The 121,263-nt window shown below is 34.2% G+C and overlaps 6 protein-coding genes and 6 pseudogenes across 8 annotated transcripts; 7 read left to right on the top strand and 5 right to left on the bottom strand.

Moving 5' to 3' along the window:
- Positions 1-4,807: 4,807 nt before the first annotated feature.
- Positions 4,808-5,507, top strand: LOC120210063 (ethylene-responsive transcription factor ERF105-like). The gene is made up of 2 exons (XM_039208882.1): positions 4,808-4,822; positions 4,857-5,507. Exon 2 carries the CDS (start codon positions 4,857-4,859, stop codon positions 5,388-5,390), a length of 534 nt encoding a protein of 177 aa, XP_039064813.1. The 5' UTR covers positions 4,808-4,822; the 3' UTR covers positions 5,391-5,507.
- Positions 5,508-16,622: 11,115 nt separating this feature from the next.
- Positions 16,623-19,973, bottom strand: LOC120210060 (annotated as a pseudogene).
- A 3,289-nt stretch (positions 19,974-23,262) lies between these two features.
- LOC120210037 lies at positions 23,263-34,906 on the bottom strand (annotated as a pseudogene).
- A 451-nt stretch (positions 34,907-35,357) lies between these two features.
- On the top strand, positions 35,358-36,575 carry LOC120210059 (annotated as a pseudogene).
- Positions 36,576-37,023: 448 nt separating this feature from the next.
- Positions 37,024-38,298, top strand: LOC120210036 (annotated as a pseudogene).
- Positions 38,299-38,802: 504 nt separating this feature from the next.
- LOC120210058 lies at positions 38,803-40,884 on the bottom strand (annotated as a pseudogene).
- A 14,701-nt stretch (positions 40,885-55,585) lies between these two features.
- Positions 55,586-57,897, bottom strand: LOC120210057 (acid phosphatase 1-like). Its single transcript, XM_039208880.1, has 3 exons — positions 57,521-57,897; positions 56,856-57,065; positions 55,586-55,776 (listed from the first exon to the last, which is right to left on the bottom strand). The coding sequence occupies exons 1-3, from the start codon at positions 57,802-57,804 to the stop codon at positions 55,599-55,601; spliced, it is 672 nt and encodes a 223-aa protein (XP_039064811.1). The 5' UTR covers positions 57,805-57,897; the 3' UTR covers positions 55,586-55,598.
- A 2,538-nt stretch (positions 57,898-60,435) lies between these two features.
- Positions 60,436-62,019, bottom strand: LOC120210056 (derlin-1.1-like). The gene is made up of 7 exons (XM_039208879.1): positions 61,936-62,019; positions 61,710-61,845; positions 61,550-61,623; positions 61,375-61,468; positions 61,149-61,277; positions 60,904-61,064; positions 60,436-60,731 (listed from the first exon to the last, which is right to left on the bottom strand). The coding sequence occupies exons 1-7, from the start codon at positions 61,950-61,952 to the stop codon at positions 60,512-60,514; spliced, it is 831 nt and encodes a 276-aa protein (XP_039064810.1). The 5' UTR covers positions 61,953-62,019; the 3' UTR covers positions 60,436-60,511.
- Positions 62,020-64,780: 2,761 nt separating this feature from the next.
- Positions 64,781-71,293, top strand: LOC120210055 (protein RFT1 homolog). 3 transcript variants are annotated; one of them, XM_039208876.1, is made up of 14 exons: positions 64,781-64,901; positions 65,014-65,093; positions 65,182-65,276; positions 65,645-65,805; positions 66,257-66,408; positions 66,918-67,036; positions 67,477-67,640; positions 67,844-67,918; positions 68,734-68,805; positions 69,239-69,376; positions 69,618-69,773; positions 70,471-70,523; positions 70,606-70,784; positions 70,937-71,293. In XM_039208876.1, exons 1-14 carry the CDS (start codon positions 64,814-64,816, stop codon positions 70,995-70,997), a joined length of 1,593 nt encoding a protein of 530 aa, XP_039064807.1. In that variant the 5' UTR covers positions 64,781-64,813; the 3' UTR covers positions 70,998-71,293. The 3 variants fall into 3 exon arrangements, with proteins under 3 accessions (XP_039064807.1, XP_039064808.1, XP_039064809.1); XM_039208877.1 differs by lacking the exon at positions 69,239-69,376; XM_039208878.1 differs by lacking the exons at positions 64,781-64,901; positions 65,182-65,276 and having other exon boundaries at positions 65,021-65,093.
- A 28,473-nt stretch (positions 71,294-99,766) lies between these two features.
- Positions 99,767-103,291, top strand: LOC120210054 (leucine-rich repeat receptor-like protein kinase TDR). The gene is made up of 2 exons (XM_039208875.1): positions 99,767-102,638; positions 102,836-103,291. The coding sequence occupies exons 1-2, from the start codon at positions 99,977-99,979 to the stop codon at positions 103,264-103,266; spliced, it is 3,093 nt and encodes a 1,030-aa protein (XP_039064806.1). The 5' UTR covers positions 99,767-99,976; the 3' UTR covers positions 103,267-103,291.
- A 2,518-nt stretch (positions 103,292-105,809) lies between these two features.
- LOC120210052 (structural maintenance of chromosomes protein 6B-like) lies at positions 105,810-116,966 on the top strand. The gene is made up of 28 exons (XM_039208874.1): positions 105,810-106,099; positions 106,226-106,331; positions 106,421-106,554; positions 106,766-106,821; positions 107,698-107,784; positions 107,859-108,179; positions 108,436-108,555; positions 108,963-109,097; positions 109,821-109,897; positions 109,993-110,068; positions 111,128-111,202; positions 111,328-111,432; positions 111,753-111,922; positions 112,022-112,124; positions 112,383-112,495; positions 113,108-113,312; positions 113,971-114,102; positions 114,208-114,322; positions 114,414-114,499; positions 114,591-114,686; positions 114,777-114,913; positions 115,006-115,108; positions 115,480-115,559; positions 115,641-115,719; positions 115,965-116,022; positions 116,255-116,352; positions 116,491-116,585; positions 116,892-116,966. The coding sequence occupies exons 1-28, from the start codon at positions 105,952-105,954 to the stop codon at positions 116,947-116,949; spliced, it is 3,168 nt and encodes a 1,055-aa protein (XP_039064805.1). The 5' UTR covers positions 105,810-105,951; the 3' UTR covers positions 116,950-116,966.
- A 1,559-nt stretch (positions 116,967-118,525) lies between these two features.
- LOC120210051 lies at positions 118,526-120,807 on the top strand (annotated as a pseudogene).
- Positions 120,808-121,263: the final 456 nt, after the last annotated feature.

The raw sequence follows: 121,263 nt of genomic DNA, 5'->3' as shown, positions 1-121,263 counted from the left end.
ATTGATACATGGTCCCTCCCACTCAAAAAATGATCATGTCCCTGATAATAGATTCTCTATCAAGAGACGAAGATTCCATGCCAATGCATACATTATGTCGAACCATTGCCACCACAATTGGAAGGGGTTCGCGCAATGTACGGGTCCAATAAATTCCTTATATATGCTTACAAGATCAAGCGTTGCACTGGGATGCACAGTCATGACAGGACTGAGTGTCTCTAAGCCAACCACAACAAGAAGGCTCAACGTTGTGACCCTTGCAAGTACACATACACCCACTTTTTCTACCTTGGGCAGTTGGGCGATGCCTGAAAGGTGACAATTGTGAGTTTGCTTACGACGTCTTCGAGTACTGGCTGTACCTCGCCAAGTACCTTACCCTTCCATGCAATGCAAGTAGGTCCTACACCTGCAGGGTTTGTTTCTTTACCCACACATCTGATCAGCTGAGGTCATCTAAGCCCAAATTTAACCGCCCTAATCTAGCAACCAATGGAACCCATGTTCAGTCATATGCTTCTGCATGTGTCAATAGATTAAAAATTATGAACAGATACTACATTGTAATACTAAGACTATTAAAAAACTAACAAAAACCTAAAATACTATTCTACTTGGAGCATTTCTTGCTTGGAGCGGTCTTTCTAAGAATCATCCTCTTCATTTTGGTGACGAATAGTTGCCTATTTCTGTCATATGAATATAGTCACACATGACACACATCCCTACTTTACATAAGTTCCCATAAGAAAACATTAACATTCAGTTCAACAAATAATTCAACAGAATACGGTTGCTTACCATTTTGTGCAATGACAGTTAGTGACGGAACTAAACATTATTTTCTAGGGAGCCATTTAAATTTTTTTGAGCAAACCAAGAATATTAATAACTCCTATCATATTTTCTTGAGAAAACAGATAATAGAAGAACATATTTGATATGGACATGCACTCAAGTCAAATTTCATGTCATTTATTAACTGGATATTCCTACATTCACTTACGTGATTCGGGATCACGTTCTATAAACGAAATATTAAAGTTTTCAACCTCAACAACCGGAGACATGAGAGGCATGTGTTTGCACGCGTACACGTGCGTGCGTGTATGTGTAAATTTTTTTAAAGATTAAAATTCATGAACCCACATAATATATATATATATATATATAATAAAAATCATAAATATTTATTGAATTAAAAAATATTTTTTTAAAAATTATCTTCAACTGAGATGAAACACTTTATAATTTTATTAAAATCATAAATTCAAAGAAGATGAACAATCAAAGTGGAAAAATATATATAATTTTTTGTATTTTAAAATAAAAATAGCAAAAAAATATTAATTGTTTTTAATAAATAATATTGATTTCCAAATTCTAAAGTAATATACATATCTTTTTAAGGCAACCAAATTTTTTATTAAATAGAGGTATTACATTTCTAATATAAATATCAAGATTCGAACCTATATAAGGTGAGATGATATGACATTCACAACTTAATCGATTAATAGATTTATGAAACAATCAAATTTAATAATTCATTGTACAAGTCTCTTGAGAGAATCAAATTTAATATTTTAATATATATATACATATATATTAATATTTTCTTGGGGGCACAGCCCCACTAGTCTTAAGGTTGTTCCACCCCTGTCGTTCTCGTTCATCAATTGTCAACTCACAGTACCTTTTCAAATAATAATGAGATGTAAGTATACGTCGAGTATAAAAGCAACGAAAAATATTGATTATAAATTTTTTAGTCATTGTCTGTATCGTATATCTAAATTCAGAATGTAGTTGTATTATTGTCAAATAAGTCGAACCATTATGAACATCATGTTGGTTTAGTAGGTTGAGGTACTAAATCATTTAAGCAATGTTAAGGGTTTGAATCTTGGTGTTTGTTAATGAAACAATTGGATTAGAAAGGTTGACAATACCTCTACAACATCCAATCCGGATTAATCGATTAATAAATCAAATATTGATGGTTATAAAAATATAACAATGTGATTGAAAAAAAAAAGATTTCGTTAGAAAAAAATATAATATATATATAGTAAAATTTTATCAATAATGATTTTTGATGGAATGGTAGAGAATTCATACATAAATCCTATTAAATGTGAGTTTGATCCTTAAAAGTGTGTTTTTTTTGTTTTTTAATTAAATATAATATAAAGTGTAAAAATATAAAAAAAAAATTATTATAATAATATTAATTATAATTGAATAATAATAATAATAATAGAAACAAGATCACAAAGATTATCCACCAAAGCATGTTACATTTTGTAACCCTACACAAAGATTATTACAGCCACTAAAGCCCAAGTGGTCTTGGTCTGTTAACGCTCTTAATTTGTTGGGTTCAACTTTTAACAAATCCTACTCTCCAAATTCTGGTTTTGTTTCCATTCAAAAACCCAAAAGCAAAAGCAAAAGAAATGTAAAAAAAAAAAAAAGGATAAAAACTACATGTTTAGTACCCTGAACTATTATTTTTTATTTTAAAATCATGCATAATGTTATGATTTAGTTTTATTTTGGTCACTCGTTGTTGAAAAATTAACGATGATGTTGATGTGTCACTATAAGGTAATGACACATCATTATTGAGTTTTTTTAAAATACCACGTCAGTATTTCTATTGATTTTTTAAAGACGGATGACAAAAATGAAATCAAAATGTAACGTTAGATATGATTTTGAAAAAAAATAATATTTGAATGATCAAAACAAAAATAAAAGTAATAATTAAGATATTAAATATGTAATTTACCTAAAAGATAGCATTCAAAACTTTAAAAACTTGTTCTCCTCTCTTATGAGAGTAACCATTGTACGATGGTGATTAATATGTCTAAATATATTAGAAATAGGTGTCCAAAGTATGTGCAAAGTTAACTTTAGATGTCTAAAGTTTTTCGTTAAAAATAAGTACTTAACGTTTTCATCGTTACACTTTTAAGTCCCTAACGTTTCCGACATTATATTTTTAGGTACCTGGACTGTAAATCGTTAAATTCAGTCGTTAAGTGACACATGTCAATTTTATAAAATTTTAATTTTTTAAAATCACTTTAAAATTTACTTTTAAAAATCCCATTTCCCCCTAAAATTATTAAAATAACCCCAAACTTCATTAAAAAAAAACTAATTTCAATCCCTCTGCCATCATCTACACCGTTAACTGGTGAAATTCCAATGGCGTGAGACCAACCGAACACCCAACTGTCGAAACCCTTGCTCCAACCTCTAATTGCAGCGACCAATCAACAATTGCAACATGAAGAACCCCTTTAGCCAATCGAGCAATCTAGTTTTACACGATCATTGGGCGTTTGATCGGTCGTGAAAATAAGGGGTTTCGATCGTTGGGTGGTTGGCCAGTCGAACAATGTTGGGTATTCAACCGAATGACAGTGTGCTGGCGGTCGACGTGCTAAGGGATTGAAATGATGTTTTTTCAGGATTTTGGAGTTTTCTTTTTATAATTTCAAAAATATTTGGGTTTTTTAAAAAATAAAATTTAATTTTTAGGTTTTTTAAATAAAATTTTATATGTCCGACACATATCATTTAACGGTCTTTACAGTCCATACACTTAAAAATATAACACTGAAAATGTTAAATACTTAAAATTGTAACGGACAAAACTTTAGAGACGTAAAGTTAAATTTTGAAAAACTTTGGGCTCTTATTTTTACATTAATCAGAAAGAATAAAAAAAAACTTTCACTTTTCAAAGGCTTTGGGTCAAATAGTCAACCATTCAAACCACGTGGATTTGAATTCAAGCTCCAAAGTCCGTCAAAAACAGATAAGATAATTTTGCAAAATACACCGTCTCATTTTGCAAACCATCACTTATTAATCATTTACTTTATATTTCCATTTCTCAGATATTAGTTATGATAACGTGAACTTAAAAGGTTGGGACTTTAAATCTTTTGCGCTAAGGGCAGTGATTTCTCCGACCATTTTCCTATTTTTGACAATTTTCTTAAAAAATATAAACAATATATTTATGCATAATTAAAAAATAAATAATATATTACACATAAATATAAAAGATATTTTAAGCGAAAACAAAATAGCACGTGGTAAAGTTTCAACAGTTGGGGGTAAAGTCGAAAGCACGTGCAGCCACTAACCAGGCTTTTCAACTTTTACTACGTCTTCATTTGACGTCACCCGAAGAAAAATTTAAAATTTTAAAACTCAATCTTTAGTAACAAATTTGTTCATTAATCCTATGCCAAATTCAAACTTACTAAACCTATGCCAAAGTTTTCATCCATCGGAAAGTTCTAAGGTGCGACGATCTTAATATGCGGCTAAAAAAATGTATTACTAATTTTGTTATTATTTAAATAATAAAACCGATAAAAAATAATTGAAAATATTATTATTTCTATCGATTTTAATTATCGATATAGGTAAACGCAGTAGAAAAAACCTGGTAAAAATAATATTTTAAATAGTACTTTCCCGAAAACATTATTTTTTTTACTGTTTTTTTCTATCACGTTTATTTATATCAATAATTAATAATAATAATAAAACTAATAGAAATAATAAGGTTAGAATGTAATGCGTTTTATTGGTTGTTTAATTATAGGGTTTGGGTGGCGGACGAAGCACCCTGGAAACTCTATATAAAGACACGAGTGATTGTTCCTGGAAGCTGAACCATTGTCTTCTTCCCTTTAAAATTTAAATATTAACTCACCACACTCTCTTTTCCACTCAAATCCATCACCTTTCTTTTTCGTTTCCATAATTTTCTCACTTCAAATTCTGTATATCTGAATTTACAAATTTTTTTATAATATCAAATGGGATTTTCTGAAGAAACTTCAGCTCAGTTGGAATTCATAAGGCAGCATCTCCTTGCTGATTTTGCTTCCATGGAAACCTTCATGGTTTCCGACCCATCGCTTGTTTATACCCCAAACCCCCTAAAGCAATCGACGCTTAGCCGCCGTCGTCCTTGTCTTAGCGTTACGATCCCTCCGGCATATGTTTACACGGCTTCAGCTCCGGTTGCAGTTGCGGCCGAACCGTGCGAGGAAAGGCGTTACAGGGGCGTTAGAAGACGGTCGTGGGGCAAGTTCGCGGCTGAAATCAGAGACCCTAACAAGAAAGGCGCCCGGGTTTGGCTCGGAACCTTCGACACCGCCATTGAAGCTGCAAAAGCGTACGACGGAGCTGCGTTTAAGCTACGTGGGAGCAAAGCCATATTGAACTTCCCTCTTGAAGCTGGGAAATCAAATTCATCCTTATCCGAGGATAATTCGTTTTCGAGGAAAAGGAAAAGAAGTGAAGAGGAAGAAGAAAAGAGGGTGAAGTTGGAGTGTAAAGTAGTGTAAAGGGAGGAGTTGAAGGCGGAGGCCCCCAAGGAGGCGGTGCCGGTAACGGTGGCGGAAAGTGTAACGTCGTCGAATTGGACGGGGTTTGGAGATAGCGAAGAATGAAATATTTGGTGGGCCATTATTATCTCCGTTATCTCTACATCCATGGTTTGAGTATTCTACGCTTGAGGTTATATATACTCATAAGGCTTTGTTTCGTGTAAATATAGGGAGAGCACCCAATTTTTTTTTATATATATGTTTCATTATAGTTTCTTTTTAAGATTATAATATGAATTGTAATTATATCAAATATTTTTATAGGATATTCTCAAATTATTGCACCAAAAATAATCTTATTTTAAATTGGTTCCTATATTTTAAAATATTTTATATCAATATTTAATTTATGACACATTTTAAAACATTCTATATCAAACCTCAAATAATGAATATCATTTTATCTTGATCTTAAATTTTAGAAGATCATAAGTTCAATTCTCATAATCTTTAAAAATTAATAGAGTTAACGAGATATTAATAAAAAAATCAAAACTAAATGATATTAATAGTTTGGTGGATAATATAAAATGTTTTAAACTTTAAGAATCAATTTAGAATGTAACCCCTCAGACCGATGCGGATAACCCGATCAGATCTGGAGTGTCACATTAGGGCCACCGGAAAGACCACTGTAAAAATAGCAGAAAATTTAAAATTTTTCTTAAAAATTGTAAACTCATAAAATCATTTATGAGTACAATATAAAAGATATCAATATACAAAATAAAACAGATTTTTAGACTCGTATATAAAACAAAATACAATTACATGCCCCCTAATCACATGCACCGTACTCTGCAAACAGCACCGGAAGAATTCCCTTACTGAAGTCGATAGCTGCACTGGTACAATTCTTTTAGCCTGAAAAGATGAGTAACAGAATGAGCTTTGGAAAGCTCAGTAATACAGAACTACCAGATGATGCATATGAACGTGCAAATACAGATAAATATATATTTCCTTATTATTTCCGAACATTTACAGATTTTTATGCTGAGCAAATATCCTACTGATATTTCAAGTGGTAACGGAAAATGAGCTTTCAGTTCAGAAAAATATTTCGGATGACTAAGTTCAAGAGATCAGAATAGGTTATCTAGTGTGTTCCCAAAAACCATGTAACTTTTCAGATCTTTTTTAAAAACATATATACATATATACCCCCATCCCAACACAACATAATGTGTAGGTTCCTCAGAACCATACACCCAACCCACACAACTTGTAAGGCCCTGAGCACAAAGCCGAGGAACCTGCGGAAATACTTATTTCAACAATACCCCCCAATTAAAACATTTTTCCGTCATTAAACGGAGATATCAGAAATCAAAACAGAATTCAGAAGAGATATCATAACAGAATCCAGATAAGAAATCAGAACAGAATTCAGGTCATGTATCAGAACAGAATTCAAGTCAGAAATCAGATAAAATATTTATATGATTAGGGAACACACCAGAGTTTACAAATATTATTCAGAGATACTGGATAATCTTATCAGGTAAAGAGACACTAATCTTCAGTTTACCGATAGAATGTCAGAAGTTAGAATCATTATTTAAAAAGTTCATTAACTGACAGAATCATCAGTTATTCAGGATATGATTTATCGGGATCATCTTATTCGGACACTTTTCTGAAGCTCTACGAAATCTGAAGGTCTTCAGAATCTTTACAATCTATGACGATTAATCCGATTATCGAACAACTCCAGATGAATAGCTCCCAGAACCAATACTTATCAACTTGTCAATTCATTAACCTTCCAGGGTATTTACTCTTTAATACCAAATATTCTTATCCACAAATCATCTTCTGAGTCATCACTGAATAGATCTTAAGGAGACAAACAAATATTCTAATGGTCTTTATTTCATTTCCATGTTTCAACTATACTAGGAAATGCTGACGTACTTGATTTGTGGTTCATAATCCATAGGGATGATACATCATATAAGTTCATCTGATTACTTCATTTAGCAGTCAAGTCCTTTACAGTTACTTCAGGGTTTTTCATAGTAATTCATACTTCTGAATTTTAGATACATATTGCACTTTCGTTCAATTCAATTTGGTAGTCGCAGTTGATTTGTCTAATGAATATCCACTTCTTAATATTGAATGCAATCTAGAGTTTAGCTGAGCTGAATACTTCCAAAATTATCATCAAGCCACACTTGAGAAGACGAACACACATTCAAGTATTATCTATATCGTTCAGGTACTGACATATCTTTACGATTGATCAACTCACTTAAGTTGTGTTCCATAACTTGTAAAGGTAGTCCAACACCTATGCTTATTTGGATTACTTAATTAATCTAGGACATTTACTTATTCTAGGTCATAAGGGTATTTTGGTCATTTTGATGCTCAGTCTTATTCCATTCATTTCAGAGCTCGAGGATATCCAATTATTCCTGAGCTTGGTGATATTCTTGGGTTATTTCCATTACAGGGGTATTTTGGTCATTTTACAGATCTACAGTATTTCAATCTTTTCCCTCCATCTGGTCTTATTATTTAATTCCAATTTATCATCTATTCCAGTCCCTTCGAACAATTCTGATAAAAGAGCACTCTCCGATAAATTGTTCTTCAGGTATTTACTCATAACTTGGATATTTTCGGGTCAAGTGCCTTCTCAGATTTTACAAACGAAATATTATAAATTTTTTTGTACAAAGACAGGATCTTAACAACTAAATCTGTAATTTATCGAGTTAGGTACAAATCCTCAAAATATTTTCTTATTCAGGGTCAACTCAGACTATTTTTACCTCTCAAGGCATTTTCATAATTTCTTAACCAGATAACTTCGGTATTAACTCTTAATGAACACTCTTATAATTTAGAGATCATATGGTTAATTGTTTCCTCGATCATTCTCTGATCTTGAAATGATTCCTTAACAGACTTCTAGTATCTTGTATAAACCCTCTTGGGGTTAAAAATCGGTTATCCAGAATTTTCAAGTAAAACTAATATTTTTTATGCACATCAATAGTTTTATCAGATCAATATGTCTCTTAAGATTTATTAATCCACTTTCAGGGATAATTCTTGTCATTTTCCAACATAAGGGTAATTTCATAATTTTACCTAATCGAAATATTCTCATAATTTATCATCTAAGTACCTTTAATGAGATAAATTATAATCTACATATACATGGTTGATTCCTTTATCACTTAATTCCAGAACTTGTAATTTAATTCTAAGTGTCCTCCAATTTCTTATAATAGTCATTTGAGCCATATTCAGTTACCTACTTCCTACTGTATTCGTATCGAGTGTAGAACTTCATTACTTACACATATGAGACCAAACATTTCCATTCATGCATTTACCAAAACCAACATGTTCTATAAAGCATAAAGAGGTAGTAATGTATTATCTCGATTTCTGTGCCATATTACTCGACCATTTAAATTAAATTTGAACGCCCTCGATTTTGAAATCAACTTCCAATAATTCCTCAGATACATATTAACAGAAATTTTATCAAAAACGGAGCTTAATTCCGAAAAACGGATCGAATCGGGTGATTAATCAATGAAAAACAACTTACCGGGTTTGAATTTGGTGAAACGGACCTCAAAATCGAAACATCAACAAAACCCAAAATATTAGTCTTAAATTCCAGCTCACCAATTTGATTTCTAGCTTCCAATCTTTTTCTAACGAACACGTATAATTTATCGTACAAATACGACTTCTAATAATTTTCCTTGCCATAAAAAATAACTTATTAGAATCTAATTAATAATTTGGAAACCCAATTTGCATAACTAAAAACTTGAAGAGCTAGTAATATTTAATTACAAACATCATGGACTAAATTGATCTTGTAAAAACTATTATGTCATAACTATAACCACTTGGAAAATAAGAGACAAGGTAAAGATCTCACCAAACTTGGATGATATACCTTGTGGTTTACCCCTTTTTGCATGTTATCTATAATTTCCGGCAACAACGTGAATTCTTTAATTGCTCTCTTTTCACTTTCCCAAAGCCATATGCACTATGCCATTCCTTCATTTTCACGCAACTTTCACAAATTCTCTTTTTTTTATTCTTCTACGCTCTTCATATTTCAAGCAATGATATTGATCAAAAGCTGATATGGTTCAACGATATGGCTCAATACGTTTAGCTTGATATTCTTTAGGTTTCGTCGATCTACGGAGTTGAAGATCCACAGGGGAGTCTTGCTGAGGATGTTGAGTTGGGCGGAGCTTCAATCCTCCACATGAAATCCAAAGCTTCTTGTACGGCTTGGTTAGTTCCTCTCGATATTTCACCACATGTCACAATTAGTGTCCATCAATTGATTCAGCTCCGGGTCTTTCGAAGTGTCTCATGATATCACTAAAGATCGTTGCCTCGCTTCAAACTTCTATCTAGCAGCAGCTAATCAAGGCACTACTTCAGGCGAAGCTCTACACTTTTGAAAATCCATGTAAGCTTCCAAAAGGCTAGAGTACTGAGGATGAGCAATGATTCTGGCTTTGGTAGCTTCCGTCTTATTCGAGGTTTTGCTCTCTTCTTAATGGTGATGAACCGCTTGGTGCCCTCTAAACAAAAGGTTAGTGAAATTATTTTAACCACGTTGAGAGGTGATTATTAGATAAAATGAGTTGTCTTTGGCTGTTGATGAACAAATAGAGATATGTTTATCACAAATTTTCACTCTGAGTTCGTAGGCTCAGAGAATGCTTTTATTATAATGGATTATTACACACTCTCCATCTCTTTCATAATTGAGGAGTGGTTGGCTTGGTGCCTACATATAATAATGGCATTAGCAGGTGATCATATTAATTGCTATGGCCAATATACATATGATCTTAATAATTATAATAATTGGGGTGTTACAAGAAGACCGAATGCAACAGCCCCACCACCATTGTTTCGCTACTGTGGAGATAAAGAAACGTTGGATATAGTCTTCTCTAATTGGTCCTTTTGGGGATGATAAAGCTTTCATTTTTATTAATTTACAACCGTGCCACCATTGTTTATCTCTTTGAAACTTTTGTTGGCTTCTGCTTTCATGGTATAATACACATCATCAGATCTAAATGTAAACCAAATGCCAAATGTAATTAATCGCCTGCCCATGCAGTTCTGGTTTACTTGATGCTAGAGGGTCCCTTGTTCACTAACAAGTGGTCTATCATTTTTCTTCATGTGATAGCACTATGATACCAAATTATATTCTTTTTGTGTCTCCTTCAGGGCTGAGATAAATATAAAACAATGGCACAACATACTGAAAGATATTAAAAAGGGAAATAATAATATCAAATGGATAGATAGAGAACCATATGTGTTACAATTCTCCCCTCCTTAAAAGAATTTCATCCTCGAATTTCATTCATGTCACATAATTGTAGAAATGAAACTTCCATCAACTCTTCCATATCTTCTAGTAGCTTTATAGAAATACGAATCCTCCACTAATCCTTAACCAGTTGAGTATACATTCTTATCATAACTTTCTTTATTCCAATTAAAATAATTAGAACAAATTCATCCTAGTGGAAACAATTCAGCATTGATTACAAAATTAGGCTCATAAGGCGATAACATATCTCAATTTCATTTCTGGAGTTAGTTCGGAATTTCTCAGATGAGTAACTCTCACATGGCTCGTGAGGTACTTTACAGCGTTTAGACATATGTTACTGGTATTCCTTTTTGTACAAGTATAATCATAACGGATAGAAACTTAGGTTTACTCGTTACAGATAGGGACTCAATCTTGGAGTTCCGGCTCAGAGAGGTACGTTTGTAGTCTAGGGGTATGTACTGATCAGACATCTTTTGGCATTCGACCGGCTGGTCTATCTTGAAAATTTTAACTCAAACCATAGCTCTGATACCACTAAATATAACCCTATCAGACCGATGCTGATAACCAGATCCGATCTGGAGTGTCACATTAGGGCCACCGGAGTGACCCACTATAAAAATAGCGAAAATTTTAAAACTTTTTCTTAAAACTTGTAAACTCATAAAATCATTTATGAGTACAAAATAAAAGTTATCAATATTCGAAATAAAACAAATATTCAGACTCATATATAAAACAAAATACAATTACATGCCCCCTAATCACATGTACTGTACTCTGCAAACAGCACCGGAAGAACTCCCTTACTGAAGTCGATAGCTGCACTGGTACAATTCTTTTAGCCTGAAAAGATGAGTAACAGAATGAGCTTTGGAAAGCTCAGTAATACAGAACTACCAGATGATGCTGATGAACGTGCAAATACAGATAAATATATATTTTCTTATTGTTTCCGAATATTTACAGATTTTTATGCTGAGCAGAGATCCAACTGATATTTCAAGTGGTAACGGACAATGAGCTTTCAGTTCAGAGAAATATTTTGGATGGCTGAGTTCAGGAGATCAGAATAGGTTATCTAGTGTGTTCCCAAAAACCATGTAACTTTTCAGATCTTTTTTAAAAACATATATATATATACCCCCATCCCAACACAACATAATGTGTAGGTTCCTCAGAACCATACACCCAACCCACACAACTTGTAAGGCCCTGAGCACAAAGCCAAAGAACCTGTAGAAATACTTATTTCAACAATACCCCCCAATTAAAACATTTTTCCGTCATTAAACGGAGATATCAGAAATCAAAACAGAATTCAGAAGAGATATCATAACAGAATCCAGATCAGAAATCAGAACATAATTCAGGTCATGTATAATAACAGAATTCAAGTCAGAAATCAGATAAAATATTTATATGATTAGGGAACACACCAGAGTTTACATATATTATTCAGAGATACTGGATAATCTTATCAGGTAGAGAGACACTAATCTTCAATTTACCGATAGAATATCGGAAGTTAGAATCACTATTTGAAAAGTTCATTAACTGACAGAATCATCAGTTAATCAGGATATGATTTATCGGGATCATCTTATTCGGACACTTTTCTGAAGCTCTACGAAATCTGAAGGTCTTCAGAATCTTTACAATCTATGACGATTAATTCAATTATCGAACAACTCCAGATGAATAGCTCCCAGAACCAATACTTATCAACTTGTCAATTCATTAACCTTCCAGTGTATTTACTCTTTAATACCAAATATTCTTATCCACAAATCATCTTCTGAGTCATCATTGAATAGATCTTAAGGAGACAAACAAATATTCTAATGGTCTTTATTTCATTTCCATGTTTCAACTATACCAGGAAATGTTGACGTACTTGATTTGTGGTTCATAATACATAGGGATGATACATCATATAAGTTCATCCGATTAGTTCATTTAGCAGTCAAGTCCTTTACAGTTACTTCAGGGTTTTCTATAGTAATTCAGACTTCTGAATTTTAGATACATATTGCACTTCGTTCAATTCAATTTGGTAGTCACAGTTGATTTGTCTAATGAATATCAACTTCTTAATATTGAATGTGATCTAGAGTTTAGCTGAGCTGAATACTTCCAAAATTATCATCAAGCCACACTTGAGAAGACGAACACGCATTCAAGTAATATCTATATCGTCCAGGTACTGACATATCATTACGATTGATCAACTCACTTAAGTTGTGTTCCATAACTTATAAAGGTAGTCCAACACCTATGCTTATTTGGATTACTTAATTAATCCAAGACATTTACTTATTCTAGGTCATAAGGGCATTTTGGTCATTTTGATGCTCAGTCTTATTTCATTCATTTCAGAGCTCGAGGATATCCAATTATTCCTAAGCTTGGTGATATTCTTGGGTTATTTCCATTACAATGGTACATTTTACAGATCTACGGTATTTCAATCTTTTCCCTCCATCCGGTCTTATTATTTAATTCCAATTTATCATCTATTTCAGTCCCTTCGAACAATTCTGATAAAAGGTCACCCTCCGATAAATTGTTATTTAGGTATTTACTCATAACTCGGATATTTTTGGGTCAAGTGCCTTATCAGATTTTACAAACGGAATATCATAATTTTTTTTGTGCAAAGACAACATCTTAACAACTAAATCCGTAATTTATCGAGTTAAGTATGAATCCTCAAAGTATTTTCTCATTCAGGGTCAACTCGGACTATTTTTACCTCTCAAGGCATTTTCATAATTTCTTAACCAGATAACTTCGGTATTAACTCTTAATGAACATACTTATAATTTAGATATACTATGGTTAATTGTTCCCTCGATCATTCTCTGATCTTGAAATGATTCCTTAACAGACTTCCAGTATCTTGCATAAACCCTCTTGGGGTTAAAAATCGGTTATCCAAAATTTTCAAGTAAAACTAATATTTCTTATGCACATCAATAGTTTTATCAGATCAATATGTCTTTTCAGATTTATTAATCCACTTCCAGTGACAATTCTTGTCATTTTCCAACATAAGGGTAATTTCGTAATTTTACCTAATCGAAATATTCTCATAATTTATCATCTAAGTACCTTTAATGAGATAAATTATAATCTACATATACATGGTTGATTCCTTTATCACTTAATTCCAGAACTTGTAATTTAATTCTAAGTGTCCTCCAATTTCTTATAATAGTCATCTAAGCCATATTCAGTTACATACTTCCTACCGCATTCGTATCGGGTGTATAACTTCATTACTTACACATATGAGACCAAACATTTTCATTCATGTATTTACCAATACCAACATGTTCTATAAAGCATAAAGATGTAGTAATATATTACCTCGATTTTCGTGACATATTGCTCGACCATTTAAATTAAATTTGAACGCCCTCGATCTTGAAATCAATTTCCAATAATTCCTCAGATACATATTAACAGAAATTTTATAAAAAACGGAGCTTAATTCTGAAAAACAGATCGAATCGGGTGATTAATCAGTGAAAAACAGCTTATTCGGTTTGAATTTGGCGAAACGGACCTCAAAATCTAAACATCAACAAAAACCCAAAATATTACTCTTAAAGTCCAGCTCACCAATTTGATTTATAGCTTCCAATCTTTTTCTAACGAACACGTATAATTTATCGTACAAATACGACTTCCAATAATTTCCTTACCATAAAAAAATAACTTATTAGAATCTAATTAATAATTTGGAAACCCAATTTGCATAACTAAAAACTTGAAGAGCTAGTAATATTTAATTACTAACATCATGGACTAAAATGATCTTGTAAAAACTATTATGTCATAACTATAACCACTTGGAAAATAAGAGACAAGGTAAAGATCTCACAAAACTTGGATGACATACCTTGTGGTTTACCCCCTTTTGCATGTTATCTATAATTTCCCACAACCACGTGAATTCTTTAATTGCTCTCTTTTCACTTTCCCAAATCCATATGCACTATGCCATTCCTTCATTTTCACGCAACTTTCACAAATTCTCTTTTTTTTATTCTTCTACGCTCTTCATATTTCAAGCAATGATGTTGATCAAAAGCTGATATGGTTCAACGATATGGCTCAATACGTTTAGCTTGATATTCTTTAGGTTTCGTCGATCTACGGAGTTGAAGATCCACAGGGGAGTCTTGCTGAGCATGTTGAGTTGGGTGGAGCTTCAATCATCCACATGAAATCCAAAGCTTCTTGCATGGCTTTGTTAGTTCCTCTCGATATTTCACCACATGTCATAATTAGCGTCCATCAATTGATTCAGCTCCGGGTCTTTCGAAGTGTCTCATGATATCACTAAAGATCGTTGCCTCGCTTCAAACTTCTATCTAACAGCAGCTAATCAAGGCGCTACTTCAGGCGAAGCTCTACACTTTTGAAAATCCATGTAAGCTTCCAAGAGGCTAGAGTACTGAGGATGAGCAATGATTTTGGATTTGGTAGCTTCTGTCTTATTCGAGGTTTTGCTCCCTTCTTAACGGTGATGAACCGCTTGGTGCCCTCTAAACAAAAGGGTAGTGAAATTGTTTTGACCACATTGAGAGGTGATTATTAGAGAAAATGAGTTGTCTTTGGTTGTTGATGAACAGATAGAGATATGTTTATCACAAATTTTCACTCTGAGTTCGTAGGCTCAGAGAATGCTTTTATTATAATGGATTATTACACACTCTCCATCTCTTTCATAATTGAGGAGTGGTTGGCTTGGTGCCTACATATAATAATGGCATTAACAGGTGGTCATATTAATTGCTACGGCCAATATACATGTGATCTTAATAATTATAATAATTGGGGTGTTACAAGAGGACCGAATGCAACAGCCCCACCACCATTGTTTCGCTACTGTGGAGATAAAGAAACGTTGGATATAGTCTTCCCTAATTGGTCCTTTTGGGGATGATAAAGCTTTCATTTTTATTAATTTACAACCGCGCCACCATTGTTTATCTCTTTGAAACTTTTGTTGGCATCTGCATGCATGGTATAATACACACCTGTCAGATCTAAATGTAAACCAAATGCCAAATGTAATTAATGGCCTGCCCATGCAGTTCTGGTTTACTTGCTATTAGAGGGTCCCTTGTTCACTGACAAGTGGTCTATCATTTTTCTGATAGCACTATGATACCTAATTATATTCTTTTTGTGTCTGGCTGAGATAAATATAAAACAATGGCACAACATACTGAAAGATATTAAAAAGGGAAATAATAATATCAAATGGATAGATAGGGAACCATGTGTGTTACATAGAATCATTGATATAGATTGTTTAAAAATTTTAAATATTTGTTAGAATGAGTATCATAATTTAAAGGGTTTTTTTTTTACAACCAACTCATTATATAACCTGAAAATTGCTTAGACCTATCTATTTACTTGCTAAACTTATTAAAAATATATGAAGTGCGTGATTCTATGGTTGTTCCATTTTCCCATGTTTTATGCTTTTATTATTATTATTTGCTCGTATTCCATATTGACTTATCTAAGACAATAATTTTTTTGTATAATTAATTCGATGAGGCGGATGTAACATTATTATTATTTATTACTTTTTGTTTTGCTTTTGTTCGATTATTCAACTTGTATATTTTCTCCTCTAGCAAATTTCCTCGTGTTGAATTTTCGATGATGCGGATGTAATAGTGCAAATATATACACACACAAACACACATCTAGCACACAGTGTTGAATTTTCTCGTGTTTACAACGTAATTTCTTTGTAATAATATAAGGATAAAAACCAAAGTAGAAAAAAGAATTACATATCGTAAGACCATTAGACTAATGGATTTTGCTTCTTTTTTTTACCCATTTCCCATCTTTCTTAGCAAGCAAACTAAACATGATTAATGAATGAACGGAGTTTCTTAATGACTTTTGAATTAATCATAGTTGTCATTGCCATCCTTAGCGACCAGTGCGTGAATTTATCTATTCAACCGGCAAGAGATAACTTAAAAGTCGACAGACACGGGGAGCTCAGAAGTGAATCAATCTCGTCTTACCTAAGAGAACATTGCATCATGTAAGAAACTTATCAATCATATGTTGGATGACATCTGCACCTTCAATATGCAATACTTGATCTTTAACCTGTAAACATAAGCATAAATGGGAACATGCCCCTTCAGAAGAAATAAAGAAAGTTGCTTTTCACGGTATACGTTGATCTCGGGCACAATATATAAACTTTTATAACTCCAGAGAGAGAGAGAGAGAGAGAGAGAGAGAGAGACCTGTATAACACTATGAGCAGCACTTCTCTGTTTACTTTTGTGAAAACTAACATCTACTTTTTCCCACGAAACTCGGGATAGGCCTCTGATCAGTTCCTCTGCACAACATTATCGAATTAATGGAGTTGGGAAAGCAAAGTAGTGTGAACTTGGGATGCTGGAGGCAACCAGCAAAAAGAAACTAAAATTAGCAAAAGTGTAGTTTCTACTATCTTTAGTTTGTATACCTTCTAGCTGGTCAGATGACCCGTAATCCTCTGCTGAAATAGTTTCATCCTGATCAGTTTCGCACGCCTTGCAGTGTTCTTCATAGACAATATGTGGATATGTTTCACTTTGAGACTCCTCCCACTGATAACAAAGCAGGTTTTTTCTCATCAACTTCAATCCAAAAGTAGTAAACGTGATGTCAAATGAAAAACTTTCACAAAGATGATACCTTGGGCAGTTCACTATTCCGTCTTACTGATGAGGTTCTCCACCCCACAATATCTATAGAATATTTCGTTAAGAGAAACAAATAAAACCAAATTGACAAAAATCAGGAAAAGTTAAAATTAAAGTCACAGAAAATGTAAATCGGATACGGTCATAGGCCACATTGGAATACAGAACCCGGCGTTTGAATATACGTAAAGCAGACCTGCATAGATGAATTTGCTACTAGTTCAGCCACTTTTACAGATCAAAAATGCAAGATATCCCTAGTAATTTTATATAGAAAGAAATCTAGACAAAGGAGGAAAGTTGCATACATGAAATATAACTCATCAGAATCATCCAGCATCTGCTTAAGCAGCGGTGGCTTTCCTTCATCATCATCGGTAAGAAAAAGGTGCCGACCTGTTCTCCTAAATATCCAATGAATAACGCAACTTGCAGCTTTCTCAAAAGCAGTCACCCCAAAAAGAAATGGTACCTGGAAACAAATATTTTACTACACCAATAAGCAAAAATAACCCAACGATGGCTAATATCCTTGGCATAGCAACATTGATGAGAGATAATATATTGCGTAGGAAGCAAAATTAATACAACAAAAGTATGTTGCTTTACAACAAAGAAATACTACAGTAAACAAAAACCATCTACTTATGGAACATAATTTCAGAAGCAACTAAAAAGTTATGAAATCACCAAATGGAAAACAGGAAAAGTCAGTAATGTTGGAATAAGCACCTTCCACACACCAATCTTTGAATGAATGAGTAATTTGTTTTGCACATTACATGCATATACATTTGTTAATGTAAAAAGCCTACCTGCTTATTGCCTCTTGAACCAAGATGAGGAGATGCAACAGTGATGAAGTTCATAGCCTCCAAGCCACCAATTGTTCCCCTCACTTCCTCCTTGCATTCATTACCTGATATATCCTCTTTAACTTCTTCCTTAGGTGGTCTATAGAGTCTCCCAATTGCATATCTAGCCACCAATCCTCCAATAGAATGCGCAACAAAAGATATTTTGCACAAATTTGGCTTTTCTTGAATAATCTCAAGGACCTAGCATTCAAACATTTTCCTTGATAATATATTATAATATGAAACTGATAGTCTTATTTAAATGTTAAATTTCACCAATTCTGACAACTTAAATATAACATTATGAAACATGTGCTCACCTCCTTCGTCAATCGTTCGCCCATTATATCCACACCATCTAAAGTCAGCTTAGAAATATTCCGTTCACTGCCTGCGAACACGTTAATCAACCATGAATCAAGCTGAAGTACTCCAGCCAGAAACTTAAACATCAACACTGCTGACCTAAAAAACTTCAATACTTAAAAGCTTACTAGAAATACGTGTTGAAAAGTGTGGGTTTTGGGGGATAAATAAAACCAAATTAATGCTTACTGATACAACTATGAAATCATTAATGGACTATCATCCCAAGTCCCAACAATCTAACAAGATCATAACAAGGAGAAGGAATCTTTTTTCTTTTAAAAAACTGTGCCTAAAAAAATCCTACTTACAATGGACAAATACTTTATCCGGTAGTTTTTAACAAATTGTTCGGCTCCAAACTTCCAATCCGAAGAACTGCACAAGAAACCATAAAACCAGGGCCAAAACCAATTCAGGAGAACTTTTAATCATATTAATCCTAGAAAATCTCGTATAGAACATAACACAATTTAACATCAATAAATTAAAAACAAAAGATATTGGTACTACAAGCAAAACGTCAAAACCAGACAAAATTTCAATTCCGATTCAACATTTGTTAAGTTAATCTCAAAATCACGAACATTTAATTTTAATCACTTCAGGTTAAATCGATTACAATCAAACCAAGCATAAAATGTGTATAATCGTGATACAAGTTCAAGTGTAGAACGAATAAGTTCACCAAAATTCACTCCAAGAAACAGAGTACAACTAATAAGTTCACCAAAATTCACTCCAAAAAACAGAGTATAACTAATAAGTAATTAACCAATAACCATAATACAAACTTAACCTACAAATAAACTAATTGAAGCATCCAAAATCCAACTCAAAAGAACATCTCAAAATCCTTTATCATAAATATTCAAAAAAGAGAAGGAAAAAAAAGGCACCTGCCAAGAACTCCGTGGACCATGACAACAAGATGATCAGCTGATAAAGAATCAGAATCTTTACAACTGAAAACATCTCGACTTCCATTCACCGACTCGGATGGGCAAACTCCGTTGACCGCGACGCCTTCTTGCATCCTCAATTACTTTAAACTGTATATTCTCACTCCCGTCCAACGACGCCTGATAATAAGTAATTATACTAACAACAAAAAATACGCATTCGAAGATTCTCGAGAAAAAAAAATTGAGGAAAGAGAGAGAAAGCGCGAGAAAAAAAATCAGAGAGAACGAGAGAAGTAAGAGTTAGTTGGAGTTATGAAGATAGAAGAAAAGAAAATTTATTATTATTTATAAAAAAATATTGGAAAAGGAAAACCCGAAAGCGAAGGAAACATAGGAAGACGTGGCGAGAGAACCTACCAATAGGAAAATTTTGAAATTTAAGAATCAAATTACGTAATTTTACCAATTGTAATGTTATCATATAATATTAATTTATAATTTAAAAATATTTAAAGGGACTTATATAAAATTTTACCAATTTAAAAGGACCAAACCCCTAAATCCGACCATGTTAAACATTTATCTCTGGCCATTGCCTGTCTTGTCTTCTTTTATTCTCTGGCATGAATGGATAAGATTGAAATTATTGTTGTCGATGCGTGATTTTTATACAAATTATTTAGGGTAAATGATGTATGTAGTCAACCAACTATTCATGTTATTCTGTTTTGGTCACTCAATTATTTTCATTTTCAAAATCATATCTAACATTATATTTTGATTTCATTTTGGTCACCTGTTATGAAAAAATCAACGGTGATGCTGATGTGTCAGTGATAAATCACCATTGAAAAAAGTCAATAGTTTTGTTAAATTTTTAACCGTCTGTGATTAAAATGAATCAAAACAAAACGTTATGTGTGATTTTGAAATAAACAATAGTTGGATGACCAAAACGGAACCACTTGAATAACTAGGTGATTAATATGTAGTTTATCCAAATTATTTATACGTTAAATTTAAAATACAAATAGGATACGTATTAAAATTATGAGATTTAATGGAAACACAATCTCCTAATACAAGAATTTGTTATGGTAATAGAATAAGTAGTGAAAACAAGCAACGATTTGTTGATGATTATAATAAGACTTGGAAGGTAAGGAATAAAAGTAGTGGAGTATAACCAACAATCTCACCAAATACACGTTTATGTTGTGATTTCGTTTTATGTTGTCTTAAACACTTTATTATGCATCAGCCGAACGATTTTAGTGGTTAAGGGATTTTTTGTTATTCTTGAGGTATCGGGTTCGAACATTACGTATACAAAGACATGAGCTTTGGTTAAAGAAACTATTGTTCTCTTTTAAAATTTGAATTCGGGCAGCTGTATTTGCATGGGTGCATATACATTGTGAAAAGCTTAAAAAAAACTTACCATTGTTTGGAGAAATACATGAATTAATATGGGAATGATCACAACGTGGATAAATCTTTGGTATAAAGCAACATCTGGTCCTCAAATTTGGTGAATTTTTCAATTTAGATTTTGAAGTTTTTGGTAGTTAATCCTTAAATGTCCAAAAGTATGGGTCTACCCAAGAGATTGGTCCTCGAGTGCTCGGCCTAATTATGTTGCTATCAACGCCACTAACCTTATGAGGAATTGCATTCAAGCAAAGTGAAAGCCCCAATTATTTATAAATTCGCTATTTTCCTTTTTCAACTGCTGCTTTTTCCTTAGCTTTAAAGTGTTATCTAAACCATCCCACTATTTTCTCTTCATTTTTTCAATCACTCTCAATTCTTTGTTTCCACTCTTCTCTGTTTCCTAACTTTGTGAATCACATTATTATTAGGGTAAGCTGCTCCAATGGTCACTAAAATTTGGGTTAGTTTTTGTTTTCACCACTTATGTTTTAAAAGTCACAAATCGGTCACTAACGTTATCGTTTGTTACAAATTGGTCACTCGTCGTTAATAGGCGTGACGGAAAATACACGTGGACCGTTAACAGCCATTAACAGGCTTACCTGGATGGTATAATTAGACAAATAGTTCATGTTATTTACATATTCTTTCAATTTGATCCTAATTTTAATAAATTAGATACGAACTAGGAGGTCCCATGTGTTATTGGTTACACACCTGTGATGACACATGTCATCATTTGATTGAAAGACTAAATTTATTTTTAACTTAATAGATTTATTTCTTCCAATCAGAGAGTGACATATGTCACCCTCTTATTAGAAGAAAATAAAGCAACAAAAAAGCAAGTGAAGGGATTCAAACATAGGACTCTTGAGTGTAATAATGCAAGCCAAATCATTGAGCCAAGGCAATCACTTGATATATTTTGGACAACAAATGGTATATATATTGTATCTTAGTATGTAAATACTTTACTCAAAATTAATAATATGTTATATATCTTAAATTTTAAAATTATCTTTATTTTTGTTTTAACTTATTAAATATTTTTATTTTTGTCTTAATTTATTTAATATATGTTGTTTTTATTTTAATTTAAAAATATATTTTATCTTTATCATCACTTAAAAATATATATTTTAAATATCTTAACCTTAAATACGTTTAAACATTTTATTATTAATTTAATATAAAATATATATTTTACGCTTATTTTAAATTAAAATATATTTTTAATTTAAAATAAGAATAAAATATATTATTATTTGTTTCCACTCTTCTGTGTTTCCTAACTTTGTGAATCACATTATTATTATTTTGCAAAAATGTGAGAGTCTCAGATACATTAAACTTAAAAAAAGATGAACTTGTGGATAACTTTTTTAGGGTTTCTAGAGCATTGGGTGGACAGCATTGCCGACGACAATGGTGGTAATGTCGTCGGAAACCGGTTTCTTTAGTTTTTGTTCTTCAATGATGAACAGTACCATCTAACGATAAAAATAAGATGATTTGAATAATGTTTAGGGGATCTTTGAGCCCCTTCCCCCCCCCCCCCCCAGCATCCCCGTATATATAATTATCGTCTAAATGATTTAACTCATTCTAATGCTTTAGGTACCGAAACCAATATTTTAAAAGTAGAGCTCTGTCATTAAACATTCAGTTTAAGTAACATTGATGATGCACATATTTCATTGTCCTTTGGTTTTTAGGTACCATCACAACGTCGACGAATCCCAAACCAAAACAAATATTTCATTATCCTTTGATCTTTGATGCATCCACTACAATAAAGAATGACGTGAAAACAAGGTCACGCCAAACATAAGCACGCATGATTCAACAGACGTAATTATCTTTACATCAAAAACACATGCCGATCACGTTTCCGACGTCGGACATGCCAGCCTCCTTTTCATTTTATTACCGTAACCGTAAGCGCCTAGTCCCGAACCTTAGAGACCATGAGCAAAAGAATGACATGATACTAACATTTCCATAGCTTGATAACTCTGTCATTGATGCGTCAAATACATAAGAACATGTTACAACAGTCAGAGTGGGAGAGAGGGGTCAATCAAAAACTAAGGATGCCTATTTTTTTATTTTTTTTTTCTCTATATAACAGCAAACGAATTAAAAGAGAAATTTGCTTCACTCACCCGAGCTATAGTCACTAGATTCCGGCAGTAGAGGAACAGCGGCACGGCAGAATGACTCCTTGTCTTTCAGGAGAAGACAGCTCCCATCTGAATTCCATTTCAAATCGGTTATAGAAAACTGTGGTAGCAGATTACTTGCACAGTATGTACTCGAAGGGGTTCACATATACAAATTAAAGAAAAGTCAACAATCAGAGATATAGAACCCCATTATCCTCACCAGAGCCCCCCATAAAATCATCGTCCAAACGTAATTCAGACATATCAAGTTGCAATGGCTCATCCACCTCCTGCCATTATAAGAAACTAAAGTTAATAGATTATTCTCACAGATTGAACCATCATAACAAGAAAAACAGCTTACCTTGAAAACAGCAGCAGAACAAGGAGCATGAACAGTTGATAGATGCATAAACTCAGCAAAAGTTTTCCATGAAAGGAGATTTAGAACTTGCAACATCTGATTAGAACTACCCACAGCAAAAAACTGGCCACAGGGTGACCATGGAACACTTTTTACTCCCAATCCACTTTCATACAATTGATACTTAAAGAGACATCTTCCATCTGGAGAATATATTAGAACCTGTATCAAATTAAATAAGGAATATAGGACACTTTGATATCAGTTCAACAGAGAAAATTATTGGTACACAAAAGAAATCAAATGCTTTTAAGTTTGTAAAACCATAAACATAACTATGTGATAATGGATGGTTAATTAGAAACGCAACTTTCAGGGACATGTAATTTTTATTTGGATATATCTTACACAAGATGCCATTTACACGAAGATAGGGGGCAAACACACACACACACACAAACACAAACCAGCAACAACAACAAACACACCATATAGAATAAGCTCTAGTTTATCTTACATTTTGTCTTAGCTTGCAAAGTTTAGCACCCTTGGCTCAAAGTGCCCTAGGCATGAAGCAGATCAACAAGTAAAAAAAGCAGTCTTTTAAAACATTAAAAATAGATTAATCATCGTAACTATGATTTTACCTAATGATTCCAAAAGAAAGATCTTTTAAATATATAACAACTAGGAACTAAAAGGGGGCCATCTGATGACGGACAATGGAAAACAAAAGTTCACGATACTTTGTATTCAAGAGGCGAATCCCAGATCACCTGTCATCCGGTGACCACTGACTATCAGTCATACCCAATGTGTCAACAGCGAAAACACCCATTATCTCCCAATTGTGACAGGACAACAGATTTATATAGTCCTTACAATCCCTCCTTGTGCAAATAGCAGAAAATTTTCCATCTTGGGTAAATGAAACTCCTTTAGAAGTGTCTGAACCGTCTTTCGGTTGGACCCCGGAATTGGGCTTCGACTTGAAATGAGTTGATTAGAGTCGCCACCGACCACTTTAAAACGAATTTAGGTGGGCCGGACACCATCTTACCTGATCTGCGTCGTACCAGAAACGTGTCGGGTTCGGGAGTCGGTTACGGTCAAGGAAGGATTAGCACCCTTGAACCGCCCTTTCGGTACCAATTAATTTGTCGGTTGTCTTTAATTGCGAAAATTAAAAATTTAAATTTAAAAATTTGATTCAAATTACTTTTCTTTGATTAAAAAAATCGAAAATGTTAGATACAAAATATTAAATAAATAAAAATCATAAAAAAACAAAATATGATATTTAAAGGACTAAATAATAAAACCAATAACTTAAAGAACTGAATTAACAAACCAGATATTAAAAAAGCAATTATTAAATCAGATGCAAAATGATGGCTAAAATAAAAATCGTGGCAAACTAAGGGGGTTCTAAAGCTAATTCACCAAATACATTAATATATACTACATTTGGCCATTTTAAGTAAACTGTAACCTAAACCCATATCTTTGTCGTCGCCTCTCTTTGTATCCTCTCTCAATCCCTCTGCCTGGCCAACAATCGAAGCCACCAAGCCTTACGAAGCTCTCCCATATTGAAATGAAAATCGTGAGGTAAGTGTTCTAAGGACCATAAAAGTTTCACCTCCCCAACTACAAATCCCTAAAGGCTTCGATTTTCACAACTTCGTCGACGAAATCCTAGACTCCGACGAGGCCTCCTTCAACCGAGGTAAAAAAACTAAACCCTATTTGTTTCGAATGAAGTATATGCAAAATTAAAAAATTATAGCTGTGATTTGTGTTATCGGAAATCCAGAAAATTACCTTAAAAAATGCTTTACGTTCCTTCAATGGTTCCGTTTTCTCCTCTCTTTTTCCTGTTCGAATCCCTCTCTGTTCCCCTCTTTTTTTCCGAGTATCTTTCGTGTCTGCTAGTGGGATCTTCGTGCGTAATATCTCAGTGATTTTCTTTTCGAATTTTTACAGAGAAAAAAAGAACTTCGAATGATAAGAATATTTTGGGATTTTGCTCGTATATTTATTGTATTTCCACTGTAAAATCGTGTACAACCCTCTGTGTCCTCCCCTTTAGGTTCGATTACAGGCTTTATTTATAATGAAATTACATGCTATTTTTAGAGTGTTTGATTTCTAGTAAAACATTGACGTTGTGGTTTGTTGGTAATGCTAACGAGATCCTTGCTTGTTGGTGGCCGATAAAGGTGGGCGTTTGACCGTGAAAAATGACGGTTGGCTTGGGATGAAGGTATGCGGTATTGGGAAAGCTTGGGTTCAGCGTTGGGAAGCTGATTTTAGGTCCCATTTGAGCCAGTAGTTTTGTAATAATCTTGGGCCGAATATTCAAGCCTACAACATGTAATGAAAAACAAATTAATAGTAATAAACATACGCTATATAATTATAATATAGTATGTGTATATTATGTAATATAATACACATAGGATATACTATAAATAATAACGCATAAATCATGTAAATGCCATATGGACGAAAATAAGTGTCTACAGTTGCCCCTCTTTGTCCTTTTTTCGAGGAACGAAAAATGGGACAAAGACAAAAAGACACAAATTTTCGTTCTGTGGAGTTGAAAAATTGACTCTGAAAGAATAACTCCCTGTCGAATTGAGTTGCGGATGGCTTCTCCATCGTGAAGTCGAGTCCATCTCGAAATGTTATAAATTGAAGCCGCAGTTCGGGATTTGAATCGGGATTGGACTTTTGGTTGCCCTTCAGTCTTCTTCTCGGTTTAAAGACCTTGGTTGGAAAACTCGACTGGAAAATAGTTCTTTGATTATACCATGTGGTTGATATACCTTTGAGATGAATGACATTGAACTCGAAAGGTATTCGTTGACATATAGCTTTTCTCGATTTAAGCTATACTGTCGGAAAGCGGTTTCTTGCCACTAAGGCACGGCTAACCCAGGTCTTATTCTCGATTTGAAAGCCTCGATTGCAGCCGGACAGTAGTGAATGATGCTTCATCAAGATGAATAGAGTCAAACTCGACAATTTTATTGACAAATAGCCCTTCTTGCCTTGCTATGTTGTAAATGATGGTGCCTTTGAGTTGAGTGTAATCGAACTCGAAGGTCTTTGACAGATAGCCCTTCTCGACTTAAGCTATGCTGCAAATGATGTGCCTTGGAGCTGAGCGTAGTCGAACTCGAAGGTCTTTGGTTGGTAGACAACCCTTCTAGACTTAAGTTGTGCCGCAAATGATATACCTTGGAGCTGAGCGTAGTCGAACTCGAAGGTCTTTGGTGACATATAACCCTTATAGCCTTGAGTTATGCTGTAAATGATATGCCCTCGAAGCTAAGTGTAATCGAACTCGGGGGTCTTTGGCAGATAGCCCTTCTCGACTTAAGCTATGCTGCAAATGATGTGCCTTGGAGCTGAGCGTAGTCGAACTCGAAGGTCTTTTGGTGACAGATAACCCTTCTAGCCTTGAGTTATACTGTAAATGATGTGCCCTCGAAGCTGAGCATAGTCGAACTCGAGGGTCTTTGGCATATAGCCCTTCTCGACTTAAGCTATACTGCAAATGATGTGCCTTGGAGCTGAGCGTAGTCGAACTCGAAGGTCTTTGGTTACAGATAACCCTTCTAGCCTTGAGTTATGCTGTAAATGATGTGCCCTTGAAGCTGAGTGTAATCGAACTCGGGGGTCTTTGGCAGATAGCCCTTCTCGACTTAAGCTATACTACAAATGATGTGTCGTTGAGTTGAGCATAGTCGAACTCAAAGGTCTTTTGTTGGCAAATAGCCCTTCTTGCCTTGAGCTATATTGCAAATGATGTGCCTTGGAGCTGAGCGTGGTCGAACTCGAAGGTCTTTACTGGCAGATAACCCTTATAGCCTTGAGTTATGCTGCAAATGCTATCTTTTAAAAAAAATGGCCTCCCTTCACAGGTCTAGGCCAATCATAGTTCTTCAGGTGGCTCCTTTGAGCGATTCTGAACCGAATAATATGATTTTTGGATGACTTACCTTCACAGGAAAGTCCACTGATAAAATTCGTCAGTCGGATATCTTCCGTCATGGAATTGAAATATGGCTTCAAAGTGTTAACTGGGAACATGCTGCTTTTTCTTGAGTTGTTGAACTGGATTTGGTCAAAATTGGTTCTCGAACCTATCTGAAATTGGTTCTGAGATCTGTAGATATGTCAAGTCGGTTGAGGTGTAGTTTCTCACTGCTGAGTTAAGCAACCACTATCGTTCTTCAAAGGCGCTTGTGAATCGAGTATCCTTCATCCTGAAGTTGAAACTTGATTCTAAAAGCTGCAAAAAAATCATGTATGCCAAAATGACGAATATGATGCACATAAGTATGTCATGAATGAATTATGTGTTATTTCTTGGATGGAGTCTCGTGTTTGGCCTATCAATCTGGTCCTTGGGATGGATCGTGGCCCATTTGCTTCCCAAACTTTGGCTTTACAGACCTTTCATATCTGAGACTGTTCTTCTTGAAAATATTTTTCTCATTTTTCTTGTTTTATGAGAGAGAAATGATAAAAATGTTGTAAAATATTGTTCGCAATTGAATCAAATTGTAAATGTGAGTTCAAAGAATATCAAAGGAATCAAGAGCTCTTTTAATGCTTTCAGAGTTACAAATCTTTGACAAATGTTCAAATAGATGAGTTGGCTTTAGGTTGGCCTCCTTTCTAAGGTTTTTGGTAACCAAAAATGTCATTTTTTTTAAATATCGAAACATGCTTTGGCACTTTAATTGGGTGCGGACAAAATGACGCAACTAGCATGATCAATTACTAGACTTTTTATCTCAGTCGTCTGAAATCTTCCATTTGTTCAAGCTTTGTAGGCTCCTCTAACAAAGGCAGTGCAAAAACATCGGTCTAAAAATGAAATTCTTGAGTGCTCGTGTGTAGTTTGACTATAACAGGTGTTCCTTAACTCCCTTAGTCCAACATTATCGAAAATTTTTTGCTCAGATAAATTTGATTTAATTTTCCATTGTCTGGCTAGCTGAATCCATAAAGTCAGGGCGTTTAACCAATTACTTTAGAGGGACATCTTAACATTATAATCACTTTTATCAGGTTTAACTGAAGGGTTTATCTCATCACAAAGTCTTCGGCCTGACAAAAGCAGTGGAGCAAACACCGAATTGCCAAGTGTCCGAGCAATGTCATAGTTTGAATACAATCTATTCATAAAGCCAGGGCTTTCGAGTTTCCTCTGTAACCAATTGCCTTAGTGGAATAGCTCAGTTTTACGTATTTAATTTCTTAAGATTGTTAAGAAGAACCTATTATAGCCTAGGTGTTTGTTGAAAGTCAAGGAATCTCATCTTTAGAGTTCAATTTTCAAGCAACTGACCTAAACTAGATTCACCTACTTGACTCTTTCATTTGTAAAGATCATCATCGTCATTGAACGTCTTAAATAAAAAACATAGTAATTGTCATATGCAAATGATGCCCCATGTTGTCCGCACCTTATGAAAGGAAAAGGGTATATTGGTTAATTGCAAGAGCGGGGTACGGTGTTTGAGGGTATATTCTAGATAAGGTCAAAGTCCTTGTTTTAAATCATGTTACTTCGTCAAAGATCTGTAACTTTGAACCGTTTACAGAGTTTCTTAATTCAAATGATATGCAAAGAATTGCAAATTTGCAAATGTGATCCATTGCTTAACATCTTTTAAAGTAACATAAATTGATTCAAATGTTCTTACAGAAACTTGAGAAAAAGTGAAAAAAAAACAAGTTCAAACAGAATGCCTCAAATGATGAAATGATATTCCTCACTTGGATGCCCCCAAGTTGTTGAAGTCGATCCAGTTGTGGTTACACATCTTCTGTACGACTCTTTTGAATGCGTAACAGTTCTCAATTGTGTGCCCTGGGACACCGCCGTGATATTCACAATGTACATTCTCATCATACCACTTGGGGTATGGGGGCTTCATGGGTTCCACCGGGTATGGTGACACTATATGGGTGTCAAGAAGTTGATGGTAAAGCTCTTTGTAGGTCATATGAATAGGGTCGAAATGTTCCCTTTCCCTGCTTGGTTCTCTGGAATCTTGTTTAGAAGTACCTGACGGTACAGCTGTAGTTGATTTTGGTTTGGAGATCGTAACACCTTTACTGGCATGGTTGATGTTGTTAATCTCTCCATCCCGCTCTCGCATAGGAGGTTTCCTACTGGCCTCGCCATCCTTAATTTTGCCTTGCTTTATGGCCGACTCAATCATTTCTCCGGCCATAACCAAGTCTGAAAAGCTTCCTGATGTGATCGCAACCAGGTGCCCGAAGTATGGAGCCTTCAGGGTCTGCACGAAGAGCTTTCGGGTTTCCTTTTCATCTAACGGTGTATGAACTTGCACAGCCAAATCCCTCCATTTTGTGCGTACTGCCTGAAACTCTCGTTATGCTTCTTTTCCATGCTTTGTAGCATAACTCGATCTGGTCTTATGTCATTGATATGCATGTATTGTTCCAGAAATGACTTGGCCAGGTCCTTTCAGGTCTTGATATTTGATCGGCTTAGCTGGTTGTACCACCGAATGGCTGAGCCCGACAGACTATCCTGAAATCAGTGGATCAGGAGTTGGTCGTTTCCTCCATATCCTGTCATCTTTCGGCAGAACATGGTGATGTGAGCGGATGGGCAATTATTCCCGTCAAACTTCTCGAACTCCGGGGACTTAAATTTCGGAGGAAGAACCAAGTCCGGGACTAGACTAAGTTCCGCTGCATCGATTTCATGGTAGTCACTGTCTCCTTTGACTACCTTCATTTGGTCATCCAATTGTTTGATTTTTTCCTCTATCTTCTTCGCTTTGTCATCTTCGTCCAAATCCGGTATATGGATAATACCCGGATTGTTCTTAGGGTTAAATACAGATGACGAGGGCTTCGCTTTTTCAGCATATGAGTCCCCTCGAGGTTTGGTAAGATTTCAGGTGAGATAACCACTTGCGGGGTAGGTTGTATAGTTACCCATTCCGGTGAACCTGCCCCAGGCGCATTGGTCTGTTGTAGGCCAACTAACTTGGCAACGATCTGATCAACCAAGGACTCTTGGTTCTTTGTGATTGTTTCTAGAGTATTTCGACTATTTTGGTTTATCTTGTCTTCTAGTTCTTTCTGTAGTTTCAACATATTCTCCTTGATTTGTGTAATTCTGGCTTCCATCCTCTTCTTCTTCAAACGAGTGTTATGCGGATGGGGTGTGTCCAATGCTTGAGGCGGTGTATCCAGTATTTGCTCCCTTTGATGAGACATGTTTATGTTAGTTAATGTGAATGCAATGAAAATAACAAAATGCAAAGAAAATAAAAAATGCAAAATGTCTAAATATATGATGCATGAAATGTCCGAGGCATTGATCCAAAAAATGTGCCTGTTATTCTGAATAACCCTTATTGGTGACAAAAGTGTTACGTCTGAAGAGACAAAAAACTTTTTTTGATGATACAAATCCTGTACAGCTTCTGACAAGTTGATTCGTCTTTTTCACTAGTTGAATATCCTGTCGAACCATTCCGGCTCCTTTGGCTAAACTTGTGCAGGTGATGGGCTGCTTGCCCCAAAAGGGGTCTCGAAGGATTGCATCTCCGACTTTCACCCTATGTCGAGCTTGATCCAAACGAAAGTGCCATTGGAGCCCTCTATCCGAAGTTTATCGACTTGTTTCTAGAATTTGTCAATAATGGTCTGCGGCTTAGTTGGGGTTTCGCCACTTGTTATCGTAGTTTTCAAAAGGAGCGTCTGGGTCAACAACATTTTCCTCGTCTTGCCCCTGCAACCTTTGCCTCTGAGTATTCTTTGACCACGGCTGGACTTCTGAGCTTTTTATCTCTTTGTATTATAACCCCTTTGTCCATTAATACAAATTATTCATGTTAACAAACACATTTTTGGTGGATCAACACATCGTTTTAAATGATGCAAACGATGAACACAAAATAAAAGAGAACAAAAAATAAAAGGGTTAGTGAGGTAAATCAAAACAATAAAAAAAATGAAAAATCCTACCCCATATGATATCTACCCCTCATGCTTTAATTCCTACCCGGACATGATCTCTATCCCGCATGCTAATTTCAAACAAATCCTAACCGCATATTTGTCTAGTTCGCATGCTTTGAACAGAAAATAAAGCAGGAAACAAAGCATCCTAGGGTTTGGAATGAGGTCTTGCGGTGGGCTCTAATTCCCTGTACTCTCTCGGTTTAGGTTCTAAAAAGGTACTCGAGTTCTCATTGCCGATGCCCCCTTGGGCTTGCCAGACCCTTAGTCCTAAGCCCATTACAAGCTTGCATTGACTAAGTTAAACTCGAGAGGACACATTCCCTTATGTTTGTGCGGTGAATAAATTCACATGAAGACGTAAGGTATATGAATCCCGAAGGTTACTTGCTAGGCATATGCGGTGAATAAATTCACACGAATGCGTCGCTTTCACCCCCACTTAAAATGGGTTCGGAGCTCGGGTTTAGAGCTTAGAGATGACAATTTTGAAAAAATCTGAAATCATTAAAAAACGTCAGTACAACTATTTATTTGAAAAATAATCAAATATAAATAATTAGAATCGAAAAAATAAATTTAAATTTATAACTTTCGCTAAAAAAGACAACCGAAAATTAATTTCGGTCTGACTCACTTACCTGTCCCCAGCGGAGTCGCCAAGCTGTCTGAAACTCTTTCGGTTAGACCCCGGAATTGGGCTTCGACTTGAAATGAGTTGATTAGAGTCGCCACCGACCACTTTAAAACGAATTTAGGTGGGTCGGACACCATCTTACCTGATCTGCGTCGTACCAGAAACGTGTCGGGTTCGGGAATCGGTTACGGTCAAGGAAGGATTAGCACCCTTGAACCGCCCTTTCGGTACCAATTAATTTGTCGGTTGTCTTTAATTGCGAAAATTAAAAATTTAAATTTAAAAATTTGATTCAAATTACTTTTCTTTGATTAAAAAAATCGAAAATGTTAGATACAAAATATTAAATAAATAAAAATCATAAAAAAAACAAAATATGATATTTAAAGGACTAAATAATAAAACCAATAACTTAAAGAACTGAATTAACAAACCAGATATTAAAAAAGCAATTATTAAATCAGATGCAAAATGATGGCTAAAATAAAAATCGTGGCAAACTAAGGGGGTTCTAAAGCTAATTCACCAAATACATTAATATATATACTACATTTGGCCATTTTAAGTAAACTGTAACCTAAACCCATATCTTTGTCGCCGCCTCTCTTTGTATCCTCTCTCAATCCCTCTGCCTGGCCAACGATCGAAGCCACCAAGCCTTACGAAGCTCTCCCATATTGAAATGAAAATCGTGAGGTAAGTGTTCTAAGGACCATAAAAGTTTCACCTCCCAACTACAAATCCCTAAAGGCTTCGATTTTCACAACTTCGTCGACGAAATCTAGACTCCGACGAGGCCTCCTTCAACCGAGGTAAAAAAACTAAACCCTATTTGTTTTGAATGAAGTATATGCAAAATTAAAAAATTATAGCTGTGATTTGTGTTATCGGAAATCCAGAAAATTACCTTAAAAAATGCTTTACGTTCCTTCAATGGTTCCGTTTTCTCCTCTCTTTTTCCTGTTCGAATCCCTCTCTGTTCCCCTCTTTTTTTCCGAGTATCTTTCGTGTCTGCTAGTGGGATCTTCGTGCGTAATATCTCAGTGATTTTCTTTTCGAATTTTTACAGAGAAAAAAAGAACTTCGAATGATAAGAATATTTTGGGATTTTGCTCGTATATTTATTGTATTTCCACTGTAAAATCGTGTACAACCCTCTGTGTCCTCCCCTTTAGGTTCGATTACAGGCTTTATTTATAATGAAATTACATGCTATTTTTAGAGTGTTTGATTTCTAGTAAAACATTGACGTTGTGGTTTGTTGGTAATGCTAACGAGATCCTTGCTTGTTGGTGGCCGATAAAGGTGGGCGTTTGACCGTGAAAAATGACGGTTGGCTTGGGATGAAGGTATGCGGTATTGGGAAAGCTTGGGTTCAGCGTTGGGAAGCTGATTTTAGGTCCCATTTGAGCCAGTAGTTTTGTAATAATCTTGGGCCGAATATTCAAGCCTACAACATGTAATGAAAAACAAATTAATAGTAATAAACATACGCTATATAATTATAATATATAGTATGTGTATATTATGTAATATAATACACATAGGATATACTATAAATAATAACGCATAAATCATGTAAATACCATATGGACGAAAATAAGTGTCTACAAGAAGCATGCTTCAGCCATTGTACATGGACACAGGCTGCGTTCACTAAGGACCAAACCGTTAATCGCAGCTGAAACTCCGAGGCGGTCACTATGAGACGACTATCTGAGCTCCACCTTGCACAAGCAATACCAGCAGGACCATCATCTATTTTGCATGTTCATTCAGGTTGGGTGAGTGACCATGTCTGTATCATAGGTCTTTTATGGAGACCGCAAAGAATGTACTCAGAATCAAGTGCCCATTCAATATAGCTTATCTTATCCAAGCAAGAAAACAACTGCACAACCTGCATCAATTTGAGTAAATTAAATATGCATTTACCATTTAGAAACACAATAAATGTATGTTGTGAACCTCAAAAATGACCTTTGTATGACAATCGAGCCCATTCATATTCAAATGCTTCAATGTGTTGGTAAATCAAAGATTTGAGCTCAAATACAGAAGATCAATTTGCAATAGTTTTCAATAGATAAGAAGTGTACAAATGCTAAAAGATAAACTTTTGCTCAAAATAGTTTGCCATCTCACATTTAACTTTTAACAATTCTCAATGACACAGAGAAACAGAGCAACGGATAAATCTATTAGCTTGACATAAAGAGTGAAACAATACAAAGCAAATTGGAAACATAACTGAACAAATCTGACTAAAATGTTTTCTAAATAAGTACAAGGAGATTATTATCAGAAACCAAAATGAGGTTAATCCATCGAAAAACCCAAATCAAAATAAATCCAGTTGAAAAGAAAAAGAGAAAAAAAATGCATTTCCAAATGTCAATCCTTTACTTCCTCGCATTTCATCAGCAGACACAGAGAGCAAATGAATTGAAATAGAAGGAAAGGAAAGAAAAGTTAAAAATACTATACCTTAAAGGAGAGTGTATCACGAATGACAAAACGGTAATCGACAGCGGCCGCAATGTAACGAGCATTCGGTGAAAAACAGCAACGTCGTGTGTGACTATAAGCTTCAGTGAACTCCATTTTTATGTTCTTTTGCATAAAAAAAATCTAGATTTCATTCTTCTTCCAGATTCAAAAGGAATGAAATTCAATGAAGACGAAATCCAAACTTCGTTTGCTTTCCGTCCCAGAAAGAGGGGAAATTTGAAGTAGATGTCTCCCTTTTCGCTGTTCTTTCAGCAAACCAAAACATAAACCACCACAAAAATATTTTTGATTGTGAGAATAAAAGGGTAAACTATAATAATGGTCACTAAACTTTTAATAAGTTTTTATTTGACATAATGTTAAAATTTACTTTAACATTTAATAATTAAGAGTTATCATTCAAATAGATATTATTTATATTTATTTAAATTAATAAATAATTTTTTTATTTAAAAAAAAACACTCTCAAGCGTGCTAAGGAATCATCTTCTTCCATCTTGCATCGTAATCTTCCTACAGACAATAAAACCCAAACTGCAGAAGCTGAAGAATGTCACAACCAAAGATGCTTCCCACCAAGAAAACAAAAGCATCCTCTTCAAATTCTTGCCAAATTTCATCAGCTGATACGATAGCCAGCAATGACGATATCTTGGCTCTAATCCTTCATCGCCTGCCTCTAAAATCCTCCTCAAATTCAAGACAGTCTCCAAAAGACTGGCTTTCTCTCATCGCCCATCCCAGGTTTCGTCCCAAACACGATTCCACCGCCGTTTCAGGCCTCTTTCTCCGCCGTGTTTGCGATCGAACCAATCCAAAATACGACATGGTCAACCTTGGCCACCGTCCCTCTCGTGCTCCCTTCCGGTCCCTCACTTTTGTTAATGACCCATCAGGGATCAAAATTCTGCAATCTTGTAACGGCTTGTTGCTTTGTTGTAGCTGTCCTGCTAATCGTCTTGATGCAACAACCTACTACAAAGCACATTTACAATCCTACTACAAAGCATTACACGGTACTTCCATGTCCAACAACTTTGTTCTTCGAGGCACTACGTTGTTGGTGTCAGTTTAGCTTTTGATCCTTCAAAATCATTTCATCACAAAGTATTTTGCTTTACGAATTCCTACTCTGATTTGCCTGATCATTACTGGGTCAAGATTTACTCTCCTGAAACTGGCCCCTGGAGGCCTTCGGGTCGTCCTTTTGTAGCACCAAGTAATGTGCAATTCAAGAATGGTGTTTTGTGGAATGGTGCTATTTGCTGGCTTAGTGACTGTGGAGATTCTCCGTGTTTCGACCTTGAAGAAGAGCGAATGAGAGATATCCCGATGCCCTCTGTGGTCGATGAAGACATAATGCCGCGCCGGTACTTCGGAGAATCCGGAGGCCATTTGCATCATGTTAAAATTTATGGTTCGGAGAATTTACTCTTCGACGTGTTGAAGATGGAGAGAGACTACTCCGGTTGGTTCGTGAAGTACCGAGTCGATCTAAATCCAGTCGCAGCAGCATTTCCGGAGATGGTTTGGGGATATGCCGATCCAATAGACTTGCAATTTTATGCATTTTCGATACTCTGCGTCGTTCGTGAAGAATCCGACGAGGGCTCATTCATGGTGCAGCATTTGCCTGCAAAGATATAAGGAATAATATCAAGGACAATAGTTTTTGCAAGCTTCATGATTTTGCTCTTGCGGGCAATAATTCATTGAAAATTTGTGTGCTCATCAATTCATTGAAAGCTTTGCTTGTGTATGACTATCTGTACGTTGGAAAACTCTTACAAGTTGCTTTCTGCTACATGTTTTCTCTCGATGTTTGGTGTGAATCCATTCATGGAAAAAATGTAAATCTGGGTTTGATTAGTAAAACTTTATGCTGAAATTTCTGAGTTTCTTGGCATGAAACTGCAAGAATGTTCGGATTTGAAGTCAAAGATTGCTTTTAAAATACTGAGTTCTAAATTCTTACTAGTAAACTTTTATCTAATGCTGAATTGTTTTTCATGCAAGAATCTAATGGTCAAAGAACCAAAGATGCTGATGCATGAATGATGAGTTTTCTTTTTCTTTTTAAAAAAAAAACATACCAAGCTGCTATGAAATCTTCCAAGAATTGCTTGGAAATTGCAAAACAATTTGGAAAGACTGTTCGTATTAATCTTATAAACACAAGGATCCAGCTCATATAAAGGGAAAGGAAGTAGATAGTTTTGGCAGGATTCAGGGTCTAGCACAACAGATTGTATACAAAATCATCCTCATGGGAGAACTAGAGTTTTTGAACTCGAGAACCGGATCAGCCGAGTTGATTGGTTACAACGATGATATTCTCGTAAACATTCTTGTTCTTCTCCCCGGAAACTCTCTCCTGAGGTTCCGAAACGTATCGAAGCAGTGGTTCTCTCTGATTTCTAGCCCTTACTTCTCTCGTTGCCTTAACCAAAGCTTGATATTTCCCTCCGCCATCTTCTTGCGGATGAGAAACAAGCCCAAGTACCACTTCCTTTCACTCTATAAGAATCCGGTTCGCCGGCCAACGGTAAGATCTTTCACTTTCATTGATGACTCTGCAGGCATTAGGCTTCTGCAATCCTGCAATGGCTTGTTATTGTGCTGTAGCAACAACCGGATCGGAGAATATGATCGGACCTACTACATTTACAATCCTACAACCAACCAATACACTATCCTCCCCAAACCGGGTAACAGAACTCCAAACCCAAACACTGTTTTTGGTGTTACTTTAGCTTTTGATCCCTCGAAATCGGTACATTACAAAGTCGTTTTTGTTCGAAGTTCGGAGACAACTTCTCATCTTTACCGGTTGGAGATATACTCATCTGAAGCTCATCTTTGGAGCTTCTCTAGCGATATTCCAAAGGTTAAAAATTTTGGTCAAGGGGGCTATTGTTGCGGTGCTGTTCATTGGATCATGAACAACTCCAGGTCCTTGCTACGTTTCGATGTTCATCTGGAGAGATTTCAAGGGATTCCGTTGCCTAATATTCAAGATGATTGGGACCAACAGCCCAAGTGCAGATACTTTGGGGAATGCGGAGGTTATATGCATCTCATCTTAACAAGCTGCAAGCATAGCACTAGGCAGTTCGATGCTTACGAGATGAAAAATGACTTTTCCGGGTGGTTTGCGAAGTATCAAGTCGACCTCAATGCACTTATATCAACATATCCGGAGATGACCCGAAGCCACTCTCACCCATTAGACTGGGATTATCATGCATTTAGAGTGCTAGCCATTGTTGTTGGTGAAGAAAGCAAACAAGGGCTGTCACCGTCGTCATTCATCGTGTTGCACATACCCGGTAAGGCCATTACCTACAGTTTCAAAGACAACTTCCACATTACTCCATGACTTTGCTCCTGGTTGCACCGACATCAAAGGTTGTACGACATTTGAATGTGACGATGCTTATCCCTATGTTACAACTTTAGCCATTGCTAGGAGTTTTAGGCTTTGATATTAAATAGATAGATTAGAACTTGGAAGAAACACATTTCTTTTTCCAGGAAAGTCCTAGATATACTCATGGGAGCGCCCGCGGATCCCCACCACTAGTTTGATATTAAGTACATTCTCCGATGACTCTGAATAAGACGTCTCCGCCCGTACAATTAGAGAAGCTCCAGATGATGTTTCTTACCGGTGTTTGCGGCACTTATGTTGCAATGGTACTCAAAAAGATATCAATTATCAAGCTTTAGATGGAAAAAAAAAAGTGGGTTGGGTCTTCCCTTTAAAGTACAATAATACATACATATAAAGTTGATTAGATGAGTAAATGATTAATTATTAGTTTCTTACATGTTAAGATATATCTTTCTCACCTGTCATTTAAAAGCTTGGAACACTGCAACGGACAAATATTCAACAGAGACTTGATTGAATGTAATAAATTGACCTATAGTTAGTTGGACATACAATTAAGGATTTGCCATGATTTGAGTTCATTGGGACATGTTTCTTTTCCTTTTTCCTTTTTAAAGGGAAAATATAGTCAACTAATAACAATGACAATGGTGTTGCTGTTCAAGAAAGCAAAGAATGAACAAGCCACCAAACAAGCACAAATTCTAGGAATATGGTTGGAAACTAACCCGCACAGAATGACCAGAAATCACCTATGGTAGCTGATAAGCATGGCCTAGCTTTATTCCGGTACGCGCTCGGTCTTAGCAGCACGTTGACCGGTTGAATCATCTTTTGCATTTCATCGTCTTTGTGCCTCTTAAATGAACCGGATTGGATGACAAGGAAATTCGGTTTTCCAACAATCCTCCTTGGATGCTTGAAAGACCAGCATTGTTGACTCATGCTTCTGCAAATGCAGTGGTTCCTACTTCCCGATTTCTTTGAGCTTCACGAGTACTTGTCTGATATTCGGTCTATAGAAGGCGAAGGAGAACAACAAGCCATTGCAAGCTGAAAGAACTTAAGAATGGATTCTTCTGTAACTGGATTTCCCTTGTCATAGTTGTCCCTTAGAAGTAAGTCCGGATGATACAGATCACTGATCCTATGATCAGAACAGCATTCCTCATGAAGTTTGGCAGATAGAAATCCTCATCGGGTGTCGGCTTTTCATTTATCGGTTCCTTCCCGAAAGCAGTTCGAGAAAGATCACACCAAGACTGTATATATCAGTCTCCGGACTTGCATCCCTCATTTTGATTAGCTCAGGAGCTTTATACCCCTCAGCTGCTGAAGCTTCAAGTATTTCTTGACCAGCAGTAGGATTCAAGAGCAAGTATATACCGAAATCCGAAAGATACGGCTCGTAGTTTCGATCCAAAAGTATGTTCTTAGACTTAAGATTTCCATGGACTACTGGCTTCTGCAATACAGTATGTAGATGATCTAATCCTCTGGCCATACCAATGGAAATCTTGTAAATTACTGCCCATCTATGAGACTCCACACTCCCGTCTGCCCAAATAAAACAGTCCATTCAAAATCATCAAACATAAACAAGATTCTAACTTTTAATTGCATATTCATATGAGAAATTAAAGAGAAAAAGATGTGATTTTGGGTGTTGAACAATATCAGATAAGATTTGCAAGAAGAAAACAAAGCCATAAAACTCAAACCAGCATTCTCATTGAATATAATTATAGAAACGGGAGGGGAAAAGGACAAAGGTAGGTGCCGACAAATCAAATTATGCAGCAAAGGGGAAATTTTCGACACACAAAACAAAGCTAACCCAGAATCAATAAATGTTTGACCTTTTCTTTTCATAAAAAAAGATCTGGAAATTTAACAAATTTCATTATTTTTTCCATCATTTTATTGAAAAACTGCATCTTGAGGTTCAAAAGATGTTCATTCAATGTCTAATAAGATAAGAACAGGAAAACAAAACCATACCCCTGATTAACTGAGCCAAATTGCCATGCCAGTAGAAAGGATGAACAAGAAGCTTCTCTCCTCGAGGACCAGCATAAAATCCCAGAAGAGGCACCAAATTGGGATGCCTGATGCATCCCAACAGCTGAACCACATCGGAAAATTCTCCACCTCCCAAGGCACACACTGGCCTCAAAAACCGAAGCAATCGGACCAAGCTGCTCCTCTGCAACAAGGCCTTATACAAGGTCCCATAGTTGGACTTCCCGATCACTTCTCCAGGAGCGTCGAGAATGTCACCGATGGTGAGGTCTTCTCCGTCGCTGAAAGTGATCATATCCTCCATTTCTGACCCACCTTCTTCTTCGCCATCACCATCACGTTTCTGCAGCTCTTTGCCTTCTATGTCACCAAGCTGGTCGTTTCTCGCCGCCCTCTTCCGACAGAAGAAGATGACAAGTAGGAGAATGAACAAGAAAAGTAATGAAGCTAATGAAAGGAGGAGTTTTAACATGTGGGTGGTTTTCATTTCACGAAAACTTTCGATTCTTGTTATGGTGTTTTTTGACAAATAAATATTGCAACTGTAAGAGAATGAAGATCAGGGTTATGTAGTGTTCAGATTTTGGGAATAGAAAGTTGGGATTTTTGAGTTAGGAGGGGAAGTTGGAACCCAACAGATTCTAGCGAACTACTGAATGTAATTTAGTTGAGAGTGGAGTACACCATACCTTACCGACCAGGTGCATCTTTGATTGATATGCTAAATATGTGGAATGTAAAGGTTTTTCTAATTTTATTTTTATTTTTTTATTTTTTTTTAAATCTCAAACATTTTTCCGTTTTTTAAAACGTTTTTCATTTGCATAAGATAAAAACCATGAAAAACAAGGCATCTTGTTTAATTTTTTCAAATACATATTTCACTATTGGATGATGCACTATTAAATTGATTTATAAAACGTTAAATTATAAAGTATTAAACTTATAATTATAAATTAATTAAAATTTTAAATTTAAATATAAATGTAAATTAATTAAAATATAATATTTATAAAACATTAATTTTATAATTTTATTTTAACTATAATTAGATCACATATTAATTTGAAAAATTTATAAACCTTAATTTATTTTTATAACTTTGAAGCTTCCACCGCCACTGTCGTCGCCATCGGTATCATCTTTCATCACCGGCGAATGACAAAGAATAAATCAATGAAGAAAGATGATACCAGTGACGACAGCGATGCTGGTGGCGGTGACAACGGCAACTATCGCAACGACATCATAGTGGCGGTGTTGATGGTGACGACGGTGACAGCGACTTCAAAGCTATGAAAATAAATTAAGATTTATAAATTTCTCAAATTAATTACATCTAATTATAATTATAATTATAATAAGATTATAAAAACTATTATTTTATAAATATTATATTTTAATTAAATTACATTTAGATTTTTAACTAATTTATAATTATACTTTTAGTATTTTATAATTTACAATTTTATAAATTAATTTAATGGTGCTCATCATTAACCGTGTTCATCTACGTTCGACGAGAATGGTAGAATTTATAGATTTTCTATATTTATATTTTTTCCTTCAAAATAACGTTTTTTTCTTTTATTTTGTGCAAAAATCAGTCCTATAATGATTTTATTCCATCGGTGGCCCATTTGCATCGTGGAATGCACAGTCATTGATATCTGTATTGTGGACTTGGTCACAAATAAAGTGGTTGTAAATTAGTTACGACGTTAATTCAGTTCGGTTGGAGCTATCATTTAGTAATTTTTCTAGGTATAATTATCGTTATTCAACTTATTAATTAATTAATTTATATAGAATATTATAGAGACAAGGACAATCATCTTAACTCAGTTTATTTTATTTACAAATATCATATTTGAAACCTCTTATTTTGTTTAAGAGATCTAGTATTTCATCTTACTAAATCAATTGAAACTATAATTTTATTTAAATTTAATTATAAAATATATAAATTATTAAAATAAATATTTTATGTTAAATTTATAATACTAAAATAGTAATTTATTTTTATAAAAATTATGTTAAAAACAAAAATAAATGCATTGCATAAGGCGTTTTTCCAAAAAAAAAAATCATCTTTTTAATTTAATATTCCCGATCAGGTACTGGTCAGACTATATTTTCCGCATCTTATGTTGACATGGATACACGTATGAATGGGCGAGGGTAGGTTGGTAATTAAGGGTATGGCGCGACGCAGGGGCCGCGCCTTACCTGTGATTATGACACGCGTCAGAAAGGCGCGGGCCCTGCCCTACGCTATACCTTTAATTACCAAATTATCCCCGCCCGTTCACACCCATCCCCCCTATAAATACCCCAATTCTCAATCACTTTCATCACACCAAATTCTCTCAACTTCTCTCAAATACTCTTATATTCTATTATTAAGGTATATTTTATTATATTTAATTTTTTTAGTAATTTATTTAATTATTTTAATTGCTAAATATTTTATTTAATTAACTTTTTTTGCAGACATAAAATGGAAGGCTGTCTACTTTAGTTGGATGGAAATCATATATCTCGACACTTTGCTGATACGGTAACATTTTAACGTTTTAATTTAATTAATTAATTTATTTAATGGATGATTATTAGTTTAAAAATTAATTTGTGTAATTATTTATTTTTTAGGAGAGATACCGTATATTAGATCATTTATTATGAACCCTAAGTTAGTTATACCTACTCGTGTAATGTCGTATTTAGTAGTGGCTGTATTCGGTCACCTAGGTAGATATCAGGGTCATTATAAGATAGAACCAGACCTTATTTATGCCTTAGTAGAGCGGTGGAAGCCGGAGACCCACACATTCCATCTTCCGTGTGGAGAGTGCACGATCACGCTTGAGGATGTTTCTATGCACCTGGGGCTTCCGGTGGATGGATGTGTGATATCAGGGATAACTTCCGGTTCTTAGACTACTTTGTGTCGGGTTAGTCTAGGACGTGTCCCTGGAAAATTTTAACGGTAGACGGATACCGTTAAATTGGTTAGATGCCAATTTTCGGGAGTTGAGCGAGGACGCGTCTGACGATGAAGTTAAACAGTATACACTGGCATGCATACTGCAGCTGATAGAAGGGTTGCTGATGCCGGACAAATCGCGCAACCAAGTTCACTGTATGTGGTTGCAACATCTTGGCGACTTTCATCTGACCGGATCACTCAGTTGAGGCTTGGTAGTTTTGGCTTGCCTATACAGGGAGATGTGTCGAGCAATTGACTACAGGCGTAATGTTATCGGCGGATGTCTCCTGCTGCTGCAGTCTTGGGCATGGTATCGATTGCCCTTTTTTATATCCCGTTGTCAAGAACCCATTCGTATTTCCGCTGCTTCTGAGGTAATTATAAAACTGATTTTGTATATTAATAATTTTATACAGTGAATAAGAAATTATTTTTCTTGAATAGGTGGTCTACTGATAGGAAAAATCATCAGGAGCTACCTGATGATTTAGAAAAAATTAAGGTGTTAATCGATCAGAAGACTGACACAAATATGAATTTTAATGTTTAAAAATCGATTTTAGATTATAGTTATATAATTAGATTAATATTTTGATAAAAATTATATATATTTGGTTTGAATGGGTGACATATTCTACTGATGATGTGAGGGCGGTGATCCCACCTGAGTTAAGGGGTCCATCAGATATTTGGATGGCGATGGTTCTCTTGATCTGTTATGCGACCGTCGAGTGGCACTCCACTGATCGCGTACTCCGGTAATTTGGTTGTTTTTAACCAATTCCGGAAGTACCTCGCAATATAGACGAGTTACATAGCATAGATAGACGCGGCAAGACATATACAGATTGGCTAGTGAGGCATCATGCATGGGTCGTGTTGTGGGAGGATCGACATCGGCGCCTTCCCCGTAGAGAGCCCAATTTAATTGACCTTTTGATGGTTGCTGACGGTTATTACGAGTGGTTTAACAATAATGACAAATCATTTCTGCTTCCCGAGGATGCACGAGGACAGACCTTTCCGCGACGTCGACAGAGACGTTCACCGACACAGTACCATCGTCCCCCGACTCGTGGACAGAGAGTAGGTGCATCCGGTTCATCCTCAGCTGTACCAACAGGACCTTTACAGCAGCCACCGTATCCAGCGACTTACATACCGTAACCATATATGATCCCGTCGCCGCCATCGTCACAGATGACCCCTCCTGGAGGCTATTATGGATCTATGTTTGCATATCTGACTTGGGGTTCATATACTGGATATTTGGTGGGTTCAACCTCATCACCCATGGCCGCAGCACAGATACCTCCTGTACAGTTTTCACACCCAGCGATGTCTGGGTTTTATGAGTTTTCCCAGTTTTCGCAGGCCAGGTGGGATAGTCAGTCATAAACCTCCAGGGTCCTTATTCTATGGAGGTGCTTCATCGTCATCAGCTCTTCATCAACCTAATGTACCTACTTAGGACAAAGACGACGACGATAATGGTGGTGATGATGATGACAATGAGGAGTCAAAACTAGTTATACGAAGAAATCCTCCTCGAGACCGACAGCCACCGCCCTACAGAACACATTCGCGTCGTAGACATCGATAGATTTTGTTTTTTATTATATTTGTATTTAGTTTATTGGACTTTTTAATTGTAATTTTTTATTATTTCTTATTTAATTCTTACTTTATTTTTGTTAAATTTGTTTGACTTTTTTTAATGTATTTCAGTTAATTTTGTTTATTACCATTTAATATCAGTTATTGTAATTTGGTTATCATTTACCATTTAATACTTATTGTAAGTTTTTTGTATTAAAAATATTTGAAATACCAATTGTTCGATAACTTTCTTAAGTTTGTCACTTATTATCTCTTTTAGTATAATCACATAAAACGTAAACGTCTAATCTCGTATTATTGTATCATTTTTTAATCTTTATCAACGATTATTGAATGACATTAACTTGAAGTAAATGCAAATCAAAGTACAAGAATTATTATTCGATAAACAAATACATCATTTCCTCATCAATTATTACTTGATGGCAACATAAGTGGACATGTTTTTTCTAGTGTGTCTTGGGTTTCTACAATGCTCATATCTTCTGTCTTGTCCAGATCTTTCTCGAATATCCATATCGCAATAAATTCGATTGGATTTTGGACGACCACGCTCCCTCAATAAACTCGAATTTGGTACAATCGGAAGCTAATCTTGAACCTCATCAGGGTCTTTGTCATTACCTGTGGGGGAAACTCAAATTCGTATACCTTAAAAACTTCAGATAGTAGGTATACGGGATCCACAAAATGGTTATAGTCTTGACGTGTATGCGAGCAAGCTGCTATCACATGAGAGCATGGATACTTAAGAGCTTGAAAAAACCCGCAGTCGCACGTTCTGTCCCTTAGATTTACTCTTAACGACACAACTTCAATCCCTTGAAGAGGTCACGATAACTCTGTGACACGAAACATTTCATGCCTTCTAGAGAAGCTTGTTACAGACATTCCATTTGATGTAGAAATTTTTTTCTATAGATCTGCAACTAATCTAGGGTGATAGACATGACCGTCTTGCATCCAGGTTTGAGTTTGCCCCCTGAGCTTCGCAAAAAATGCCCCAAACAAAATTATGTAGTCTTTACCAAAGCCGCTACTGGTAAGTGGCGTGCACCCTTTAAAGTTGAATTGATTGCCTCTGCCAAATTGGTCGTCATGTGTCCATATCGATATCCACCATCATATGCGTTCGTCCACATTTCTTTATCGATGAGGCTGATGTAATCGTATCATTTCTCGTTCTTCGCCCGCAAATCTTAAAGCATTGATTCAAACGTTCGAGGAAGTAGTTCATAACCTGATCAAAAAATGTATAACTTACTAACTTGCTTTCTTTGCAAAATTAAAATGATTGAAAGAAAACAAACTACATTAGTTTCACTTACCCATGCGCACAATTAATTGATGCTCATCATTCTTCTTGAACCTTCCATGGTAGTTTGCAGCAATGTGTCGGAGACAATACCTATGTTGTACAAAGAGTGGTTGCCACATTGAACCCAAAGACTCCATTGCTGCTTTGATCACAGCTCCGCGATCTGAAATGACACAGATGTTTTCCCTCGTGATAACACGTGCACGTAAATTTCAGAGGAAAACCCAAGAATATGTATCTTCTCATTCGACAAGAGCAAAAGCAACTGGAAGAATGTTGCGATTGTTATCTTGGACAACTGCCAATAATAAAACTTGCTTGTATTTTCCATACAAGAAAGTCCTGTTGATCTGGACCACATGCTTGCAGTATTTGACAGCATTAACGCACATTGGGTAAGTCTAAAAAACCCGGTAGAATTGGCATCGATCGCGGAGAACTCGATCATTATGGTATGCATAGGAGGTTTCGAAGTCCACAATTGTCCTAGGATTCAACCTCCGTACCAGCCTAAACCAACCTGGAAGTTCGTTGTAAAATGCATCTCATTCACCATAAAGTTTGACAATGGCATTTTGTTTTGCCAACCAAGCTTTTTTATAGGAGACAGTGTACATATACTACGATTGTATAGCTGAAATCAACACAGCAACAACTATATGAGAGCTTGCTTTTACCATGGGCATGATTGCTTGACATATCACTTCAGAGTCCAAGTTGGGATGATCTTGGTTGTCCCCTCTAGCACAACATGTGTGAGGACCGTTGTATACTGTTAGTTCCTATCTGTTGTTTTTTCTCTTCCTCTTTGATACACGAACCATCCAACTGCATCCGTTTTTACGTCGGGCACAGTAGCATACATATTTTTCGGTCGTGGAGTGGTCGACTCTAGACTGAACAGAATTACAGATATTATAATTTTTTATAGCCATCATCGCTTCTTCCTTGCTTTAAAACTCCATGCCTAAAGATAACTCACCATTATTTATTGATGAGTAATATCCATAGTCACCAAGATGAGGCATATCCGCAAATTATGGCCCGTACATTGCATTATAATCAGCTTCATACATGTGTGTTGGAGGGTTAGTTGTGACACATTTGTTGGAACTTCATCTACATCATCATCACTATCGGAGTTGAATTGTGGTAATTCTGGGTGAATGAATAGTCCAGTAGCAGCACCATCCATACCAGGCTCATGAAGTGGTTCTTCTGGTGGAGATGATGGCTCCTCCATGCTCTCCACATTTAGGTCAAAGAACCTACTACTGGCACGTCTTCCTCTTGAACTAGAAGGCATATCTGGATTGAGATCGAAAAAGCTCGCAGTAGAATGCCTCCCCTTGGAGCTTGAAGTCATCGTGTCAAATGGAAACTGCACAGATTGTTGCGTCGATGGCATCTTCATATTAAAGTCAAAGAAATTTGCAGATGAATGCCTTCCCCTCGAACTGGACGCGATTTTGCCATACGGATTATTCGTGGACCCACCTCGATATATATCGTAAGGAATTGCGGATGAATGTCTCCTCATTGAAGTTGATGTGTCGGAACCATGATGTGGATTTCCCATTATGGCATTAAAATCATTACACATTACTGTAGTCGGGCTATCAACTTTATCAACTTGTTCAGCCAGCCCATAGTGTGAGCTTAATGGCTGACCTCGAACAACACACACTTGAACAAACTTTGCATACATCTCAATATCGTTGTCTGAATAATTACTTTGAGAATCAGTCATCATTTCAACATCATCATTGTTCGATAGTTCAAACGCTGTATAAATTAATGGCAACAATGATGTTGGAAATATGTACTGCAACGACGAGATTCTTTTACTACTTCCAACATGAACTTTCCTCGAAATCTTCGTTATCAGCTAGTCAAGAGTTATGTTTCTCTTGAATGATATTTTAACACGCTCATTTGATACGAATACAACGCCGGTTACATCTTCTCGAATTTCTCCATCATAATAAACAATAGCTGAAATTCGCGTCATTCTTAGAGTTTAAAAGTGCAACAATATTATATATGCAAAAAAACTGAAACAAACCTTATTAAATAAATAATATATGACCAAAAATATAACAAAATAAATTTTTTACACATAAACAAAAATAATTTAAATAATATAATTTTATATTATTACCTGCACCGCAAAAATATTTCGATGTATGCTCTCACTTTCTAATTCTACAAACACATAATTTAATTGAAAACAATTAGTATAACATTTTTTCAAATAATCATATATAACTATAAAATAAATATTATAACAAAATTACCTTATAACGAAAGATCGAGCAAACTTCTGAATCAAATATAAGATGATTGTCGGATGTTATTTACTTATTCAAAGGATTGTTGGTGAGAGAGTTTACGGGAGATGGCTATTTATAGCCGAGAGAGGATGCCTTAAAGGCGAGAAGTTTGGGAAAATAATGCAAGGTTGAGATAATTGAATAGCGCGGCCCTTGCCCCGCGCCATACACACATGTATCCATGTCAACATAAGACGCACCTCAGGGGGCGCGCCTTACCCCACGTGGCGCCAACTCAGCGTATATCGCAGTGCAGGAGGCGCACCTTACTGCTAAGGGTATTAGATCGGGAAATATAGTCTAACTGGTGTCTGATCGGGAATATTAAATTAAAAAGATGATTTTTCGAGAAAAGTACAATTGCATAAAGTAAATACATATAAAAGCAAAATAAATATATTAGAAAAGTGGTTGTAGATTTTAATTTCAGAAAAAACATCTGTGTCCAACCCTAATTAGGATAATAGGATCCTACCTATCTTTTTTTAATATTTAATATCAGTTGTGTTTAGCATTTTTAACTACTGGAGCAGGAAACTTGTTTTGCCAAAGGGAGTGATACAAGACATTAAAAGGCTATGCATGTGCTTCTTTTGGAAAGGAAATGATGCCTCGGCTAGAGGTGCTAGAGTTAGTTGGAATCAAATCTGCTCCCCGAGATCTGAGGGAGGCCTAGGGCTAAAGAGGTTGGTCGATTGGAACAAAACTTGCTGTTTTTTGCTAGTTAAGAACATTCTAGTTGATGAGGGCTCTTTTTGGATTGCTTGGATCAAAGCATATTGTTTCAAGAATGAGGATTATTGGAGTGTTGGAAATAAACCTCACATTAGCTTGATATTTAGGAAGTTGATCAAGTTGCGAGAGGAGGCCAGAGTTCTATTCACTGCTCCTGTAAGCTGGACACAAGTTAAAGGTATATGGATCTGGGATAAAATTCGGGAAAGAAAGGAAAAAGTGGACTGGCATCGCCTTGTCTGGTTCACTGCATACGTTCCAAAGTTCTCTTTGATCACATGGATATCAATCCTTGATAGGCTACCTACAAAGGATAGACTTGCTCGGTTTAGAGTGGTGACAGACCTCAACTGCAGGCTATGTGGGATTAGATTGGAATCCATGAACCACTTGTTCTTGGAATGCCCTTATTCGAGTGCAATCTGGGATTCTATCTTGCGTGCTTGTAGGTTGCAGTAGCAAGGATTAAGCTGAGAGGATTTACTCTGCTGGATGGCTAGCAATTGGAAAGGCAAGTCCCTGCTAGTTCATGTTCTAAAACAAGCATGGACTGGATTCGTTTATTTCACATGGGAAGAACGTAACTATTTTGTTTTTAGGGGATTGTCGTGTTCGATTGATATAATTGTGAATATTATAAAGGGGGTTGTTAGGATTAAATTGTATAGGCATCATATGAATAGAGTGGATGATGTAAATAGGCAGCTTTGCATTGATTGAGGACTTATATAACAGGTTGTAATTGTCACTTGTAGCAGCTTGATGCTTTCTTGTGGATGAATAGATTGATTATCCAAAAAAAGAATATCAAAATTTTTGGCAAAAAATTGAAAAGGAATACAGAGAAAGTCTCACTTGCGATAACCTAATATACGGTTAATGAAATGAAATATCAGAATTATTATTATTTTTTAACATTTACGGTAAAAAAATATCTAAAATATTATTATTTCTACCGAGATATTATTATTGGGCGTTTTACTAGGTTTGTTAACATATCCGGTAAAGCGCTACTAAAACATTATTTTTTCTATAAAAAATGTTAATATTGGACACTTTATCAGAAATATTAAAAAATTAATGTTTTAGATAAATAATAATAATATTTTAAGTAATTTTTTACCATAAATATTAAAACAATAATAATATTTCTAAAAACACATTTTCTTAAAGTATACTAAGGTGGTGTTTGTTTTTGCAGATGTAAAAGGTCTGCGGTCTGCGAACCACATCTGCAGCAGAAGAGATGGACCAAAAGTCTGCAAGAAAAAGACTGTTTGTTTTTTAACGTCTGCAGGCTGCTAAAATAAATTGAAATATAAATAAATTGATTTTTAAACTATACTCAAATAACCATTTTTGCTATTAATTTTTTGAAATAAAATGTCATTAAATTTAATGAATTATTACAAAATAGTCACTATAATGTTTTAATAAATTATAAAAGTTCGATAATATAATAATTATTTTATAGTATTTAGATAAATTTATTAATAATTTTATAATCTTTTAATAAATTTAATAAGTATTTTATAATTTTTTAAATTTTATTGACAAAAATGATCATTTGTATATAATTCAACGATATCTAATATACTTTATTTGAAAAAATATATTAAATAAATATTATACGAATTTTATTATTATAAATTATTACATCTACGGACTATTAGATTTTGGTTTTAATATTATATATCATTTTAAAAATTATTATTAAATCAATCGACATTGAAATCATTTTGATTTTAATTCAATCTTTTTGTTTCGGTTTAAGTAATTGTTAAAAAATTATATTTTAATTCTCAATTATTATCGATTCACAAATATATCAATACTCGATTTTATAATATCATTTAAATCATCTTAATTTATTCGAGTGGTACAATCCGATTCTATTAACATCAAAAAATATATATAATATATACTCCATATAATATACATCAATTAGTATTTTTCTATTTAGAAAAAATATATTATTTGTTTTTTATTTATTTATTCTGTATAAAGCCACTTTCGTACTTTACCAGAATTAAATGATAAGAATCAGATTTTTCAATAGTGTGAATATTTTTTTATTAAAACATTTATTTTGTCTTTTAATGCTAATAATTGTATTTCCCGTGATTTTCTAAGTTTTTATATAAAAAAAAGTTTACTAAGTTTAACTGTATAATATTTTTTACTAAGTTTAATATATTTTTTCAGATAAAGTATATTAGATATCGTTGAGTTATATACAAATGATCATTTTCGTCAATAAAGTTTAAAAAATTATAAAATACTTATTAAATTTATTAAAAGATTATAAAATTATTAATAAATTTATTTAAATACTATAAAATAATTATTATATTATCGAACTTTTATAATTTATTACAACATTATAGTGACTATTTTGTAATAATTCATTAAATTTAATGACATTTTATAATTTTTAAAAAATTAATAGTAAAAATGGTTATTTGAAGAGGTTAGAAGAGCTTTGAACACATAATAAGAGGACGCGCAGACATTAGAAAAGCTTCTATCTTCTATAAAATAAATGATCTGCGAAGCCGCGACAAATATATATAAAAGCTTTTAAAACCTTAAACAGTAAATCTTTAAGACATAACTTACCACACGCGTAAACCATGGAAATACTAAGACCATGTAGAATTGGTGATGTCATGGCCATGTATTTTTGAAAGATAGATGATTGGGTGAGAAAATAAAACGGTAAAGTACTCATAGTCATCCACTTATTTTTTATAGTTTCGGTTTAGTAACCTAATTTTTTTTTAAATCGTGAACAATATTACATTTTGATTCTATTTTAACAACTCTCTTTTAAAAAATAATAGAATTATTAATGTTATATTTTTTTATTTTTCAATAATAACACGATATTATTTTATGGTGACACACAAATTTCACTATTAATTTATTAACGAGTGACCAAAATAGAATATTAAATATGATTTTAAAAAATAGTTGGGTGGAACTTATTAAGTGATCTCAATAGTAAAAGGGAATATTGTTTTCCATAGAGGTTTTGGGTTCAACCATATGTGTCCGCAAGGTGTGCGTGCTTTGTCAATACGTTAAAAATATTATGAACATATATTACCTTGTAATCATCTCAAACTAAATACGTAGATTATTGTCGCGATCGTCTTTTAGGTGGGCTCAGAATTAGGTTTTGACTTGAATAAAAATGTTAGAGTCGCCACCGATCATTAAAAACATTTAGGTGGATCGAACACCATCTTACCTGATCTGCGTTTTACCAGAAATGTGTCGGGTTCGGGAGTCGATTACAGTAAATGAAGGATTAGAACCCTTGTACTGCCCTTTCGGTCTAATTAATTTGTCGGTTATCTTAATTGCAAAAAATTAAAATTTAAATCGAAATTTAAAAATTCAATTCGAATTGCTTACATTTGATCGATTGATATTATTACTGAAAAAGGCAAAAAGAATGTTAAATTGCAAAATAAAAATAAATAAATAAATATAAAAAAAGGAAAAAGTTAAAAATGGTAATAAATAAATAAATAAATAAAATCAGTAAAAGAAAAGGACAAAAATATTAAAAGGGATGATAAAATAATAATGAGACAAAAAAAAGAAAAATAAAAAATAAATAAAAAATAAAAAATACTAAAATTAAAAGAAAGAAAAGGAAATGAATTACTAAAATGAAGAATGCTTAATTAAGAAGAAAGAAAAAAATGAATAACTAAAACTTTAAAGGACCAAATCGAAATAAATTGAAAATGATGGATTAAATTGGTACTAAAAATGACCTGCAAGAGAAAAAATAAAAAGTTAGGGGGCCAATTCGAAAAATATAAATCGGGATTAAATTGATTAAATTAAAAATTCGGAGGCAAAATTACAAACGGTGACCGAATTGAATTGCGCTTCAAACTTACAGGGACAATGGAAAGGATTTAAGAATCCTCTAATTGCAAAGAGGCCCCTGATATATAAATACCAAAAAAACCCAAATCCGATACCTAAAAACCCAAAACTTCCCCGACGTAGATCTAAGCGTAAAGCTTGAAACTTTTACCTTTTCCGACTGTGAATCTTTTCGCTTCTCCCGGTGACTTCTCCTCTCCCGAACCAAAATCGAAAGATTTTCTTGTGGTTTGTGGGTTGCTTTGATTTTTATGATTCTGGGTTTTTTTGTTGTGTATTTGCTTGCTCAGTTTTCTCTACTGATTTGTGTCGATTGTTTCGACTCTGTTTTCATTGGTATTTGGATGTTGTGGTACCAGTTACTTATTGTGGTTCCGGTTACTTGTTGTTTTTCCGACTGTTGTTCTATGATCTTGTTAGCCTCACCGAGGGGCTTTTATAGCCCTGGTGTTGGTTGTTTTGGGTCCTGAACGGGATGAGATTCCTGTTGTTTTTATGGTTGTGGGTTGATCGAAAACCTCGGGATGGTTCAGTCTCGGGGATCTCGGCCGGCTTGTTGGCGCGTGCATGACTGATTCCTCCTTTGACGGCGCCCCTACTAAAATGAGTAACCTTAATCTGCTCCTTTGGGCTGAACCGATTCTGCTAGGTCATGCTACTCGGTTGGGCCCTTCTTCTAGACCTTGGACTGGAAAAAATAAAATAGGATTAATAAAATAAAATAAAACATATAATAAAAAATAATAATAATAATAATAATAATAATATATTTTCAAAAATATTTCCCAAAACCATATAATATATATATATATATATATTCAAATAATATTTTAAAACTCTCTCTATATATTTTTTAAAAATGTTTTCAAAATTATATATTATATAATTTTCAAAATGTTTTAAAAACTATATATTATATATATTTCAAAATGTTTTTTAAAAATCATATATTATATATATTTTTAAAATATTTTTAAAAATCATATATTATATAAGTTTTCAAAATGTTTTCAAAAACTATATAATATACATATTTTCAAAAATCATTTTAAAAAACTATATATTATATATATATATTTCAAATATTTTCAAAACTATATATTATATATATTTTTGAAAACCGATTTTAAAAAATATATTATATGTTTTTAAAAACTATAAAAAAAATATTTTCAAAAAATATTATACTATATATATATAAAAATAATAATAAAATAAAATAAAAAATCCGAGCGAAAATGAGTGTATACACTTACGTAAAAACAAATCAAAATGTAAATTAACGGCGTAGATTGATGAGTTATTTTGGGACCCCACAAGAAGCAATGGTGATTGGTGACTTTTCAAGTGTGCCAAATTTATTTATAAATCGGGTTCCTTGGGGACTAGACTTTGTCTTTGTTACCAGTTCGGTCCGATAATTTTGATTCCATAAGTCCAAGTCTTCAATTATCTTTTTACTATGCTTGATCGGTTAGTTTAACTTGTATTATGATTTAATTATAATTTATTTTTTAAAAATATAATTATTTAAAATAAACTTGGATTGAATTTTGTCAAGCGGATATGATTAAAAATAGTGAAAACCATATAATTAAAAAAAGCACATGGCATGTGATAATGGGACATTATAATTCTATGTTTCAACGACGTGTAAAAGAAAATTAAGAGAATAATCCAGTGAAATCCAACTCATCTGTTTTGCTTTGATATTTGTCTGATCAACAGCACAATACCACATGACCTCCTTACCTTTTAAACTTTTGGTGCCTAAAAATGAAACACCCAGCACATGTAGATTGTAAATCTTGGAAAATCTAAAGTTTATAGTTAGATTTAAAGATTAAAAGATTCAATTCATTTTAATTTTAAGAAACGCTATTTTTGAACTCATCAGGTGGTCTCAGTGGTAAAAGAGAGTGTTGTTCTCCATTGTGGTTCTAAGTTCGAACAATTGCGTCTGTAAGACGTGTTATTAATGATTAAAAAAGATTATAAACATATACTACATTGAAATCGCATTAATTTCGATCGATCGACTTAGATCTTAATTTAATGGTAAAGCAGAGACCCATGAAACAACCTTATTAGGTGGCCCATTGAGGCATTGAACATCAAGATCGTTTTCATGGGGAAGCTGTAAGGTCACTATCAATTCATCATTTTTATTTGTTAATTAAAAATAGTCTTACATATTAAAAAGGCCCTTAAGCTATAGAAACTTTTTTTAAATAAGCCCCTCATCATTGTAACTTATTATTTCAAACATCACGAGATTCTACAAAAAGATATGGGATATGATTGATGAACTATTATGATGATAGATTTGAATATGGAAGAGTTACGTATAATTTGATTGATCCCTTGACACAGTACAGTCAGTGAGTTGTAATAACAATGGCGGATTTGAATATATTTACATGTTAGAAGAATACGGTTCCTTTCGGTTCAGAAAACAAAGTGGTCTATTAGGGAACGTAATACATAGGATTCGGTAACTTGAATGAACGACTGGATGGGGAGAAGCCCGATAAATCGCTCCATTGATCACCGGAGTTCCCCAGAATCCTATATCCCTCGTCTACCATCTTACTCCTCTTCTCCGACTTGAATACTGTCGCTGGCTTGACATTGTCTTCGGGGTCTCTGCATGGAATGAAAATCCAGGAATTAGTCGGTGATCGAGGCGCCGTAATTGCAAAGCCAGAAGACTAGATCAAACATTTCTATGAGCAGATATAGTAGACACCAGAAAACCAAAGTCTAAGAATCCAGTTAAAAATAGTTAAATGGTTTAGTTAATATAAGCATGATCAGTTACTGCAATATAAAAAAGAAAAGGGACAGCAGAGTTCAGACCATGTCTCGAAACGAGTTGAAGAACTGTTTGTATACTCATCGCAGATGCTAAACATAACTAATGATGTCTCTTCTAAGCAAGGTGAATCAGAGTAAAACCATGTTTCCAGGAACCAAAGCAGAGGTATGGAAGATCAATTGCACTTTAGGTTCCATTTTCGTGTAAGACGTCGATATCGTGCACGTGTTCTACAGAAAACAAAACTGTCTTCCTCGAAAGGAGATCTAGTGAACAATACTATTCCCTGCTTTAGAACACGATTTCATAACTTTCAAAAGTTTCCTATCCTAGACGCTATTCGCATTATATACCCTGGGTGAAACTAGAAATATTATGCATTCATAATTTGCAAGGAAGCCTGTGATGGCTAAACCGAATACATTCTCCTATAAAAACGCCCGATTTCATTCTTCTCCTTTACCTTTCCTTGATTTCACACCATGGAGGTAAAAACAAGAACTAAAAGGAAAAAAGAACAGAAAAAGTGGTGCATATACGAGTTCAAGATCTACGGGCAAAGCACATAATTTGATAGCACACAATCAGCAGGACACAAGTAATGTCTACACCGAAGGCATAAATGAAATACAGTCCCCTTCGAGGAGGAGTTTAGATTGAACAGAAAATTAGGATACTCTGAGACCAAAATCTAGACCAAAGAAGCTGTCCAGCAAGAAAGATTTTAGTCTGTCATGGCAAAGAAACTAGTAACATTGACTACTCCATATAGCACCAACGGGCGGCAACAGCAACATCTCTATGCAAAGTCGGATAAAAATACCATTGCAGTCCAACACATTATAGGACATATAAGTAATAAATATCTGAATTCACAATTGTCGAACAAAAGCGTAATGATGCTCACCTTAGAATAAGCTTGTCCCAGCTCCGAAACCCTGCCTCGGTCAAATTCTCGATAGTAATAGATCTTTGCTTTTCACTTCTCCCTGTCAGAAAGAAAACTTTAAAGCCCAAATTTAAAACCTTTTCATAAAGTTTCAGGCTAGGCTCTATTGCCGGTGCCATCGCCCTATGAACCCACTTATCGAACTCAACAGGATAGAAAATCTCCAAGCTGCAAACTCACAATGAAATCCACATTAGAAATTAAGCAGTTTCAGTCCCACAAGAGAGCAAAAATTAAAGAGAAAAAAGTTGGTAAATTCAAAAGTCCTACTGATTTGAATGTTGTTCTTGCCTAACCTTTTGCATCAAACAATCAATCTAGTGCATGTCTATATTTCTCACATTCCCAAACAGCTTCTAATATACAAAACAATTCAAGATTACAGATATATGCATTCATAGATTTAAAGCAATTTAATTGCTGAAATCATTAATAAATAAATAAATAATGACATCTCCAGTTTCTTCTTCCTTCCCACATCAGCAACCACACTACTTAAACAAGAGAATATTCTAAATCCTAGCATTTGATATCAAAGGATATAAAATTCCATCTTTCTTCTAATTTCCCGCGTTTTCTTAGCAACCAAACAACATTATGAAAAATGGGAGAAGAAAGATTACCCATAACAATGCTCAACGTAGTATGGAAGGTTGGACAACAAAGTGTCATCAACATAAAAAATCCAAACGTCTTTCCCGTCTCTACTCAGCTTCAAGCTCATTGCATAAATCTCAGCCTCACTCGAAACCCTTTCGAGATCCACTATATAGCCTCGACCCATCATGTAATCTTTAACATAGCTTCCGCATTCCTTGGGTATAGTCTTCCAGGGACTCAAATTGTTGGTTTCCACAGAAAATCTCCAGCTCGTACACTCTAACTCGAGCTCTTCATTGGATTTCATGAACAGGGTCTCGATGTGTTCCGGCTATTTCATTATTAGAGGTCTTGGGAGAAGATGGGAAGTGAAGCCATCGTGTGATAAAGTGGATGGAATGAATGGAAGGAGAAGGAAAAGTTTGAAGAAGAAGGGAAAAAATGGGGAGTTTTTCTCGGAAAGAATGAATTTGGATTGTGAATTGAGGAGAAAACAAATCTGGGTATTGAAAAGAAATTATATAGAAGCGAATCAAGAAAGATGAGGAATTCAAAGAAATGATAAAGCTGCTTTCTTTTTCACGTGGATATGGTGATAAGGGAAAGAAGAAGAGAAAATGCGTTTCTTTGAAGTTGGGATGGAGAGAAAAAGAGATGTAAAAGACAAAGCTTTTGTAGCAATAACGATTGATGATCTGAAGAGGAAGACTGTGACGTGTTGGCCGGAACCATGCAGCGGAGGGAAAAACTTATTAGAATTAAGGGGTGCGTGGATTGAGGAATCTTATACTATTATATTTGGTTCCGATTTTTGAAATGTTATATTATTACAAAATATACCTTATAATATACGATTTTAATTAAATTTTTTTAGATTTGCCAAAATGACCAACTAAATCGCAATGCGATCTATAATTCGTAACGCGATCTCCGGTATCGCAAATCAGTTTCCAGATTTGCAACGCGATTCTGACTATTACATTGCGATTTTCCAAATTCGCAATGCGATAGTCCAAAATCGCATTGCGATAGTACTGTTCACCGTTGCGATAGCACTGGTCACCGTTGCGATAGCACTGTTCACCGTTGCGATAGCATTGTTCACCGTTACGATAACACTGTTCACCGTTGCGATAGTACTGTTCACCATTGTAATAGCACTGTTCACCATTGCGATAGTGATCAAAATAAGAAGAAAACTAATTAATAATGATCTTGAAGGTAGTTTACCTGAAAATAAATATAGTTGAAGGATCAAATCGTGAATGAAGCTGATTGTTATCTATGAGCATTGTTTATCATTCTATCTTAAAGATTTTTAATTATTGAGTAATTTTTTGTTTGTGATGATTATGATGATAGTGAACATTGTTTATAATGAAGCTGAAAACTGTACAGAGAGATCAACACATGGTTGCCCATATGAATTTTCCATGGACCAATTTGCTGTTGGGTTTGAAGCTAAAACATTCCATGGTTTAGTATTTGCCTGGTCTTGATTGATGAGCTATCACTGTCTCTCTGAAATAATGCATCAGTTTTGGTTCTAGAGATGTTTCACTGACATACTGAAAAAAAATTTACTGTATGAAAAAAAAGAGTTTTGTAAATGAGTCTTAAATGCATCATCCTATGTTAATTAAGAACTAGACCTATTAGAATAATATTAGAAAAAGAAAATGCACTTGGATCCAAATCTTGTGAACAGTACTATCGTAACAAAAAAAATACATTCTTAAACTTAAATTAATCCATACACCATTAAAGAGAATTCAAACAAAAAAAATCTCAAGTTTAAAGCTTTTTTGCATCATTATGGACAGAAAGCAACAGTAATATCGTAAATTCGCAATGTGAACAGTGCTATCGCAACGGTGAACAGTACTATCGCAACGATGAGCAGTGCTATCGCAACGATGAACAATGCTATCGCAATGCGATTTTGGACTATCGCATTGCGAATTCGAAAAATCGCAACGCGAATTTAGAAAATCGTAATGCAATAGTCAGAATCGCGTTGCAAATCTGGAAACTGATTTGCGATACCGGAGATCGCATTGCGAATTATCGATCGCATTGCGATTTAGTTGGTCATTTTGGCAAATCAAAAAAAATTTGGTTAAAATCGTATATTATAAGGCATTTTTGGTCACTGAGGTTATTTTCTCTATATATAATGTTATAGTATTTTGTTGATATAATAAAAAAATATTTTTAAAAAGTATTTATTAAATTATATTTGTGACATTATCTTTAACTTAGGTAGAATATTAAAAAATAAATAAAAGTTATACAAAAATTTAATTTTAGATTAATTGAGTTGGTATATAGTAATCAAATATTCTTATTTTATATTTTATTTGACATTATTTAATTGATAAAGTAAATAAATTTTAATGGTAAAATGGTTTACAATAGAATTTGAATTCCTTTTCAGTTTTCTGTATTCTTTTTGGGTTAAATTCTAGTTTTAATCTCATTAATATGTAAACATTCAATATTGAATCCATATATTTTGATTTGGCAGAATTTATCCTCCTATTTTTCTAGTATTAATAGTTAGTCTAAATTATTAACACCGTTAATTATTTCAGTTAATATTGACGTTGAATTTTTCTTTAAAAATTATATATCACCCAAATGCTTAAGGTGTTTTATTCTTTAAAAAGATCGCATAAAGCAGTTTAACTTAATAAAATTTTAGATATCAATTGATTTTTTTAAAGAAAAAAATCATGCTAAAACATTAACAACAATAGTTAAAGATATTACCCATTAAAAAAACTAATAACATTACAAAAAGTAGAAAGACCACATTATATCAAATTGAAGTACATGGACTAAAATTTAAACTATTACATAGTAGACTGACCGAAACAACAATTTGACCTTACTCTTGATGTGCCGTTATATTGACGATGCGGATCATATAACTTATATAAGGCTACAAATTCAAGGAAATTCATTCATATCATATCATAAAACCTTGTATAGTATTAAGATACGGTCCATAGTTAATGACCTAGACGGTGACTTTTCCCCCGAAATGCAACACCATCGCCTGAATTACTTGCCTGGTTCGGCTGCTCCTGCTCTGATGGAGTCGTACTCGATTGTGCTCGGTTGCCGTTGAGTCTGTAGCTTCTTCCTCGGAAGGCAACTCCGGCATTCGGATTGGGCTGCACCGAAGAATTAACTTGGATTCCCTCCCCCCAATGTGCTACTATTTTGTGACTGCAAACGCTCATTAAGGACTATAACACAGTTCAAGGTTCCGGTACGAATCGGTTAATCGATAAAGATATATGTACTCGATGCTTCGTCCGAAATGCATCGAGTTAGATAACGAGTTTAAATTTCATCATGCGTGAGTTTATTTAGTATATAATTTGTACATGAAGGATACACCCAAAGAGGGGTCTTGAGAACATATTTGCCACCAGCAAGAGGGTGAAGCACTGTTAAAAAGTAATACAGATGCCCTGCAACCATCCCTATGATATCTTCCGTTAATGGAATCCCAAATATCAGATCCAAAGCTAGCAATGCCCATGGTAGGTAAAATCCCTGACATTAACAACATCCAACATTCACAACCTCACCCGACTCAATATTAAGACGATGTTACAGTTCGTAAAAAAATCGACGTACCTTCAATGTTACGACGCCATAGATGCTGATCCGCGCATTCGGGTTCTCTCGGCTCCAAACGTAGACAATCATGAAAACCAGGGAACCGGCCATGAAAGGTGTCCATAGAAATGGAATGGCAGCCATCACCTAAGACGATCAGTCGAGCATGATTTTGGTTGAATGTTTGATTATTTTTGGTTTCTGATATGAAAAATGAAAGAAAACAAGTCATTTGTTTTCTCACCAAAAGTGATAATGCTCCAAAGATCAACATCCAGACATAATCTGCAGTCCTCTTGTCGAAGGCCCCTCTTTCTAGTAACACACCATATCTTGCTCTGTCAAAACATACTCGTATCAGACACATATTCGACATATCCGATCTAGTTAACATAGAAGAAAGATACTCGAAACATCACATCATTATAAGACGGACGGCAAAAATGGGCGAAAACGACCCGAGGAAGAAAAAGTTGGAGATGAGCCTCCAAACCTGCAACAAAAGAATATCAACGATGAACAACCAATAAAGCTCTCCAAGTTGTAAATTTGATTACAAAAAAGTGTTAACAAGTTCACCTGGAAACGTTTAAATACATATTGGTAAGAGAGAGCTATGTTCCAGGGATCATAAAGATCAAAATACAAGGCGGATGTGGTCATCAGACAGGCCACTCCATAGAACTTGCTCACAGGCGGTAATGATCGATAATATCTGATCAAATTGTAAGTTAATAAACAATTAGACCCGAATTTAGAAAAAGAGAATGCTCGAAATTCAATGAGACAAAGGAAGAAAGGTTACTGTGCTGGTGTAGACATTGCAGGAGCTAATGCTTTGTCTGTAGAATGAGGGATTATTTACATGAATACGATTGACTAATAGAATGGCTTTGCTTTGTGGAAACACACTAATGGCCAATGGCGTGAGTTTTGAGTTGGCAAAGTCAAGTCAAGAGAAAAACCATAATAGTCCAAGTCTTCTCTTTTAATGTTCACAGCTCATTGGACGGGCCACTGACATTGCAAGATAAAAACCTGTTATCGGAAACTCTCAGGTTGGTTCGTGTTTGTAAAAATACTTGGTCTCCCACGTCCACTCAAATGAGTAATTATTGCCAATATTTGATTAAGTTTGCTAATGGAGTCCATCTTTTATTCACCATCGATATAGTTAAGAAAATAAAAGAAAATAGACGTGGTTTGCACCAGACAAGGATCAAGCATACTACAACAGATTAATTGAAATAGAACAGTTGCTAAGGGTGAATTGAGAAAGGAAAAAAAAAACCGAGTAAGCAGAAGATTAGCCATCCGGAAAAATAATTTAATTATATTAATATAAAGGACTTAATTTATTAATAATAAAAGTTGAATTATATAATTAAATTAAATTAAATTAAAGGTTTATGATTTAAATAAAAGTTTAAGTTAAGTTTAATAATCTAATAAATTATCATTTTTTTAGTTTTTTTAAATAAAATATTAGAGATAAATATATTATGAATTTTTGAACAACTTGAAGGATCAAAATAGAGAAGAACATGGTATGTGACATATTATTATTATTATGAATTTTTTTGTGGCACATTGAAAGCCTCTCGGGTCACTATTACCATGTTGTTTAAGAGGGCAAATGTAATTATTTAGCATCTAATTTTAATATTTATGTGTAGTATAATATTTATTTTTTTAGTATAATTATATATTTAATTTTCATTTTCATATTTATGTTGATATTTATTTAAATTATATGTATTTATATTTAGAATATATAACATGTATTGAGATAATAGGAATGATAAAATAGCTTATTTAAAATATATTATTGAAATTGATAATGAAATTTAGAACCTTAATTGACTTACGATGAATTTTTTTAATGGAACTTCAATATTTTTTAAATGACATGTTATATACTAAATCTTCAACGTATTTTTATACATTTTAATTGGTCATAGAAAATTAAAGATTTAAATTATTATTGTTCCTATTATGAATTTCTTTTTAAAATTTTATCTTATTTTTATTTGAAAATCAAATTGTATTATAGTGCAAAGATGTTCTTTTTTATCGAATAGATTATTAAGGACATATCATCTTTAGAAGGTTTGACGTTCATTTTTCTCCATTTCACTCTTGAAATTTTTTTGATATAATTTTATTTTTGATTTTTAAAAATTTAAATTTATCATCAATTAAACATTTGAATTTATATAAACTAAAATTTAAAATATAAATCTTAACATTTTAAATAATTTTTAATTTATAAATAAAAATTAATTGTAGTTTTAAAATTATATAAAATAGTTTGGAGCAAGTTGTACATAAAAAAGTAAGGGTCAAATTGCAACCAAAAAAAATACTAGAAGATACCTTAACCTTTATTTTTTTGGCTTAAATATACAAAAGGTTCCCAACTTATGCTCATTTTTCTAGTTTAGTGCCTAATGTTTATTTCATTCTAGTTTGGTACCTAACGTTTCATTTCGTTACTCAAAATGGGTCAAGCCGTGACAATCATTTAAGTGACACGTGTCGCAATCTCATAATTTTATTTTTTTAAAAAAATATATAGAAAATATTATTATATTTATAAAAAAAACCTTATTTCTTTTAAAGTACAAAAAAGCCTCAAAATACATAAAATCCTCAAATCCTAACACTAACCCACCACCGCGATCACCGTTGTCGATGTAGTCCTTGTCATCATCATAGTTATAAGTCGTCGTAATTGTCGTCGATTGGCAATCGAAATCGCTTGGGATTGCAATTTTCATCATAGGATTCATAGGGTATAAAATATCGATTCGTCGTCGACCAGTCATTAATTAGTCACAATTTCATAGGGTTTTGGTCGCCGGGGGAAGGTGAGGTCAGGTGGAGCTTCGTCGATGGTAAAGAGCGATGGTCGGCGTTAGTTTAGGGGTATAAATGAAGGTTTTCAAAGTTTTTGAGTTATTTCAAAATTTATGTGTTTTATTTTTTAAAAATATATAATTTTATTTTTTTAATTTTATATAAAAATGTTAAAATTATCATATTGTGACATGTACTTAATGGAGAAAACTAACGGTTGGTCACGGCTTGGCCTATTTTGAATAACAGAATGAAACGTCAGGCACCAAACTGGAATAAAATAAACGTTAGGCACTAAACTTAAAAAACAGGCATAAATTGAGCACATTTTTATATTTAAGCCCTTTATAGTTTCTTTTCACTGATTTTATGAGTGTAATACTATCTAATTTATCTGAAATTTTAAAACAAAACATATTAATCTAATTATTTAAATATTTTTTAAATATAAAACTTAGATATTAAATTTAAAAATCACCCTAGATTATTTAAAAATATAAAAATGGATAAATATCATAATACATTATTTTTTATTAAATAAGTGATATTATTCCTGAAGTTTAATTTTACACATAAAATTTTAATTTAATTATATATATATATTAAAAAATTACTATGTTTATTAATTTTCATATCAAATAAATATAATTATTTATATATTTTAAAATTGAAAATGTTCTCATTTTTTTCTCAAAAAAAAGTTAGACATAATAATTATTCTAAGTATTTATTTTCTTTGTGTAATACAATTCATGGATTCGATTTCTTTAGAATTTTCTTACGAACCAAAACCGGCGAGCCTAAACTAGTAAGACCCGATCAATATGTCTAAAGCTTCGTTGAGAGTTCCATCTGAAACTCCCAGTGACAGTGACCATGCAAATCTATCTCGCACTTTCAAGTACTTATTGGGTTCGTTATTTCTCCTTTTTTCCCCATCTTCTTTTATTTATAATCGCAACACTCGTCAGTTGTGTTGATTTGTTTTTCTTTCTTTGGTTGAATTTCGTTTGGATTTGTGTAGCTACTCAGTTTCTGTCAAGAGGAATCCCATTCATATTCAATTCATGGGTAGTGAGGCACCTCACCCAGGAGGACTATGCGGTAGCCGCAACTATTCTTTTCCCTTAATTTTTCAACACTTAGATTTCATTTTCATTTCGTTATTGATTGATTTCTTCTTCTTTTGTAGGTGTATGCTGTTCAGTTCCATCTATTTGTGACATGTATTTTGTTTCTTAGCCGCGAAGGATGCCGGCGAGCCTGCATGCGTGCTGATATTAAATTGTGATTTCTCTTTCCTTTCTCATTGATTTCATTATATATTCTTTCGTTTATTTGCTTCATTATGATAATTTTTGCTTGCTTGTTTTATTTGTCTGATAATGCTTCATAAGTAGGCAGTAACGTAGGTCTTTGGTTTTACATGGTGTCATATAAGAAGTAATTAGGTCATAGTTTTCCAATTTTAGATTTTTTTTAATATCAAATTTTAGTTTGTCTAATTTGGATGAACATTTGTAATAATCTTATATTGGGTTGAGAAGAGATAGCTCTTGGGTCATCCTTTTGATACATTTTGAATTTCAGTGATCATTTAGCTTTATGCATTCTAGTTGTTTGTTTACGCCTAGAATTTGTGTTTTGTGCTACAGTGACGGTGCTTCAGCAAAAGACAATGTTGCGAACTTGTTGAAAGTGGCCTGGATCTGTTTCCCACTTGGAGTGGTTATCACGATTGCAGCTTGTGTCTTTGTCTTCTGTTGGCAAGGATTACATCATTCTGACCCATATGCTCAAGCTATTTTGATAAATGGTATTTCATATAACTGCTTCAAAACTCTCTACTAACTCTTCTGCCTTTCTAAGTGCTATTCATTGTGAAAAATGTCACTTCTTTTCACATGCAAGTTTTGCATTTTTGGCATGTTTAGCTCTGAATTTGTTAATGTTGGCTCTTGTGATGTATTCCAGTGCTGCAACTTCTAGTACTATAAAACTGTAAACCCTATGGAACGGATTTTGTTCAAAAAAGAAAAGGTTAAAATGACTTTCTCTTATATGAATCAAAACTCTGGATAATATTGACCAAACCCACCTGAAATCACGGATTCACGGTATTACATCTTAAATAAGCCAAGATTCAAAAAACTTCATCTGGAGTCTGAATGAGACCAAATTAATTGTAATCAGCTGATTATTATGTTCGCCATTGGTAATACTCCTTTTAGAACAATCTCATTCACTAGCTTAACTTTTTTTGGCAGGTAGTGCATGTATATTAGAGCTGTTGGCGGAGCCTCTACATATCCTTTCTCAGACATTATTTCTACTCAAACTGCGCTTGATGGTTGAAACTGCAGCTACGTTTTCACGCTGTTTAACAATGTACATTCTAATTGTGAACCTCACTAACATGGTAAAGCTTTTGAGGCAATTATGTTGTGATTGTTAATATATACATGTTGTGGATCTGCCTGTTGGCAAGGTGTGTTGTGTCTGTGTTTGATGGTTACATACAAGTATATTAATGATTCTTGGGTTAATATTCTGAGATGAAATATATTGCTTTGTTCTGGTATTCTGATGTTACCAAGCATGTAGTGTTCTTGGAACTGTTTTCAGCAGCTAATTGTTGTTGCTTCTGCTTGTGATGCATGAGGCTGAGTGTTTTTTGAGGTTTATGGTGGATCATTAGGCATTTGAGCATGAACTTAGGCACTTGATGTGAGAGCTTTCATAGTTTAACTACATATATTATGATTTGTCCTGTTCTACATCTCTTATGTTTCTCTTCTTTTCTTATATGCATGTAATATTTATTTATTGTTCTCGTATATTTTCAGTTTTCTTCTGATTTATGTGGGTTTGCCTATGAGAGCTTCCATTGTAACTTCTTCGTGATACGTTTGAACCTGATTCCTACAGGAGAAGGGAATTGTCTTTGCATTGTCTCAAGCAGCATACGGAGCCTGCATTTTTCTGGGTTATTGGAGCTATTTTCTTCTTTTTCGTGCATTTAGGAGTTCTGATCTTTTTCCTTTCAGGTACTGGTCCTTTTATGCTTGACCTCATTCTTTCTGGGGCAATATGCGTGCTTGAATTGTTAGTTCTCCTTGCCCTTATTTGTGGATAAATCTAAAATAAGATTTGAATTAATGGTAGATAAGCCATCTGCTTTTCTCGACATTGACCTGATGGGAATTTGGGTTTCCTCGTTAATTATTATCATGATGCTAACTTAGAGCAGTCATCATAACTGCTTTATCTGAGTACCTTGAGGATCCTATACGTGCATTGCACTTTAACTTTGTTTTAGTGACCTTTTACATATAATGTATCATTGGTTCTTCTAAAAATACCTCTTTTAATTATTATTTTTAATGTCTGAAGTGCTCATTTATTTTCTGAATAATTTAGTAGCTACTTGCTCTGCTTCTTAATTACTTTTCCAAGAATATCCATAAATAAAGCACAACTTTTGCAGAGTAGGACATATGATGAATTTTGATAAGCAGCTCTCAAACATGTGTATGTTGTTTACCCTTCAATCCTTTCGAAAGTTGATCCTTCAAGAAGGAGAAAAGATTGTCCTTGTATGGTTGGATACCCCATATAACCAAGCTGTGTACGGACTCGTAGACAAACTAGGTGAGTAGTCAGTAAAATTACCGCATACTTTACAAAGTTTTAGATGGTATGTTTCTGGCACTCAACTATTTAGTTGATATAATGCAATTCCTCTTGTCATTTGTTACTGCAATTGAGAAAATGTATTTGTCTATGTATTTATTTTTTCCGTTTAAGGAGCATATCTAAACCTTCCTTCTTTTTCTTTTTTTTGTTGAATTTAGGGAGCTTGGTGGTTAGGTTGGTGTTTCTTCCTTTTGAAGAAAGTTCATATTCCACATTTGCTCGGTCTGCATCAGGTTTATTACTCTCCTTTTCCTTAGTTCATTCTGTGAGGATAACATTAATATTGGAATAGTTTCTTTGACTTTGTGTCTCAACTCTCAGAATTCTGTCCATATATTTTCTATACATCAAGTAATTGCACTCTTGTGAAGGGAATGAAGTCAGATTTCTATAGGATGTTCTTCTGAGCACTTTTCCTTTGAGGTGAAAGAGATAAAGAATAGGTATATTTTAGGAAGTGGAAAGAAAGAAGCACTCTCCATTGTTACAAGAAAATTTTCTTTTTGTTCATCATCTGCACAATGAACATGAATTGCATGTGTTTGGGAGGTTGGATTAATTTAATGGTGCTGCCACAATATAAGACAGATGTAGCATGTCGATAATTTGTATAGTTGCATTCTTTCTTGTAGCTTGGTGGTTTTTCTCTATATTGTGCGTGAATTGAATAGCATATTAGAAATTTGTATCACCTTTTATGTCACTGATCAATTATTTAATGGGAGTTTGTTTGGATATAGTAATTTATGATGAATCTTCCTTGGACTGTTAATCTGCATTCCACCATTCATGTTTCATTAATTTCTATATGTTGCATCCTAAGGCCTGAACTAATCTGTGATCTTTGTTTTATTTGTTGTTGATATTCAGAGAAGTTTATCTACACACCTGAACTCAGCTTCCTTTTCCTTTAAACAAGCTGCTTCATGCTTCCATGAAGACTTAGCTTTCTAAATGATTTGCCTTTGAAAATTCATACGCTCAACACTTGTTCTCCTTAATTAAGATGGTACTTCCTAACTTGTATCATTTTGACAAATATCAACAGGACAGTCTCCAAATAAAAGCAAGAACTTAGGAAGATGTCTTACTGAGGCCCTGAAGCTTGTTTTACTAATTGGTATGTTCTTAAGTTTTTTGAATCTTGTGATATTTCCTCTTCTCCTAGAATCAGTTTTGTAAAATATTTTAATATAATGAAATTCTTAATTAATTATGGGTTAATATATGAATAATATCATAATTTCGGGACTTAGAATAGTAAAACAATAGTGCTAGAAATTGAAACTGTGATTTCTATTTGCTGATCTTCAATGCCCTTTTTTTTAGTGATGATATAGTTGTATATTGTAATCTAAGTAACAGTATTCTAATGCCAATTTTTGTTTTTTTTTTTCTTTATACTATTATAACTTCATGTCAAGAGACAACTTGCTACCTCTTCCTATCAGTTTAATATGCCTTAGCAACCATTATGTGCTTGAAAATCATTTTTCCTTTTTAAAAAGTGATGTTCTTTATATGTTTTCCTCAAGTTGATACTTATTTTGTAGGTCTTATATTTTTGGCATTTGGTCCAAGTTACTCCTATTGCCTTATCAGACTCTTGTATGGTCAGAAATGGAGTGATGGAGAAGCTTCAACAGCCCTCCGTTATTATTGTGTCTATATCATTGTTTTGGCTATGAACGGTTAGTAAATTTGGGTTATTATGCTTGTTAATTATGGATTGGGCTGCCTAAACATTATCCTGAAGCCTCATACTGGACATGATTGATTTTGTCTCATTCTTTCTCTTGTTTCCTTAAAACCTGGCATATTTGCGACGGTGCTATAATATCAATGCTGACGTGGCTGAATTTTGGATACACTTCTTGCTGTTAGTTTAGTTGCTTGTGCAGGATATTGTTCTTATATTTGGTTTTGCATCAGGGACCTCTGAAGCATTTCTTCATGCAGTTGCAACAGAAAACCAACTCAAACGCTCAAACGACTCTTTGCTTGTATTTTCATTGATATATGTAGCTTTGAATGTCCTTCTTATACAATCCGCCGGTGCTGTTGGTTTGATTCTCGCTAATTCTTTGAGTATCCTTGTCACATTGAAGCAATTTTCCTTTAGCTATAAGCATTATTTTCAGTGATTTCAGTCAACCAGGTGCCGCAGGAACATTTTAAAATCTTGAGAAGTAGTGTTGTTGAGCTGTATAGAGAAAGAGATGAGTATACTGTGTTTATGCTAAATTTGCACATTCTTATTACTTTTTTTTTCTCAAACACGTGTAGTTCAGCATGCTTAGTGCACTAGCATTAATCTTCCGATCTGTGTCAGAGCTCTGAACTGTCAAAAACATATCTTTGTTGTGGCATCTTGTGATGTGGAAGCTCCGTTTCCATGTAACACAAGTCTGGATGAGATTATCACTTAAAAATTAAAGTGATTCAGTGACATTACTGTCAAGTAAAAAAAATGCCTCGAGGAAATATCTTTTCAGCAATTTCTGATATAAGGCTTTGCATATTTGATTTCTGTCCTTTGACTTTGATGTTATACTGGCTTGCCTATTTATTAATTTTTTGATAGGAATTGAAGGACTCGTTAAAAAACCCCTTCTTGATTAAAAGAGTTTTAAACAAACTCCTTAATCATCGGAAGGAGGAAAAGAGTGCCTTAGGATTTCATTGAACATAAGAAATTACCAGATACAACCAGAAATCCACCCCCCAACATAAACAGATGTGGTTTCTGAAATATGTCCATTCTGTTTACTTAACAATTAAACAGATATGGTTTTTAGGATTATCTACTCAGCAATTTTCATCAAACACTTTTTCCAGGTATACTTAAGCTTGTATAAGTTATCACATTTTAGTACTCATTTCAACTTTTCACTGAATCACGGTTCCTTGTTTTCTGCAGGAGTTTTCATCATTTTCTTTCTCCAGCTGTTTACCTTCAGGTTGGACAATTCTGTTGCTATCCGGTGTAGCTACTCTTATTTCAGAAAAAGTATTTCTGGACCGTGAAAATTTTTGGACATCCTTTTTGGTTCATTTTTGCATTGGGTTCACTTTCTTCTGCATCTCAGCCTTTGTCATGTAAGTATCATCCTGTCTCGTGCTTCGATTTTTCTTATTTCATAAAGCTTTCCAACTTATCATTGTTTTTTAGTTTTTACCTTATCAACACATGCATGCTTGTCGTTTATTTATTTATTTATTAAATTATTGTTTTGTATCTTCATGAGTAGTTTTCGGCGTGAGAGGTCTTTTATCAACAAAATTATCCGTTTCCGCGACCACTCGGACTGAAATCAAGAAGTACCATAACTGCATCTTGAAATTGAAGGTGGGATTATTTTCCTTAAGATTACTTCTAATATTCCCCATAATTTATCATCCATTGAATGAGTTGTGATGGGGTTTGTGAATTTTGGTTGGTAGTTATGAATTTCATTCAATTGATAAAATGCAAAGGAAATTCTTCCTAGCAAATATAGAACAGTAGAACAGACATGTCAGAAACAGAAATTGTACCAAGTATACTAAATGATAATTTCAAGAATTTTTATTCTTCTGAATGTTCAACAAGGCGAAAGCTGATGATATGTACATGATTTACAGTATTTTCTCTTGTTCTTCGAAAGGTTCAAATTCTTTTGAAGTTATTGCTTTTTACTGACAATTCCTGTTGATGTCACTGCATGTCCCCAATGTCACATTGATAGACCAGTCAGGGACTGTAAAATACATGGCAAGTAAAAAAAAGAAGTGATAGATTAGAAGTGTCTGCAGATTCAATGCCAGCGTGAATGCCTCTTCCAAGAATCGCCAGAGCTTTTCTATTCATTTCTGCTAAGTAGTATGGGGATACATACTTTAAATCTGGATTATTCAATTTCTGATAGAATATGACAATGGACACCAATCGTTTGCCATTAGAGGACAAGACAGTATAATGTGTTCAATTTTTGCTGTTCTACTGTTTACATTTGTTACTGAAATTTATTCGTTTAGGTTTTCAAAAAGGCTTAAACTAAAAACAAGTCCTTAAACTGTCTTTTTTTTGGTTTAAGCCCCTAAATTACTTTTTGGTGAAAATAAATCCTTAAACTATTATATATAATCATTTTAAGTACTTAAATTATTTGTTGGTCAAAATAAGTCCCTAGACTACGCTCTTTTTTTCTGAGTCCTTAACCTATTCTTGGGTCAAAGCGAATATTTAATTTTGTGTGATATGTCGATGAGATGATGGGAAGAAATTTTTTCAACTTTTCAACCGAGAAAATAGTAGGACTTACGATGGTTACATATAATAGTTTAAAAACTTATTTTGATTAAAAAATAGTTTAGGGATTTAAAGCAAATGGGCTTATTATAATTTAAGCCTTTTAAAAAAATAGGTTGTTTCACTTTGTTTTGTCATTACACATATCTCAATCAGTCTTGAAATAAATAAAGAGTTTAATGGAACATTTTATTTTGGTGCATTTGTATTTTCCTTGAAAATTTTCTTTGTAAGAATCATTACTAAGATTTTTTCCTATTGAAATTTGTTGTTTGTAATAACCATTTGTATTCGCTTTTACATGAAAAAGGTTATAAACGTTTAAGAAAAACCATTATAACCCATCATCATGGGGTGAGCCAATGGCCCCATTCTTTTAAACAAAAGAAAACTATATATGATTATATACGAATGCACTATGTTTACATGTCTTCAAAATATTCTACTATTGCATAGTACATAATTCAAAAGAGAAAAGACAAGTCATCTAGAGTAATTGGTTATAAGTTCATCTAGAGCAAGTCGTTATAAGTTTTCAGTTGATATCTCTCGTCTTCCTTAAGTTGTGGGTCCAACACTTATTATGAGTAAAAATCTTCATCAATTACTGATCTTACAAGCTGCTAATAGGAGTTCAGGGGTCAATCTGACCAAAATTGCCAAAGTTTAGGGGCAAATTTGACCAAAATAACCAAGTTCAAGGGTCATTTTGTGTTTTAAGCCCTTTATATATGTTACTAAAATAATGTCTCTAAAGGAAAATAAGGCATATGGGGGCCACATAGAAGAAAGTTATGATTCATATAGGAAACCCATGGGGGATGCATTGGCTGTCATCCCTTGTTATTTGTAATAATAGGGGTTTGATAAGCTGTGGCCGAACCAAACAAAAGGTAGAAGGAAAAAAAAAAGTGGGGGAAACAAATGGAAAACTGATGATGAAGAAGAAGACCGATATGAGTGCAAGCATCCAATTTCAACAACCCTAAAACAAAATCAGCGTGTAGTAGTTTAGTTGGCTTTTCATTCGCATATCTTCTAAAACAAAATGATGATGCTTCTTTATTTTCTTTTCCTTGGTTTTATAGGAATATGAGGTGATTGGATTCCCTGGTGGATTTCATTTCTCGTGCTAAAAGAAATCATGAGTGAGTGCAAGCTACTTCACACGAAAATCTCCTATGTTATGTACCGGAGTCCACAATCCACATTTATGCATGTTTGCATTTCAGTTCGAGAATCAATCCTTTTTCATTTATTCAGTTTTAGTTAAGTTGATATTATTATTACTGCAAAAAAATCAAAATAGGTGCTAATTAGGCTAGTTAATAATAATGACAATAAATTACCTTCATCAACCAATTTGACTAGCAAAGCTTTGGCATTTATATTTTTTTTAAAAGAAGGCACATGCATATGGTTTCTAATTTGGTCAAAAAGCAATCTTCCATTGATAATTTCAGTTGTAGAACGATGGGAAAGAAAGTGTCTAAATTAGTCAAATGGGTTTTCAAAGTTCTTAAGTATTTTCTGGTTTGGTGTCTCCAATGAAGCTGCAAATTAGGGAGCCACACCAACTTCATAGTTCAATAGCCTATGTTCCTAAAATCAAGTCTTTAAACGGAAAAGGAAAATATAACCTTACCTAATAAACACACAATGAATCATGAATGGGGCAGCATTGACAAACTGTATCCCTTTGTGCAGTTTGTGATTTTGTTTAAAGGTGTTAGTTTTAAAAGAGTTTTATTTACTGTTCTCATTGTTTTTCAATGCAAAACTTAAATGGATAAACTATGCTTTTCATCCCTTAATTCGGATCGTGTTTGTGTTTTGGTCACTCAACTTTAAAAAAAAAGTTTGTTTCATCGTTAAGCTTCCGAATCGCATCTGTTTTGCGCACTCCACCGTTAATTATCCAACGGCATTATGATAGGAAATATATTTTTAATTTTTTTTTATAAAAGGAACCTGAACTTTCTTTTCATTTTTATGAAAATACCCCTAAAATCTCACTTCCCAAAGTTTTAACATAATTTATTGGATTTCCTTTGATTTTCTAATGCTAGAGCATCTTCTATTCTTCTTCCAACTCCTAACAGTGGGAAGGAGGAGACAATCAATAGATTTTGATTTCATATTGATTGAACAATGGTGATTATATATCATAGTCATTTTTTCTTCTAGGTTTTTGGTTGAATTTTGCGAGTTTTGAATAGACTCTGAGAAAATCTCAAAGCGGTAAAATGATAGTCGATGGTGAGGTGTGTTCGTCGGTGTCTAAAGTAGTCAAAGAAGATGCAGAGAACAATCCATATCACCATTGATGTTTTTGATTTAACGTCCGAGTGATCAAAATAGGAACAATTCAAAAAATTTATGATGAAAGTGAAAATTTTTAAAGTTGAATGACGAAATCAAAGTTTAAATTGTGAAAACAAAATTTATCCTAGTTAAAATTATCTTTAATTTTGAGGGTAAACTACTTGAACAGTCACTTAACATGGTGGGGATTTTAATTTGACTAATGATATATAATTTTCACGATCAAATCATTTAAATATTTAAATGATATTAATAAAATCACATGGCGTTATCGATTAACAAAAATAAGGACGTGATGGATAACGTATTTATATAATTACACATTTGGTATTTATTAATTGTACAATCTATCAATTTGGGTTTGATTAAATTAAATTCAAAAAAATATTTTCATAATCAGATGATAACACATTTCATCATTTGATTGTAAGAATTCATTCTTAATTTTAATTTAGTTAAGCCAATAACTTTTTATATAATTAGATGATAAAATAAGTCAGATGAAAAATTTGAAACCAAAGTGAGATTAAAAGGGATCAAACTTGGAATGAGTGGTGTGATAATGCACTACAAAAAGGTAAGGTAATTCCAACGTGAAAACCTAAAGGGCGTGAAGAAAAATAAAATCAGAACCTTCTATTGAATACATGCTTCATCTTCTAAAACAAAATTAGTTACTATCAATAAACACTTTGTCTCTAGTTAAAACTATACACAATATTGATGTAGTCGTCGAGACTGAAAGAAACAATCTGTCATATTGTTCCGTGAAAGATTTTGAACACATTGACAAATTGTCGCAAACATGGATCTAACTATACGAAATCATCGATCTTTCCTGATCTGTAACTACCCCAAGATGACTGCAACACGAAACGTCAAACTATCATAATAATAGATAAAATTGTGTCATAAAAGCATATGAACAATAGTGTCATAAAAGCGTACAAAAACAAACACTTTACGAATATACGAAAAGAGATAAATCAAAATGTGATTTAACCTAATTTTTTTTCATAGTTAAATAACTGTTAAATAATTTAACCTAATTTTTTTATTAAGTTAAAAGTGATTACAAAATAGTATTTGTTCTAAGTACTCTCAACCATCCTTGCAATCACCGGTGATTGAATCCGTAAATTCTAGGAGTAACAACGATTCCTTTAAACATTAAGATAAGTTGGTTCGTGCAATAATTTAACCTAATTTTAAACTTTAAGTTAAAAAGTAATTATACACTTAAACAAACTCAGAATCATTACTAAACTATTAAGCTGTCTAGTCTTAACTGGTCACTCATATGCTCTCAAAATAAGTGGCGGTGCCCTCTCAAACATATATCCATATTAAAGCACCTTTTTATTTATTTATTTATTTATTTATATTATTATTATTATTATTATTATTACTTTGAAGGGGGGGGAAAACAAATGTGAGAGAACATGACATGTAATGATAGTACAAGGGACACTTGCATCAGTACTGTTTCAAAATCCGCTTTGTTGTATCTCTTGGGTCTTAAAGAGACATCGCCACCACTCCAATGTGTTTCATCTTTGATATTTTGAGAGATATCAATTTTTTTTAAAATTTTTAATTTATTTAAATTCAGTAAATGAATTCGATGTTAAATGAATTATTATTATTTTTTAAAATTTTAAGTTCGAGCAGTTATATTTATAAAATGTATATACATTATTAATCATTAAAAAAATTATGAACAGATACTATATTTTAAACATCCGATACTATTGGAAAGAAACAAAATTTATAATTTATCGATAATATTATATATATATATATTAAGAATAGTAAAATCACTTGATAAAAAAATCCAACTGCTTACGTTGATGGAAACGTTTGAACATAATTTTTAGTAATGTTTTCACTTAGCTTCAAACACTCATAATTTTGTTCACCACTTTGGGATACGTGAAATATATTGTAATTATATCTGATATGGAAATTGAAAAGGAGCCTAACCTATCCAATCCCAGCACAGGATTACAGTGAATTAGTCAAATGCTAGAGATAAATGCCAAAGCCACTGTGTTTTTTGCTATTATTATTAAAAGAGAAAGGGAATAGAGGGCAGGGGGTCCTTACTTTTGCTCACACGATCTTATTTTATAGGGGAATTTCAATTCTTTCATCATTCTCTTGTGGAACCCTCTTGGCTGGTACAGTACTCTCCCACTCTCCCCTATTACAGCATATCGCTCGCTGCTTATCAAGTCTTCTATAATAAATTGGCAGGAGATTCTTGAAATATTTTTTTTATAAAATATGTTATATGAATTTATATTTAGTTTTAATTTAATTATTTATATATGAACTTTGAGATTAATACATTTTTATTTTATTATTTTGCTTTTATATTTTATCATATTTCACGAAAATTTTCTAAATAATGGAAATTAATTTTAAATAATTTTTAAATAAATTAATGAAAATTTATATATTGAACTAATTATAAGTTTAAAATATTTAATTTCAGTTGAAGTGAAATATTATTTAATTATAATGTAATTTTATAGTACTTAAACATGTTTTTAAAGTAATTGTTTTTTTCTGTAATTTAAAAAGAGAAAACTAAATAGAAGATACATTTTATGGGCAAAGTTCATACTAGTACCTAAACTAGTACTTTTATTTCATTTAGTACCCAAACTTTATTTTGTTTCAAAGTCATGCCTAACATTTAGTTTACGTTTGATTTTGGTATATGTTGTTAAAATGTAACTGGTGATGTTTGTATATCACCATAAGATAACACTACGTCATCACTTAAGAAATTCAAAAATGACACGTCAGTAATTCCGTTATTTTTTAACGACGGAGTATCAAATTGAAACCTAAACTAAACGTTAGGTATGCTTTTGAAATAAAATAAAGTTTGGGTACCAAAATGAAATAAAAATAATATTTTAGATACTAAACTTATAATTTACCCTATTTATTTCAATGACGTATATCTTATTATACAGCTGACCGTAAAACTTATTTTTAAGATTCAAATGCCAAAATCCTTCAGAAAAGCTCTCGGAACTTGGACTCTACAGGTTGCAGGCATAGGGGGATGAATAAAGTAATTCTGAATTTCATTTATTTAATTATATAAAAATTGAAAAAAATAGTTCTTTATTTTAATTTATCGTAATTTAATTATGGTATTTTATAACGTAGTTTAACTGTTGATAAAGTTTTTTTTTTTTGAGAAAATAACCTCAGTTACCAAAAATCCCATATAATATACGATTTTAACCAACTTTTTCTGGATTTACCAAAATGACCAACAAAATCGTAATACGATCGCTAATTCGCAACGCGATCTCCATTATCGTAAATTCGCGTTGCATTTTCGCAATGCGATAGTTGAAAATCGCGTTGCGATGGTCTACAGTGTCGTTGCGATTTTCCCAATTCGCAATGCGAATAAGTAAATCGCAACGCGAATTTGGAAAATCGCAATGCGAATAAGTAAATCGCAACGCGAATTGGGAAAATCGCAATGCGATACTGACTATCGCAATGCGATAATACAAAATCGCAACGAGATACTTACTTTCGCAACGCGATACTGACTTTCGCAACGCGATTCTGACTTTCGCAACGCGATAATACATAATCGCAATGCGATTTTCAAAGCGCCATTAGTATTCTGGCCAAGTATTTTATTTTTAAATTCCAAACACGAATATTAATATATTGGAACACTGAACCGTCCACAGTATATTCCGTAATCGCAACTATAACCTAAAACCTAAATCACAACTCAGTCCCATCTCATCTCTCACTCTCTCACCCATCTCCGACGAAATCCGTCCCCATCTCTGGCGAAATCCGTCTATCTCCATCTCTCAGAGCCACCCTCACAATCAGAAATGGAAAATCAACCAAATCAACCAACGAGGGTTAGTTTTTTAAATTATTTTCTTTTTGAAATTTTTGCATTATTATTAGGTTTTTCATATTGAAATTGATGATAATTTTACTGGTAATTTCAATAATAGATTAACCATTTCACTTAGATTGCTTATTAAATCAACCGAGAATCGCAACGCGAAATGCAAATCGCAACGCGATTTTAGTTTCGCGTTGCGATAGTCAAATTCGCATTGCGAGTCATTTTGTGTTGCGATTTTCATTTTCAGAAACTATTCTTCTTGCAAATTGAAACTTGAATGAATTGCATTACTTCAACCAAAAAACAAAGACAAATACGAAATTCACAGTGTTGCAAATTTAAGTTTGAAGAATAAACTACTACTCTTTATGTTTATTATTGTTTTTGGTATATCTTCACAGTATAGTTTTTGGTATATCTAATTTAGTATGTTTATTGTTTTTGTAGAACTTTTATTCGGCTCAATTGACCTTGAGAAATAAAGTCAGCCTGACCAAAACAATTGCGTCGAAGCTTTCACCTGCACAAAGAAAAATGTTTGAGGATACATGCTTCGGGCCATGGCTGAAAGTACAACATCCGGTGGAGATGCGATGTTGACACACCTGTTTCTTCAAACCATGACTAGCGATCTACCAGAGACTATACAACGTCGTGATGAAGAGATATGGTTTGATTTTCCACCGGCGTATACGTGTTTTGGGGGAGGAGTTTTGCTTAATCACGGTCTACGCTTCGGACACGATGATGTAGGTCGGTACACTAGACACATTACCCGCCCATCATGGCTATCCCGGGTTTTCCTGAGCTGGAGAGGCCGAGTCTACACGTAGAAGACCTGACAAGGATTGTTGAATAATAAAGATGGTTTTACTCGGATGGATGACGTCGACGTGTCCGAGTATGCCTTCTAATTCTTTTGCATGCCGGTTTTTAGGCAGAGAGGCCAGACAACCTATTCCAAATGATCTAATCAAATTGGTAGAAGACCTAAATGCGTGGAACCTGTTTCCGTGGGGCTCGTATTTATGGAAAGCTACATGGATAAGTTATCGTCTGCCTTGGATGATCGAAAAAGTGTCTTGAGCATCCACTATCAAGGTACCATGAATTTGAATTTGTTTCCCATCCTTGTAGCAATGCTCCTTTCCCTACAACATAGATTAATTTTTGGTTTTTGGTACCCAAATTCTTTTGGTCCATATTCATTATTTCCAAAATCTTAGTCCCCTTAGGTATCCATTTGTGTAGGATATTTTATCTTTAGTAGTAATGAGTTCTTTATGAACCCACATACTTCTAATGATTTTTCCATTAGAGGTTCTTTGGGGACCTCTATGATTGTAGTTTCTAAAACTTTTTCTAACAAAGTTGATTTTGAATTTCCACCTTTTTCAAAATGTTTTGTTCCAACTTTATCAAAAGAAGTTTAAGATCATCAATTTTCTTTTGATGATCATCATTGATCTTTGAAAGTAAATTTTGCAAATCTAAATTTTTCTTTTCGTAAATTTTGCAAATCTAAATTTTTCTTTTCAAACTCTTCTAGTTTTGATTTGCAAATCTTTGATTTTACTTTCAAGATCGTTGTTGGTTTTGGATATGAGTTTGTTTTCATTTTTCAATTTTGAAACATCATTTTTATATTTTAAAAACAATTTCTCATAATCCGAAGCCAACCCATTGTACTCCTCAATAACTCATCATAAGATAAATCATCAAAATCGGATGAGTTAGAGGTTACCTTAGAATCTTCCCCGAATGCCATCAAGCACAAGTTTGCTACTTCTTGTTCCTCTTCATCGGAACCTTCTTCATCGCTCCATGTACCCACATGAGCCTTGTGCTTATTCTTTGATTGACCCTTTTTCTTCAATTATGGGCATCATATTTGACATGCCCCGACTTTTTGCATTCATAGCACATGATTGGGTCCTTCTCTTTGGTTCATTTTGAGGCCTTCGTTTCGTTTGAATTTTCTACCTTGGTAAGGTCTCATCATTTTTCTGAACCGTTTGGCAAACAATGCCATTTCCTCGTCATCATCATCATTATTAGAATCACTCTCATCTTTTGTGATTTGAGAGCAACTCCAATATTTTTCTTCTTCCCTTCTTCCTTTTCCTTTGGTGTCTCTTCAACTTTATCAAGGTCCACCTCATCTTCGAGCATCATCTCATGATGAGGAGTGAACCGATAGTTCTTCAAGAGTTAAGGACGAGGTCCTTAGACTCGATGATTGCCGTCTTCTTTGATTGCCATAATTTTTGGGAGGGAGTAGACTAACTTCCTCACACTTTTCATTTGAGATGATCTCTCCATATGATTTGAGACCATTGACAATCGTTGAAAATCTATCCGTCATAGCTTTGATGTCTTCATTTGGTTTCATCCTGAAATTTTCATGCTATGCGTTAGAATACTAATTTTTGATTTCTTTACCTCATATGTACCTTCATGTGTACTTGAAGCTTGTCCCATATTTCTTTGGCGGTTGTACACATGAACCTTCCGTTCATCTGGTCCAAGAGCACAAAAAAATAATATGGATGCTTTGGAGTTGAGCTGGACATTCTTGTCCTTCCTTCACTCCACAACCTTGGATGAGTGATAGGCTTGATGTATCCTTCATCTACGGCATTCCATGCTCCCATGTCACTTGCTTGAATGAAGTACATCATTCTATTCTTCCAATAGGCGTAATTAGCCATTGAAGAAAGGAGGCTTGTTGACGGGCATCGAATCAAGACCGGAGTCGTAATTTGAAGTGGAGGCCATTGATGACTTGGTAATCGATGTAACTCTTGGCTCTGATACTTGTTGAGTTAATCGATCTACGGAATCGGCCAAGAGGGGGTGAATTGGCAATTAAAAATTTCGTGGAAGCTTTTGCTAAAATTTAAAGTAATTGCACAGCGATTTACAGTGGTTCGACTTTCTCAAACAAAGTCTACGTCCACTACCTTAGCTATCCACACTAAGGATTTTCCAACAAATTCACTAATTTGTTCTTTCTTTTGAGGCCAAAGAGATAACCTTACAAAATCCCTCAAGAGTATACCCCAACTCTTGAGAAACACTCTTTTTCCCAAAGAGAAGATTACAAATTTGAAACTACAAGAAAACCTCACAAGGTAAGATGTTTGCACAATTCTTAGAACAAAGAAAAGAACACTCAAGGATAAATACAATTGAGTACAAAGTGTTCTTGAAAGCAAATGAATATTGGATGAAAATAGGCTTGAAATACTCAAACTTGAGGTTTGATGCTTTCTCTTTGATTCTATCTTGATTATAGTTGATTGATGTTTCTTGTTGTTGATCAATGACTTCTAAGCTTGCTTAAACACCTTGGATCACTTCTGAACGTTGAGGATGATTAGAGAATATATAGCCGTTTTAGTGTGAAAACATTTAATAAAACAGCTTGGAGCGTGGGGGAATCGGTTCCCCCTTGAAGGGAATCGGTTCCTAAGTGTAAAATTCAAATATTTCGACCGTTGTACAAGGGGGGAATCGGTACCCCCTTGGGGGGGATCGGTTCCCTCCGAGCATACTGGAATTCTCGGAGCAAAACTGTTTAGGGGGGAATCGGTTTCCTATGGGGGGAATCGGTTCCCTCCGAGCATTCTGGAAATCTCGGGGCCAAAACCATTTAGGGAGGAATCGGTTCCTCCTATGGGGGGGAATCGGTTCCCTCTGAGCAATCTGTAATTTTTGGCTTTGAATTGGTTCGAAATACTTTGTAAAATTATTTTGAAATTGTTTTATGATTAAAACTTAATTTTACACTTAAGTAAGGATTAAAAATGATTTTTGAAATATTTGGAGTAATTTTTTGATATTCGAATAGTTATATCGAATATACTTAGAAAATCATTTGGAAAATCTTAAAATCCATTTAACTTAATTTGTTATATCGAAATATCAAAATATTTCAACAGTTACCGGCTAGTACCCTTCCGGTATCTGAAGTGGAGAGGAGACAACTACCGGAAACAATTGTGGATAATACCCTTTGGGCTAAGACCGCAGTTGATTTTTATCTACATGAGCGGAGCCAAGGGTGTTACACTGACATCAGCAAACTCAACGATGAAATGTTTTTGTTGCTTGATCGGTCTTGGTGGGGTGTGCTATTAGGGGTTGAAGACAGTAGCTATTTGGATGGGGAGGTAAGTCTTATATTTGTCTTATATATGATTTTGATTAATTTGTTTAAAAATTAATGTAATTCACTAATATATGTATTTTTTTGTAAAACAACATATCGATGCGTGGGTGTCACGTCTACTAATAATAAGGAATCTTAGGAAAATTAAAAAAAAATTCGCTATATATAATAATATCGACGGCTTTTCACGCAGTTCACTTGAAGAATCAACGAGATGAATCATTTTTGTTGGGCAATGGACAATCTAAACTTTATCATGCATGGTGGGAGGTCGATAAGGTTAGTGTTTATTTTTTAAATTTTTTAAAGGTGTTCATAAATAAGTGCGCAAATAAATGAATTATTACTTATGATCGCAACTGTTTATCCCTGTTTTGGAACGTCATCACTGGCTTCTCGTCCAACTTCAGCTCCCATCCCTGAAGATAATAGTGTATGACAGCATGATCAATTACATATCACTGTCTGATTTGAGAGATATTTTCAAGGGATGGAGCTCTCATTTGGCTAAATTCTTGGATGAGATTAAGTATTGGAGTCATTCTGGACATAAGAAGCCAAAGAAGTTCAATTTCACAGTTGTCAGAGACGAGACCGTGCCACAGCAATCGCCGGGAGCCAGAGGGGATTGTGGTCCTCTCGTATGCCTTTACTTGGCGCGTTTGACGACGGGAAGCACAGAGTTTTTACTCCCCCGATAGAGATAGAGCTGCAGTAGGCTTGTGGTTTCGGCATTATATGGCTAGAGCAATATATTCGAGATGTTGCCTACCTGCATCCGCGTTATGAAAGTGTCCATTGTTAATTGGTAAGTCAAATGCAAGTTTTGTTAACATATATACTCCTTTTGGTTTGAAAATGTTTGGTTAAGTACCTAGAATTCAATAATTTGCTGTTTGTAGGTTTTAGATGTGAAGGAAGTCTTGTTTGAGCAAATGTTTGGTTTCTGCAGGTTAATCCTTAAGTGAGCTGCGTGAAATGGATGTACGGGGTCACAAAGTTGTTGATTCATTGATTCAATAATTGATGAAGAAATAAGAATTATTATTATTTTTTGATTGTTTAATTGATTTGTAAAAGATGATTCGTAAATGTTGATTTGTTTAATTGATGTGTACATAATTTGTGTTGAAATGTAATAGTTGATTTGTTGATTTTCAATCTGCTTTATGTTGAAGGCAAAACAGACTATCGCAACGCGAAATGGCTATCGCAACGAGAAAATCGCAATGCGAAATGAAAATCGCAACGAGGGTCATGGGAGAATGTTCATGGTGTTTTACAATATATGCCTTTACCCATGAATCTTCAACTAAAACTGTCATTAAAGAAGTTAACTTATGAAACCCTAATATTACGTGTTTCAAAGAAATTGAATTTAGAGCTCCTAAGTGGATTTAGGCTATCTTATCAGAGAAATGGTAAAGTTTATTTGTTAACCGACAATGAAGATGTTGAACGATTCATTGCTTACATTAATGTTTCAAGTGATGATGTTACATTGTATGTTGTTGAACCTAGAAGTAGTATTGTTGGGTCAGTAGCGGGTAGTAATCAACTAAGGGTCTCAAAACCCACAGCCTTTCTCTAATCCAAATCCAAATCAACTTTCAGCACCAAATTCCGGTTTCGTATTGACCAATTAGACGATGATGAGCCAAGAGAAAAAATTATGAGTACTAGTCAGTATTCGAAATTTGATCTTGGTCAATACCCAGACTTTGATATTGGTCAATACACGGATTTTGATGATGTTTCAGAAGAAGAAACAGACCCTGCGTGTAATGATTTTGATATTGGTCAATACCCGAATTTTGATGATGAAACACCCGTTGCCGAGGAAGATGTTGTTGATGATAGAGGAAGTTACGACTGTGAATGAACATGTTGAACATCCATTCTGTAATTCATATAATCCTGAAGAAGAAAAAGAAGAAGAAAAAGTCCCCGAAGAAAAGAAAATGCCACGGAGTATAACTGGAATATGCCAGAATTACTTCAGCTACCGGAAGAAGAGTTGGCAAAGAAAGCAGTTGATTGTTACACAAATATTCGTATCAAGAAAGATGATTGTTTTGATACAAAGGAAGACATGAAGATAGCTTTGTATACGAAATGTGTGGAAGATGGCTATCAACTAAAAGTTAAAAATCAAGCAAAGATCGTTTTCGAAACAAGGTGTACGATTGACAAAAATTGTACGTGGCGTATGATTGCAAAGAGGATAAAAGATTGCGCAATGTTTCAAGTTAGGAATTTTATTGATAAACATACATGTTCAAGAACCCAAGTTTTTCCTCACCATAGACAGGCAAACAAAAAGGTGTTGGATGGTTTTCTGGCTGAGTTAATGTTTTTGAATGGCAGGGTATATCGGGGACATGAAATTATGACTGACATGAATGCTCGGTTCAAGATTAGTATATCATATTCTCAAGCTTGGAGAGCCAAATGTTATGCCTTGGAATTATTGAGGGGGTCGCCAGAAGCATCGTTTGCCCAACTGCCGGCTTATTGTCACAATTTAAAGCTGAAAAATCCTGGGTCGGTAACTCATATCAAAACAGATAGAGATGGACGCTTTGAGTTGCTGTTTATCGCCATTAGTGTTGCGGTTAGTAAATCAATATAATTCTGTTGACTCATTTATGTTAGTTACATGCATTTCACATTTAAATGATTATATTTCTTGTGTATATTATTTTGTAGATTCGTTCGTTTATTACTTGCATGCGCCCAGTTATTATAGTTGACGGAGCACATTTGAAAGGTCGATACCTTGGAGTAAACATATTAGCAGTAGCCATGGATGCTAATAATGAGATATTGCCAATAGCTTACGGGGTTGGCAAATCTGAAACCTCTGATTCATGGACATGGTTTATGGGGCATCTTAGGGATTGCATAGGTCCTATTAGCAATATGACAATCATATCCGATAGGGCAAACTCAATTGACAACGCTGTTAGAAGGTGTTTCCCAGATGCTTTTCATGGACTTTGTGGTGTTCATTTGTATAGAAATCTAAAATCAAGGAACATTGGAACATCATGTTACACCATGGACTGAAAAAAAAGATAACGAAACGTGTTGTGAAGTCAACGTCATGGAGAGTTGAACCATGTTCAAACACTTTGTTTGAAGTACTGGATAATAACTTAAATGGGCTTGTCGATCTAAATGCAAGGACGTGTAGTTGTATGAAATGGCAAACATCTGGTTATCCGTGTGGCCATGTTATAAAAGTTGCTCTTCATCTAAACCAAGATGATTCAAGCATACGCTATGGATTGCTACACTACAGAAGTATATCGACAGACTTATGCCGAGATTGTCTACCCTATTTCACATCCTTCTGAGTGGGACATACCAGATGACTTACAAACAGTTTTGCCACCAGCCATGGACAGAAGGCTACTTGGCCGACCAAAAAAGTCACGATCGTATACCGTCTAAGGGTGAAGAGAAGAAGAGATCGACATGTAGTCGGTGCAAGGAAAGTGGTCATACAAGGTTGACATGTGGATCACCAGTGCCATCACAATCATCTTTTCCTCTACCAAAATATGGATCATCATCAAAATCCAAAGCTCATATGGTGTCAAGAAAAAGGCAATCAAAATCGCAATCATCTTTAAAATCCCAATCACAACTGGCTTCACCTTTTGGGACTGTTAACTTAGGTGATTTTTAAATGCAAACGTTGTATTATGTAGATTTTATGTGTGAACTTTTAACATTTTCAGTTAGGCATGTATTAGTAACTTGAGTTTGAAAATTGCTATGATCTGTTCAGTTGTTATCACTTAATAGGCAATCATCTTAATGTCTATCGCAACGCGGAAATTACTATCGCAATGCGAAATGAAAATCGCAACGAGAGAATCGCAATGCGAAATGAAATCGCAACGCTAATTTCGCAATGCGAAATGAAAATCGCAACGCGAATTTAATTTCGCGTGCGATTTCATTTTCGCGTTGCGATTTTCATTTTCGCGTTGCGGTTTTCATTTTCGCGTTGCGATTTTCATTTTCGCGTTGCGATTTTCATTTTCGCGTTGCGATTTTCATTTTCGCGTTGCGATTTTCATTTTCGCGTTGCGATTTTCATTTCGCATTGCGATAGTACTTTTTGCCTTCAACATAATGCAGATTGAAATCAACAAAATCAACCATTACATTTCAATCAATTAAACAAGCACAAATAAGAATTATGTTAACATCAATTAAACAAATCAACTTTTACAAATCACCTTTTACAAATCAATTAAACAATCAAAAAATAAGCAATAATTATTAGAGAAAATAACACTTCTACTATTGAATCAACTTTTGCAGCCATACATCATTTTCACGCAGCTCACTTCTGAGATTAACCTGCATAAACCAAATATTTGCTCAAACAATACTTTTTACACATCTAAAACCTACAAACAACAAATTATTGAATTCTAGGTACTTAACCAAACATTTTCAAACCACAAGCCTATAAACATACCAATTGTTTATGGACATTTTTATAACGCGGATACAGGTAGGCAGCGTCTCGTATATATCGATCTAGCCATATAATGTCAAAACCACAAGCCTACTGCAGCTCTATCTATATCAGTGGGAGGTAGATACTTTATACTTCCTGTGATCAAACGGTCCAACGCCAAGCATACGAGAGGACCACAATCCCTTCTGGGTCCTTTCGTTTGTTGTGGTGCGGTCTCGTCTCTGCTAACTATAATATTGAGCTTCTTTGGCTTCTTGTTTCCAGAACGAGTCCAATAATTTATCGCATCCAAGAATTTAGCCAAATAAGAGCTCCATCCCTTAATAATATCTCTTAAATCAGCCAATGATATGTAATTTATCATGTTGTCATATACTATTGCCTTAAGGGATGGGATCTGAAGCTCGACGAGAAGCCAATGGTTACGTTCCAAAACAGGGATAAACACCTGCAATCATAAGTAATAATTCATTCATTTGCGCACTTATTTATGAATACCTTTAAACTCAATCTAACATAAACACTAACCTTATCGACCTCCCACCATGCAGGATAAAGTTTAGCTTGTCCATTGCCCAACGCAAATGATTCATCTCGTTGATTCTTCAAGTGAACGGCGTTAAAAGACGTCGGCATAATTGTATATCATGTATTTATTTTATTTTCCTTAAGTTTCCTAATTATTAGAAGACGTGACACCCACGCATCGATATGCTGTTTTACAAAAAAAGACATATATTAGTAACTTACATAAATTTACAAAAAAATAATCAAATGAAAATATAAGGAAAATATAAGACTTACCCCTCCATCGAAATAGCCATTGTCTTCGACCCCTAATAATACGCCCCACCAAGACCGATCAAGCAACAAATAGATATCATCATTGAGCTTGCACATGTCAGTGAAACACCTCTGGCTTCGCTCATGTAGATAAAAATCAACTGCGGTCTTAGCCCAAAGGGTGTTATCCAGAATTGTGTCCGGTAGTTGTTTCCTCTCCTCTTCAGATACCGGTATAGTACTGGTCGGTAACTCATACGAGAGCCAACTTGAATCCATCATGTCCGGCACGTCAGAGGGTTTCTCAAGAATCCTACATATGACGCCATGTGAATCGGGCTCTTGAATGGTGGGAGGGACCTCTTCAACGATGACAGTGGCCTCTTGAACGGTGGGAGGGGACTCTCGAGGAATGATAGGGGCCTCTTCAACGATAGGAGTGGACTCTTGAGGGATGACAGAAGAGTCGGGCTTCTTCTTGCGGTGTCTTCGCACTATTGGGGTATACGGAGACTTAATAGCACGTGCACGTCGTCTGATGCGTGAACTCTGTCGTGCAAGAAAAACCCGACGTAAAGCATCCACCTTATCGGTCCGCTAAATAATTAAATACAAATATCAGTAAATAAACAGACATGATATTTAAACAGTGAAAACAAAGATAAATATATTTCAAACTTTCAACCAAAAGACAAAACAAAGACAAATAATAACTTCACAGTGTTAAAGTAAAAAGTTTAGCAGTTTTGGCAGCAACCGAATAAATTTACTAAGCAATCTAAGTAAAATGGTTAATTTAAGTGAAATTACGAGTAAATTTATCATCAAGTTAAATATGGAAAATCTTAAACTTACCTCATTGCGTAGAGTATGAACCTCATTCTGCAACGATACTACCATCTCACGTAGAGCGGCAACCTCACCACGTAAAGTAGACACCTCCACACGCCATGCACCATCGTTATCAAGTAGAGTACCGATCTCCTCACGCAAGGCATTGACCTCATCACGTAACTCCCTTGACTCATCCCGTGGAGGTGGAGAATAGGGAGATAGAAGTCGTGGCATCTTTGCCGGTCGCCTATCATGAGGTGATGGTGGAGAAGAGGCTCGATGATGTGACGGGATAGGTGATGGCTCTCGTTGTAGAGGTGTATAGTCGGGTCGATCAGGTGATGGCTCTAGGTGAGGTGATGGCTCTCGAAGTGGAGGAAGTGAAGGCTGCTCATCATTCGTGCCATCAAGAAAACGCTGACTAGCTTGCCACCAATCAGTGGCAAGCTCAGCCTCCGTGGGTGTCAGTCTCATTAATGGAATGTTGGCCTCCTAAAATATAAAAACTCAAACAAAGTTAAACGTCTACTATTAAACTTGTTTATATATGATAGTATTTGTGTTAACTTACATTATTTATTGTCGCATATGGTATTAAGTCTTCCCAATCCAACAGACGTTTCCTCTTCCAGGAAATAGCCCTGGGAATATCATTTGAAGTTTTTATTGCATATGTCTTCATGGCGGGAAAGGCCTCGAATATCCAAATCTACAAACAATATAATAACAAACATTAGTAATTATTAAATAATTAATTATAATTTTGAAAACATTATATAGAAATTCTTACCTTAAAGGCCCAAACAAAGCCTGACAAAGTGTATTTCGACCCATCGCCCCGCAAACTTTTGAGGTCATCAAAGGCAGACGACAACTTAGTCCAGGTAGCTTTCCATATATACGAACCCCACGGAAACAGATTCCATGCATTTAGGTCCTCTACCAATAATATTATCTCCTGAGGAATAGGTTGTCTGGCCTCTTTGCCTAAAAAGCCGGCATACAAAAGTAGTAGAAGGCATACTCGGACAACATCGACGTCATTCATCCGAGTAAAACCATCTTTCTTATTAAACAATTTCTTCATGTCGTCGACGTGTAAGTTCGGCTTCTCTATTGACTCATCAGGAAAAACCCTAGATAACCATGATGGGCGGGTGATATGACGAGTGTACCGGCCTACATCATCGTGTCCGAATCGTAGACCAGTGATTAAGCAGAACTCCTTCCGCCCAAAACAAGTATACGCCGGTGGAAAATAAAACCATATCTCTTCCTCACCACGTTGTATACTGTCGGGTAGATCGCTAGTCATGGTCTGAAGCCACAAATGGGTCAAACTAGCATCTCCACCCGGATGCTGTACTCTCAGCCACGGCCCGAAGCAGGTTTCTTCAAACAATTTTCTTTGTGCAGGTGAAAGCTTCGAAGCAATTGTAGTGGCTAGGCTAACTTTATTCCTTAATGTCAATGAAGCCGAAAAAAATTTCTACAAAAAAACAATAAACATACCAAGTTAGATATACCAAAAACTACACTGTCAAGATATACCAAAAATAAAACAATAAACATAAATAGTAGTTTATTCTTGAAACTAAAATTTGCAACATTGTTTTTGTCTTTTGGTTGAAATGAAAATCGCAACGAGATAATGAGAATCGCAACGCGGAAATGACTATCGCAATGATAGAATCGCAACGAGAGAATCGCAACGCGAAATGACTATCGCGACCAGACAATCGCAACGCAAAATGAAAATCGCAACCGCGAAATAAAAATCGCAACGCGAAATGAAAATCGCAATGCGATTTTTGTTTCGCGTTGCGTTTTTTATTTCGCGTTGCGATTCTCTCGTTGCGATAGTTATTTCCGCGTTGCGATTTTCATTCTCGAAACTATTCTTCTTCTGCATTACTTCAACCAAAAGACAAAACAAAGACAAATACTAACTTCACATACTAAACAGTTTAGCAGTATTGGCAGCAATCGAATGAATTTAATAAGAAATCTAAGTGAAATGGTTAATCTATTATTGAAATTACCAGTAAACTTATCATCAATCTCAATATGAAAAACCTAAAATAATGCAAAAATTTCAACAACAAAAAAAACTAACCCTCGGAGGTTGATTTTCCATTTCTGAATGATTGTGAGGGATTTTTGACTGTGAATGGTTGTGAGGGATTTCGCCGACGATGGGGACGGAAATCTTCGGAGATGGGGACGGATTTCGCCGTAGAGAGTGAGAGATGGAGATGGGATTGAGTGTTGTGATTTTGGGTTTGAGGTTATGAGTTGCGATTATTGTGGACGGTTCAGTTTCCGATTTATTAAGAAAAAATTCGTGTTTGGAATTTGAAAAAAAAATACGCGTTAATACGAATGGCGCTATGTAAATCGCGTTGCGAAAGTCAGTATCTCGTTGCGATTTTGTATTATCGCATTGCGATAATAAGTATCGCATTGCGATAGTCAGTATCGCATTGCGATAGTCAGTATCGCATTGCGATTTTCCCAATTCGCGTTGCGATTTACTTATTCGCATTGCGAATTGGGAAAATCGCAACGACACTGTATACCATCGCAACACGATTTCCAACTATCGCATCGCGAATTTACGATAATGGAGATCGCGTTGCGAATTAGCGATCGCATTGCGATTTTGTTGGTCATTTTGGCAAATCCGGAAAAAGTTGGTTAAAATCGTATATTATATGGGATTTTTGGTCACTGAGGTTATTTTCTCTTTTTTTTTTTTGGGTAAGAAAATGAAAACTACCTAATTACTTAAACCTAATTACCTTTTTCATTCAAGAGTTGGTTTATATCATAAGGGGCTACTGTAGGATTCTTGTTTGGCTATCTTCGAAATTGACGTTCCTTGCTAGTTTATCAGTAATTTTATTCCCCTCTTTTCGGACATGTTGCATTCTGACGTTCCAATCCGGTTTATCATTTCCTTTATGTGCGGTATTATGGTAAGATTTCCTTCTTTGTTTGTGTTATTCTTCAGTGTTTGTATTGCTTCGAGGCTATCTACTTCAACTATGAGTTGTTGGATTCCTTGTTCCCATGCACATCTTAGCCCTGTATATACTCCACATAATTCTGCTTCCATTGTAGAACATATTTCTATGAATTTTTTGAAGTCGATCCTTCATTTTCCATTCATATTTCTGATTACTCCTCCACATGCTGCTTTTCCATCTGTATTTCTACGGGCTGCATCTGTATTAAGTTTTTCCCATCCCTCTGATGGAGGTAACTAAACCGTTGGATCAACCAATTCAATTGGATGTGATTTGTTCGCCCGATCTTTTTCTCTATTTGTATTGTTTATCGAATTTGTCATCCTGCGGCTGCGTTCTAATATTCATGTGTTATCTTCCAAAGTATTGTTGAAGACAATCGAGTTCCTCATGATCCATATGTTCCATAATACCGATCCGAATAGGATTTCCCAATCTTTACTTTCTTTAGCAAACATGTTTGGTCTTGCTAAATTCACTTCAACCCAATTCTTTATGTCCATTGTTAGGAAATTTTGTAAGCTTTCGTTTTTCACTAGTGTTGTCCAAATAGGGGTCACGGTAATGCAGTGCCGAAAAATATGGTTTATATCCTCTATTTGTGTCACACAGATTAGGCAATTACCATCGATTGTAAGATGTCGTCGAAATCTTTCTGCATTTGTCAGGATTTTACCTTTACAAATCAGCCATAAGAATGTTTTCACCTTTTGAGTTCCTTTGTATGCGTGAATTACCTTCCATATAGGTTCTTGAACTGTTGATAAAGTTAATAACTTGAACTGTTATTTTTTGTTAATGTATTGCATATAATTCTTAAACTATTAATCTTTCATATCTCCTTACATATAAATTATAAAACTGCTGTGGATTTTCATGTCGGCTACTTAACAAATAATAATAATATTATAAATAAACTGAAGTAGCTTTTTAAATTATTCAAAATGCATCTATTAAATTTAATAAATTAAAGTTGAATAATAAACTTATGAAATCTCATAATTTAAGCTATTTATTGCATAAAATAAAATTGCCGATGTATTTTATGAACAGAGCAAGAAAAGCACGAGGTGCTTGCCAAAATAATACATAGGATGCGTTTGGTTCACGGAATGTAAGATTTTCATTGAGAATAAAAGATTACTGGGGAATAGGATTAATGGGAATGTTGTATTTTATGTTTGGTTAGTTTAGCATAAATATAAGATTACAGTGTTTGGTTAAATGAATAAAAGATTATTAGAATGTATATTTTATTAAATTATCCTTATTATATATATATTTTTTTAACAAGTTGAATTTTAATATAATATTACTATAATTAATTTATATATTTTCTTCAAAAATTTAAATTCATAAAATTTATATTTTTTTACAAAATTGAAAAGATAAATAAGTTTAATGAAAGGGTAAAATTTTATTTTAACCCATGAACTTCATATAAAATTCTAATTATTGATTTTTTTTGTAAATCTAAAATAATTTAAGGATAAATTTGTAATTTAACCTTCGTAGAATTTTGATTATTCAACGGCAGAATAATGATATTTTTAAAAGATTTTTTAAGTCATTTTAGTCAAAAACGCCGGTAAACCAACAATACTCAAGGGAAAGATAGTAATCACATTTCCGATAATATAAAAAAAATCATTGTTAGTAATAAATAATTACCCAAGCTGGAATGCTGGCCAACCAAATGGGAGAAATGAAGATTTTATTCTTTGATAATCACATATGCCGTAAACCAAACAGCCTATTAGTGTTATAACTTGTTACTCTCCCTTAGTTTCGCCCCTGGAATTGTTAGGGCGTAATTGAGACGACAAACCTGGCGCATTGGCGTGGATGGCAGCAGGCAAAAAAGCAAGGCCTGCCAAAGGCCTCTTCATCACGCCCTTCACGCTAAACCCCAGCTTCCCCACCCCTCCTGCGCATGACAATCACGTGAGACCCTCCCCCCAATGGCATAAGTGTCATTTGCCATCCATCCGTAGCCTTTACCTTTCTACGAATGATGAAGGGTATGAGGGGGACAAAGTGGAAAAGAGTTTTGGACCCCACCCCCACCATTTCTTGGCGTGCCCCAGCCCTGGCCCACCATTAAAATATTGCTCCTCCTCCTCTACACTCTCAAGTCTCAACCCTCAGGCCCTCTGCTTTGCCGTTTTGAGAGAAGCTGAGAAATGTATTGTTCATACCACCGGTGGAGCCGAATACAGTATTAAGGTGTCAATTAACACCTATTTCTTTTTTTAATGAAAATATTAAAAATAAATTTCATATTATTTATAAATTTAAAAATATAAAAATAAAATTTAATGATTATTTTATATTTTTTAAAACTTCAATAGTTACAAAAATAATTTTAACAATAATCTAATGATCATTTATGTGTTTTACCCTAATGGTATTTTTTGTAGTTTTAATTTATCTTTTGGCTATTTCTTTTCGTCGGGATTCCAATATTCCATTATTATTAGTTCTTTATGTTGGATTAAAGTCATCATCAAATCATGTTTTAATAAGCGTATTGGATTAAGCATACCAAGTTACGAGAGGCTCATTTGACAAATAAAGTTAAACATATTTCTTTTTGGTTTTGATTGAGTTTTAAATAGATAAATAATAATGTTATTATAACTTATAAGAGTTTTTTTATTTCTAGAAAATAGGAAATTTGAATAATTTAAATATTGTATAAAAATTAATTAATTAATTAATTAGAGATGAAACATTCTTTATTCAAATTAAATGATAAAAGGCGTGGAGCAATAAAAGACAAAGCAATTGGGTGGAGGAAGGCATGCTCTGTGCAAAGAAGGAAATATGATATAGAAGGCGACTTATCCTACGTACACATTCATATTTATTTTTAAATTTTATTTTGTTGTGTATTGGGTGGTTTTCTTATTATTTAATTTTAAAAAATTGGATTATATTTTATAGTGAACATTCTGTTGGGATGCTGGTTTTGTTTTTGGGGTGACGAAAGCTTTACTTTTTTTTTTTTTTTCTTTTGCTTTTGCTTTTGCTTTGCCTTGTGGTTCTCGAAACTGTGGAACTGTCGTTCTCGTTTTTCCTCTCTGTTTGTGTTTGTTGCTAATTCTAATGTAATGTAATGTTTATTTAGCTTTTGTTTTTACTTGCTTCGTATTCAATTATTTTATCCTTTTGATTTTGGTTTTTCAGTTTCGCTGCATAAAATTCAACACATTCCCTCTCAGTTAAAATCAAGGGTAAAGTATATAAATAGTCCTCCAATTACAAGGTGTAGCTCTGTTGAGTCTCATCACTATTAAAAGTTACAAATGATCATTCGACTGTAAGTTGTTGCTTTGTTAAGTCTTCCGACTATTAAAGTTATAAAATAGTAATCCGACTATTCATATGTTCAAAACTCGTCATTTTCCGTTAAAAGATTAGTAATTGTATGAGTTTGACGTTAACTTTCTCACTAGGATCTTATAAAATATGATCTTATAACTATTTGAACTATATTTTGTATCAAATCTCTGTTTAAATTGTATCATCGAGCTAGTGCTTAAAACATTATGTCGTCGAGACAGTGCTTAAAAGCACAACGATGCCAATAGACATTATTAAAATATGATATTAGTGAGCATAGTAACATCAAACTCAGATGAACGTCAATTTTTAACGAAAAATTACGAGTTTGGAACATTTGCATAGCCAGTGAGTATTTTATAACTTTTAATAGTAAGTGGACTCAACAAAGCATAATCCTGTAATCAATGGATCATTTGTGTACTTCACCCTAAAATTAACGAGTTTCAAGGGAGAGACAAAATTTCACTTTTACAAATTCAAAACTATATACACGCACATGTGGACGTTATTCCTATAATGATTTATTAAGTTAGTTTGTATATTCTTTATATTATGTAATACATTATTTAAGATATAAAAGGGTAAACTACAATATTAGTTAAAAAGTTTAGAGTTGTCTCATTTTGGTAACCGAACTATAAATTGTTACAGTTTTTCCATTAAAGTTGTTGAAATTGTCTTTTAGTCACTGGATCGTTATATCATTAATAGTGTGATGTGATTAAATGTGACATTGTTATAGTTGATATGTGATATAACTAGGTGCATTTAGGCTCACTAATAGAAAAATCATGAAATATTTAATAATGCAAAAAATTAATGTTGATATTAATACATGTGATATGATTATCAATAATATGCTCACCAATAATATAAACATAGACCAGTGGTTACTTCGATGGCCCGATGTAGTGCTCCAAACCTGCTCAAACTTATGGTTCGGGTGTTACATCATCACATCAATAATAATTTAACGATCAAGTCGTAAAAACAATTCAAAAAGTTTAGTGGAAAATTTGAAACAATTTACAATCCAATGACCAAAACGAGGGAACATGTAAAGTTCAATGACTAATGGGTGTATTTTACCCATGTAAAACTAGTAATTTTATTCATCATTTTTTTTTGAAGATTGCTTACCTTAGATAGGGTTTTTTTCTCTCTTCGTGTATATATATCGTATATACTCTTAAAATATTGGGTAAACTACAACGTCACTAAATTTTGAGTGACTAAATTTTTAAAAATTATGTTACAATCACTAACATTGTTGATATATAACAAAACAATCATTCGATCGTCATATTATAAGAGAATATTAATTTCTTATAGAAATTGCTACTCAATTTCCCTAATGTTTCTTGTCAGATTATCGTTACCCAGGTAATGAACGTTAACGACTGAGTTATCATTTTTTTATAAATCAAAAACGTTAGTGACCATAACGTAACTTTGTGAACTTCAATGCTGAAAAGAGAAACTAACATAAACTTTAGTAACCATTGGTGTGGTTTACCTTTTTTTGGATATCTTATCAGCTACACATTAATCTAGTATCGCGGAATGAGACAATAGGTCCTTCATGACCTGGAGTGTTTAAATCTTCTCATAATAAATGAAATTAAATTTTATTACAGGATGATACCCTATGTCCTTCAAAGAAAGTCATGGATTTGATCCTAACATAGTAACACTGAATAAACTAGATTGAAATAATGTCCCCATAATAAACTTTTACGGTACCCCTAATCAACTAATGGATCTAAAAATGGGTTAGAATAAACCTTTACCATTTTAAAGGGATTTGTTGCCCCTAATCAAAAACTTTTTTTAGTTAATTAGCTTAATGATAAAATAAGTGCTCTAATTATATCATTTTTTTACCATTAGATGCTTAAAGAAATTTTCGTTCAAAGTAAGTTTCTAATATTTTTAACATTAAAATTTTAAGTGTATATACCGTAATGATCATTAAAAAGATCGCTAATTAACACGTGTTGACGTATACATTTAAAATTGTAATAAAGAAAACGATAGAGATGTACTTTAAACTAAAAATTCTTCGTATGAACATATTTACATTAATTAGAAGAGTTCTGGATGGAATATTTAAATAATTAATAGTTCCTGCCCTGCCCGGTGCCCATGGCCAAATACTCAAATTTATTTTTATTTTAGACATGTTGCAGACTTTGGATTTCAAACTGCCCGCTCAAAATGCTTTTGCCTTTTTTTAAAAAAATTAATAAAGAGAAAATAAAAATAAGACAGAGACAACTACTGTCAGTGTGTGTTTGATTCTGATGAACACTGCCAATGCCCAATTTATTCTTTATTTAAATGGATAATTTATGTCATTTACAAAAATATATTATGATTTTATTTCACATAATGTATATTTCAAAAATTCCAATACAACTTATTTAAATTATCATATTTGATTAAAGAAATAAAAGATTATTGGAATGTATATTTGATCAAATTATCCTTATTATATATATTTTTTAACAAATTGAAAAATATTTATATATTTTCTTTAAAAAAATTAAATTCATAAAATTTATATATATTTTTTTACAAAATTAAAAATATAAAAAGATTTAATGAAAGGGTAAAATTTTATTTTAACCCCTAAACTTCATATAAAATTTTAATTATATATATTTTTTGTAAATCTAAAATAGTTTAAGGATAAATTTGTAATTTAACATTTGTAGAATTTTTATTATTCAATGACAGAAAAATTATATTTTTGAGAAAAAAATTAAGGGCATTTTAGTCTAAAACGCCGGTAATCCAACAATACATAAGGAAAGGGAGGCAATGACATTCCCGGTAATATACTTAAAAAAATCTACTATTGTTAATCTTTCATTACCGGGAATGGGATTCCCGGACAAACCAAACGGAGAATGTGGATTTCATTCTCATGAGAATTTCACATTCACCCATCCAAACGCCCCCTTAAGGTGAATATTATTGTTCGAACGTTGAGTAATTAAATTCATTTATTCTTGTAATTATCGATTATCTAAATTTTGTTGGATCAATAGAACGATCTAAGTATGCCAATAAGAGTTACTTGACTTTTAAAACAATTGACGAAAGTAGTGCTACAACTCACATTATTTACTCGACTATCGTAGTTTTCTACTTATATTAACTTGGACCTTTAATGACAATGTTTAACCTTACAACGATGATTTAATATTTCTATCTAAATTTTAAGAATTAAAGCAAACTTTTTCAGTAAAAAATAAATTAAGCAAACTAGAAATAATACTTATAATATAAATGATTTAAAAAAAATAAATTACTAATTTTATTAAAAATAGAAAATATCATAAATTATAATAAAGTACGTAATTAGGACAATTTCTTACCACCATTGAAACAAAACTAGCAACTTAAGATCACATAAGGGCCATACAAGGAAAGATTAAAATCTAACCAAGAAAACTCAAACAAAGATATATACAAATATATATGATCGCATTGACAAACGAACCACAAAATGAGATCAAACTACTAAAAGATCACCAATAAATCTCAAATCAGAATCGAGCAACATGAAAAGCTATCCACGAACGCATAACGGATATCTAAATCCAATCCGATAGTCCAAAGCAGAGAATATCAACAATATAATAGATAAGCATCATCTTGATCAGTCGTGACGATGTCTAATCAATCCTTAAAAAATGATACATGAAAACAACGATCAAATGGTAAAAAACGTACAAAAAGGCATAAGAAAACGTGTTATAAATGCAAAAAGACTATGTTATACATGCAGATTTATTGAAAATAAAAAACAAGATAAAATAAAAGGACAATAAAGAATATTGACGGCCGACAACCAAAATTAAAATTTGTGTCACCGTTAATCAACAAAGATAAAAAAAAAAAAATGATCGACTTACTAACGAGAGAAAACTAGAAGAATATAAATAAAATTATTAAAGAGACATAATTGGTTATGCCTTGTAGCTTTAAAAGTAAATGATTCGAAATATACAAAATTATAAGCAATCATGATAGTGATTAGTAGTGTCACTACTTACTAGCACTAGTAAAATAATCACGGTTATACCTTTGCCGAACATATTTAATAACGTGCATAAATACTCGATTGAATTTTATTTTATAGATGAAAATAAATTTGAATGATTTAACAAGGGCTTTGGGTTTTGTTTATTTCTGTTGTAGTATTTCTTTCAATCATTTACAGATAACACAAGGAATATTTGAATATAAGATCTAGAGGTATGAAACATAGATAAAAAAATGGTTGTCCCTTGTTCTCATATGTAATGGGATAAGGGGAGGTAAGATAGTAGACTGCATCTAACACCAGGTTGAGAGTAATTTCCGTAGAAGATCTCCAAATTATGAAATGCCGGGCTTTGGGTTTGTTTTTTCTGTTGTAGTATTTCTTTCAATCATTTACAGATAACACAAGGAATATTTGAATATAAATCTAGAGGTATGAAACAGAGAAAAAATGGTTGTCCCTTGTTCTCATATGTAATGGGATAAGGGGAGGTAAGATAGTAGACTGCATCTAACACCAGGTTGAGAGTAATTTCCGTAGAAGATCTCCGAATTATGAAATGCCTTCGTGAGACTCGATCCCACGATCTTGTGCTCTACCAACTTAGAGAAATAAAGCAATAAAAAAACAGGGTTTTGGTTTGAAATACTAACAAACTAAGGATATGGTGGGAAAACGAAAGGAATGTCTTTTCTTGGATCCTGTGGGAGACATTGCTTACTGTAACAGAAAATTAGAGAATTGTATGGCCAAAGGTAAAGGCAACAAGGGAATGATGAAAAAGTGGTAGCAAAAGGAAAAGATTATTTGTATGTTACAAGGAAGTTGTAATTTGTATGTTTCTCCATCGTCTCTTTCTTTTAAATATTTTGTTTGCTGTTACCAACCAAGAAAAGGAGAGTGAAACCATAATGATGAAACCTCCCATGCAACCAGCCAGCTTGAGAAACCATGAATCTCTCTCCATCAAACCCTCTTTTCCCTTAAATTTACCTTCTGTAAACACCGACCTTCTCTAAACCAGCCAGTTTTCTTCACATAAACCATGAAGAGACATCCATTTCTTCCATCTCTGATCACATTTTTCTGGGGGTCATCTCTGTTAGTGTTCTCTGCTTCTTCACCGCCTCTCCCTTTGATTTCTCTTCTCTCGTTGAAATCGTCCCTCAAAGACCCTGTTTCCAGTTTCAGAGACTGGGACCCTACTCCTACGTTTTCCAAGCCTGGTTTTGAAGACCCTGTTTGGTGTTCATGGTCTGGTGTCAAGTGCAATCCTAAAACGGCTCAAGTCACTCTGGATCTCTCACATCGGAATCTTTCTGGTTTTATTCCACCGGAAATCAGATATTTGAGGAGTTTGGTTAACTTGAATTTGAGTGGGAATTACTTTGATGGTCCTCTCCAAAGAGCCATTTTTGAGCTCGAGCAACTTAGAACTCTTGATATCAGCCATAACTACTTCAATTCAAAGTTCCCGCCTGGGGTCTCGAAGCTTAGGTTCTTGAGAATCTTCAATGGATATAGCAACGATTTCGAGGGTCCATTACCGATAGAGTTCGTACGGTTAAGGTTCTTGGAGCAGCTCAATCTCGGGGGAAGCTACTTTGAAGGTGAAATACCAGCTATTTATGGAAGGTTTACCAGCTTGAAGTTGCTTGACCTGGCTGGAAATGCACTGCAAGGCACTTTACCACGTCAACTCGGATTCTTGACTCAACTTGAACGGATAGAGATTGGCTACAATGCTTTCTCAGGCACCATACCAGTAGAGTTTGCACTGTTATCAAATCTAAAGTACTTGGACATCTCAAATTGTACTCTTTCAGGTCCACTCCCTAAAGAGCTCGGCAATTTAACTAGGCTGGAATTTTTGTACTTTTTCAAGAACAGCTTCACGGGTGAAATCCCGGTGAGTTACACGAACTTGAAAGCTCTCAGGGTTCTTGATTTATCCGACAACCAGCTCAGTGGCGCAATTCCAGAAGGTATATCTTCTTTAACAGAGCTAACGTGGTTGAGCTTGATGGGCAACAACTTTTCTGGTATAATCCCAGAAGGCATCGGTGAGTTACCAAATCTCAACACTTTACTTCTCTGGAACAACAATCTTAGCGGCATTCTCCCACAGAAACTAGGTTCAAATGGGAACTTGCTATCACTTGATGTTTCTTCGAATTCTCTCACTGGTCCAATCCCTCCAAATCTTTGCTGTGGGAACAAGCTTTTCAAACTCATACTGTTTAACAACATGTTCACATATGAGCTACCTGGAAGCCTTGTAAACTGCACTTCACTTTCAAGATTCCGAATCCAAAACAATCTTCTCAACGGTACCATCCCTTACGGTTTCGGACACTTGAAAAACCTGACGTTTGTGGACGTGAGTAAGAACTACTTTACCGGCGCGATTCCGAAGGATTTTGGCTATGCACCGACGTTACAGTTCCTTAACATCTCCGAGAACTCTTTCAATGCAGCGTTGCCGAGCAACATTTGGGGTTCACCAAGCTTGCAGATATTCTCAGCCTGTTCAGCCAAGCTAACTGGCGAAATCCCGGATTTCATCGGCTGTAAAAACGTGTACAAAATCGAGCTCCAAGGTAATTCTCTAAACGGAAGCATCCCCTGGGACATTGATCATTGCGAAAAACTCTTGTCTTTGAATTTAAGCAGAAATTTATTTACTGGAATAATTCCATGGGAAATATCAACGCTTTCTTCAATAACTGCTGTTGATCTTTCGCATAATTTGCTTACTGGAACTATCCCTTCAAACTTCGAAAACTGCAGCACTTTGGAAAATTTCGATGTATCCTATAACTTGCTAACCGGCCCAATCCCTTCGTCCGGTCCAATATTTCCCAACTTACACCCTTCATCATTTTCCGGCAACAACGGCCTTTGTGGCAGAATTTTAGCGAGACCGTGCCCGGCTGAGGCGATGGCTACAGGTGACATGGAAGTTCGTAACAAGCAACAGCAACAGCCAAAGAAAACGGCTGGAGCAATCATTTGGATTATGGCAGCCGCTTTTGGTATTGGTTTGTTTGTTCTGGTAGCTGGTACTCGATGTTTCCATGCGAATTACAGTCGCAAGTTCAGTGACGATCGTGAGATCGGACCGTGGAAATTGACCGCCTTCCAGCGCTTGAATTTCACCGCCGATGATGTACTAGAGTGCCTGTCGATGACGGATAAGATCATAGGGATGGGGTCCACGGGAACGGTATACAAAGCAGAGATGCCAGGTGGCGAGATCATAGCGGTGAAGAAGTTGTGGGGTAAGAACAAAGAGACCATCAGACGGTTGAAAGGTGTGCTGGCGGAGGTTGACGTGCTGGGGAACGTCAGGCACCGTAACATAGTGAGATTGTTAGGGTGTTGCAGCAACAGGGAGTGCACGATGCTGCTCTACGAATACATGCCCAACGGCAACTTGGACGACTTATTGCATGGCAAGAACAAAGGGGAGAACTTGGTGGCCGATTGGGTGACAAGGTACAAAATTGCCCTTGGCGTTGCTCAAGGCGTTTGTTATCTTCACCATGACTGTGATCCAGTGATTGTTCATCGCGATCTCAAGCCAAGTAATATTTTATTGGACAGCGAGATGGAGGCCAGAGTGGCGGACTTCGGAGTTGCCAAGTTAATCCAGAGCGATGAGTCCATGTCCGTCATTGCCGGCTCTTATGGCTACATTGCTCCAGGTGCGTTTTTTAATTCGGTTCTTTATAATCCGAGACTATTGATTATTGCTATCTTGCGCTTAATATTTGGTACACGTTAATTAGTAAACGATATGCATTACTTGTTTGACTTTTAGCATTTGTTTGGATTTTTGTGGCTTATGATGATCATGTTTGTTTCCCGAGAAAAGCATTAACCTTGTATTATTTTTTTACAGAATATGCTTATACTCTCCAGGTCGATGAAAAGAGTGATATCTATAGCTTTGGGGTGGTGTTAATGGAGATTTTAAGCGGAAAAAAATCGGTGGATCCGGAATTCGGCGATGGGAACAGCATTGTGGATTGGGTAAGGTCTAAAATCAAAAGCAAAAATAAAATTACCGACATTTTGGATAAAAATGCCGGGGCTTCATGTGCATCGGTGAGAGAAGAAATGATGCAAATGCTTAGAATGGCATTGCTATGCACCAGCCGAAACCCTGCAGACCGACCATCAATGAGGGATGTTGTGATGATGCTGCAAGAGGCCAAGCCTAAAAGGAAACTACTAGAGAGTGTAGTAGTTAATGGAGGCAATGTGATTCTTGTAGGTGCAGCTGACGGGACTGACGATTCTTTAGCACAAAAAGCTATAGTGGAATGTTAATATTGGATAATTTTACGGGCCTTTTTTTATTTTTAAAATGGTGGGGAGGAATTGGTATAGGAGAAGTGATTTTTCTTTTTATTTAGTGGAATTTTAAGTGTTCTTGCTCTAATTTCTTTGATGCCATATTTGAATTAGTATTATTATGACATTATTATCGCAGCTTAAGTGAATTTGAAGAGTGTTAGTGATATTTATCACTAATTGAGGACTCATAACATGAATTCAAATTGTGAGGAAGGAACTTCTTTTATAAGAAAAAAATGTAAAAAAAATATCTTTTACTTATATTGTTAAGGTATTAATTGTAAAATTAATTTTTAGTTAGATTATTAAAAATTAATTGTAAAACAAATAATTTTTAATTAGACTATTAAAATAATAATCTAATTAAATATTAAAAGAATTATATATGTAATTTTTAACCTTCAGTTAATTATAAATATTATTTTCAAGAAAAACATATCAATATCCAAGTTAAAAGGTATAAACTAATGCGTATAACATAAATAAAGATTCTTGTAAAATTATACCAACAAAATAGGTTGTCCTAGTGGTATGGTGTTAAGCTTTAATCTATATGACCCCCAAGTTCAATATTTAGTAATGATGATATGGATATGCCATGTTAGTTTTTTGTCCACTTGTACATGCATATAATTTTATGTATTGATCGTTTGTTGACTAGTAGTTTTATTATGAATGGATTTTTTTTGTCTAAAAATGAAATGATAGAGGTTAAATACTCCAAAAATAATAATAAAGGATAAAATAACTACGTAGTCAGACGTTAGGTGCTATCTTTGTTATTATGCCTAAAAAAATAAAAATATCTGATATTAAATTTCAAATTTGAATATGAAGATTTTATTTATTTTATTTGTACAAGTAAATTGAGAGAAAAAGTTCCCATGCATATTTTTAGTCTTAGTTGATTTGAGTCAATTGTTTTTTAAATTAATATAAGGTAAATATAAGATAGTATCTGTTCAAATATGACTCAACATTTTTTATAGTAAGCGTTTACATCCATGACATTCATGTGCTCGAACCCGAGACTCCAAGGAATTACAACAATAATTTTACCATCCATATCGCTTGATTATTGCCCAAATTTAAGTCCATTGTTGTTAAAGAGCTAGGGTTCAATTACAAGCCCAACTTCAACTAAACCGACTTAAAAGCTAAAGTACCCAACAATTATAAATTGATTCGGATGTGCAATAAATAGATCCATTGGGTTCAGGATGTTCAAATCCAGGTACTCGTAGTTTCGTGTACTCGAAATGCCGAGTACTTAAAATTTTCGGGTCACAAAAAATTGTCACATAAAAAAAACACAATTTATAATACATAACATAAAAAATCCACATAGAAAGACTCAAAATTTAGAACTTAAAAATTTATAATACATAATATAAACATAAAAATTATAAATCCAACTTATATAATTTAAAAATAAAATTTAAAAGAACAAAAAAAATTACAACTAAGTTTAAAATAATTTGAGATTAAAAGAAATATTTTAAGTTGGATTATATAAATTAGTTGTAATTTGAGATTAAAATATTATGGTGAGATAATTTGAAAAAATAGTAATTTAAAATGTGAGGGTGAAATAATTTTGAAATTAGAAATAAAAAAATTAATTTAAAATAAAAATAAAATAAAAAAGGAGAACTGGGTCGATAGGTACCCTTTTAGGGTGCGTTTGGTTCACGGAATGTAAGATTACCAGTGAGAATGTAAGATTACCAGGGAATATGATTACTGGGAATGTTATATTTTGTGTTTGGTTGGCTTAGCAGAAATGTAAGATTACCGTGTTTGGTTAAAGGAATAAAAGATTATTAGAATGTATATTTGATTAAATTGTCCTTATTATATATTTTTTTAACAAGTTAGAAAACATTTATATATTTTCTTTAAAAAATTTAAATTAATAAAATTTATATAATTTTTTTACAAAATTAAAAATAAAAAAGGTTTAATGAAAAAGTAAAATTTTATTTTAACCCCTGAACTTCATATAAAATTTTAATTATAATTTTTTTTATAAATCTAAAATAGTTTAAGGATAAATTTGTAATTTAACCTTCGTAGAATATTTATTATTCAATGACAGAAGAAGAATATTTTTGAAAAAAAAAAATTTAAAGACATTTTAGTCCAAAACGCCAGTAATCCAACAATCCCTAAAGAAATAGAGGTAATAATATTCCCGGTAATATACTCAAAAAATCTACTATTAATAATCTTACATTACCAAAAATAAATTTCTCAAACGAACCAAACAAAAAAATATGAATTTCATTCAATAAGAATTTCACATTCACCATCCAAATGATGCCGGTCTATCCCATAAACTCGTTAAAAATATAAGGGTCGAATACTCGACCTATAAAATCAAATATTTTCCTTTAAAATATTCTATAATTTTATATTCAAATAGTTCGGGCCATGTACTTTTGCTAACCCCTAATTGGGTTACTTCATTGTTAGATAGACACGAGCATCACATTATATCACTTTTTCTTTCCCGCCTTAATCACTCCCGAATCCATCCCATCTGAAGAGTCAAGGGCAAGTCTCTTTGTACGATCCCTTTTCAGAGCTTCAATATTTTTGTTTCTTGCGAATTGTGATACTAGGGCTTTGGTGATCGCCAAACCCTCGGATACAACCATGAGTAGTTCTAGGGCTTTCTTCGGTGGCGCTCAAAGATCCGGCGCGGGTACTATTCGAAGGATAAGGTTGGAGAACTTTATGTGCCATAGTAGTCTTGAAATCGAACTCGGCGAGTGGGTTAATTTCATTACCGGTCAAAACGGAAGTACATCTCTCTCTCTCTATATATATATATATATATATATATGTTGTGTATTCGATTCATGTTAATACTTTTCTTGGAATGTGATACGAGCGACATGTTTGATTGTTTGTTTTTTTGTGTCCTTAGGCGGGAAGAGCGCGATACTAACTGCTTTATGTATAGCTTTCGGCAGCCGCGCCAAAGAAACTAATAGGGCTTCGAAGTTGAAGGAATTTATAAAAACTGGCTGCAGGTTTATTCTTCTTCTTCTTTTGCTTTTAATTGTTTGGTTTAGTGACGGGTAATCTGTTTGATATATCTGATATTTATCTTAATTCTCAGTTATGCTACTGTTCAAGTGGATATTAAAAATGAAGGAGTCGATTCTTTTAAGCCAGATATTTTCGGTGATACAATTATTATAGAACGCAGGATTACTGACTCTACGAGCTCCACTGTTTTGAAAGATTGTCAAGGTTTGAATCATTTTCTTTCAAATTTGCTTTAATAGTCTAGTGAGCGAATGGTTTCTTTAATGTCCAATGTTCTGTATGTGTTGTACTAATTATGTATTGTGCTAATTATGTGTCATGAGTTTCTTTTGTTTGGTATTTTGGTTGCAAATTGTCGTGCTAAAGTGGTTATGGTATTTGCTCTATCTTGTCTTACATCTGAGGCATTTGACAGGTAGAAAAGTTGCCAGCCGGAAGGAGGACCTCCGTGAACTGGTTGAACATTTCAATGTGAGTGTTTGGCCTAAGAAGTATGCTTTAAGTTTCTTAATTGCAGCATTTTTTTGTTTTCAATGAGAGCTAACTTAATTAATTTGTCTGAATCAGGTGTATATAACACCTGTGTTTCCCACTTTTAAAAGTAAATCATTTTATTATATGTTGGAGCAGCTTTCATTCTGTTTTATTTTTAAACTAGTGATCTTCTTCACTCTGAATGGGATAGTTTGAAGATTTTTGTAATTTTCTCTTTAATTTCCCACGTGTATGTAACTTTCTTTTGATTTTCTCAGTGGAGTTTGTGTACCTTGTGTGGAGTGTCCATATCTACATTGTGCTATCAACTTGTGATCATTGCCTTGATCTCATTCTACCCAAGCTGTTTACTCTTCCTTTGCCTTTTTCTTTGTTCTACTTGAGATGCTGATACCTAATCATTATGCTAGTTCTATTTTTTCTTTCTTTATATGTCCCCTCTAACTTTCCTTATCTTCTCTTATACATCAGTTTTTCTAATTTGTGGCTGTTTGGATAAACATAAGTCAGTTACAAAGAATTCATCATGTGTTTTGCAGTAGTGTAATCAGTTTTCTAACTGTAGTCACTCATTTCCTAATCACACCTTTTATAATTTCTTCTTTTTGATCTAAGATGTAACATAATAAAGTCTTACATGTCAGGTGGGTTTGTAATTGACCTGATGACAATATTTGATGGTGCAGGACACCGTACTGTGACAGTATAATTTTGATGGTTTTTTTCTTCTAAGAGTCTTCTCCACGTTATTGACAACCATTTTGTTTTGATTTCACACTTACATTCAAAACTATACTTTCTTGTGAGCTTATTTACACAAATATTTGAAAATTTGCATTCTACCTACTGTAGATTGATGTTGAGAATCCGTGCGTTATTATGAGTCAAGATAAAAGTAGGGAGTTTTTGCACTCTGGGAATGACAAGGATAAATTCAAGGTAATGTTCAATAACAACTTTTTTCTTCTGAAAAGAATCACGTGGGCATAATTCTGACACTACTTATCACTCAGTTCTTTTTCAAGGCTACGCTTCTTCAACAAGTCGATGACCTTTTAGAAAGTATTATTAAACAATTGAAGGATGCATATGCTCTTGTTGATGAACTAGAGAATTTGATAAGACCGGTACAACTTGAACTGAATGACCTGCAAGAAAAGATTGAAAACATAAAGCGTGTGGAACAGATATCACAGGAGGTGCAGTTGTTAAGGAAAAAGCTTGCTTGGTCATGGGTGTACGATGTGGACAAGCAATTACAGGAGCAAAGGAAGAAAATTGAAACGCTGAAAAACCGCATTCCCACTTGCCAAGCTAAAATTGATTCAACATTAGTGAGTAATAATTTCTTGTGTCAAACATGTCATAGCAACTCGGGCTAGTTGTGATGTTGTTAGAAGTCATTGCAAGTCTTTAAAGATAAAGCAAAAGAGCAACTTTGCATAATCTATTGGTTGGTTAGAGTGACATTTTCTGCCCCAGTCATGATAATGAATACTTATTGTTTTCTTTTATCTTTTCCCCTTTTGTTAGTTAGTCTAGTAAAAGTTAGCTCTCATTCATTGACCATGGAATTTTTATTATTTGCAGGAGAAATTGGAGAAGTTGGACGAACGGTTTTCAAAGAAGAAAGTTCAAGTTGCTTCTCTGGTGGAAAAAACATCTGAAGTTAGAAGAAGGAAAGATGAACTGCGAGATGCTTTTTGCTTGGTACATCAATTGTTCCCCATCTTTGTTGTTTCAAAAGACTGGTTGAATCACAAGTCTTATGTTGTGCTTCAATCCTTCGGGGATTACTTGATTTTCCCTAACATTGTTGATAGGCTTATTATCATTTTTTATTTAACCGAGGACAAATATTGTACAACTGTTTATTTCGATTGGTTTAGTCTCAGTTAAATACGAATAAAAGCTGAATTTTGAGTTTTAACAAACTATTTCCTCATTATTTTTTGTCTTCTGATTGATCTATCAACATATCCTATAATTTATATGTAAGCTTTTATGCGTATGTTGTGTAATCATTGGTCTATCCATAATATTTATGATTTTACGTTGAAGTTTTTGTTTGTTTGCTTGTTTTTGATTTCTGAATTTTCATCTCTTGTTCATCATAGGCAAGAAATGAAAAGCTTGAGCTTGAAGAAGAGCATCGCCGCGGCACTCAGCAGATCCACAAGATGTTGAATGATGTTAGGATGCTTGAAGAACAAGTCCATGATATTCAGGAGAATCATATTAGAAATACACAGGTCTTTCATTGTTTTTTCTTCAACGTGACTTGTTAGTATTTTCTTTTTGACTACTGATGCGGTACCATTCATTTTGAAATAACATATATGTTAAAGTATACTTTTTCTTACATAATATTCATATATTGTGTGCACATTTTAATTTGATATTCTGTGAAGAATATCTATATTCCGAGTTCAATTAGAAATATGGCTATTTTTATGCATGTAAGAACATAGAAAAATAAGATCTTGTTTACATCTTTAAAAGAGCACACCATAGCACGGCTTAGTCATGCAACATAGAAATACGGAAGCCAGTTTCCTCCATCCGATACTTGCTTTTGAAATTTTATCTCTATTTCATGTTAACCTTTTTCATTGGTAGCAATATAAAAAGTTTAGTGATTAATTCTTTCCAAATTTCTGTTCTTATATTTCAACAACTGTAAGTATGAAAGATGTTTTGTTTTAGAAACTTTGCCTTTTGATTTACTAATTCATAGAACTGTTAAACTAGGGTTGTCCTCAGTGTATTGTAGACTAGCCTTCTCCATACAGTTGAAAATAGCTCTACCATGTTGCTTATGTTGTTTGGATCCTTATTTTGTTTATTTTTCCTTCTCTAGTTGTTAGACAACTAGTTTGATCTGTTAATATAAAGTGGCAGGTGAATGTTTTGTTTAATTTTGATATACTTCAGAGGAAGGTACGATTCATGTTTTTTCTTTTGTTTCTCTGCAGGCTGAGGAATCAGAAATAGAGGAACAGATAAAAATACTTGAATATGCTGTTGATAGTGTCAAAACAATGCTCGCGAGGTTATTCACATTTTCATTTCCTTGTTCATTTATGCCCCTGTTACCACTTAGTTATTCTAGATCTCTTTGACCCTCAAAATATTTTTACCTTTCAGTTTGAAGGATGAGGAAAATACTTTATTAGAACATCTCTCAGCAGAAATGGATGCAATGAGGAAGATTAATGACGACGTATGGGGAAGTTTAGAGATTATTAAAATTTATATGAATTTAAATTTGTTTTTCCATTTTGACTATTTGGTATTTAATCATGATTTTTATAATATAACCCTAGATATTTGCAAAACATAACCTTCTATGGTGCCTTTAGTTGGTAAACATTTAGAAGATAAATGGTCATGGAAAATGGAAGGGTTTGGTTCCTTTCTCAAGTTAAATTATTATTACTTCAAAAAAAATTAGCTGACCCTTATTCCCATATGTAATGGGGTAAGGGGGAGGTAAGATAGTAGGTTGCCCCCAACGTCAGGTTGAGAGCAGCTTCCGTGGGAGACCTCCAAATTATGAAATGCCTTCCGTTGGACTCGATCCCACGACCTCAAGGTTCAGAACCTTTTGCTCTACCAACTGAGTTGGATGGTCATTTAATTGTTATTACTTCAAAAATACTCTTATATCTTATTACTTCTGAGTTCTGACTGCAGTGATATTTAAAAAAAAATATTTTTTTACTTGATTTTGTGTGGTAAGGATTTAGTTTAGATGGTAAAGGTTTTAGGGGATAAGTGACAATGGAAAATGAAAAGGTACATCATTATAACATGCCAAGTAAAGATTACCAAACATTCTCAACTTAAATTATTGGTTCAAATTCTATATTCTAGCACTTCTGATTGATGTTAATTTTCCTTTTAAATCTTTTTTTACATGTTCAATTTGTATGAAGAGGAGTTAGTTTAGATGTAAAAAGGTTTTAGAGGATAAGTGATAATGGGAAATAAAAGGTGGCATTATAACATTCCAAGATTATGGGACATTCTTAGATTAAATTATTGATTCAAGATACTCTTCTGTCTGATTACTTCTGAATGACGTTTTTTTAATAAAAAAACAAATTTTTTTGTATGTGCAATTTGTGTGGAGAGTAGTTTTGACATTTGCAAATTGACTTTATTGCTGTTTTATTTTGCAGATCAAGTTCTTGTAATTTCAGGATTTATTTCTCTTAGCTTATAGAAATAATTTCGTCTTGAAGACCTTCACATCACTATTCCATTTTCCCTTCTACAGATTAAGTACCATGAAACAAAGCAGCGTGAGATTGATCATCAAATTCGCGAGCTTCGTCTACATCAAGCCAACAGGGTCTGGGCAACTCTTGTTTTTCATTTATTTATTTGTTTACATGAAAGAAATGAGGATGATGTGCTTTTTTATTCCCCTAAACATTTTAAGGACACCTTTGAACTTGATTTTCTTTTCTTGGACAGGTTACAGCTTTTGGTGGGGATGGAGTGCTTCGTCTTCTACGTGAAATTGAGAGGCATCACCGTTCATTTACCGTGCCACCTATTGGTCCAATTGGTGCGCATGTGGTGAGTGATGGAAAATTGCTACAGAAAATTTTGAGCACATTTCTATGCCTAGGAAGTAGGAATTAAACAACGAAATTTTTATTTGTTAATATAAGATTGGCTTGTTCATTTGGTGTTGGCTACAGAATGCTGAATACTTTTCAGATATTCCTTTCTCTAGATCTCTCTGTTAATGGTATAGGCAATTAAGGGATTTTTATAGTGAAAGAACATTTGCTCGCAGGAGTTCTATTGAAGCTTAGATATCACTGTTTCCATATTAAGTAATTCTTGACAACTTTCTGGCAACTGTTGTTAGTTTTGTGGTTATTGTGCTGCAGACACTAGTCAATGGTGATACATGGGCTCCTGCTGTTGAACAAGCTATTGGGAAGTTGCTAAATGCATTCATTGTGACAAATTCTCAGGATGCTAGTGCTCTTAGAAAATGTGCAAAGGAGGCAAGATATAATTACTTTCCGATTGTTATACATCGGTTTTCGAGACCAAGGTGAAAGGATGAGAATTCTAATTTTCTTAAAAAGCCTTTTTTCATAATACTGGTTTTTCTGTACAATTTCCTTGATATTTGGTTCTGCTTTCTTTGTAGGTTGATTATACCAGATCATTCACTCCCTCAGACGAACCACCCAACTGCCCTATCTCTTTTACATTCTGATAACCCTACTGTATTCAATGTTTTGGTAGATGTGGTAATTTCTTGTTTTCATCATGAATTTCTAATCTAAATCTAAACTTGTTTTTAACAACCCTCTATGCCTGTTTCTTTTCTTTAATAAATTTCTTTTATCGTTCTATCAAAAAAAAAATTTTTTATCATAATCCAATGCCAGTGGTTGGTTAGTTTAGCAGGAGGCAATGAGCTTGGTCCATGAATCTTTTTCATGCTTGCTCTTAAGAAGCTATTGCTGCAGGCTTATGTGTAGCACTAACATATTCTGTATTCTCAGGGTAGAGCTGAGAGGCAAGTTCTTGTCGAAGATTACAACAGGGGAAGGGCTGTTGCATTTGATCGAAGAATACAGAATGTGTTGGAGGTTTTCACCTTAGATGGGTTTAAAATGTAAGTCGAGAACTAACTTCATATCTTGTTTCGTGTCTTTTCCTTTTTCAAAGAGTTACTTGGTATGTTCATTATTGTCTTTGTAGGGGTCAATTTTTAAGGGAGTGAGAATTGAATTTGGTTTCTAAATTTAATTACAGTGTTTAGATGGATTTCAAGTTGTACTAGTTCCGAAAGGCACAAATCTAAGATCTCTAATCTTTTATTATAATTTTTATTTTGTTTTTTATGTTTGTGCTTGTCAAATTCTGCCTAAAGAATTTTGTTCACTTCTCAAATCTAAGATTGTTCTCATCTTTAATTCAATATGAATGTAATCGTGAAACTTAAATTTAAGAATTTACGATCATTCGATTACTTAAATTCCATGTTGTTGGATGGGATTGAACTGCTATCTCATGTGCCCAGCAATTCTATCCAGATTTAGTTATGCTAAAACATGTGTATAACAAATGGTCATAGGAATGATCGAGTGCTGGTTTTATTATTGAAAGTGACCTAGCATTGGAATGGTTGCAGGATATTGTAATTTCGATGATTTCTTTGCTTGTTCTGATCTCCACCTGCTAAACATGGATTTTCATTTGCTTGGGTGTTTTATTGATTTCTCAGGTTTTCACGGGGTTCAGTTCAGACAGTTCTTCCTGTAAAGAAAAACCTTAGAATTGGTCGTCTTTGTGGTTCTTTTGATGATCAAATTAAGGAGTTTGAAAGTCATGTATCAAATATTAAACAAGATATTGATCAGAGCAAGAGTAGGAAGAGGGAGATAGAGAAAAAGCTTCAAGATTTTAGATTGAAGCTAGATAATAAGAAGGTAAAAAATAATCTGCTAACAGACCTTTCTACTTTTTGATATTTATGTACTTTCTTTATTTGTTTAAGTGGTGTTATCCCACGTCCATTAAGTTTTCGGTTTTCTTTGGTTTTATATTCTGTTCACTTATCATCAATTGGTTTTAGGTTGGGTGCTTAACATGCTATTAAAACTTAGGTGTGTTATGTTATTCTTTCCTAGTCTCATATAAGGTCAATTACGTGTAGGCCCTTGTTGAACTTAGTTACATGTTATAGGGGGTGTTAAGAGGAATTGTGTCACGGTTATGAAGTATTTAGGTTTTTATTGGTCTTATATTCAAGTTTGGCTCCACTGCCCATTATCGATTGGTTTTAGCTAGGATGCATAACATTTTTTTTCCTTCTGTTTAAAATTATTTTTCAAGCTTAATACTAGTCTAAAAAGTGTTTCCTTGCACATAATGTCTATCTTTAAAAGTAAAATTGTACCATTTTCATCGACTCTGTGTGCCTTAATTCCTTGCATAGGCTCGTGGGTGTAGTAATTACCGATGGCAAGAATTCCCTTCATCTTCCCAAAACTTATCTTTTAATCATTCTCTTTGTTGTCTGTATCTGTTTTTGGGTTCATATATGCTAGTATGCCCTACGATCCATGCTTCACTTGTCTTATGCAGAAGAGGCGCTTGGATGTGGAGCGTGATTTCATGAATAAGAGAATGAAACTGGAGGATGTGCAGAAGTCGAATGCTGTTGATGCTAGTGTGTTGCCTGAGTCGACTACTAATGAACTTCTTCAAGAAATTTCAGTTTGTTCCATGACTGACTTGGCTTACAAACCTTGCTTTTATACTTATATTCTAGTAAGTTATAAACCTTTTCTAATGATATCTTCCTCATTGAATTGTCTTTAGGAGGCCAAAATGTTGATCAAGAAGAAGGAGGCGTTGCTAGAAACACTTAAAGGGAGGATTAATGCAGCAGAAGAAAAGGCCAGAACTCTTAGGTTATCATTCGAAGATTTTGGGGGTATTATTTTAGTAAACTATATTTAATGTTTAGTTCAATTTTGCATGTGGCTTTACTTGCATTCAATTTACCCCCCCTATGTGTATCATAGAATCAACAAAGGGGGAGGTTGAAGCTTTTCAGAAAGCTGAGGAGGAACTTACAGAGATAGAGAAAGAGAGAAATAATGCAGAAGCGGTCTACTTTCTGCTCCATTAACTTTTTATTCATTTACTTATGTAACTATCGTGTGGGAACTTGAATTCAGAAATTGAAGTTTCTGTTTCAGAATAGGACCCACTACGAAAATGTTATGAAAGAAAAGGTTCTTCCTCAAATCAAGGAGGCGGAGGCAGAATATGTGGAACTAGAAAAGAATCGTAAGGTTGGTATTTATGCCTTTCTAGATATAGTAACTAATAATTTGAATTGTCTTTATCATTTGTAGCCCATGTTATATTTTGCAACATTGCAGGAGAGCTACAGAAAGGCTTCTGTCATTTGTCCTGAGAGTGAAATTGACGTTTTAGATGACATGGATGGAAGTACAACCGAGCAACTAGATGCCAAACTGAAGAGACTGAATCAGAGACTTATGCATGAGAGCAATCGGTATGGGGTGGTTAATTTTCGATGTTTCAATTTGAAAATACCCCAATATCTGCATGCAGTTGGATTCCATGTTAACTTTTGATTTTCTGCAGATATTCAGAATCGATTGATGATCTTAGGATGTTGTATCTGGAGAAAGAGAGTAGAATTTTAAGGAAACTGCATACTTATAAAGCCTTTCGAGAAAGATTAGATGTAAGTTCCATTGTTCAATTTGCCCTGAATTGAACATTTGGTCTCTATTATACAATAAGGTGGCTAACCTTGTTCCAACTAAATTTTTAGAAAGAGCCTTGGAAGAGATTCAAGAAAGACCTTAATAGAGTTATTTATTTTGTAATCTCAACTAATCTTTTCTAATATTTGGAATTTTGGATTGTGATGTGTGAACCTTTTTGTGGTTGTTTTGTATGTTATATGACATTTGATAGTTGTTTCATTATAATGTCATTTCTCCTAATTGTGAATTCTGAAAGAAATATTTGGTGCCTTACCTCAAGGCCTTTTTAAGATTGCTATAAGTTTCTTATCTTTTTCCTTTTTCTGCTTTGGTTGTTATATTGTAGGCTTGCCAAAATGCTCTTGATTTGCGTAGGAAAAAATTTCAACGTAATGCAGCGCTTCTAAGACGCGAGTTGACTTGGCAGTATGTATCATGCTTCTGGCAATTATTAATTTTCTTTCATTATGATTATTTATTTTATTATTTCTTGTTGGGTGCAATTAGATTTAATGGCCATTTGGGGAAGAAAGGTATCAGTGGACACATTAATGTTGATTATGACGAAAAGACCCTTTCAGTAGAGGTAAGCTATCTAAATTCTACTTGTTCTTTCGAGCGTACTTACAATTTGCTAGTTATGTTTGCCTGGTCACCATGCCCATTTAAAGTCCTAAGCTGTATACTCAGCATTTTACAATGGGTTTCCTGATTCCATTTGGTTAACAGGTTAAAACTAGTTATGTTTGCCTGGTCACTATGCCCATTTAAAGTCCTAAGCTGTCTACTCAGCATTTTACAATGGGTTTCCTGATTCCATTTGGTTAACAGGTTAAAATGCCTCAAGATGCATCAAGCAACACTGTTCGTGATACAAGAGGACTTTCAGGTTTTTAAATTTCCCGGTCCCATATACTATTTAGAATTCGTTTTTATGATTTTCAAGGTCATCACTACAGAAAATTATCTACATGTGGCTTCATGGATATTGTTTAATGCAAATAAATATTCTTTTTTTACTCCCAAATCATCTATAAGTTAAAGAGGTTAGAAGAGTCTGGCATTTTCATAATTGATTAATGTTGAACTCCAGTACTATTCTATGATGATTTGTTAACTAGGAGGGGAGCGTTCCTTCTCAACATTATGCTTTGCTTTGGCTCTTCATGATATGACCGAAGCCCCATTTCGAGCTATGGATGAGTTTGACGTGTTCATGGTGAGTTTTTTTCCCTTTTTGGGTTGGGGTTGTAGTAATCAGCATAACATCCCTTGGGATTAAGGTAATGCCATTGTCCGTCAAGAAGCAAGAACTCGTGAACTAAGCTGTTCCGTTGTTTGTAATATTGTCCTCCAGGATGCAGTTAGCCGAAAAATCAGCCTGGACACTTTAGTTGACTTTGCATTGGCTCAAGGATCCCAATGGATATTTATCACACCTCATGATATCAGGTTTTTGTTTATACTTATACATGCTTCTCCATTTTTTCCTCTCTCCATGCCCCCACCCCCTCTTCTTTTTCCATCCGTCTTTCTTTCTAATTCACAGGCCATAACCCTGTTGAGTTATGAGGCCAGACTCAGTCGGCCATAATATGAAGAGGTTCATAGGGTGTCTTAACTCTTGTAATTTATGAGGAAAATAATGAAGGTAGATAATGTGAAAAAATGTGAAATATAGAGGGGCTAGGCATGTGATGAATTGAAGAATAGAAAATTTGGGAGTAACAAATAGGAATTATTTTATTGTTTGTACAGCATGGTGAAGCATGGAGAGAGGATAAAGAAACAGCAGATGGCAGCTCCCCGCTCTTAATTGTTGCAGTAAGGCAACAATTGATGGCCAGCTTCCCCCCATGGTATTCATGAATGTAGATTTTATCTGTCTGTGCTGTGTAAAATTAACTATGTAACATGGATGTTCGGCGTTTGCTCCAGCTGACAGATAAGTAGATTCAATGACTTGGACAAATAATATGTAGGTAGGGTTTCCCTTGGACGGCTAAAGTTTAATTGCCAGTCCCGGAGCAACTTTGCCCCTATTTTGCTCATCTACTTCTTGATTTATTTATTATTATTCCATTTGTTTTTGTTATTTCTTACTACTTTTTATACCCTTTTTTTAAATTTCAATGTCCAATATATTGACGGTTGTGTAAAACCATTTATGTTTTGGGAGTGCTCGTGTCATGTCGACTTTCATTGTTTGCTTTTATTTGAGTAAAAAATAAAACCAAAATATTGATTTTTTAAAAAGTTCTAAATTATGAGATTAAGTTTAAATTCCATCACATTAAAATCTTTATTTCGATAGTATATATAATCTTATTTTTTTCAAATCTATTTGACTTGATATAAATAATTAAATAAAATTAAAATGACATTATAATATTTGTTAAATAGATTAATTTAATTTTCTTCCCAATTTGATCTTAGATCCACGTTTACTACTAATAATAGTCGGTCCACTCAAGATACACACTTAAATTGTGAAGTTATTTCTTTTTAATTAAAGAAATTGTTTACAATAATTTATGCACATATCAGAAGTGCTGTATTATCTTTGATCATGTATGCAGGTGGGGACGAATTAATTACAGATCCAACTGTTTTGAGCCATTATCATTAGAATATGAAGGAGACACGAGAAGGAAATCTTCACCTATTGTACATAGCTGCTTCATTTCCAACTTGTTGAAAAGGATCAAAGGAAGACTCGCGAATAGGATGTATTCAAGAGGTGAATAGGAGTAATTGTCACTTTAAAATTTTAATTTAATATATATATATATATTGTAGATAATTACTTATATTTTTAATTAATAATATGTTTTTATCTTTTAGAATTTTATAAATTTATACACTCTTTAGAGTTAAGAAATTTACTCTCCTAATATAAGAAATTATATTCGTCCCTTACCAAACTTATAAATTAAATTGATTTTAAAGAAAATAACAATTATCGTAATCTTTTGTTTTTAAAATTTCAATTATTTTAATTTTATTTATTTAGATAGTCTTTAATAAATAAAATATCTAAAGATTAAAACCCATGCATAATAAAGATATGTACATTGTTTTTAGAAAAAATACATTTACAAAACTTCTAACACATAAAATATTGTATCTATTTGGTGGGTTTAAAATGAAACGCTATCCAAATTTTTTTCTTCAGAAAGCGTAAAGTAGTACCCAAAAAGCTTTATAGCAGATTAGATAACAACAAATTATCAAAATCATAAATAAAAACAAAAAGAAAAGAAGGAAGTTTAAGATTCAAAAAAATCCCGACCCCACCGCTTCAAGAAATCCGTTAGCCAACAGCAGGCAGTGCAGTCTAGGCTTTTGACTCTTCAGACTAGACTGAACTGAAACGCAGATCATCATCTATCTCTGTCCCCAAACCACCCCAAAAGTATATAAAATCTCAACTCATTTCACGGGATTTCAAAAACTACCCCCCTTTTTTTGCAGGAAATTATGGAGATGGTAATTCAGTGAAGTAGGCAAAACGAGTCAGGTTTAGTGGCAGAAGAAGAAGAAGAAGGCGTTGACTGAAGCGATGTCGGCTTTGAAGGAAAATGTAGATTCGCCGTTGAAGAAGAAGCCACCGAGATGGTCAGACGTTTGGCTCAGAAACACCAAGCCGTTAAAGCATGTGGTCTTCACTATGCCGCTACAGTCTTTATCTTCAAAAGAACCCAAATCCCAAACCCTAATCCCCAATTTCGCCAACATTGACCGAACCCTTCTCTTGTCCGACGAGCTCCTCTTGGATATCCTCTCAAGGCTGCCCCTTTCGCAACGGAACCCTAACTCCCTCGTCTGCAAGCGGTGGCTCAATCTCCAGGGCCGCCTTGTACGGTCCTTGAAGATCCTGGATTGGGATTTTCTCGAATCGGCCCGGTTGTTCATGAGGTTCCCCAACTTAACCCACGTGGATTTACTCAACGGCTGTTTCTTTTCGCCGCGAGATTCTGGGATTCTGTTAACTCATCGGCTGGTTTCGATGCGAATGAGTTCTGGCTTTTGTCCAAATTGCAAGTTCTTGCAAGAGAATATTTTGCCTGTCGAAGTTGTTGACAAAGGGCTGCGAGCTCTTGCCAATGGCTGTCCAAATCTCCGAAGACTTGTGGTTATTAATGCCGGTGAGTTTGGGTTGTTAACAGTGGCTGAAGAGTGTTTGACTTTGCAAGAACTGGAGTTACACAAGTGTAACGACAACGTCTTACGTGGGATTGCGGCCTGTGAGAATTTGCAGATCTTGAAACTCGTTGCAAACGTGGATGGACTTTATACTTCGATGGTTACCGACATTGGATTAACTATCTTAGCTCAAGGATGTAAAAGGTTGGTTAAGCTTGAGCTTAATGGATGTGAAGGGAGTTTTGAAGGGATTAAAGCGATTGGACAATGCTGTTTGATGCTTGAAGAGTTGACTATTTGTGATCATAAAATGGATGATGGATGGTTGGCTGGGTTGTCTTATTGTGAGAACTTGAAGACTTTGAAGTTGTTGTCTTGTAAGAGGATTGATTGGAGTCCAGGCCGGGATGAGTATTTGGGGTTTTGTGGGCTCTCGAGCGGTTGCATTTGCAGAAGTGTCAATTGCGGAGTAAGAAGAGTGTGGGAGCGCTTTTAGAGTGTGTGAAACTGTTAGAGAGATTGTTATTCAGGACTGCTGGGGATTGATAATGATATGTTCAGGTTTGCAAGTGTTTGCAGGTACTGGATTGCGTTTACTTAGTTCTTTATGACTTGCTTTGCATATTTTTTTTGTCTCATTTTGTGTTTTCATGGAATATAGATTTGGCCAAGGAATCATTTAGTTTGTATATTTCACTTCCGGAATTCTTTTGTACCCGTTGACATGGCCTAAAAGATGAAGAACAATGGGTTGCTTCGTGTTGCAATGATGAGCCATTTGTTGATTGTTCTAGTAATATGCTATCTATAATGCACAGGTGATCGATTAAATTCAGGTTCTTAGGCTGGACTGGATAAACGAAATCATGTGTTTTACAAATGCTTCTTTCTGTTCATAAATTCCCAATCCCACCTACTAACATGTACCTTTCGGGTAAATACCTTTTTTGCTTACAATTTACTGGGTAACTAGTTATTGAGAAATATATGAGAAGGTTTGTTTTGGATTCGTAGCTGAAATATGTGATTGTAGTTCATGTTAGGTTCTTTGTCAGAGGAGAGTAAAGTTGACATATCTGAAATGCGTTTGATTGAGTGTTTTACAGTAGCTGGTTTCTTTTGGCACAGGAGAGTAAAGTTGTTATCTTTAGAAGGATGCTCCTTGTTGACGACCGAAGGTATGGAAGCGGTGATTCTTTCCTGGCAGGACCTCGAAAGTCTTACAGTGGTATCATGCAAGAACATAAAGGAAAGTGACATATCTACTGCACTTGCAACCTTGTTTGCTATTCTTAAAGAGTTGAGGTGGAGACCAGATGCGAAATCGCTGCTTGTATTGAGCCTTGCAGGAACCGGCATGGGAAAGAGAGGTGGTAGGTTCTTCAAGAGGACATGAGGTGCAGAATTTCACTGCCTGGTGTTCCCTAGTTCCAACTTATTTTGTAATATAAATAGTTTCTCCGAGACCAATAAGCAAGTATAAGCTAGCTAAGCAGACAAACAGAGGGTCTCCTCATCTGACTGTCAAATGTTGAGGTACCCTTACGGAAAACACCTAATTTATCTGCATTCTGGAATTTTAATGTCTGTACTTTGTAAAGAGCATTAAATCTTTCCTTTATTTCTACCTTTATACTTTTAATGTTATGTTACCCTACTGTGAGTGGGGTTGAACCGAGAAAGTAAAAATTCTAGTCGAATCCAAATGTTTAGATGAATAGTTTATGATTAAATTAATTTACTTCAAATAGTAAAATAATTTAAAAGTAATATTTATGATTTTTTTATAAAAAGTACCAAATGTCATAAAATCATAAATTAAGTCTAAAAAATCAAAAATAATATAAAAAATTCAAGAATCGAATTAAATTACTCTAATATGATAGATAGATAGATAGATAGGTAACAGTTTTGTTTCATGCGCCACTTCCATTCAAATTATGCTTTCATCGTCCATAATCTATCGAATAAAGGATAAAAAACT

The sequence above is a fragment of the Hibiscus syriacus genome, unplaced genomic scaffold, assembly GCF_006381635.1.
Source record: "Hibiscus syriacus cultivar Baekdansim isolate YM2019G1 unplaced genomic scaffold, ASM638163v2 tig00109906_pilon, whole genome shotgun sequence".
In the NCBI taxonomy this organism is placed as follows: Eukaryota; Viridiplantae; Streptophyta; class Magnoliopsida; order Malvales; family Malvaceae; genus Hibiscus; species Hibiscus syriacus.
This window is presented reverse-complemented; position numbering and strand designations above follow the sequence as displayed.

Excerpts from the sequence above, each read along its gene's own strand:
- LOC120210063 (XM_039208882.1), top strand. The coding sequence starts at position 4,857 with ATGGGATTTTCTGAAGAAACTTCAGCTCAGTTGGAATTCATAAGGCAG.
- LOC120210057 (XM_039208880.1), bottom strand. The coding sequence starts at position 57,804 with ATGAAATCCAATGAAGAGCTCGAGTTAGAGTGTACGAGCTGGAGATTT. Across the intron at positions 57,066-57,520 it reads TACGTTGAGCATTGTTATGG|CTTGGAGATTTTCTATCCTG; the intron begins GTAATCTTTCTT and ends GTGAGTTTGCAG. Across the intron at positions 55,777-56,855 it reads TGGGACAAGCTTATTCTAAG|AGACCCCGAAGACAATGTCA; the intron begins GTGAGCATCATT and ends CATTCCATGCAG.
- LOC120210056 (XM_039208879.1), bottom strand. Across the intron at positions 61,278-61,374 it reads TTGGAGCATTATCACTTTTG|GTGATGGCTGCCATTCCATT; the intron begins GTGAGAAAACAA and ends TGATCGTCTTAG. Across the intron at positions 60,732-60,903 it reads CTCAAGACCCCTCTTTGGGT|TCACAAAATAGTAGCACATT; the intron begins GTATCCTTCATG and ends GAGCGTTTGCAG.
- LOC120210055 (XM_039208876.1), top strand. The coding sequence starts at position 64,814 with ATGTCTAAAGCTTCGTTGAGAGTTCCATCTGAAACTCCCAGTGACAGT. Across the intron at positions 65,277-65,644 it reads ATGCGTGCTGATATTAAATT|TGACGGTGCTTCAGCAAAAG; the intron begins GTGATTTCTCTT and ends TTTGTGCTACAG. Across the intron at positions 69,377-69,617 it reads CATTGTTTTGGCTATGAACG|GGACCTCTGAAGCATTTCTT; the intron begins GTTAGTAAATTT and ends GTTTTGCATCAG.
- LOC120210054 (XM_039208875.1), top strand. The coding sequence starts at position 99,977 with ATGAAGAGACATCCATTTCTTCCATCTCTGATCACATTTTTCTGGGGG. Across the intron at positions 102,639-102,835 it reads TTATGGCTACATTGCTCCAG|AATATGCTTATACTCTCCAG; the intron begins GTGCGTTTTTTA and ends ATTTTTTTACAG.
- LOC120210052 (XM_039208874.1), top strand. The coding sequence starts at position 105,952 with ATGAGTAGTTCTAGGGCTTTCTTCGGTGGCGCTCAAAGATCCGGCGCG. Across the intron at positions 109,098-109,820 it reads ATCATATTAGAAATACACAG|GCTGAGGAATCAGAAATAGA; the intron begins GTCTTTCATTGT and ends GTTTCTCTGCAG. Across the intron at positions 114,103-114,207 it reads AACTTCTTCAAGAAATTTCA|GAGGCCAAAATGTTGATCAA; the intron begins GTTTGTTCCATG and ends AATTGTCTTTAG.